At 40.8% G+C, this 144,179-nt stretch overlaps 2 protein-coding genes across 5 annotated transcripts; both read right to left on the reverse strand.

The window, feature by feature from the left end:
- Positions 1–457: 457 nt before the first annotated feature.
- Positions 458–8,156, reverse strand: LOC105877173 (leukocyte immunoglobulin-like receptor subfamily A member 6). 4 transcript variants are annotated; one of them, XM_012775496.3, is made up of 7 exons: positions 7,977–8,120; positions 7,779–7,814; positions 7,307–7,591; positions 6,861–7,163; positions 6,345–6,641; positions 5,795–6,097; positions 458–2,455 (listed from the first exon to the last, which is right to left on the reverse strand). In XM_012775496.3, the coding sequence occupies exons 1-7, from the start codon at positions 8,008–8,010 to the stop codon at positions 2,319–2,321; spliced, it is 1,395 nt and encodes a 464-aa protein (XP_012630950.2). In that variant the 5' UTR covers positions 8,011–8,120; the 3' UTR covers positions 458–2,318. The 4 variants fall into 4 exon arrangements, with proteins under 4 accessions (XP_012630950.2, XP_075855119.1, XP_075855117.1 ...); XM_075999002.1 differs by lacking the exon at positions 458–2,455 and adding an exon at positions 2,462–4,456 and having other exon boundaries at positions 7,977–8,156; XM_075999003.1 differs by lacking the exon at positions 458–2,455 and adding an exon at positions 4,463–4,712 and having other exon boundaries at positions 7,977–8,141.
- Positions 8,157–9,703: 1,547 nt separating this feature from the next.
- Positions 9,704–60,118, reverse strand: LOC142865744 (putative killer cell immunoglobulin-like receptor-like protein KIR3DX1). The gene is made up of 10 exons (XM_075998981.1): positions 60,085–60,118; positions 59,822–59,857; positions 58,744–59,028; positions 57,605–57,896; positions 56,304–56,623; positions 55,547–55,594; positions 44,153–44,304; positions 14,421–14,706; positions 12,266–12,387; positions 9,704–9,961 (listed from the first exon to the last, which is right to left on the reverse strand). Exons 1-10 carry the CDS (start codon positions 60,116–60,118, stop codon positions 9,704–9,706), a joined length of 1,833 nt encoding a protein of 610 aa, XP_075855096.1.
- Between the last annotated feature and the right edge of the window lie 84,061 nt (positions 60,119–144,179).

The following is a 144,179-nucleotide window of genomic DNA, read 5'->3' on the forward strand; positions in this document are numbered from 1 at the left end:
ACAGAGTTTCCTCAAAATACTAAAAATAGAACTATCCTGTTGATCCAGCAACCCGCTTTCATGTATATATCTGAAAAAGAAAGGAAATCAGACTATTGAGGAGATATCTGTACCTCAATGTTCATTGCAGCACTATTCACAATAGTGAAGATATGGGTTCAACATAAGCACCATCGGTGGAAGAATGGGTAAAGAAATGTGATATATATACACAAGGGGATACTACTGAGCCATAAAAAGAGTGGAAGTCATGTCATTTGTTGTAACATGGATGGAACTGGGGAAAGTAATGTTCAATGAAAAAAGCCCGACAAGCTCTGACTCTCACAGAGTCAGAGAGTAGCATGGTGGTGACCAGAGGCTGGGAAGGGGAGTGGGAGATGTTGGTTGATGTGTACAAACATAGAGTTACACAGAAGGAATCAGTTCTCATGCTTGATAGCACAGTAGAGCAATATGGTTAATGATAATTTATTGTATATTTCAAAATAGTTTGAAGAGAAGTTTTGGAATGTTCTCAGCCCAAAGAGATGATACATTTTTGGGGTGATGGACATCCAAATTACCATGATTGGTTCAGTACACATTAATAGCATGTATCAAAATACCACTTGCACTCTATCAATATATACAATTGTTATGTATCAATAAAAAAGAAGTTGTGTTATTTACCGATAATGACAAGTTCACTTGTCAACCAAACAAAAGTCACGAATTGCATGCAATCCAGCAACCCCTATGATTTCCATCTGAAAAAACCTTCCAAAATTGTCTCATTTATAATCACCGTTCCGGACTGCATGGGATTTATTCTTTTCTATATTTATGGAGTTTAATTTAGGTATGCCTTTCCCAAAAAAACAAACAAACAAACAAACAAACAACCCAAAACGCTATCTCCTTCTGACCTTTATGTAGTGGGCTAGCCTTGCACACCTTCTGTAATGTTTTTCTTCCATTTACTCACTGTAATGTCAGAAGATTGATATGGGCTTGTCTTTTACATTTAGCTGCACATTTGCACTGCCATATAATACATAACGGTGGACATAAACCACATATTTTTCTTTTTTTACAGATGTGTTTTTCAGTTTTACAGGTGTCATTTAATATAAGTGCCACTCCTATCACTGCTCTTGTGAACATAACCTCATGCACATGTGCACATTTTCCTCTAGGGTACATACTTTATGATTATAGCCAGGTATCTTTTCATTTTAACTGGATAGTTCCACTATACTCACCAAATTGATTGAAGTAATTTGTAATCCTACTACTAATGTACTGAATTTTTAAGTGAACACTGTTATTTCTTGCATTCAATATTGCCATTTTTGTCTGTTGGTTATCATGTGAGTATTTGAGGATTATGGTGTCATAATTTTATTGTAACAATGCCCTATAATTTTATTGTAACAATGCCCTATAATTTTATTGTAACTGTGCCCTAACACTGAAGCAGAAATACCATTACTTCTAAAATACAGAGAAATAATAGGGCATATGTATAAGCAAGATGTGCTTCAGATGGTCTGGGCTCATGTATGAATACAATTCCGTTCATTGCTTCCCAAATGTGCATTTGGTTATGTCTCATTGCTACCTTGAATTTGGCCATGAAAACAAATTTATGCTACAGAATTTGGCAAATGCCACAAATCTGAGGATTTAAAAAAATACCTTTTTCAGAATCAAGATACCACCGGGTCGTCAAAGTGACCGGGTCGTCACTTTAAAAGTCAGCGTGGTGACTTCAGGTGATGCTATTTCAGGACAATCTATATGGACAGCATCTGATAAAGAGTGAAGGGCTTGTAGAGTCTACACAGGTGTTAGGGCATCCTTTGGATTTATATTTTCCTGCTTGGAATCTGATATTCTCTGACTGTTTCAGTTGTTGAAGCAACTTTGGAAGTCTGAACTGAAGAGATGGAGACTGGATGAAGAGCATCAGGGAATGAGGCCAGTAGGAATAAAGGGCACTGTGTGACATGGCAGTGGACCAGAGCAGGAAGGTGCACAGAGGGCTGGACTCAAAGCTGCCATGTGGGTCGCAGCTGCATGTCTGGGTGGCAGGAGGAGGGACCCAGCGGGGAAAGCCACTGTTTGTGGAGAGGAAAAGCATCGCAGTTCAATGGTCCTATTCAGAAACACTCCATGCAGTGTCCCTGCACTCGGACACTGATTCCCCCTCTGGAAATGAGCAGCAGACAGAACAGACAGCACATGCCCTAGATTCTCTTCCAGAACCTCCTGGGGTCATCAGCTTTACTTCCAGGGATCGACCACTCTGGACGGTGTGTTATTGTCTCTGGAGTTTACCTCCCGGCTGCATCCTGGTGTCTTCTTCGGCTGTGCCAATCCTCAAACAGCAGAATCCCGAGGACCACCAGGATCAAGCCAGCCAGGCCCATGCGGACGAGATTCTCCACTGTGTAATCCTGGGGGTGCGGGGCTGGGGATTGTGGACAAAGAGATCAGAGAGGCCAGAGCAGAGCAAAGTCACACAGGATCCCTGGAGGTTCCCCGGGGACACCATCCTCCTGTGGACAGGCCTGACCTTGTGTCCAGCCCATGACTGAGAGGGCTCACTCACCACTCTTTGTGTTGGGCTCATGGTCTTAGCTGCTCTGAGAATGAAAACAGAGGAGAAGGGGCAGGGGATCAAGAGACACAAGCCCAGCCTCTCCCCTGGTCTCTGCCTTCTATGTTCCTTCATGTCTCATGATGTGACTTTTATGCTGTTTTTGTTATGAACATGATGATATTGCCATTATATTTTTAAATTTCAGAATATTATGGGGGTACAACTATTTAGGTTACATATATTGCTTTTGCCCCACCCGAGCCAGAGCTACAAGTGTCTCCATCCCCCATACAGTGCTCACTGCATGTGCAAATCTGGTAGTAACATTCATTGGGTGTCAGGCAGGTGGGAGGGTGGCAAAGGGGATGGGTATATTCACTCCTCATGACGTGACTTGTATGCAGTTTCTTAGTAAACTCATTCTCTGCTGTAGCAGGAAGAGCTCAGGACCAGCAAGGAAAATGGTTCACCTAGCATAGAAATAACTGAGCCCTTGTGTGCTCTCTGTTCATTCTGGAACACAAGACCACATATGCTAATTATCCCAGAAAAAAGCATTTTCACTTATCAACATCTCAAGACCCAGGGTCCATGGATGTGGGGTTGGTCCTCAGAGTGAATGTCTGGGCTGCCTCCCCTTCACTCCACCTCACCCAGGTCAACTGGGGTCTCATCACCCCTTTAATCTTATGTTAATTAATTCTTAATATAGTTGGAAAGGACTGGAATGTGATTTATACACACACACACAAGTACATACACAAATGCATATTTCTAAGTGGTGGTGTTATCACAGGCTCATCAAACAGTATTTCTGCTTGTATGAAGAATTAGTCTAGGTGAGAAGACCAATAACAATCATGTAAAAACAGAACACATCAAAATATTGAGGATGCAGACGAATATGAATGCATATACATGTAGATATACACACATACATAATGTATAGAATTATACATAAATATGTATGTAGCAAAACTTTCAATATTTACTTATGTAGTTACCTACTTATTAATATTTTAAGTATGAAAGACTGGCATGCAATTTAGAAATAAGTGAAATTTCTATTTTTTTTGTGGTTTATATAAATTTTATCAGTAAATTAGAGAAGATCAATTGAAAATCTAATGGAAGAGAGGAATTCTGCAGTAAGTTAATGTGAAATAAAATGGATATAGTCAAACCAGCAGCTTTTTCACATATACATAACTCTTACTGGGAAAATATAAAGAAATCCAAGACCTCTCTTATAAATCATTAAAGAATTTGAACAATTCTTTAAATTAGAATGAATGCACACAATTCTTATGAATGAAATTTCAAAGGCATTTCTTAATTTCATTAATACACCTCCATTTTTAATGTTAGGATAGGAAGACTTGATATTGTTGGAAATTATTTTCCAAACCAAATACACAAAGTAAGTCAAGTGTCAATCAAAATGGGAATGTACTGATTTCTAAATCATAAATCCGTATCATTTAAATTAAAATTATAAATTCACATATTCAATTATTTCTTCAAATTTCAGATAAACAGATAACAATATTGGACAAGAGTGTAAGAAAATGCAGAGTAGAAATGAGTTATACACAAGACGTGCTGTGCAAATGATTCCCTTACTTGCCCCAGTGAGCAGGTGCAGGTCCCACCTTAGTCTCAGGTGTGCACTGAGCACAGAGGCCACCAGGGGAGCACAGGAGGGGCTGTGCCCACAGCCTGGGGAGCCCTGTCTGAAGGGGCGTGTCTGGTGTGGGCTCCATCCTGACCACACCCAGGTCCCACCAGGGCCGGAGCAGCCTCCTGTCCTGTCCTGGCAGGGCCCAGGAACCCCACATGTGTGGGTAAGGGGCTCCGTCCTCAGGGTCTCTTGTAAATGAAAGATAAGAGCTGTAAAGGGCATGTCCTCCTGTCCCCTCTCCAACTCGCCAGCCTGTCCTCCCCTCCACCTGCTGCTGCATCTTCCCTGTCTCCAAGTCAGTCCTGGACACCAAATCCTGCTGACCCAGCCTGTTCTCCTCCTTCTGCTCACCAGACATCGTCCCCAACAGGTTAGGGTCCTGGGCATCACGCAGAGCTGCGTGGGTGTGGATTTAGTAAACATACGAGAGATGTCGTGTGGTACCTAAGAGAAGGGAGATTCTGAACCAGTGGGATTTTATAAATCTTTGCTGTTTCCATGATATTGGGGCTTCCTCTTACTAGGATGAAATTCCAACACTAATGTACAAAAAACACATGTACCTGCCCCTGTATTCCTCAGTTTTTAAACTGAGTGAGTTACTGGGAGGAGCAGGACAGGTCCAGAAAGGGCTGGAGACAGGAGAAGGTCTAGGAAGAGACACATCCCAGATGCCCAGGGGTCAGAAAGAAAGAGCGTTTGGAGGTCACTCCCAGCCAACTCCCCCTTCTTCAGAGGGGAACCCAGGGCAGGAGGGGGAAAGGCTTTCTCAGAAGTTCCTCCTCCCAAGGAGAGGTGGAGCCAATTCAGACCCCCCCTCCAGGCCCCCTCCCACCAGACTCCTAGACTAAGCCCCTGCCTTGTTCCCTCCACTGGTCCTGGCTCCCTGGTGAGTCGAGATGGCTCCTGGGTGTCCTGCTCAGGGAGAGGGCAGACCCAGCCCCTCCACCCATCAGCTCTGGTCCCTCCTTCCTGCCTGGACCTCGGACACCTCCCTTCCCTCTGCTCACCACAGAAGTCAAAGCTGCCTCATCCCCAGAGCCCCAGAAGCCATGTGGACCCACCTTAACCCTGCTCCCTGCTCCTCTGGGGAGCAGATCCCTCCCCTTAGTATTGGGAATAGGATTGAGATGAGTCTAGAATTTTCTCTGAGGTCAGGGTAACTGTTTCCATCACCCATTGGATCAGGACCTGGAGGTGAGGGGCTGGGACACCTGGAGGTTCTGATTCTGAGGAGGAGACATCAGGAGGTGGGTGGGTGGGACTCTGTCCTCCACCTTCAGTCACATCACATTTCCTCTGAGGTTCACCCATGTCTAGTTCCATCCACCCTGCCCTGCACCCTCACTGAGACTCTGGGGGTGTGTCCAGGGGTGGGAGGTCCTGTCTATTTCCACCTTTCAGGCCAGGACCCTCTCCTGGGGGTGACCTCCTTCATCCCTCATTCCTTGTTGTCCCAGAGCTCTCCTGGGGCAGGGCCTGAGCTGACCCTTTGAGCTCAGACAGGACAGGGTTGGGGTCCTCACCTGAAACCACGAGCTCCAGGGGGTCACTGGGCAGTGACAACAGGTAGGGGGAGGTGCTGAGTGAGCCATAGCACCTGTAGGTGGCCCCATGGGCTGAGGTCGCAGGACTCATGGAGAATTCAGCCTGGAACTTCCCAGCTCTGTACTTAGATCTGAGATGCAGGGGGGGATCGGCTGCCCCCTCCTTGGTCAGAAGGAAAGTGTCCATCCAGATCTGTGACTGACACAGCAGGATCACGTCCTGTCCTGAGGCTACCGTGGGGCTCAGCTGCACTAAGAGGGAGGGTGTGTCATTGAGCTGTCCTAGAGAAAAAAAGGAGGGGTGGGAGGAGGTCTGAGCTGAAACCTCCCCAGGGCCTCTCTCTGAGGACCCTCAGTGTCTCTGTCTGTCTCTGTGGTCTCTGAGTCTCCCCCTCCTTGGCCACCCCTGTCTCTCTCTGTCCGTCTTTCCCTGAGACCCACCCCTCATTCCAGCCATCACCCCTGGGGGCTCCCCTGGCAGGGCCTCTGCAGAGTCTGGGTCCCTGACTGACCCCGCTGGGCTCCTCACCTGCGATCAGGATAACCAGGGGGTCGCTGGGGGCCGACCACATGGAGGAGAGGTTGTGTCCACCGTAGCATCTGTACTGGCCCCCATGGGAGCGGCTCACAGGGCCCAGGGGGAAGTCGGCCTGAGACTGCCCAGCCTGGGGCTGCCAGCCAGGGTGCTGGGCGAGGACACGTCCCTCCTCCTGGGACAGAGCGAATCTGTCGTAGCTGACATCAGAGTGACACTGGAGGGTCAGGTTCTGTCCAGGGGCCAGGACAGGGCCTTGCGTGCTGAGCAGAGAGGGCTTCCTAGACACACCTGGAGGAAAGAACAGGCCGGGGGTTGCAGGGGCTGGTTCCTCCCAACACCTCCTATGTCCTGTTTTCCCCTGCAGGCCCGCTGTCTCTCACACCTGTGGCCCTGGGAGCCCTTGTTCCTTCACCCCAACCCTCCGCCTTTGGTGCCCCTGCAAGCAAGGCTCATACTGACATTTTTGGGATCTCAAGAAATCAATGGGTTAGGATGAAAACTCGTCACCTTGGATGAACAGCTCCAGGGGGTCACTGGGGCCCACCCACACCTGGGGGGTCTTCCTGTTACAGCCATAGCATCTCAACATCCACCTGTGGCTGGGGGTCACGGGGCCCAAAGGGAACAGGGCCTGGAACTGCCCATAGGAGGTTTGCTGTGGGTCCTCGGTCCGGTAGACCTTGTGTTCTCCTTCCTTAGTCAGAATGAACTTGTCAAATTTTGTCCATGTACCACACTGGAGAGTCAAGTTCCCTCCTGACATCACAACAGGGCTTGGCAGGGCCGAGAGGGTGGGTTTCCTGTAGGGTACTAGGAGAGAAGGAGGCAGTGTGTTAAATGGGCTCACACCTCCCACATCACCCCCAGGGCTGGGCTGTGACAGGGAGACACCCTGAGACCAGACCCCTTCCTGAGGGCAGAGCCTGGGGCTGGGACCCTGAGTGTCCTCTCACCTGTCACCACCAGCTCCAGGGGGTCACTTGACTCTGACCACCCAGCAGGGCTGTGATAGGAACAGTGATATCGCCCTGCATAATGCTCAGTCATGTGTGGGATGTTGAACTTGACGTTGTTCCCAGGCTCCAGTGGTGTCTGTGTGTCCCAGGGCTCTGATATTCCCTCTTTATCCAGACGGTACTCCTGGGCATCCAGGGTCCCCTGACACCAGATGGTCACAGGTCTCCCCAAGGTGATCACAGAGTCTGGCTCAGCCCAGAGGGTGGGTTTGGGGAGGGTCCCTGGAAGGAAATCACAGGCTGAGTCCCAAGATGTCCCCACCCCTCAGATCCCAGCTCTCAGCCCAGGATCCTCCAGATGTCCCCGTCAGTCAGCCCAGAACTTCCGTTCCCCATCCTCAGCTGCCCAGGGCTGTCCCCTTGTCCCCAGTGAGGACGAAGTAACTGGGACAGCTGGGGACAGACTCACCTGCTCGCACACGTGTCCTGGTGCCCAGACTCAGCCCTGGAAGAGAGTTCCCTGTGAGAGATTTGTTCCCTGAAGGCTGAGCATGTCCTGACCTCCCCGGGAGCCTCCTGAGCCCCTGAGGTCTCCTGCTAGAGCAGGGCCTGGCTGTGGGGTGGGGTCCCCCCCAGACCAGGTCTTCCTCCCCTCTTCCCATCTCACCGAGGCAGAGCAGGGCCGTGAGGGTGGGGGTCATGGCGTCTCCTCCCACTGGTCCCAGCTGTGCAGATGGGCGAGACCATGGCCTGCAGGACAGAGAGACACACAGGGTGTGGCCACTTGGAGGCTGGGTCCTTCCTGTCACCGGTTGTCACATTACCAGCCCCACAGGAAAGGGAAATTTCTAAATGCTTGGCTCTGGTTTCCCCTGGGGAGAGGGTGTGTACTAGGCTCCCTGGAGACATTTGAGAAAGAAATGGGGTCTCCCCTGATTGGTTTCCACTGTCTTCCTAGTCTTAACTCCTTCCAGCCCAAGTAGGAACAATATTGTTGGGTTTTGCAATGTGCCTGACCATGGAAATGTGTCAGTGACCAAATCTGATGAAACCCTGAGTTTAGAGAACTCAGATTAACATAAAGGAGATACCCAGTGTGGCAGCTCCATATTGCTGCTCTAAGAAATTTCTACAAGCTTAGATTCTTAAGACAACACAGATTTGTTATCTTACAGTTCTGGCTGTCAGAAGTCCACAGGGCATCTCCCTGGGCTGCCATCAGTTGTCATCAGGGCTGTGTTCCTTCTGGAGGCTCCAGGGAGAATCTGCTGTCTTACGTCCTCAGCTGTCTGCAGGCTGCCTGCACTCCCTCACTCTCATCCCCTTCCATCCTCAAAGCCAGCAGTGATGTTATTCCAGGCTCTGTTTCCATCTTCTCTTCTCTGATGTCACCCTCCTGCCTTCCTCTTTCATGTACAAGGCCCCCTTGGGATCACATTGTATCCACCTGGATTATCCAAGATGATCTCCTGCTCCAAGACCTTAACTTAATCACATCTGCAAAGTCCCTCTTTCCATGTAAGGTACTGTATTTACAGGTTCTGAGGATCAGGACATAGACACCTTTGGGAGGTCATTACTCCATCTGCCACATGCCTTCACAAACTCCTTTAGCCAAATCTTGTATAAACCACTTCTGTTTGATAACAGAGAGCAGCTGGGCATGGCCAGTTGCAAGTGTGGTTGGTCAGTCCACACCCAGTTCCTGACGGCAGCTCACATCACATGGTGACCTGCCCACTCAAGGCCAAGTGTTCAGTCTCTACTGCAGCCCAGGAGCAAGCTAGAAGCTGTGTCACAAATTGAGAACCATCTCTGCAGAAACGGCTCAGTGTGGCTTCAGAATCTTAAATGACTGTTGTAAATTCATCTAAAGCTTCCTACCAAATGCCCTGCACAGGATCCTCACCTGCCTCAGGTGCTTCAAACACCATTGCGTCTGCTGGGCCTCAGGCTCAAGCTGTCTACAGCCTGCACCTGTTGCAGAGATTCCTCTCATTCTGGGCCCCACTCAAAGTCAGCAGCCTTTCAAGGTACTTAATAAATGGGTTGAGGTAGCATATCCAAGGAGGTTCACCTTTTCTCCAAATGTAAGAAGAGGCCCATAGGTCTCTGACTTGTCTCTCATGAGTAAGGGGTCAGATGGAGCGACATGTCTTCACCTTGGGGACCTACCTCAGCATGCCTCAGGCAGCTGGACTCCTAGAGATTTTACTCAGGCAGCAAAACATGACTTTAAGGACGATTTATTTCCCATTCTCTGGAAGACGTGGTCTCACAAACTGTCTGGAGTATTTGCTCCTCCCTATTGAACAGGTGCAATCAGTGCATCATTGATGTAAAGGACCTGGGTGACGTTCTGTGCCTTGGAGATGCGATCATGGTCCCTGCCGACTAGCTGACAGAGGACTGCAGAGTTAGTGCAGTCCTGAAGTTGGGCAGTGGAGACCCACTGCTGACTCTGAGAGCTTTTGCAATACACACGTAGAAGATATGCTTTTCCCAGATCAGGAGCTGCATGCAAGTGCCAGGGGGCCTGTGGATTTTCTCTAGTAATGAAGCCTTAACAGGAAATTGAAGCTTCTGAGCTGAAATTGAAATTTCTGTCTGGTTTATTAATACAAGAGTCCATTGCCATTCTCCAAAATCTATCTGTTTTATGCACAGGTCAAATAGGGGAGTGGAACAAGCACATGGAAGTACTGATAGAGTCCCTGTCCTGGAACCTTCTCCAGATATGCGAAATTACTTTGTTTTCGGTATTTTGTTAGGGAGAAGCATTTCCAATGCCATCCACGTGGCCTGTCCTTCCATCGTATCTCTTATTCCATCCATCAGAAAACCAGCACCAGTTGCTGGGGATGTCTTTACACTTTGAGCACTCCAGACCTAACGACTGTAAGTAACTCCAGGTCTTCTTGTGTTGAGAGACCCAAGCCATTAATCACCCGATCTCCATAACCCTCCACACTGACTGGCAGACTCCAGGGTCCCCGCTGGTTCTGGGGTCTGTACAAGTGATAGGATATTTTACTAAATAGTGAGGTCAAAGTGAATGTTTTAGTAGGAAACAACCACAGGACACAACACGTTACTATGTTACCAATAAAGAAGATTATGGTATCCAGGAGTTTCAAAGAAGTGGCTAATCTTACATGTGAAACTGATTTTATGTTACCACCACATTCAATGTCTGTCTGTGTCTAAATAAATCATTGTTCCACTGGAGTTAAGTGATATCTCGTTGTAGTTTTGATTTGCATTTCCCTGATGATTAGAGATGTTGAGCATTTTTTCATATGTTTGTTGGCCATTCTTCTGTCTTCTTTAAAAAAGTTTCTGTTCAAGTCCTTTGCCCACTTTTTAATAGGGTTATTTGATTTTTTCTTGCTGATTTTCGTGAGTTCTAAGTATATTCTAGTTATCAGCCCTTTATCGGATACGTAGGATGCAAAAATTTTCTCCCATTCTGTAGGTTGTCTGTTTACTTTCATGACTGTTTCTTTGGTTGTGCAGAAGCTTTGTAGTTTCATCATGTCCCATTTATTAAAAAGTCTCCAAATAACAAATGCTGGCATGGATGTGGAGAGAGAGGAACACTCCTACACTGCTGGTGGGACTGCAAACTAGTTCAACCTCTGTGGAAAGCAATATGGAGATACCTTAAAGCGATACAAGTGAATCTACCATTTGATCCAGCAATCCCATTGCTGGGCATCTACCCAAATGATCCAATGACACTCTACAAAAAAGACACCTGCACTCGAATGTTCATAGCAGCACAATTTATAATCGCAAGGCTGTGGAAACAGCCCAAGTGCCCATCAATTCAAGAATGGATTAATAAAATGTGGTATATGTATACCATGGAGTACTATTCAGCTCTAAGAAACAATGGTGATATAGCACATCTTATATTTTCCTGGTTAGAGCTGGAACCCATATTACTAAGTGAAGTATCCCAAGAATGGAAAAACAAGCACCAGATATATTCTCCAGCAAACTGGTATTAACTGAGTAGCACCTAAGTGGACACATAGGTACTACAGTAATAGGGTATTGGGGGGGGCAGGTATATACATACATAACGAGTGATATGTGCACCATCTGAGGAATGGTCATGCTGGAGACTCAGACTTGTGGGGGCAGGGGGGAAGGGCATTTATTGAAACTTTAAAATCTGTACCCCCATAATATGCTGAAATAAAAAAAAAAGAAAGGCAAAAAAAAATTGGAATAGATTAAATTAAATAAAGTTTAAAATTCAATTCCTCAGCCATGTGAGCTGCAACTTGAGTGCTTCAAATCCATGTGTGGCCACTGCCTGCCATGCGGAACAGCATAAATATAGTCTCCACTGCTGGAGAACGTTCTAGCTCCTCTTGGTTAAAGGGACAAATTGAAGACAGAGCCCACTGTCTCTGGAGGCCAGTTTCATGGAAGAGACCTACAGGTAAAGGTAATATTTAAGATCTGTGATGAGGCATCTTTATTTAACGGAATATGGGTTCAAAGCAGAGTCCCCTCCTGGAATGTCTTATCACCTCTTATCTTCGTGCAAATTTCTGCCATAGAGATTTTCATCCAAACTCTGAGAATGTCACCTCCTATTAGCACATTATATTGGCCCCAGTGTCATAAGAAAGTAAATATCTGTTCTTAGCACAATTACACTCTGGAAGACAATTCCTGATGAGCTCTACCTCTGACCCTTTATTTTTTTTCTTTATATTTGAATCAACATCTGCACAAAGCAACTAACAAACCACTATGTACAGAAAGCTTTCACTCATCTTGTGCAATTAGCACATGCTGTTTCCTCACCCAGTAATTTCTGGAGCATTTCAGTGTTGACATCCACCTTCATACACACGTTTTTATCTCACGGTCTAAGTTAGGTGGGTCTACTGACCCCACAGTGCCTGTGACACAACTTCCACGTGTCCACGATGCTACCTTTTTACTGCCTGGTCTGCGCCGGTCTGTCCTGCCTGAACTGTCGGCTTCCTGCGGCAGCAGTGGAGTCTGTTCCGCTCCGGGACTCAAGTCAGTCTCCAGGGATCCTGCCTGCTGGACGTCTCAGGAAACACACGTCTGGTGAGTGATGAGGGTTCTCAACCCCTCCAGAGAGAGGCCTGTGAGGCAAACTTCAGAGCCCTTGACGTGACCCAAAGTCGCTTCTCTGCCTCTCTGGGCCAAGGGGAGGATTATGCTTCCTCCGCCGACTGAGAGGTGTGGGGCAAGTGGCAAGCGCTGGTCAGCGGGTGTGAGTGAGCAACAGACACGCGCCACGCCTGGCTATTGCAGAGCGGCCCTTACTGCTGCACATTCCGCAGCCAGGCCGACCTGCAGGAATCCCGTCTGCATAAGAAATGGAAGGGGTTCTGCTCCCCAAACCACTGCATGAAGGACGGCTACTCTGCAGAGTCAACTGAGACTAGAACGAAACTGCGTGATCAAGAAAGAAAGTTAGTTTTGTTTTCACGACATAAACAATCCTCTCAAAAATAACAGAGTGTGACTTATTATTTTTAAATTCACTTACAACAAATGACAAATGGCACCTGATACAACAGTTCAAGAGTTCTATTCTCCTGCAGTTTAACTGTACTCACATCTGGCTTCAACATTTATCTGGTAGAAGGGTAGATTAACCAAGTTTCCACTCATAGAAGTATCATGCCCCTTTATTTTCTTTCTTATGAGGAATTATTACTTGACCTGAGAAATCATAACTTTCATAACTGTTTGGAATGGGAACTATTTGCACTTTTTTCATTCTTCCAAGTTCGTTAATTTTCACTTCCTTCTTATACTTTCTCTTGATTTATTTGCACTGTATTTACTTTATTATTTTATGAATAATTCAAATTCTTGAGAGGCATATGAAAGGTTTACATTTGAGACAATCCAAAAAATCAGTAGTCCCCCATCTGAACTCCCCTATTCTACTAATTTTTGAGTTGGACATTTTTCTTAAGATGAGGACATCTGAACAAAAGCAATTCCAACCAGGCTGGTCTCAATTATGGGGCAACTGGGGTGTTGGTCCAGGTCAGCTGCAGCTTCTTCTTGCAGACTCCTGTGTGTCTGGGTGTTTTTATACCTGTCCGTCCCTTTAGGGAGGGTGTGGTCAGTGTTTGTCCTCCAGGCGGGGGCACCGGCTGCCTTGGGGCAGCAGCACCGATCAGCCTTTAGCCTGTCACATAAGGGCCGCCCCTGGGGCTCAGAGTCTGCAGGCCCCACATTTGTATCCCAGGAGAACGCCAGTGCTCCTCATGGAGCAGCCTGTGGACTTCGACTGGCAGATGAGTCTCTGAGTCTGTCCGGCCCTGGGATGGGCTCGTGCCACAGCTGAGTCACTTTTGAGGTGTAGCTCCTACACCTCCTACACCTCCTGTGGGTCAGATCGCGCTGCTCTGTGATCCTGGCATGTTCTGCCAGCCCCTTCTGGTGGGTCTCGGCTGGGTGTGAGGGATTCAGACCAGGGCTGAGCCGACCATGGCGTGGTGGCGCAGGCACTGCCCTGCCGTGAGGACACACAGCGCGTGTTCTACTCTAAGGAGCCGCTACCCCAACCCCCAGGTCACGTGTGAAGAACTATGATGCTACCCAGCTCCTGTCGGCTCCAGGACTCGTCCCAGTGAGCAGACGCCCTTCACGCGCTGCGGAGGAAGGCTCTGTGCATGGGGCAGCCAGTGACGGAACCTCTCTGTTCTGTGTCCTCTCATTGCTGAGTGGGGCCCTGCGACGACCCTTCCTTCTCTCAGTACCCAGGTCCAGCCCTCCCCAGACTCTCTGCCTCCTGGGGAGTTTCTGCTCTGGAGCTTTGGTGAACTCCTGTGGCACTTCTGCTCCGCTCCCCACAGGCACTTTCATACGGGCAGAGACCGGGCAGCCCTGGGGTGAGGGGACTGGTGAGCAGTGTGAAAACTCCCATTCCTGGAAAGTGTGTCATTTTTGACAGTGTACGTGGGGCAGTGTCCTCAATGTGACCTTGAATTCCCTTAAATTCAGTGGGTTCTGAGACTATAAACTGGATAAAGTCTAGGAATTATTTCAGGGTCTGAAGGCTTTCTGTTTCTTGAAGTCAGGTTAGCCTTTTGCTCACCTGACAGGGACATTTTCTGCTTATACAAATCAAGTAAAAATTTAGAGGGTTTCACATCTATTTCATTTCTTGGAGCACTATGACCATGTAGCCAACACCGTAGGTCTGCATGAGTCAGACCGTTCTCAGTGCTGCTTCGACTCTGCTGCCCAGGACAGTAGCCACAGCCACCTTGCCTTCGGTGCCTGAGTTCTGCCACTGGGTCCTCACACTCTGGGATTGAATTAGTCCTGTTGCATTTATGTTTCCCAGTTGAGTGGCTGCAGTTTCCACAGTAAGTTCTGTCCTACACAGAAGAGCAAACGCAGAGCTCTTCAAGAATGCCAGGGGTCCCCTGACAAGTTTATTCCTCACAGTATTGCTAAAAGGTAAATCCCCTAAACTCTTCCAGTGTGGCCAAGTAGGTCTTTACTGATAATCCTCTCTAACATTATAACTCCTCTAAGGCTTTAAATTCTTTACAGTAAACCAAGGAAGGTCTGGCATTTTCATTTCATTTGCTGTGTGCAGACTTTTACTCCGTGTTTCAATCAGCCAGACACACTGTGAGAACCAAGTCTAGCTCCTTGAAATGCAACATTCAATACAGAATCTCAGCTCAGTGGTTCCATATCAATAAATTCAGCCTCACTCAACTTTATGTTCCTTTGACCACTAACCCACACCAGTAATATTCATTGTCACATGTGATCCCAAGATTTCTGTGTGGATAACTTAGAAAAATTAAGCAGTCACTTTGGAGTGCAGCACATCTCCTCATAGGTTACCCTTGGTGTCTCACCTTAAAACCCTACTGGGACTTGAGTCTTGTTACAGGTCTAGAAGCAAAGAGGGGAAGGAGTGACGAGTCCGTAGGAGAATCATCTTTGTCTTTCACGGAAACTGCATCAGGGAGGCTGGTAATATTTCCTCAGACAATGCAGTGTTAATATCCTCAGCCAGGGTGAAGAGGCTGCTTCTCTTAACAAAGAAGCTAATCAGTATTTGGGTGCTCAATGTCAACCATCATCAGGTCTTCCCACACATCTTCACACTAACTTTTAAGATCCCACTCCTTCCCAATCAATGCCCTTGTTTCTGGAGTAAACAGTCTATAAGACTGGGATTAAGCTTGAATTGTAATTCACCCACTTGAAGAATGAGGTTCTGGGTTTGATTTTCAGCAATCTGGGCCCAATAGCTACCGATGATGAGAGTCTCTTTCAGGGCAGACAGAGCAGTGTCAGGTCATGTAAGTGGTGCTTAAACTGAGAATCTGAGTTTCTGAGCTCATTCTCCTCCCACCCATTTTGTCCAATGACAAACCAGCCAATCTCATCAAATTCATTAGTTTCACAAAAATTTTCAAAAGTATTAAAACCATGGTCCCCCAGATCCTTGCCTCTCATATGTGTTTGATTGCAGGTATCCAATACTAATATTTTGCATATCCCTATTGCCACATCATGCCAGGGACTATCAGTGCTCTATTCATGACTGGAAAGAGCATCACTAGTGTTTTTACATATAATCAAATTCCAGAAACTTCAAAACCAACTCAGCAAACTCATCATTAATATTTTGTTTCTCACTAAACAACCTTTTCCTGAATGATCACTTCATAAATGAGGAAATCAAGATGGAAATCAAAAGATTCTTTGAACTAAATGACAAAGGTGGCAAAAGTTACCGAAACCTGTGGGACACAGCTAAAGCAGTCCTGAGAGGAAAGTTTATTTCCATAAATGCCCATACACAAAAGTTGAAAAGATCACAAATAGACAATCTAATGAATCGTCTCAAAGAGCTGGAAAAAGAAGAAGTGACCAACACCAAACCCAGCAGAAGAAGTGAAATCATCTACTCGCCATCAAATTGGTACTGACAGCCTAAAACTATGGTGTTCAAATAATTGTAGTGTTCAACAGCGATGGGGGGGGTGAGACCTACATCTTATGGATGTGATGAGCATTGTAGGGGGGAAAGGATTACCTCTATCCCTTTTTAGGGAGAGGCAAAGAAACACAGTGTAACCAAAATGTCTAAAAAAAATTTTTGTTAATGGGAGGTGAACTGGTGGAAGGGGGGAGAAAGGGAAGGGTATGCACTTTCATGGTGGGTGCAGGGCAAACCACTTGAAGACTGGACACACTAGAAGCTGGGCAGAGCGGGGTGGGGAGTGGGGACAGGAGCAAGATATGTAACCCTAACAATATTTGTACCGAGAATTTGTGAAAAAAATTTAAAAAATTAAAAAAAAGAAAGGCTTCAAATCAACAATCTAAGTTCCTACTTGAAGATATCAGAATATAAGGAGCAAAATAAGGCCAAAGAAAGCAAAAGGTAGGAAATAATAAAAATATAAGAAGAAAGAATCAGAAAACTAATGTAGGAAATCAATGAAACAAAAGTTGATTCTTCAAACAAAGAGCAGTATTTCTGTGGCCTTAGCTATACCAGAATCCCAGAAGAAAATATACTCTTTCTGCTTTTTGAGAAATATTTCCATGTTTTAGAGTTTTCACATAATGCTAAGCCAATTACTACAGACAAAAAAGCAATTTAAAAATTATTCATAACTAAAACTATCATGTAGTGACATTTTTCAAATTTGATATGTCATTTTTGTAATCTGTTTAACATCAGAAAAGATTTTAGGCATTGCCATATGGAAATTATGCAACATTGAAATGGAAATAAAACATTGTGTTCCCAACACACACACACACACACACACACACACACACACACACACACACAAAAGATCAAATCAGAACTAAATGAAATTGACAACAGGGAAACTATATGGAAGATTAATAAAACAAAAAGTTGGTTCTTTGAAAAAATAAACAAAATTGACACACCTCTGGTTAGACTAACAAAAAGCAGAAAAGAAAAATCTCTAATAAACTCCATCAGGAACAATAAAGGAGAAATTACAACTGATGTCACAGAGATACAAGATATAATTTATGACTACTACAGAAAACCTCTATGCACAAAAATTGGAAAATGTGGAGGAAATGGACTATTTCTTAGAAACACACAGCCTTCCTAGGCTCAACCAGGAAGAAATAGAATTCCTGAACAGACCAATATCAAGTACTGAAATTGAAACAGCAATAAAACACCTTCCTAAAAGAAAAGTCCTGGACCAAATGGTTTCAGACCCAAATTTTACCACATCTACAAAGAAGAACTGGTGCCTATCCTGCAGAAATTATTCCACAACATAGAGAAGGATGGAATCCTCCCCAACACATTTTATGCAGAAAACATTACTCTGATCCCCCAACAAGGAAAGGATGCAACAAAAAAATAAAACTAGAGACCAATATCCTTTATGAATATGGATGAAGAAATTCTCAACAAAATCCTAGCCAATCGAATCCACGTGCTTGTCAAGAAAATAATTCATCACAACCAAGTGGGCTTAATTCCAGGGATGCAGGGATGGTTCAATATATGCAAATCTATAAATGTAATTCACCATATAAACAGTGGCAAAAACAAAGACATATGATCCTCTCAATAGACGCAGAAAAAGCATTTGACAAAATTCAACACCCTTTTATAATAAGAACGCTCAATAAAATAGGCATAGACGGGACTTACCTAAAAATGCTACAAGCCAAATATGACAACCCCACAGCGAATATCATGAATGGGGAAAAATTGACAGCATTCCCACTTAGAACTGGAACAAGACAAAGTTGCCCACTATCTCCACTTCTGTTCAACATAGTACTGGAATTCCTCACTACAGCAATCAGACAAGAGAGCGGAATTAAGGGCTTCCAAATAGGAGCAGAAGAGATCAAACTCTCACTCTTTGTTGATGACATGATATCATACCTAGAAAACCCCAAGAATTCAACCAAGAGACTCCTTGAATTGATAAACAAATTTGGGAAAGTATCAGGATACAAAATCAATACAAAGAAACCAGAGGCATTCATATACGCCAACAACAGTAAAAGTGAGAACCAAATCAAAGACTCAATTCCCTTCAAAATAGCAACAAAGAAAATAAAGTGCCTTGGAATATATTTAGCTAAGGAGGTAAAAGACCTCTACAAGGAGAATTATGAAACACTGAAGAAGGAAATAGCAGAAGATATAAACAGATGGAAGCATATACCATGCTCATGGGGTGGCAGAATCAACATTGTTAAAATGTCTATACTACCCAAAGTGACCGACAAAGTCAATGCAACCCCTATCAAAATACCATCATCATTTTTCACAAATATAGAAAAAATAATTTTATGCTTTGTATGGAACCAGTTAAGACCCCCTATAGCAAAATCAATCCTAGGAAATAAAAACAAAATAGGAGGTATCAATTTACCAGACTTCAAACTATACTACAAGGCTATAGTAATTAAAACAGCTATTAACTGGCACAGAGCAGGGACATTGACCAGTGGAACAGAACAGAGAACTCAGATATAAAACCATCCTCATATAGCCAACTAATCTTCAACAAAGCAGACAAACACACACACTGGGGAAAAGAATTCTTATTCAAAAAATGGTGCTGGGAAAACTGGATAGCCACATGTGGAAGACTGAAACAAGACCCACACCTTTCTCCTCTCACAAAAATCAATTCATTCTGGGTAACAGACTTGAACCTTAGGTGTGAAACTATTAGAATTCTAGAGGACAGTGTTGGAAATACTCTCTAGACATTGGCCTAGGCAAAGAATTTATGAAGAAGACCACAAAGGCAATCACAACAGCAACAAAAATAAACAAATGAGACCTGATCAAATTAAAATGCTTCTGCACAGCCAAAGAAACTGTCAAGAGAGCAAATAGACAACCCACAAAATGGGAGAAAATTTTTGCAAGCTACACATCTGATAAAGGGCTGCTAACTATAATCTATTTAGAACTCAGGAAAATCAGCAAGAAAAAATCAAACAACCCTATCAGAAAATGCGCAAAGGACATAAACAGAAACTTCTCAAAAGAAGACACAATAATGGCCAACAAACATGAAAGAGTGTTCAACATCTCTAATCATCAGGGAAATGCAAATCAAAACCACAATGAGATATCACTTATCCCCAGTGAGAATGGCCTTTATCACAAAGTCCCCCAACAATAAAAGTTGGCATGGATGTGGAGAGATAGGAACACTCCTACACTGCTGGTGGGATTGCAAACTAGTTCAACCTCTGTGGAAAGCAATATGGAGATAATTCAAAGCAATACAACTAGATCTACCATTTGATCCAGCAATTCCACTACTGGGCATCTACCCAAAAGATCAAAAGTCACTTTATGAAAAAGACACATGCACTCAAATGTTTATAGCAGCACAATTCACAATTGCAAAGCTGTGGAAACAACCCAAGTGCACATCAATTCATGAGTGGATTAATAAAATGTGGTATATGTATACCATGGAGTACTACTCAGCTTTACCAAACAATGTTGATATAGCACCTCTTGTATATTCCTGGATAGAGCTGGAACCCATTCTACTAAGTGAAGTATCTCAAGAATGGAAAAACCAGCACCACATGTACTCACCAGCAAATTGGTATTAACAGAACAACACCAAAGTGGACATATAGGAGTAACATTTATCAGGTGCCGGGAGGATGAGAGGGGAGAGGAAGGGATGGGTGTATACAACCACAATGAGTAAGATGTGCAACGTTTGGGGGATGGACACGCTTGAAGCTTTTACTGGAGGTTGGAGAGGGGCATGGGCAATATATGTAAACTTAACACTTGTACCCCCATAATACGCTAAAATTAAAAAAAAATTTAAAAATTTTAAAAAGAGAGATTTTGTTTCTATAGAATCTTCCCCAGGACCAAAATATGAATTTCTAATAGCTGTCCTGAGAAACAGAAACCACAAAATAAGTGCATGTATGTATCTGTCTATTTACCTATGTAGGAACTGGTCACATGGTAGTGGGGGATGGTGATCCAAAGTCTGCAGGGCAGGGCAGTAGCCTGAAGACTCAGGGAAGAGGTGCAGGCCCAGATCACAGGCAATCTGCTGACAGAATGGCTTTTTGCTGAGGAGAGATCATCAGATCTTTTTTTCCCTCACAATTCACTTATCTTACAATATATATTTATATTTTGCTGTCATCTAATATCCATGTATCTAGACTCTAATATTGTCTCAATACAAGTAGGTTCTTTGGAAAACATCCATTCTTTTTCTATGACACATTTCATACATGAAGAACCATATGGGGCACACTTTAGACACTTAACCTGTGCCCATGGAAACAGTGAGTAAAGGTTTATCCATTTCCTCCAAATTCATTTTGAACACTGGAGCAATTGATTCCTACTGGAAGCTTTTCCCTTCCAGGCTGCCTTTTGTGCAAAGCTCTTGGAATTCAAAGATGACAACATTTACGAGTCAAAGCTTTAAGGTTGGCAAGAAACACAACCAGCCTCATTCTCAACTTCCTTGTCTCACTTCCCAGACCTCAGCTTCCTTGTCTGATGGTGCATTTCCACCTGGTCTCCTCCAGGCAACTCAGATGCTCCTTTCTCTCTCTAACTTCCTGTCTTCCCCCTCCTGTCCATCTCTGTCTTTCTTTCTGTCTGTCTCTATCACTGTCTTTTTATATCTGTCTCTGTCTCTTGCTCTTTGTTCCTTCAGTTGATCACAACTAATAGCTACTAATAACTTTCAGTAACTTGAACACTTCACACGTGTTTTTCTGAGAGCATCCCAAATCCCCATGCAAGCATTGTCACTGCACTTGGAAATGAAATGGTAATTACTTCCCAGCAAGGAGATGATCTCACTGTGTCCCAAACCTTCATCTCAGGCATAAGATGCTGCCTTTCACACAGGTGCTCAGACTGTGACCATGGCAGCTGCTGCTCCAGCAAGAAATGCCATTTGGTAAGTGGACCATCTTTTTGATAGCTGTATATTTACAGAAATGGAATATTTGGCATATGACACATGGTATGTTTGTACTATTCTTTTTTTCCTCCTTGGATCAAACTAACCATTTAGAAAAAATCATGAAGCAGTGATGTTTTCTGAGAGATCCTGAGACACAGAATCATCTCAACATTTTGTCTTGGGGCTGCTTGACATGTGCTGTCTCTCTTCTCTGTGAAAGCCCCATCTGAAACACTCTCTCTGAACAAATATGCCAAGTGATACACTCTTCACTCTCCTGCTTGTAGGAGGGTTAACAGCATGCTTAGCTCTTGACTCCTGTTTACACACCTACTGCATACTGGCAACTCTTCTTTGGACATTGAAAAGTTTTTGAAGTGGTAGCTTGGTGTGCTTTCTTTGGCAATGGCAGTAGGTGTCTTAATGTTCTCTGTGAGTAGTGCAAAATGATACACCTACATCTCCTTTCTTAGATGTCTGGGGAACAAGATGCGCTGATTGCAACAATAATATGTTTACAGAAAATTTCTGGCATCTGTTTGAAGAAGGTAAAAAATACCTTCCATTTAGAGAAAATTAAATTTTTTTTCTCTCTCTCTCTTTTTTTTTTTTTTTTACAAAAAGTGACTAAGAGTTTTCAAGGCTTAGAGAGCAGGAATAATCAACAACTTTAAATGTGTTAAGGTCTAAGTATAACTCTGACACTTTACCAGATTTAGTAGGACTTTAATAGTTCCCAAACCTTTGCACCTGTTCCAGATCCATCGTGATCTAAAGCTCAAGCTTTCTAAAGCCGTCACTCAACTCAGTCCTTAGGCAGTGGAAACTGGTCTGTTCTGATGGCTAAGCTCACAGCACAAGAGCACTGGGGTGGGGATTTTCTGTCACTGTCTCAGTGAGTTGTGCATCACTTGCTTTCTAATTGTGTCTCCATAATCATTATTTACATAAATGACAGGACAAATTATTTTTTCAAATGATTCCAGTTCTTAAAGGGGACTATGGGACTTATAATCCCACCTTTTAAACTACATTTTGTTACTTTACGGCATCATATAAATGTGAGATTCTATTCTCAACTTATCTTAGATTATATCAAACATAGAAACTATAATTAATTCAGTTTTATTTTTGACTAGACATGCAAATGCAAAGTTCAATTGAAGGAATCGTTATGCAAAGCAAAGCTATGACCCTAAAGTAAACACTTGGCAAAGAAATGTATGTTTAAGTGAAAAATATGTCTTTTAAAATTTAACTTGTATTTGCCTGATAATATCTAAGAAAAACATATTGTATATTTGTGGGTTTTTTTCCCTAAGAGATGTTGGTTTACAAAATTTTCCCGCTTAAAAAATATTCTTTTTTCTTTGATTGTTTGGAATGAACACTCAAAATATTATAGTCTCATTTATTTTTACCTATTCTCCATAAGAATACATTCAATATATTCTTTTTTATTTTTAAACTTGTTTTTTTTTTATTTCAGCATGTTATGGGGGCACAAATGTTTAGGTTATGTGTATTGCCTTCCCCCCTACTTCCTCCCCGAGTCAGAGCTCGAAGCGTGTCCATCCCCCAGACCGTGCGCACCTCATAATTATGTATGTATATGCCCATCCCCTCCACCCCCTCCCATCTGCTCGATGCCTGATAAATGTTGTTTCTGTATGTTCACTTAGGTGTTGATCAGTTAATACCTATTTGCTGGTAAGTACATGCGGTGCTTATTTTTCCATTCTTGGGATACTTCACTTAGTAGAATGGGTTCCAGCTCTTTCCAGGAAAATACAAGAGGTGCTATATCACCTTTGTTTCCTAGAGCTGAATAGTACTCCATGGTATACATATACCACATTTTGTTATCCACTTTTTGATAAAGGCCAAGAATATATTCAATATTCTTATCCTGATTTTTATATTTTGTGTCCCTAATATTGTATAACTCCTCCTGTTTTAAATCATAATATTTTAAAATTACTATATGGCTTCTTGTTTATATTACTGACTAAATATTTGCCTCAGTGGAAGTATTTAAGAATGAGTTTTATTTTTAAACTATGATTTTTAAAATTTTTAAAACATGAATCCAATTGCTGAGTCTAATAGATATTAATTGATGTGCTTATATGCCATTGTATAAATATGTTTATTTGGCTAAATGATATCCAGAAAAATTGGCTTTACTTTTCCAACTTGGTGTCAAGATACTTTAATGTCATGTACTTAAAACCTTCATTTCAAGTCATTTTCAAACAAATTTTTATTCACACACTGAGTCCTGATCTTTTTCATACCTATAATTCTTTAAGCTCCCTATTTTAATATTAGTCAATCTGACAAATTTTATATCCCTGTATCTATTTATTTACCTATCTGGCCATTATATACTTCGCATTTTCTTCTATACAGTTCTATATCCTTGGTTTACTATTACTAAGTTGTATTTGTAATCTTAAAAATATTTGGTGAAGTTATTCCTCCTATTATAATCAGTTTCATCTCTCAGTCCACTCTTCTATTTTACCAAAACAGGATATTTAGTAATGTTGGCAATTTGGTTATAAAATACACTGTTTTTGTGTCCATATCTTGTTGGTCACATTATTTAAAATATTGAATGATGCTATGCAGAGGTTGGTTTTTAAAATTTTTTTCAAGTCTTCTTCTATACACATCATTTTCTTGCAATATTCCTTCCACATTTATTTGATGGCATAGTTTATTTGTACAGTTACACACATTTTCCTAAGCAATTTTTACCACAATTTCAAATATAGCATTGTCTCTAGGAATAAAAATGTGCAAATAATTGTTTGGCCTAGCAACCATCTGTCTTCAAAACTCATAATTATTAATAAAATTTATATAATTATATTTAGAGTTTTATTTATCAATTTGCAAATAGATCATGTCCAAAAGTTAAAGGTGATTTTGTGGTTACCAGGATAGACATCCATGCTCGTACTTCTTTGTGCCTTCTTGGTTGTTTTTACTAGAGACATTAAATTTTTAAATGTCAGCTTCCAGCACTGTGGTCTTCTTTCCAAAAATTGTCATGTGCTGCCAATTATGACCACTGTTATAGTGAAAAGGTTGATCTTTAACATGGAAAAATAATGAAAAAATAATATGAGAGATAGTGCATTCTTAATATACCTCAATTTTGTCCATTTGTGAATTCAGCAGTGGGAGTCGATTGGTCTCACCCATACAATAGACACATTTTATTTGTCTGCTTGGCGTATTCTTTAAAATGTATATATTTAAGGTGTACTGTTGGTTTATTATATATGTACTTAAATATATATGCATAGTAAAGTAATCATGATGATCTGAGTGTTTCTTTGTCTTATCCCCCATAACTATATGTCCTGCAGGAACAGCTATCAAGAGAGCTCCCTCACCACGCCAACAGCAGCCCAGTGATCCACTGTGGGACACACAGGATGCAGTCGGTCTCCCTTTGACTGACATTGCTTAAGTTTCAGTCACTGTGGTGTTGCAAGTAAACATTCTGCAAGAAATAGCTTTGGGCTTACACAAGACCTGTTGTTAATGTTTGTATTCACTTGGAATAATGGGTTTTATGAGATACTGCAATTTCTGGATGTGATGTGAATAGTCCAAGTCTCTTTTTCAGTCTCTAGTTTTCTCTCATTCCACTAAAAACAAACTGCAACATCTCCACCCAATGGATGGATTGGTCTTTGTTAACTTAAACTGGGGCGTTATCTTTGTCATTCAGACTGGTGCTGGAATCCTTGGAAATGCTTCACTTCTTTGCTTTTATAACTTTACTATTATCACTGCACAGATACTGAAACCCAGAGACTTGATTCTGAACCAGCTGGTCTTAGCTAACAACTTAGTTCTTTGTTCTAAAGGGATCCCTCAGACACTTGCAGCTTTCGGATTGGAATCTTTCCTGGATGAGGCTGGATGTAAACTTGTCTTCTATTTACACAGAGTGGCCAGAGGGGTTTCCCTCAGCACCACCTGCCTCCTCAGTGGCTTTCAGGCCATTAAGCTTTGTCCCAGCATCTCTAGGTGGATGGAAGTCCTAATTAGATCCCCAAAGTGGATTGTTTTCTCCTGTTTCCTCTGCTGGGTCTTGCATTTTATGGTAAATATCCCAATTGCAATGTATGTAGCTGGCCCAACAAATAGCAAAAACATGAGTATGGTTTTTGTGTACAGATACTGTTCCACACACCATTCAGGGATATTATTCTCAATAAATGCAGTCATTTATACCTTCATGGATGGCATGTGTTTGGCCCTCATGCTCTGCACTAGCATTTCCATGGTCCTCGTCCTGCACAGGCACAAGCAGAGAGTCCAACACATCCGCAGCAGCCGCCTCTCCCCCAGAACTTCCCATGAAACCAGAGCCACACACACTATCCTCATCCTGGTGAGCATGTTTGTCTCCTTTCATGCTCTAGCTGCTATTTTGTCATATTTGATAACCCGGCTGCAGAACCCAAGCCAGTGGCTGAGGAACATCGCTGTCCTGGTGGCGTCAGGCTTCCCAACATTGAGCCCCTTTGTGTTCATTGTCAGTGATGCCCGAATCTCACAGTCCTACTTTGCCTGCTGGACTAGGAAGACAATAGTATTTAAGTTTTAATTTCTCTCAGGAATGTTGTATCATTTATTTAACCACAGCCCTCCGATATTCACATGCTCATATATGCCAGTTATGGTACAAGATCATTGAGATTCAGTATTGAATAAATAGAAAATAAACATAGCCTCATATTGTTTTCTTGAAATATCAAATATAATTACAGTGTAAATAATTACCCATTTTATGGTGGTTTCTCCAAAAATTAAACATAGTATTACCATATGATCCAGTAATTTCACCTGTATTTATATTTCCTAGAGAAATCGAAGTAGGGACTTGAACACATATTCATAGAGCATTATTCATGCCAGTATTATTCACAATTACTAAAAAGGATAAACAACCATATTTCCAGGAATCGATAATGGATTTACATATGGTGTTGTAGACATATGATGGAATGCCACTGAGTCTTTATATGGAATGAAATTATGATTGACACATGCAACACATGGATGAAACTGAAGTCATCCTTATTAATGCAAACCAGTCATGAAATGACAAATACCATATGATTCTATTCATATGAAACATCTAGAATGGTCAAACTCATACAAACAACAAATATAATATTGGTCCCCACGGTTGAGGGAAGGGAAAATGGGGAATTGTTGTTTAATGGGCACAGAGTTTTAACTGGGGAAGATGAAAACGTTTAGCATGTGGACAGTAGTGACGACTGCACACCAATGTGAATATACTCCACACTACTGAGCTGGGCACTTCAAAACAGACCCATCTACAGTCACTGGCTGTTTCCAGAGACCCAGCTGCAGCCACTCAGCTGACGTCCTGAACAGCCCTGCAGTCTCCCAGCTGGTCCCAGATGTCTGCTGTGAATCCCCAAGAACCACGGAGACTCTGTTGTAATTATCTGCTCTGCTGACCCTAAAGGGCTTTCAGGAGTTTTGTTGCCGACCTTGGAAAGGACTATATTTACACAACTGAGAGTTGAGCCTTGTTCTCTGGGTGATGCTTCATGTTGTGCATCAGTAAATGGTTTGAAAGCTCAAACATCTGGCATCGCTGTGCGGCGTCTTGGGATGTAACTGTCACTTGGACCCCACTTATGACTTCATAGTTGTTCAAAGGTGAGTGAAGGAAATAAGAGCTACAAAAGAGCTGTTGGTATTTTCTTTTTTAATAAAAACATTTAATTGGCAATCATTGAACATATTGAAGGTGTACCAGATGGTGATTTGATGCACATTTACAGCACGTTGTGCAATGATCGCCACAGTGAAATGCGTTAGCACATGTGTCACCACCCACACTGCAAATTAGACCTAAGGGTCTCCATCTTAGTCGGTGCCAGTGTTTCCTGATGCAGCGAGTGTATCGGGGTGAACGAGGGAGGGGCTGAGAGGAGGTGTGGCTGGGAGGAGGCAGAGAGTTGGCCCCACCTATCCACAGCTACACGCATGGAAACACGCATGGAAGCATGCACTACATGCATAAACACCGGCCGCACACTTGCAGTCAGTGCACACACGCACACACACATGCATGCATTCATGTACACAGCAGGAGTCCCAAGTCCACTGTGGCCGGGAAGTGTCTGTTGTTTCTTCTCCATTTACATGGTCAGGGGTGCTCTCCCCACTCAGAAGAAAACTAAAACTCACCCTGGAAAACATTAGGGGGCGAGAGTATCCCATTTGGCTTAATTTTTGTCAATGTCTAAAAAAGAAAAAAAATAATAACAAGCCTGCCATGGACAAATCACTGCAGAGGCCATGCCTGGATAGAAGTGCTAATGTAAACATATAACAAACTATCTCATTGTAACACACAAATATATGCAATAATTATTTGTCAATTTTTAAAAAAATACAAAAATAAAATAACAAAACAGAAAAAAGCATGTATTTTAAATGTAATAGTATGTATTAGAAAAAAGAAATAAAAAACATTCAACAGAAACTCAGCCAGGCCATAGTCTGGGGTAGACAAAAAGCCTCAGGTGTTTGTGAGCCACTTGGCCATGAATCCCTGAGTTCAATATTTTCTTCTCCCCCTTGTCCAGTGATAAACCAGCCAACCTCATAATATTCATTAGATTGAAAGATGTTAAAAGTTATTATGTGCATGGTCACTAGGTCCTTGCCTGTTACAGGTGTCTAATTAGGAGTATCCAATGGTGATATTTTGTGCATCCCTATTGCCATTTCATGGCATGGACCATCAGTGCTCTCCTTTCTACCGGAAATTATCAATGATATGTTAACATCTAATCCGACTAGCCAATTCCAGAAACATCAGACACCAAAAAAAACTTATTCTTGAGATTCTATTTCTCTAAAATAATTCCCAGGACCAAAATATGGAAGCGTTCTTCAGAGAAGGAGAAACAACACAATGTGTACGTATGTGTACATTTCTACCTGTCATCTGTCCATCTATGTAAATAGAAGTTGGTCCGTGTGAGTTTAGGGCCGGAGAGCCCAGAATGTGCAGGACAGGCAGGAGCCTGAAGACTCGTGGCAGAGACGCAGGTCCAGTCGAAGGCATTTGCTGGCAGAAGTTTTTCTAGTTCAAAGGAGGTCACGAGCTCCTTTTCTCCTCACAATACATTTGCCATTTTATTGAATATTTTATTTGTTATTTGTTGTCTAATAGTCATCATTTTTATTATACTATTGACTCAATACAGGCAGATTCTGTGGGAGTTACTCTGGCTTTTTTTCTGATGCGATTCATACACTAAGGTTAAGTTGGACACACATTAGACACTTCACATGTGTCTTTTGAAACAGTGAATAAAAGTTTCTCTAATTCCCCAAAGTTCATTTTTAACACTGGGGCAATTTGGTTTCACTTGATTCTTTAATTTTCAATGCAGGCTGCATTTTCTGCAAAGTTTTCAAAATTGAAAAATAATAATATTTAAGAAGTAAAACCACATGGTTGTCAAGAAGTACAACCTGCCTTTTTTTTTTTTTTTTTTTTTTTGAGACAGAGTCTCGCTTTGTTGTCCAGGCTAGAGTGAGTGCCGTGGCGTCAGCCTAGCTCACAGCAACCTCAAACTCCTGGGCTCGAGTGATCCTTCTGCCTCAGCCTCCCGGGTAGCTGGGACTACAGGCATGCGCCACCATGCCCGGCTAATTTTTTATATATATATCAGTTGGCCAATTAATTTCTTTCTATTTATAGTAGAGACGGGGTCTCGCTCTTGCTCAGGCTGGTTTTGAACTCCTGACCTTGAGCAATCCGCCCGCCTCGGCCTCCCAAGAGCTAGGATTACAGGCGTGAGCCACAGCGCCCGGCCACAACCTGCCTTTTAATCTGCACGTTCCTTCTCTCACTTCTTCTACCTCAAGTCCCTTGTCTGACATTTCATTTCCATCTGGTTTCTCCATGCGTCTCAAATATGTTTTCCTCTGCTTGTTTCTTCTGGCTCTTTCTCTGTAAGTCTCTCTGTCCATATCTTGTTCTTTCCCTTTCTCTCTGTCTCTGTCTCTATCTCTCTGTCTCTTTCTGTCTCTGTCTCTCACTTATTTCTTTTTCTCTCTCATTAGTTGATCACAACTAATAACAGCTATCACCTTTTATCAATTTCAACATTGCACAAGTGTTTTTCTGAGATCATCTCAAATCCCCATGCAAACAATGATGACTTCCCCACAAGGAGACGACCTCACGGTGTCCCAAACCTTTATGTCAGGGATAAGATGCTCTCTTTTGAACAGGTGCTCAGACCGTTTCCATGACAGCTACTGCCCCAGCAGGAAATGGCATTTGGTAGGTGGACTTTTAAAAAAAATAGAGTGCCACATTCTTAGAGAAATAAAATGTTTGTCATAAAAAATATGATGTGGACATACTATTCTCTTTTTCCCACTAGGGTCAAAACAGAACGTTAAAACAAAAAAGAGCTTAAAGCAGGGAAAATTTCTGAGAGTTTCTCAGACATAGAATAATTCCAATCTTTCTGTCCCATGGCTGCCTGACATCCTTTGTTTGATTTCTCTCTCATATCAATGTCTGAATCACTCTCTCTAAATGAATATTCCAATCCTCATGGTCTTCACTCTCCTGTTTGTAAGAGAGTTAAGAGCTTGTTGAGCTGTTGGCTCTTACTGTTATACCTGTTGTCTAAAGGCAACTGCTACTTAGGTCATTTTTAAAAATCTGTGGTAGATCTGGGGGATGGTCATGATGGGGACTCAGACTTGTGGGGGGAGGGGGGAAATGGGCATTTATTGAAACCTTAAAATCTGTACCTCCATAATATGCTGAAATAAAAAAATATATATAAACAAAATATACACAGAAAAAAAAATCTGTGGTAGGTCAATGTTGTGCTTTGGTTGGTGATAGCAGTATTTCTCCGAAAACTCTCTGTGATGAGTGCAAATTATGGACCTTGGGGAGCAGAATGGCAACAATAATTTCTTGTCCTCAGAAAATTTCTCATAACAAGTCTGTATTTTACCAAGATTCTATATTTAAAAAATTTTAATACCAGTTAAATCATATTGTAATTTAATAACTTGTTAATTATTAGAGTAAACAAGTAAAATCTTAATATTAAAACAAGAGTAAATATAGTTCTTGTGATGAGTCCTCCAATAAACTCTTTAGAAAAAAACCTAAATTGTATTTATTTATTTAGTATTTAATTTTGTTTGTATATATGTACAGGGTAGAAGTGTAATTTTGTTACATGGATATGTTGCATAGTAGGGAAGTCAGGGCTCTTAGTGTATCAATCACCCAAATGATGTACATTGTATCTATGAAGTGAATACTCATTACCCACCCTCCTCTCACCTCCCACACCCTGAATCTTATTGTCTGTCATTCCAACTCTACATCAATGTGTGCACATTATTTAACTTCCACTTCTAAATGAGAACATGTGATATTTGTCATTCTGTGTCTGACTTATTTCTCTTAAAATAATACATTCCACTTCCATCCATGTTGCTGCAAACTATATCCTTTCTTTTTAGTGGATGAATAGCATTCCACTGTCTATATATTCCCATTTTCTTAATCCAGTCATCCATTTTATTTATTTTTTATTTTTTATTTTTTTTGTTTTGACGAGATCGGGCGCGTTCAGGCTGGTATGGCCGTAGACGTATTTTTTTTTTGTTTTGAGACAGAGTCTCGCTTTGTTGCCCAGGCGAGAGTGATTGCATGGCGTCAGCCTAGCTCACAGCAACCTCAAACTCCTGGGCTCAAGCAATCCTCCTGCCTCAGCCTCCCAAGTAGCTGGGACTACAGGCATGCGCCACCATGCCCGGCTAATTTTTTCTATATATATTAGTTGGCCAATTAATTTCTTTCTATTTATAGTAGAGACGAGGTCTCACTCTTGCTCAGGCTGGTTATGAACTCCTGACCTCAAGCAATCCGCCCTCCTCGGCCTCCCAGAGTGCTAGGATTACAGGCGTGAGCCACTGTGCCCGGCCTATTTCGTCAAAGAATCAACTTTTTGTTTTAGTGATCTCCTGAATAGCTTCCCTGCTTTCAATTTCGTTTAGTTCTGATTTGATCTTGTTGATTTCACTTCTTCTGCAGGATTTGGGTTTGATCTGTTCTTCTTTTTCCAGCTCTTTCAGTCATTTCATTAGATTGTCTATTTGTGATCTTTTTGACTTTGGGTTATAGACATTTATAGAAATAAACTTTCCTCTCAGTACTGCTTTAGCTGTGTCCCAGAGGATTTGATAACTTGTCTCTCCATTGTCATTTTGTTCATAGAATTTTCTTATTTCCATCTTGATTTCTTCATTTATGATGTAATCACTTAGTAGGAGGTTGTTTAATTTCCACATTTTTGTATAGAAGTGTGAGTTTCTGTTAGGGTTGATTTCTCCTTTTATTGCACTGTGATCTTAGAAGATACGTGGTATGATTTCTATTTTTTTAAATTTCTTGAGGTTTACTTTGTGTCCTAGGATATGGTCAATCTTAGAGAATGTCCCATGAGCTGATGAGAAGAACGTATATTCAGTGTATTTTGGGTAGAATGTCCTGTAAATGTCAGTCAGACCCAATTGTTCTAGAGTTTTGTTTAAGTCCATTATTTCTTTATTAATTTTCTGTTTGGAGGATCTGTCTCATGCTGTCAGTGGGGTGTTGAAATCTCTGGTGATTATAGAGTTGCTATTAATCCATTTGCTTAGCTCCAGTAAGGTTTCCTTTATGAATCTGGGTGCACCTAAGTTGGGTGCATACATATTTAAAATTGTTATCTCTTCTTGTTGAACTGTGCCCTTCACCATTATGTAATGACCCTCTTTGTCTTTCACTACTTTGGTGGTTTAAAAACTAAATCATCTGAAATTATAACTGCCACACCAGCATTCTTTTGGCTTCCACTGGCTTGGAATACTGATCTCCACCCTTCTACTTTTAGTCTATATGCATCCTTGCAGGTTAGATGTGTTTCCTGAAGACAGCATAGACTTGGCCTGTATTTTCTTATCCATTCAGCCAGCCTATGTGTCTTGAGTGGAGACTTTAAGGCATTCACATGTATTGGGAGAACTGATAGGTAAGGTAGATTACTGTTCATTCTGTTGGGTTGGATGTTGTTGCTTTGATTTCTCTCTTGAGCCATTATAATATCTGGCCTTTAATCTTTGGGTTTTGGTTGTTTTTATATTCGTGAGTTTTTATTATGGTGTTCCATGCGTAACAGTGTTTTGAGTACTTCTTGTAGGGCTGGTCTTGTCTTGGTGAATTCTCTGAGACTTTGCTTATCTGAGAATGGCTTAATTTCTCCTTCATATATGAAGCTTAGTTTTGCAGGGTATAAGATTCTAGGCTGGGAGTTATTTTTTAAAAGAGTGAGAGTGGGTCCCCATTCCCTCCTTGTACAATGTACATCATTTGGGTGATTGATACACTAAGGGACCTGACTTCCCTACTATGCAACATATCCATGTAACAAAATTACAGTTCTACCCTCTACATTCATACAAACAAAATTAAATACTAAATAAATAAATAAAATTTAGGATTTTTCTAATGAGTTTATTGGAGGTTTCATCACAAGAACTATATTTACTCTTGTTTAAATATTAATATTTTACTTGTTTACTCTAATAATGAACAAGTTATTAAATTACAATATGATTTAACTAGTATTAAAATTTTTTAAATATATTAGAAAATTGGTAAAATACAGATTTCTTATGAGATATTTTCTGAGGACAAGAAATTATTGTTGCCATTCTGCTCCCCAGAGTCCATAATAAATGAGATAGAGGTGCACAATTTTGCACTCATATAGAGAGTTTTCGGAGACATACTGCCATCGCCAACCAAAGCACAACATTGACCTACCACAGATTTTTAAAAATGTCCTAAGTAGCAGTTGCCTTTAAACAACAGGTATAAGAGTAAGAGCCAACAGCTCAACAAGCTCTTAACTCTCTTACAAGCAGGAGAGTGAAGACCATGAGGATTGGAATATTCATTTAGAGAGAGTGATTCAGACGTTGATATGAGAGAGAAATCAAACAAAGGATGTCAGGCAGACATGGGGCAGAAAGGTTGGAAATACTCTATGCTTCAGAAACTCTCAGAAATTTTCCCTGCTCTAAGCTCTTTTTGGTTTTAACGTTCTGTTTTGACCCTAGTGGGAAAAAGAGAATAGTATGTCCACATCATATTTTTTATGACAAACATTTTATTTCTCTAAGAATATGGCACTCAATTTTTTTAAAAGTCCATTTACCAAACACCATTTCCTGCTGGGACAGTAGTTGTCATGGAAATGGTCTGAGAACTTGTTCAAAAGAGAGCATCTTGTCCCTGACATAAAGGTTTGGGACACCGTGAGGTCATCCCCTTGCAGGGAAGTCATCATCATTCACCCGTAAGTGCAGTGATGGTGTTTGCATGGGGATTTGAGATGATCTCAGAAAAACACTTGTGCAATGTTGAAATTGATAAAAGGTGATAGTTGGTATTACTGGTGATCAACTAATGAGAGAGAAAAAAATAAGTGAGAGACAGAGACAGAAAGAGACAAAGAGACAGAGAGAAAGGGAAAGAACAAGATATGGACAGAGAGACTTACAGAGAAAGAGTCAGAAAAAACAAGCAGAGGAAAACATTTGAGACGCCTGGAGAAACCAGATGGAAATGAATTATCAGACAAGGGAATTGAGGTAGAAGAAGTGAGAGAAGGAATGTGAAGATCAAAAGGCTGGTTGTCCTTCTTGGCAAACTTGGGGTTTTACTTCTTAAATATTATTATTTTCAATTTTGAAAACTTTGCAGAAAATGCAGCCTGCAATGAAAAATAAAACAATCAAGTGGGGAGTAGGAGCAAGATGGCGGACGAGAAACACTGCCAGACAGAGTGTCTCTACAGAAAAGACAGATTCTAGCAGAAATTAGAAAAAAGAAGCCAGAAGATGAGCATACAGCAGACGAGGGCCGGAAGGAGGAGTACCTGAGACCCCGGGAGACTCCACGAGAGGAGGCTGTGGAGGAGAACTGGAGGCTGAGACCACCGGAGCAGCCCGGAGACCAGCGGCGAGGGTAGGTGGATTTGCTGTTTCCCCTCCCCTGCATTTGGGACTGCTGGAGGGCTCCCCAGCGGGTGGAGAGACCTGCGGACACCAGCCCAGAGACGGCTGCCACCAGCAAGCGGTGAGCCAGTAGCAGACATGGCACCAGGTTCCCAACTTCCTCCGGGCACCTCCGTGTACACAGACCCAAGCTGAGCATCAGGCGCCATATTGCCTCCTGCTCCCCTCCGCCGACCCTACCCGCGGCTGCCCAGAGAGACAATACAGCCACCAGCCAGAGGCACATCCAGGGAATGGGACCTTCCCTTTTGGGACCCTACAGCTGACTCAGGGGAACTCAGACTGTGAGCTCCATACGCGCCAACTCTCCAAGGTGCTGCTGGCACAGAGTTTCCCAGGAGAACGGTGCTGACTCAGAGGCTGAGAGACATAGACCCAGCTTGGGCTCCCTGTGGGTGAATTGGGACCGGAACTCCTCTCCCTGGTGGGGATACAGTTTGAACTCTGGGACCCAGAGGTCGGACCTGCAGACCAGATCCCATGCACGGAGGGCTAGCATTGCCCAGGGCACAGAAGGGTGATACGTGAACAGCCTATTGAGGTGTGTTTGCATCCAGGGGCAGATCAGCATCCTAGAGGGAAACCCTCCTCCCAGGAGGAGGCCGTGCGCCCAACCCAGGTGGCGTTCCTGTGCAGGGAACCTCCCCCGCGGCATCACAGTCTGGGGAGGCCTGGTGGCTTGTGGTCTGGCCTGCTGGCAGAGGCCCAGGAGTAGCTGCAGAGTTTGGGAGGGTGGAAAGAAGCGAGGCCCACTCCAGACTGCAGGTCTCGGACAGCCCCACACCCACACACAGACTTTCTGGCTGAGCAGGACAATTCCAGCCCCACCCTGACAGCTTTTCCTGGAAGCAGAGAGCAGAACTTTGACCCCTGCTAACTGCCTGAGGGCAGGCTTACCCAACCCAGCTCTGCCCAGAACAAGAGCTGATAACAGGACACAAAATCAACAGCATAGCCTGTTCCTCCAAGCAAAGGCCACCTACTGACAGGGACGGCATCTTGCACAGCCTTTCCACGGCACTCACCAACTCAATATACAGGGAGTGGTCCAATTTCACCCACAGACATCATCTAACGCCTCAGAAACTAAACAAGGTGTGTGAATACCCAAACAATAACCTAAAGGAGAGAAACAACAACTGATCGACATGGGAAGAAATCAGCGAAAGAACTCAGGAAATATGAAGAACCAAATGGAAAACACACCCCCAAAGAGGAGCACCAGGCCCCTAGAAATGGACACCAACCAAAATCAGGCAACCAATATGACAGAGGAGGGATTTCGTATGTGGATCATAAGAACACTCACCGAGCTGCAACAACAACTCCACAACCAAAATAAAGAAACCACAAAAAGCCTTCAGGATATGGAAAAAGAAATAGACACAATGAAGAAAAGTTTAACCAAACTCCTGGAAATGAAGAATCAATTCAAGGAACTACAAAATACAGTGGAAAGTCTCAAGAACAGGGTAGATGAAACAGAAGAAATAATCTCAGAGCTTGAAGATAACACCCTCCAATTAAATAAATCAGTCACAGAAATAGAGCAGAGAAACAAGAGAAAAGAGCAAAGCCTACAAGAGCTGTGGGATTATGTGAAGAAACCTAATGTGAGGGTCATAGGGTTACCAGAAGGGGAAGAAGACAACACTCAAGGGTTGGACAGTTGTTTGATGATATAATAGAGGGAAATTTTCCAGGCCTTGCTCAAAATCTTGATATACAAGCTCAAGAAGCTCAGAGGACCCCTGGGAGATTCAATGGAAACAGGAAGACGTCACGACACAGTCAACAGACTGACCAAAGTATCAACTAAAGAGGCCCTTCTAAGAGCTGTAAGACAAAAGAAGCAAGAAACATACAAGGGAAAGCCAATTCAAATAACATCAGACTTCTCTATTGAGATTTTACAAGCAAGGAGAGACTGGGGCCCCATTCTCACTCTTTTGAAACAAAACAATGCCCAGCCTAGAATATTATTCCCTGCAAAACTAAGCTTCGTATATGAAGGAGAAATAAAAACATTCTCAGACAAGCAAAGGCTCAGAGAATTCACCAAGACAAGACCAGCCCTACAAGAAGTACTTAAAACAGCATTACGCATGGAACATCATAATAATAACCCACGAATATAAAAACAACCAAAACCCAAGGATATTGAAGGCCAGATATTACAATGGCTCAAGATAGAAACCATAGCAACAAGATCCAATCCAACATAATGAACAGTAATCTACATTACCTACCACTTCTCTCAATAAATGTGAATGGCTTAAACTCTCCACTCAAGAGACATAGGCTGGCTGAATGGATAAGAAAATACAGGCCAAGTCTATGCTGTCTTCAGGAAACACGTCTAAGCTGCAAGGATGCATATAGACTAAAAATAAAAGGGTGGAGATCAATATGCCAAGCAAATAGAAGCCAAAAGAAGGCTGGTTTGGCAGTTCTAACTTCAGATGATTTAGTTTTTAAAGCAACAAAAGTAGTGAAAGACAAAGAAGGTCATTATATAATGGTGAAGGGCACACTTCAACAAGAAGAGATAACAATTGTAAATATATATGCACCCAACTTAGGTGCACCCAGATTCATAAAGCAAACCTTACTGGAGCTAAGCAAATGGATTAATAGCAACTCCATAATCACCGGAGATTTCAACACCACACTGATGGCACGAGCCAGATCCTCCAAACAGAAAATTAATAAAGAAATAATGGACTTAAACAAAACTCTAGAATAATTGGGTCTGACTGACATTTACAGAACATAATACCTCAAATCCACTAAATATACGTTCTCCTCATCAGCTCACGGGACATTCTCTAAGATTGACCATATCCTAAGACACAAAGTAAATCTCAAGAAATTTAAAAAAATAGAAATCATACCACGTATCTTCTCAGATCACAGTGGAATAAAAGTAGAAATCAACCCTAACAGAAACTCACATTTCTACACAAAAACGTGGAAATTAAACAACCTCCGACTAAATGATTACTTTATAAATGAAGAAATCAAGACAGAAATTAAAAAATTCTATGAAGAAAATGACAATGGAGAGACAAGTTATCAACTCCTCTGGGACACAGCTAAAGCAGTACTGAGAGGAAAGTTTATCTCCATAAATGCCTATAACCAAAAGTCAAAAAGATCACAAATAGACAATCTGATGAAACGACTCAAAGAGCTGGAAAAAGAAGAACAGACCAACACCAAACCCAGCAGAAGAAGTGAAATCCACAAGATCAAATCAGAACTAAACGAAATTGAAAACAGGGAAGCTATTCAGGAGATTCATAAAACAAAAAGTTGGTTCTTTGAAAAAATAAACACACTTAACCCACCATTGGCTAAGCTAATGAAAAGCAGAAAAGAGAAATCTCTAATAAGCTCCATCAGGAATAAAAAAGGAGATATCACAACTGATCCCAAAGAGATACAAGATACAATTTATGAATACTACAAAAATCTTTATGCACAGAAACTGGAAAATGTGGAGGAAATGGACAAATTTCTAGAAACACACAGCCTCCCTAGGCTCAACCAGGAAGAAATAGATTCCCTGAACAGACCAATCTCAACAGCTGAAATAGAAACAGCAATTAAAAATCTCCCTAAAAAGAAAAGTCCCAGTCCAGATGGCTTCACTTCCGAATTTTACCACACTTACAAAGAAGAACTAGTACCTATCTTCCAGAAACTATTCCACAAAATCAAGAAGAACGAAAACCTCCTCGACACCTTTTATGAAGCGAATATTACTCTGATACCAAAACCAGGAAAGGATGCAACAAAAAAAAGAAAACTACAGACCAATATCCCTAATGAATATAGATGCAAAAATTTTCAACAAAATCTTAGCTAACCGAATCCAGACACTTATCAAAAAAATAATCCACCATGACCAACTGGGCTTCATCTCAGGGATGCAGGGATGGTTCAACATACATAAATCTATAAATGCAATTCACCATATAAACAGAAGCAAAAACAAAGACCACATGATTCTTTCAATAGATGCAGAAAAAGCTTTTGACAAAATTGAACACCCTTTCATGATACAAACACTTAAGAAAATAAGCATAGAAGGGACATACCTAAAAATGATACAAGCCATATATGACAGACCCATAGCCAACAGCATACTGAATGGGGAAAAATTGAAATCATTCCCACTTAAAACTGGAACCAGACAAGGCTTCCCACTATCTCCACTTCTGTTTAACATAGTGCTGGAAGTCTTGGCTACAGCAATCAGACAGGAAAATGGAATCAAAGGTATCCAAATAGGGGCAGAAGAGATCAAACTTTCACCGTTTGCGGATGATATGATATTGTATCTAGAAAACCCCAAAGATTCAACCAAGAAACTCCTGGAACTGATCAATGAATTTAGTAAAATCTCAGGATACAAAATCAATACACAGAAATCAGGGGCATGAATATACACCAACAACAATCTAATTGAGAACCAAATCAAAGACTCAATTCCCTTCACAATAGCAACAAAGAAATTAAAGTACCTAGGAATATACTTAACCAAGGACGTAAAAGACCTCTACAGGGAGAACTATGAAACACTGAGGAAGGAAATAGCAGAGGATGTAAACAGATGGAATTCCATACCATGCTCGTGGATCGGTAGACTCAATATCATCAAAATGTCTATACTACCCAAATTGATCTACAGATTCAATGCGATACCTATTAAAAATCCCATCAGCGGCCGGGCGCTGTGGCTCACGCCTGTAATCCTAGCTCTTGGGAGGCCGAGGCGGGCGGATTGCTCAAGGTCAGGAGTTCGAAACCAGCCTGAGCAAGAGCGAGACCCCGTCTCTACTATAAATAGAAATAAATTAATTGGCCAACTGATATATATATATAAAATTAGCCGGGCATGGTGGCGCATGCCTGTAGTCCCAGCTACCCGGGAGGCTGAGGCAGAAGGATCACTGGAGCCCAGGAGTTTGAGGTTGCTGTGAGCTAGGCTGACGCCACGGCACTCACTCTAGCCTGGACAACAAAGCGAGACTCTGTCTCAAATAAAAAAAAAAAAAAAAAAAAATCCCATCAGCATTCTTCACAGATATAGAAAAAATAATTTTACACTTTGTATGGAACCAAAGAAGACCCCGAATATCAAGAGCAATTCTAGGCAACAAAAACAAAATGGGAGGCATTAATATGCCAGATATCAAACTATACCACAAAGCTGTAGTAATTAAATCAATATGGTATTGGCACAAAAATAGGAATATTGCCCTGTGGAACAGGTGTGAGAATCCTGATATAAAACCACCATCCTCATATAGCCATCTAATCTTTGACAAAGCAGACAAAAACACACGCTGGGGAAAAGAATCTCTTTTCAATAAATGGTGCTGGGAAAACTGGATAGCCACCTGTAGAAGGCTAAAACAGGACCCACACCTTTCACCTCTCACAAAAACCAACTCACAGTAGATAACAGACTTAAACCTAAGATATGAAACTATTAGAACTCTAGAGGAAAAAGTTGGAAACACTCTCCTAGACATCAGCCTATGCAAAGAGTTTATGAAGAAGTCCCCAAAGGCAATCACAGCAGCAACTAAAATAAATAAATGGGACATGATCAAACTACAAAGCTTCTGCACAGCCAAAGAAATAGTCATGAAAGTAAACAGACAACCTACAGAATGGGAGAAAATTTTTGCATCCTATCCATCCGATAAAGGACTGATAAATAGAATATACTTAGAACTCACGAAAATCAGGAAGAAATAATCAAATAACCCCATTAAAAAGTGGGCAAAGGACTTGAACAGAAACTTTTCTAATGAAGACAGAAGAATGGCCAACAAACATATGAAAAAATGCTCAACATCTCTAATCATCAGGGAAATGCAAATCTAAACCACAATGAGATATCACTTAACCCCAGTGAGAATGGCCTTTATCAAAAAATCTCCAAACAATAAATGCTGGCATGGTTGCGGAGAGAGAGGAACACTACTACACTGCTGGTGGGACTGCAAACTAGTTCAACCTCTGTGGAAAGCAATATGGAGATATCATAAAGCGATACAAGTGATTCTACCATTTGATCCAGCAATCCCATTGCTGAGCATCTACCCAAAGATCCAATGACACTCTACAAAAAAGACACCTGCACTCGAATGTTTATAGCAGCACAATATAATTGCAAGGCTGTGGAAACAGCCCAAGTGTCCATGAATCCAAGAATGGATTAATAAAATGTGGTATATGTATACCATGGAGTACTATTCAGCTCTAAGAAATAATGGTGACATAGCACATCTTATATTTTCCTGGTTAGAGCTGGAACCCATACTATTAAGTGAAGTTTCCCAAGAATGGAAAAACAAGCACCACATATACTCACCAGCAAATTTGTATTACCTGAACAGCACCTAAGTAGTCACATAGGTACTACAGTAATAGGGTATTGGGCAGGTGGGAGGGGGAGGGGGGTGGGCATATACATACATAATGAGTGAGATGTGCACCATCTGCAGGTTGGTCATGCTGGAGACTCAGACTTGTGGGTGGAGGTGGGGAGGGGGGAAATGAGCATTTATTTAAAACTTAAAATCTGTACCCCCATAATATGCTGAAAAAAAAAAGATTCAAGTGAAACCAAATTGCCCCAATGTTAAAAATGAACTTTGGGGAATTAGAGAAACTTTTATTCACTGTTTCAAAAGACACATGTGAAGTGTCTAATGTGTGTCCAACTTAACCTTAGTGTATGAATCGCATCAGAAAAAAAGCCAGAGTAACTCCCACAGAATCTGCCTGTATTGAGTCAATAGTATAATAAAAATGATGACTATTAGACAACAAATAACAAATAAAATATTCAATAAAATGGCAAATGTATTGTGAGGAGAAAAGGAGCTCGTGACCTCCTTTGAACTAGAAAAACTTCTGCCAGCAAATGCCTTCGACTGGACCTGCGTCTCTGCCACGAGTCTTCAGGCTCCTGCCTGTCCTGCACATTCTGGGCTCTCCGGCCCTAAACTAACACAGACCAACTTCTATTTACATAGATGGACAGATGACAGGTAGAAATGTACACATACGTACACATTGTGTTGTTTCTCCTTCTCTGAAGAACGCTTCCATATTTTGGTCCTGGGAATTATTTTAGAGAAATAGAATCTCAAGAATAAGTTTTTTTTGGTGTCTGATGTTTCTGGAATTGGCTAGTCGGATTAGATGTTAACATATCATTGATAATTTCCGGTAGAAAGGAGAGCACTGATGGTCCATGCCATGAAATGGCAATAGGGATGCACAAAATATCACCATTGGATACTCCTAATTAGACACCTGTAACAGGCAAGGACCTAGTGACCATGCACATAATAACTTTTAACATCTTTCAATCTAATGAATATTATGAGGTTGGCTGGTTTATCACTGGACAAAGGGGAGAAGAAAATATTGAACTCAGGGATTCAGGGCCCCGGTCAAGTAGCTCAAAACACCTGAGGCTTTTTGTCTACCCCAGACTATGACTGGCTGAGTTTCTGTTGAATGTTTTTTATTTCTTTTTTCTAATACACACTATTACATTTTAAATACATGCTTTTTTCTGTTTTGTTATTTTATTTTTGTATTTTTTTAAAAATTGACAAATAATTATTGCATATATTTGTGTGTTACAATGAGATAGTTTGTTATATGTTTACATTAGCACTTCTATCCAGGCATGGTCTCTGCAGTGATTTGTCCATGGCAGGCTTGTTATTATTTTTTAGAGATTGAAAAAACTTAAGCCAAATGGGATACTCTCACCCCCTAATGTTTTTCAGGGTGAGTTTTAGTTTTCTTCTGAGTGGGGAGAGCACCCCTGACCATGTAAATGGAGAAGAAACAGCAGACACTTCCCCGCCCACAGTGGACTTGGGACTCCTGCTGTGTGCATGAATGCATGCACGTGTGTGTGCGTGTGTGCACTGACTGCAAGTGTGCGGCCGGTGTTTATGCATGTGAGTGCATGCTTCCATGCGTGTAGCTGTGGATAGGTGGGGTCAACTCTCTGCCTCCTCCCAGCCACACCTCCCCTCAGCCCCTCCCTCGTTCACCCCGATACACTCGCTGCATCAGGAAACACTGGCACCGATTAAGATGGAGACCCTTAGGTCTAATTTGCAGTGTGGGTGGTGACACATGTGCTAACGCATTTCACTGTGGCGATCATTGCACAATGTGCTGTAATTGTGCATCAAATCACCATCTGGTACACCTTCAATATGTTCAATGATTGTCAGTTAAATACTTTTTTTTAAAAAAGAAAACACCAACAGCTCTTTTGTAGCTCTTATTCCCTTCACTCATCTTTGAACAACTATGAACTCATAAAGGGGGTCCAAGTGGCAGTCACACCCCAAGACCCCGCACAGCGCTGCCAGATGTTTGGGCTTTGAAACCATTAACTGATGCATAAAGTGGAGCATCACCCAGTGAACAAAGCTCAACTCTCAGTTGTGTACATATAGTCCGTTCTCAAGGTCATCAACAGAACTCCTGAAAGCCCTTTAGGGTCAGCTGAACAGATAATTGCAATAGAGTCTCTGCAGTTCTTGGGGATCACAGCAGACATCTGGGACCAGCTGGGAGACTGCAAGGCTGTTCAGCATGTCAACTGGGTGGCTGCAGCTGGGTCTCTGGAAACAGCCAGTGACTGTAGATGGGTCTGTTTTGAAGTGCCCAGCTCAGTAGTGTGGAGTATATTCACATTGGTGTGCAATTATCACTACTGTCCACATGCTAAACGTTTTCATCTTCCCCAGTTAAAACTCTGTGCCCATTAAACAATTCGCCATTCTCCCTCCCCTCAACCTCTGGAGACAAATATTATACTTGTTGTTTGCATGAGTTTGACCATTCTAGATGTTTCATATGAATAGAATCATATGGTATTTGTCATTTCATGACTGGTTTGCATTAATAAGGATGACTTCAAGTTTCATCCATGTGTTGCATGTGTCAATCATAATTTCATTCCATATAAAGACTCAGTGGCATTCCATCATATGTCTATACCACCATTTGTAAATCCATTATTCATCCCTGGAAATAGGGGTTGTTTATACTTTTTGGTAGTTGTGAATAATACTGGCATGAATAATGCGCTAGGAATATGTGTTCAAGTCCCTACTTCGATTTCTCTGGGACATATACCCACAGGTGAAATTACTGGATCATATGGTAATACTAACTTTAATTTTTTGAGGAACCACCATATACATGGGTAATTATTTACACCATAATTATTTGTGATACTTCATAAAAGCAATATGAGGCCATGGTTATTTTCTGTTTTATTCAATACTGAATATCAAAGATCTTGCACCATAACTGGCATATATGAGCATGTGAATATGGGAAGGCTTTGGTTAAATAAATGATACAACATTCCTGTAAGAAATTACAGCCCAGAGACCATTGTCTTCCTTGTGCAGCAGGCAAAGCAAGACTGTGAGACTCGGGCATCACTGACAATGAACACAAAGGGGCTCCATGTTGGGAAGCCTGACGCCACCAGGACAGAGATGTTCCTCAGCCACTGTCTTGGGTTCTGCAGCTGGGTTATCAAATATGACAAAATAGCAGCTAGAGCATGAAAGGAGACAAACATGCTCACCAGGATGAGGATAGTGTGTGTGGCTCTGGTTTCATGGGAAGTTCTGGGGGAGAGGCGGCTGCTGCGGATGTGTTGGACTCTCTGCTTGTGCCTGTGCAGGATGAGGACCATGGAAATGCTACTGCAGAACATCAGGGCCAAACACATACCATCTGTGAACAAGTAAATGACTGCAGTTATTGAGAATAGTATCCCTGAAAGGTATGAGGAACAGTACCTATACATGTTTTCCATACTCATATTTTTGCTATTCGTTGGGCCAGTTACATATCTTGCAATTGGGATATTTACCATAAAATGCAGGACCCAGCAGAGGAAACAGGAGAAAACAATGCACTTTGGGGATCTAATATGAAGGTCCATCCACCTAGAGATGCTGGGACAAAGCTTAATGGCCTGAAAGCCACTGAGGAGGCAGGTGGTGCTGAGGGAAACCCCTCTGGCCACTCTGTGTAAATAGAAGACAAGTTTACATCCAGCCTCATCCAGGAAAGCTTCCAATCCGAAAACTGCAAGTGTCTGAGGGATCCCTTTAGAACAAAGAACTAAGTTGTTAGCTAAGACCAGCTGGTTGAGGATCAAGTCTCTGGGTTTCAGTATCTGTGCAGTGATAATAGTAAAGTTATAAAAGCAAAGAAGTGAAGCATTTCCAAGGATTCCAACACCAGTCTGAATGACAAAGATAACGCCCCAGTTTAAGTTAACAGAGACCAATCCATCCATTGGGTGGAGATGTTGGAGTTTGTTTTTAGTTGAATGAGAGAAAACTAGAGATTGCAACTTGGACTATTCTCATCACATCCAGAAATTGCGTTATCTCATAAAACCCATTATTCCAAGTGAATACAAACATTAACAACAGGTCCTGTGTAAGCACAAAGCTATTTCTTGCAGAATGTTTACTTGCAAAACCGCAGTGACTGAATCTTAAGCCATGTCAGTCAAAGGGAGACTGACTGCTTCCTGTGTGTCCCACAGTGGAGCCCTGAGTGGCTGTCGGCATGGTGTGGATGTTCTTTTGATAGCTGTTCCTGCAGGACATATAGTTATGGGGGAATTAGAAAAAGAAACACTAAGATCATCATGATTAGTTTACTACGTATATATATAAAAGTACATATATAATTAACCAAATAGTACACCTTAAATATATACATTTTTTTTTTTTTTTTGAGACAGAGTCTCACTTTGTTGCCCAGGCTAGAGTGAGTGCTGTGGCGTCAGCCTGGCTCACAGCAACCTCAATCTCTGAGGCTCAGCAATCCTACTGCCTCAGCCTCCCGAGTAGCTGGGACTACAGGCTTGCGCCACCATGCCCAGCTAATTTTTTGTATATATATTTTAGTTGGTCAATTAATTTATTTCTATTTTTGGTAGAGACGGGGTCTCGCTCAGGCAGGTTTCGAACTCCTGACCTTGAGCAGTCCGCCCGCCTCGGCCTCCCAGAGTGCTAGGATTACAGGCGTGAGCCACCACGCCCGGCCAAATATATACATTTTAAAAATACACCAAGCAGACAAATAAAATGTGTCTATTGTTTGGGTGAGACCAATCAAACCCCACTGCTGAACTCACAGATGGACAAAACTGAAGTATATAAAGGATGCACTATCTCTCGTATTTTTTTTTCATTATTTTTCCATGTTAAATATCACCCTTTTCACCATAACAGTGGTCATAATTGGCAGCACATGACAATTTTTGGAAAGAAGACCACAGTGCTGGAAGCTGACATTTAAAAATTTAATGTCTCTAGTAAAAACAACCAAGAAGGCACAGAGAAGTACGAGCATGGATGTCTATCCTGGTAACCACAAAATCACCTTTAACTTTTGGAAATGATCTATTTGCAAATTGATAAATAAAACTCTAAATATAATTATATAAATTTTATTAATAATTATGAGTTTTGAAGACAGATGGTTGCTAGGCCAAACAATTATTTGCACATTTTTTTTTTTTTTTTTTTGAGACAGAGTCTCGCTTTGTTGCCCAGGCTAGAGTGAGTGCCGTGGCGTCAGCCTAGCTCACAGCAACCTCAAACTCCTGGGCTCCAGTGATCCTTCTGCCTCAGCCTCCCGGGCAGCTGGGACTACAGGCATGCGCCACCATGCCCGGCTAATTTTTTATATATATATCAGTTGGCCAATTAATTTCTTTCTATTTGTAGTAGAGACGGGGTCTCGCTCTTGCTCAGGCTGGTTTTGAACTCCTGACCTTGAGCAATCCGCCCGCCTCGGCCTCCCAAGAGCTAGGATTACAGGCGTGAGCCACAGCGCCCGGCCTATTTGCACATTTTTATTCCTAGAGACAATGCTATATTTGAAATTGTGGTAAAAATTGCTTAGGAAAATGTGTGTAACTGTACAAATAAACTATGCCATCAAATAAATGTGGAAGGAATATTGCAAGAAAATGATGTGTATAGAAGAAGACTTGAAAAAAATTTAAAAAACCAACTATTGCATAGCATCATTCAATATTTTAAATAATTTGACCAAGAAAATATGGACACAAAAACAGTGTATTTTATAACCAAATTGCCAACATTACTAAATATCCTGTTTCGGTAAAATAGAAGAGTGGACTGAGAGATGAAACTGATTATAATAGGAGGAATAACTTCACCAAATATTTCTAAGATTACAAATACAACTTAGTAATAGTAAACCAAGGATATAGAACTGTATAGAAGAAAATGCGAAGTATATAATGGCCAGATGGGTAAATAAATAGATACAGAGATATAAAATTTGTCAGATTGACTAATATTAAAATAGGGACCTTAAAGAATTATAGGTATGAAAAAGATCAGGACTTAGTGTGTGAATAAAAATTTGTTTGAAAATGACTTGAAATGAAGGTTTTAAGTACATGACATTAAAGTATCTTGACACCAAGTTGGAAAAATAAAGCCAATTTTTCTGGATATCATTTAGCCAAATAAACATATTTATACAATGGCATATAAGCATATCAATTAATATCTATTAGACTCAGCAATTGGATTCATGTTTTTAAATTTTTAAAAGTCATTGTTTAAAAATGAAACTCATTCTTAAATGCTTCCACTGAGGCAAAAATTTAGTAAGTAATAAAAACAAGAAGCCATACAGTAATTTTAAAATATTATGATTTAAAACAGGAAAAGTTATACACTATTAGAGACACTAAATATAAAAATCAGGATAAGAATATTGACTATATTCTTGGCCTTTATCAAAAAGTCCCAAAACAATAAATGTTGACATGGATGTAGGGAGATAGGAACACTCCTACACTGCTGGTGGGACTGCAAACCAGTTCAACCTCTGTGGAAAGCACTATGGAGATACCTTAAAGTGATACAAGTAGATCTACCATTTGATCCAGCAATCCTATTACTGGCCATCTACCCAAAAGAACAAAAGACATTCTATCAAAAAGACATCTGCATGTGAATGTTTATAGTAGCACAATTCACAATTGCAAAGCTGTAGAAAAACCCAAGTGCCCATCTATACAGGAGTGGATAACAAAATGTGGTATATGTATACCATGGAGTACTATTCAGCTCTAGGAAACAAAAGTGATATAGCACCTCTTGTATTTTCCTGGAAAGAGCTGGAACCCATTCTACTAAGTGAAGTATCCCAAGAATGGAAAAATAAGCACTGCATGTACTCACCAGCAAATAGGTATTAACTGATCAACACCTAGGTGAACATATAGAAACAACATTTATCAGGCATTGAGCAGATGGGAGTAGGGAGGGGGGGATGGGCATATACATACATAATGAGTGAGATGCGCACCGTCTGGGGGATGGACACGCTTCAAACTCTGACACTGGAGGAAGTGGGGGGAAAGGCCATACACATAACCTAAACATTTGTGCCCCCATAACATGCTGATTTTACACAAAAAACAAGTTTAAAAATAAAAAAGAATATAGTGAATATATTCTTATAGAGAATAAGGTAAAAAAATGAGACTATAAGATTTTAAGTGTTCAATCTAAACAGTCAAAGAAAAAAGAATATTTTTTAAGCGGGAAAATTGTGTAAACAAACATCTCTTAGGGAAAAAAACCCCACAAATATACAATATGTTCTTCTCAGATATTATCAGGCAATTACAAGTTAAATTTTAAAAGACGTATTTTTCACTTAAACATTTTTTGCCAAGTGTTTACTTTAGGGTCATAGCTTTGCTTTGCATAACAATTTCTTCAATTGAACTTTGCATTTTCATGTCAGGTCAAAACCAAAATTGAATTAATTATAGTTTCTATGTTTGATATAATCAAAGGTAAGTTGAGAATAGAATCTCACATTTATATGATGCCGTAAAGTAAAAAAATATAATTTAAAAGGTGGGATTACAAGTCCCACATGCCCTTTGAGAACTGGAATCATTTGAAAAAATAATGTCTTGTTTTTTATGTAAAAAATGATTATGGAGACACAATTAGAAAGTAAGTGATGCACAACTCACTGAGACAGTGACAGAAAATCCCCACCCCAGTGCTCTTGTGGCTGTGAGCTTAGCCATCAGAACAGACCAGTTTCCACTGCATAAAGACTGAGTTGAGTGACGGCTTTAGAAAGCTTGAGCTTTGGATCACGATGGATCTGGAACAGGTGCAAAGGTTTGGGAACTATTAAGGCACTATTAAATCTAGTTAAGTGTCAGAGTTATACTTAGACTTTAACACATTTAAAGTTGTTGATTATTCCTGCTCTCTAAGCCTTGAAAACTCTTAGTCACTTTTTGTAAAAAAAAAAAAAAAAAAAGAAAAGAAAAAAATTTAGTTTTCTCTAAATGGAAGATATGTTTTACCTTCTTCAAACAGATGCCAGAAATTTCCTATAAACATAAAATTATTGTTGCAATCAGCGTATCCTGTTCCCCAGACACCTAAGAAAGGAGTTGGAGGTGTATGATTTTGCACTCCTCACAGAGAACATTAAGACACCTACTGCCATTGCCAAAGAAAGCACACCATGCTACCACTTCAAAAACTTTTCAATGTTCCAAGTAGAAGTTGCCATTACGCAGTAGGTGTGTAAACAGGAGTCCAGAGCTAAGCATTCTGTTAACTCACTTACAAGCAGGAAAGTGAGGTGTGTGTCACTTGGCATATTTGTTCATAGAGAGTGTTTCAGGTGGGGCTTTCACAGAGAAGGGAGACAGCACATGTCAAGCTGCCCTGAGACAAAAGTTTGAGATGACTCTTTGTCTCTGGGTCTCTCAGAAAACATCACTGCTTCATGTTTTTTTCTAAGTGGTTAGTTTTGACCACAGAAGCAGAAAAAAAGAATCGTACATACATACCATATTGTCATATTCCAAATATTCCATTTCAGTAAATATACAGCTATTAAAAAGATGGTCCACTTACCAAATGCCATTTCTTGCTGGAGCAGCAGCTGCCATGGTCACAGTCTGAGCACTTGTGTGGAAGGCAGCATCTTATGCCTGAGATGAAGGTTTGGGACACAGTGAGATCATCTCTTGCTGGGAAGTAATTACCATTTCATTTCTAAGTGCAGTGACAATGCTTGCATGGGGATTTGGGATGCTCTCAGAAAAACACGTGTGAAGTGTTCAAGTTACTGAAAGTTATTAGTAGCTATTAGTTGTGATCAACTGAAGGAACAAAGAGCAAGAGACAGAGACAGATAGAAAAAGACAGTGATAGAGACAGACAGAAAGAAAGACAGAGATAGACAGGAGGGGGAAGACAGGAAGTTAGAGAGAGAAAGGAGCATCTGAGATGCCTGGAGGAGACCAAGTGGAAATGCAACTTCAGACAAGGAAGCTGAGGTCTGGGAAGTGAGACAAGGAAGTTGAGAATAAGGCTTGCCAACCTTAAAGATTTGCCTCGTTCATATTGTCATCCTGGAATTCTGAGAGCTTTGCACAAAAGGCAGCCTGGAAGGGAAAAGCTTCCAGTAGGAATCAATTGCTCCAGTGTTCAAAATGAACTTGGTGCAAATGGAGAAACCTTTACCCACTGTTTCCATGGGCAAAGGTTAGGTGTCTAAGGTGTGCCCCATATGGTTCTTCAGGTATGAAATGTGTCATAGAAAATGAATGGAAGTTTTCCAAAGAACCTACTTGTATTGAGACAATATTAGAGTCTAGATACATGGATATTAGATGACAGCAAAATATAAATATATATTGTAAGATAAGTGAATTGTGAGGGAAAAAAAGATCTGATGATCTCTCCTCAGCAAAAGCAATTCTGTCAGCATATTGCTTGTGACCTGGGCCTGTACCTCTTCCCTGAGTCTTCAGGCTACTGCCCTGCCCTGCAGCTTTTGGATCACCATGCCCCACTACCATGTGATCAATTCCTACATAGGTAAATAGACAGATACATACATGCACTTATCTTGTTTTTTCTGTTTCTCAGGACAACTATGAAAAATTCATATTTTGGTCCTGGGGAAGATTTTAGAGAAACAAAATCTCTGTTTTTTAAATTAAAAAAAAAATTTTTTTTAGCGTATTATGGGGGTACAATTGTTAAGGTTACCTATATTGCCCATGCCCCTCTCCTCCCCCAAGTAAGAGCTTCAAGCCTGTCCATCCCCCAAATGTTGTACATCTTACTCGTTGTGGTTGTATATACCCATCCTCTTCTCTTCCCTCTCACCTCCCGGCACCTGATAAACATTACTCCTCTATGTCCACTTAGGTGTTGATCTGGTAATACCAATTTGCTGGTGAGTACATGTGGTGCTGGTTTTTCCATTCTTGAGATACTTCCCTTAGTAAAATGGGTTCCAGCTCTATCCAGGAATATACAAGAGGTGCTATATCACCATTGTTTCTTAAAGCTGAGTAGTACTCCGTGGTATACATATACCACATTTTATTAATCCACTCATGAATTGATGGGCACTTGGGTTGTTTCCACAGCTTTGAAATTGTGAATTGTGCTGCTATAAACATTTGAGTGCAGTTTTCTTTTTCATAAAGTGACTTTTGATCTTTTGGGTAGATGCCCAGTAGTGGAATTGCTGGATCAAATGATAGATCTATTTGTATCGCTTTGAGGTATCTCCATATTGCTTTCCACAGAGGTTGAACTAGTTTGCAGTCCCACCAGCAGTGTAGGAGTGTTCCTCTCACTCCACATCCACACCAACTTTTATTGCTAGGGGACTTTTTGATAAAGGCCATTCTCACTGGGGATAAGTGATAGATATCTCATTGTGATTTTGATTTGCATTTCCTTGATATTAGATATGTTGAACATTTTTCATGTTTCTTGGCCATTATTGTGTCTTAATTTGACAATTTTCTGTTCTTGTCCTTTGCTCATTTTTTGATAGGGTTGTTTGATTTTTTCTTGCTGATTTTCCTGAGTTCTAAATAGATTCTAATTAGCAGCCCTTTATCAGATGTGTAGCTTGCAAAAATTTTCTCCCATTCTGTGGGTTGTCTGTTAGCTCTCTTGACAGTTTTTTTTTGGCTGTGCAGAAGCTTTTTAATTTGATCAGGTCCCATTTGTTTATTTTTGTTGCTGTTGTGATTGCCTTTGGGGTCTTCTTCATAAATTCTTTGCCTAGGCCAATGTCTAGAAGAGTATTTCCAACATTTTCCTCTAGAATTCTAATAGTTTCAAACCTAAGGTTCAAGTCTGTTACCCAGAATGAGTTGATTTTTGTGAGAGGTGAAAGTTGTGGGTCTTGTTTCAGTCTTCCACATGTGGCTATCCAGTTTTCCCAGCACCATTTGTTTTTTATTTTTTATTTCGGCATATTATTGGGGTACAAATTTTAAGGTTTCAAAATGTGCCCTTTCCCCCCTCCCTTCACAAGTCTGAGTTTCCAGCGTGACCATCCCCCAGATGGTGCACATCTCACTCATTATGTATGTATATACCTGCCCCCCTCCCCCTCCCATCAGCCCAATACCCAATTACTGCAGTACCTATGTTTCCATTTAGGTGCTGCTCAGTTAATACCAGTTTGCTAGTGAGTATATGTGGTGTTTGTTTTTCCATTCTTGGGAAACTTCACTTAGTAGTATGGGTTCCAGCTCTAACCAGGAAAATATAAGATGTGCTATATCACTGTTATTACTTCGAGCTGAATAGTACTCCATGGTATACATATACCACATTATATTAATCCATTCTTGGATTGATGGGCACTTGGGCTGTTTCCACAGCCTTGCAATTATGAATTGTGCTGCTATAAACATTCAGGGGCAGGTGTCTTTTTTGTAGAGTGTCATTAGATCTTTTGGGTAGAGGCCCAGTAATTGGATTGGTGGATCAAATGGTAGATCCACTTGTATCGCTTTAAGGTATCTCCACATTGTTTTCCACAGACGTTGAACTAGTTTGCAGTCCCACCAGCAGTGTAGGAGTGTTCCTCTCTCTCCGTATCCACGCCAGCATTTACTGTTTGGGGACATTTTGATAAAGGCCATTCTCACTGGGGTTAAGTGATATCTCATTGTGGTTTTGATTTGCATTTCCCTGATGATTAGAGATGTTGAGCATTTTTTCATTTGTTTGTTGGCCATTCTTCTGTCTTCTTTAGAAAAGTTTCTGTTAAAGACCTTTGCTCACTTTTTAAAAGGGTTATTTGATTTTTTCTTCCTGATTTTCATGAGTTCTAAGTATATCTAGTTATCAGCCCCTTATCAGATGCGTAGGATGCAAAAATTTTATCCCATTCTGTAAGTTGTCTATTTACTTTCATGACTATTTCTTTGGCTGTTCAGAAGCTTTTTAGTTTGATCATCTCTCATTTATTTATTGTTATTGCTGCTGTGATTGCCTTTGGGGACTTTTTCATAAACTCTTTGCCTAGGCCAATGTCTAGGAGAGTGTTTTCAACTTTTTCCTCTAGAATTTTAATAGTTTCATACCTTAGGTTTAAGTCTGTTATCCAGTGTGAGTTGATTTTTGTGAGAGGTAAAAGGCCTGGGTCTTGCTTCAGCCTTGTACAAGTGGCTATCCAGTTTTCCCAACACAATTTATTAAAGAGGGATTCTTTTCCCCAGCGTATGTTTTTGTCTGCTTTGTCAAAGATTAGATGGCTATAGGAGGATGGTTTTATATCAGGATTCTCAGATCTGTTCCACTGGTCAATATTCCTATTTTTGTGCCAATACCAGATTGTTTTAATTACTGCAGCTTTGTAGTATTATTTGATATCTGGCATATTGATACCTCCTATTTTGTTTTTGTTACCTAGGATTACTTTTGATATTTGGGGTCTTCTCTGATTTCATACAAAGCATAAAATTATTTTTTTCTATATCTGTGAATAATCCTGATGGGATTTTCATAGATATTGCATTGAATCTGTAGATCAGTTTGGGTAGTATAGACATTTTAATGATGTTGAGTCTGCCGACCAACGGGCATGGTATGGATTCCATCTGTTCATATCCTCTGCTATTTCCTTCCTCAGTGTTTCATAGTTCTCCCTGTAGAGGTCTTTTACCTCCTTGGTTAAGTCTATTCCTAGGTACTTTAATTTCTTTGTTGCTATTGTGAAGGGAATTGAGTCTTTGATTTGGTTCTCAATTAGATTGTTGTTAGTGTATATGTATGCCTCTGATTTCTGTGTATTCTGTGTATTGATTTTGTATCCTGAGACTTACTAAATTAATTTATCAGTTTCAGGAGTTTCTTGGTTGAATCTTTGGGGTTTTCTAAATATAATATCATATGATCAGCAAACAGTGAAAGTTTGATCACTTCTTCCCCTATTTGGATACCTTTAATTCCACTTTCCTGTCTGATTTCTATAGCCAGGCCTTTTAGCAGTATGTTGAATAGAAGTGGAAATAGTGGGCAGCTATGTCTGGTTCCAGTTCTAAGTGGGAATGATTTCAATTTTTCCCCATTCAGTATGATGTTGGCTATGGGTCTGTCATATATGGCTTGTATCATTATTAGGTATGTCCCTTCTATGCCTATTTTCTTAAGTGTTCGTATCATGAAAGGGTGTTGAATTTTGTCAAAAGCTTTTTCCGCATCTATTGAAAGAATCATGTGGTCTTTGTTTTTGCTTCTGTTTATGTGGTGTATTGCATTTATAGATTTACATATGTTGAACCATCCTTGCATCCCTGGGATGAAGCCCACTTGGTCGTGATGGATTATTTTTTTGATAAGCATCTGGATTCGGTTAGCTAGGCTTTTGTTGAAAATTTTTGCATCTGTATTCATTAGGGATATTGGTCTGTAGTTTTTTTTTTTGTTGTTGCATCCTTTCCTGGTTTTGGTATCAGAGTAATATTCGCTTCATAAAAGGTGTCAGGGAGGTGTCCATTCTTCTCGATATTGTGGAATAGTTTCTGCAAGATAGGTATTAGTTCTTGTTTGTAAGAGTGGTAAAATTCAGGTGTGAAACCATCTGGACCGGGACTTTTCTTTTTAGGGAGATTTTTAATTGCTGTTTCGATTTCAACTGTTGAGATTGGTCTATTCAGGAAATTTACTTCTTCCTGGTTGATCTAGGGAGGCTGTGTGTTTCTGGAAATTTGTCCATTTCCTCCACATTTTCCAGTTTATGTGCATAAAGGTTTTTGTAGTATTCATAAATTATATCTTGTATTTCCTTGGGATCAGTTGTGATATCACCTTTTTTGTTCCTGATAGAGCTTATTAGAGATTTCTCTTTTCTGCTTTTTGTTAGCCTAGCCAATGGCGTGTCAATTTTGTTTATTTTTTCAAAGAACCAACTTTTTGTTTTAGTGATCTCCTGAATAGCTTCCCTGTTTTCAATTTTGTTTAGTTTTGATTTGATCTTGTTGATTTCACTACTTCTTCTTGGTTTGGGGTTGGGCTTTTCTTCTTTTTCCAGCTCTTTGAGTCGTTTCATTAGATTGTCTATTTGTGACCTTTTTGACTTTTGGTGATAGACATTTATTTAGATAAACTTTCCTCTCAGTACTGCTTTAGCTGTTATTCGTTATGGTTTTTCTCCTCCCTCACATGACACTGGAATGGAATTCTCATGAACACAGGACACTTTTGCTTCTAAACTGTTGAGTGTTTAGTCATCGAACATTAAAATATGGACCACAAATATTTACAATGTTCCCTTAAATTCTTCCAACCCCCCAACACTCTCATTTTCACAGACCCTGATGGAGGGATGACAAGTATCGCTTCTCAGGAGTGGTCAGGTTCCCTCTGGCCCCTTCCTCCCTTTTGGATGAGACCTTGATCCCAGGGCATGAGGCTAAATGCCACCACTGATCCCCATGCTGACCACAGTGTCTCAGATAACCATGGAGAATCTGTGAAGCAGACACTGGAATTGAATAGACCTAGGTCCTAGGACTGGGAGGTGGCAAAGCCATCATGCACACAGGAGCCTCTGTCTCGCCAGGGATTCACACGTGAAGCTAAGAGCCTCCTTTACTTACTGGATTTGGAGGTTGATTCCATGGGTAATGGGCAAGTACTCTTAGGAAAAGGACAGAGAAGGGGTGAGCAAGGGTCACCCCTTCAGGGGTGCTTCCTGGAAAAGGACAGAGAAGGGGTGAGCAAGGGTCATTCCTTGTACCAGTGAGCTAGGATCACAGTCTAGGACATGGTCCCCTGTCCTCCCCGCACTCTGTCTCCACCTACTGACTGGTTTGTCATCCTGCAGACCGTCTCACAGGATCCCAGGGGCAGGGACACTCCCTCCCTCTGGGACGTGAATGTGCAGCAAACACTAGGAGATGCCTGATGAAGAAGGAGCCCATAATCAAGAGATGTTTTCTCCTCTTGGGGTGATAAATACCCACATTTCTCAGCAGGGAGATCTGTCTGTGGGGGAAAGGTCAGGAGGGGCTTCTGGGAGACGGATAAGGCTGAAGGGTGGATGCAATCTCTGGTCTCCCCAAACTACATCTGGCCTCACCTCCTCCTGTGACTGTCCTGAGCTCTTTCCTCACTCACCTGGGTACATAGGACTCGAAAGTGGCCTCTGTACAGGAGGAAGATGGGGGTTTGGAGATGCCTTCTCTACCACCCTACACTGACAGCCCCTGTCATACGCAGCTTCTTTTTCCTCTCTGCATTTCTCATTGGGTCATTTTGTCCAGGATCTAAGATCCCTGTGTCTCGTCAGAACACCCCTCAGACACAGCTCTATGATGCAGTAGGTCCCCGGGTATGCAGCAGGTATGGAATCCTCACCTGTGACAGAAAGGTGCAGGGGGTCACTTGGGCATGACCACTTATGGGAGGCGTAATGGAAGTAGTCGTAGCATCTATAGGTCGGTCCGTGGGAAGGGGTTGTAGGGCGCAGAGGAACATAGACCTGGAGTGTTCCACTGTGCCTTTGGCATCCACTGAGCCAGAGGTCACGGGCTTCCCTCTCCCTGGACAGATGGTACTTGCCAAACCGGCTCTTGGAGCTGCAGGACAAGTTCACAATATCTCCTAAGCTCACCATGGGGACCACCTGAGTGGAGACAGAAGGTTTTTCATATTGTCCTAGGAGAAAAAGAGAGCTTTACTTTACAACACAAGCCATGCCACGTTATCCTTAGTGCTTGAACAAAAAGTTCTCTCTGCTCATTCTTGTTTTGAGACCAAACTCAGGGTCTGCAAGTGCCTATCTCAACCATATTTTAGTCTCCACAATCCTGATTCATGTGTGTGTGTGTGTCTTTGTAATTCTTCTGGTTTTTATTTATTTTTCCACTATCTTTTTACTGTATCTTCATGTCTTACTGTTCCTTAAACCCATGGGAAGTGTGAGGCCCTCCTGGAACACGGAAATAACTACCCTCTTTGGAGATCCTCAGAAAACATGGCACTGGCCTTAGATCCCCTGACCTGGAACTATGAGGCTACGGGTCTCACTGTTTCCAACTTTACATGCTGAAAAGTGCAATAATATCCACAGGACCTATAAGAACATCACAGGTTGAGTCCACTGGAACCAGCTGGTATATCCACACCTCCCAAGGTGATAGGTGTGCCTGTCCTTGGGGAGGTTGCAAGTGACCCCTTCTCCCTCTTTGGGCAGAAGGACATGTCATGCCATACTGCTCAGCAACTCCTCAGGATCCCCATCTCCATTCAGATCCCCCAGGGCCCTGGCTGGTGGGACTTCTGGTGTGTCACTGTGTCTCCTGGTGGAGGAAGGGGACTGTGGTTTCAGGGTGAGAACCTGACCCCAAAAGGCCCCTCAGCGCCTGAGCTGTGGGAAACCAGCCCCAATTCTAGGTTCAGGTGTCTTTCTCGGTATGTCTTTCACAGTGTTTATCACTGCCTAATTTGTTTTCTCTGTAATTATAATACATTCTATGTTGGTTGGTCTTTTCCTTGTTCCACTCCCACTCCTCTATACAGAGGTTCATGGTATGTCTTGTGCCTAGTTTGCTGACTGTACTAACATTGTGATCAACAACCACGTCACCCCCTGATATCTGCAGGGCATGAAAAGACCAGAGGCTGGTCTTGCCACACTCATCTGTGATTACAACATCCAGGGGGTCACTGGGGCTGACCACTGACAGGGAGAGTGACTGAGAGAACCGTAGCATATGTAGGTCCCTGCATGGGTGGGCATCATGGTATCTATGGAGAATTCAGCCTGGGGGCAGGGGAGCTCAGCATGGACCCTCTTGGCAGGCAGCTGGGAATGATGTGTGGTCCCCTTCCTGTGCAGGGTAAAGTTATCGCAGTCTAGTTCTGAGAGGCAGTGCAGGGTCACACTATCTCCTGGGTGCGCTAGGGGGCTTGGGTGTGCTGAGATGGAGGGTTTCCTGAACACACCTGGGAGCAAAGATACTATGAGATTACAGGTGTCACCCTGCCTCAGCCCGTGCCCTGAGAACACAAGAGTGAAGTTTCCCCATCATCACCAAAGCCTGCCTTTCTCTCCTGACTGTGAGCTTGCATTTTCTCTGGGCATCATCTGTCATTATGTGGACTGTGTCTTTTGTAGCCTGGATCTCCTGCCTCACCTCAACCTGCTTCACTCTCACCTGGACAATGGCCCCAGCATCTTCTCTGTGCTTTCTGTGTTCTCAGACTGTGAGGCCCACTCCACACCCCATCCCCTCCCAGCTCTCTAGGGTGGGCCAGGGTGACCCTGCAGGATGTGGTTCCTAACTTTCCTGGAGACATTCTGCACATCCACTAGAGCAAAGGAGATGACTTTCAGGAGACTTGGCAGGAGGAGGGGAGGAAGGTAACATTGCCCCATCCATTCCCCATCCAAGCCTCTAGAGGCATCTCCCAGGAGGCCACGTCTTCCCCAAGGCTCTGGCTCCTCTATGACAAAATAAGAACTTCCCGTGTAGGAAGACTGGTGCTGGGGTCAGGTGGCTCAGGGGACACTGCTCCTCCCTGGGTCCTCTCTTCTTGTACCTGGTACTCACACCCTGCTTTCTCCAATCCTTGGGTAGATTCTTCTCCTTCTTCACTGCGTCATTTCCCCTTCACCTGGGTACTCAACTCCTCACATTAAATATTCTCTCTCTAAATTGTCAGATGGCTTCTTGTCCACAGTTAGGCTTGACCAGGAATCCTACAATGACTCTCTGGCTGTGCTGCGTGTGGACTCTGGCAAGGGCCATCTGGACACAGGTGGACATGGGCTGGGATTGGCTTCTCCCACCTGTTACCACCATCTCCAGGGGGCCACTGAGTGCTGACCACACAGAGTTATTCTGGGTGTAAGATCCAGAACATCTATAGGTCCCTGCATGTGCTGTGTTCACTGGGCTGAAGGTGAAGGTATTGTGAGAAGGGACAGTGTGGATTTCAGAGATTTGGCTCCTAACTCTTTTAGAGAGTTTGAATATGACAAATGGAAGGTGGGAATGACAATGAAGAGTCAGACGTCCTCCTAGGGGGACCACAGGGCTTGGCCAGGCTGACAGGAAGGGATGGCTGTGACCACCTGGGACAGGACGAGGCAAGTCTTAGAGAAGAAAATGTGGAGCCGCCCCTTTCCCCACTACCTCAGGGGCTTTGAATCCTTTACATCCTTCCAAGGATTTTCCCCCAACCTGGAGCCCTCTGATGCCCAGGTGTACCTGGTGGTGGGCCAGGGACACAGTGTACCCCAGCATGTATGTGGCTGTGTTTCCAGTTCAGGAATTTACTTAGAGTGTTGTTAAAGTGTTCAACAATTTTTTCTCTTAAATATTTCTATTATAGTAACAATATATACATGGGAGAAAGTAACTGGATTCAAGCCATATAGGACAACTTGTGAAACTCATTGCCATAGTTCTTCTACCCAGGAATGTCCTCCTAGGGACATGAGGTCACTGTCTGCTGACTGGTCCCTCCTCAGACCCGGCAGCAGGAAGCCCTTTAGCTCAGCCTCACAGACAGGCTGGAGAAGCTGTGTTACTCTTGGTGTTCAGGGGTTTCTATGTAGCCTAGCATGGAGTCCTTCCCGCCTTACAGAGATTATTCCAGCAGATCTCCAGATACCCCCAGTTCTGAACATCACAGGCTCCTTCAGAAAGACAGGCTGAGCCCAGAGGGGTTGTCTATGGAGGTTCTCCAGAACAAAATGAGGGCCCATGGTTTTCAGGGAACCTCATTACTGGGTTCCCAGGAGAATAACTGTACAGCCCTTGCAAAGTCACCTACATCAGTTCGACCCCGTGCTCCACCCTTCCTACCTGGGAGATCCCTTTGTGGTTAGCCAACATGGCACCCTGGGACTTCAGGGGACTCACCCACGTGTGTGATGGTCCTATAGCCAAGGGAGAATCCTGGAGGGAAAACCACATCAGATTACTTGTTCCCAGGTGAATCCTGCCCTCCCCATAACTGGACCTTGTCATGGATATCAGACTTGGTAGCTCAACCTGGGCTTGTAGGGTGGATGAACTTGGCTTCCTGTGGGTTTCCACCTCCAGCCCTGGGATGTGGCGAGGCTAGGTCTTCAGGACAGCATTTTCCATCCTACTACCCTCTTCCCTTCCATTCCAGAACTCACCTAGACACAGAAGAGGGATGAGTTTGGAGGGCATGATGCCAGTTCTGTTGGGGAGTACACAGGGGTCAAGCAAAATTGGAAAATGAAGAGGATGTGGCTGCTATGGTACAAGTTTCACAGTTTATGTAGTTTGCAGATACTGCATCACACAGGAAGATGACCAACCCTCACCCTAGATGTAGGGGGAGCGATGGAAAAATTTCAGATATTTTTTGTTTAACACAGCCCCTAATAAAGGCCTGACTTCAACCTAATCACTGACCAACCTCAAAGGCCCAAATTTCAATTTTAATTTTTTATGTCCAAAATCATAGAATATTTTAATGTTTCACTGCCTTTTTTGAGAGCAGTAATTGTGTGTAATTTCATTTGTATCATGCAACGTTCCCTTGCCAAATTAATATGTATGCATTTTTATGTTGAAAATGTAAAATAAATTCAAATATTCATTTCACTAATTTTCAAACTTGAATTACATGAAAATTAAGAACATTCTTGAAGTTCTTAATTTTTTGTTCTAAACTTCAGGGAGTTAACAACCACAAAAATGATTGATTGTGCATTATTAGCAAAGGACACCATGCACATTATGGCCCTTGAAGTTTTATTTGAAATTTCTTTCTTATCTTAGGGGTCAAGACTGAGATCTCTGTCTTTCTCCTTCAAGTCAACTCAACATGTATAAAACATGAATAAATATAGATATGTTTATGTAATGCTGAATGTTCTTTCCAAAAGCCAGCTCATATAATCAGAAAAATTAATGTGAGAGGAGAGTATTAGGAGGGAACATGCTGTCCTGAAGATCTGGCCTCTCTACTTCCCAGGTATGAAGTTGGGAACCCGCAGGAAGCCAAGTTCATCCACTCTCCAAGCCGAGGCTGAGCTACTGAGTCTCATATCCTGTGAAATCACCACTGAAAATGCAGCCTGTATATTCACAACAATAGTATCTCAACTCATGTATGGTATCTCATCCATCCCTGAACTTCCCACTGTAGGAAATGACCACAATTCTGTACCTTGTGCTTATGCATACCTTCATATTTTTATAAATATGATTTTTCACATTATTAGCTATATTGTATAATATTTTATGTGTTTTTATGTTTTTTATTTTTATTTTGAATATAGAGCAAAACGATTGGCTATTCTTGTCTTCGAAGTTATATTGATGGAGGATGGTGGAGGGTGGGGCAAGGTGGTGGACTAGAAGCAGCCGGAGCACAGCTCTCAAGTGGAGGATGGAATGTTGCAGGTGGGTGCCCACCTTTGAGTGGCCTTCTGGGAAAGAGCACTGTGAACCACTGGAGAAGCAATGAGAATATTCAGAGTCAAAGAGGAAGCAACAGGGAGACTTATTTTGCAAGACTGGAAGGTACCTGGAGGAGGAATCCACAGTGGGAAAGGACAGGAGGAGAGAACTCAGGGGCTTCATACTCCCCCCACACACTGTGGCCCTAGCTGTGAGGCGACCTCCAGCAGAGCAGAAATCTGGTTTGATCAGGGGGCTGCTTAGAGTCTGTACAGTGACATTGCACTGAAGAACTGGTGCAGCAAGGCCTGGTGGCTTCTGTTGTCAGGTTACCACAATTGACATTAATCTGAATTCTCACTTTTAGGGGGCAGATCTACACAGGGCTTGGCTTTGCCACAGCCAGTTACACATTTCCCACTCAGGGCCAAGGAGGAATCGGGAAGAGCCAATGCTCTTGTGTACCTTATGATGGGGAGGTGTGCACCTTTGCCCCCAACAGCAGATTTGTACACAGCAGGCACAACAGACACAACCCTAAAAGCCCTGTGGTGACTGCTTCCATAGGACATGAACAGGGGGAGAGCCCTGGCAACCAGCCCCACTAAACTATGCCTGCGACCCCCATGATGCCAGCTTGCCCTGCATGGCTCCTCCTCTATGGTTCCAATGCTGCTGTCTGACCCCCTGGTTCTGCCCACAGAGATCCTTCCCTAACTCCAGGCTGCATCCCAGTTCTGAGACTCCTGCTGCTTCTTCCCCTAAGCTCGACCATAAATGCTCCATTGTTGGCCTCTCCCAGAGGTCCCACCACTGCTGCTAGGCCCTGCAGTGCAACACACAAGGCCCTAGCACTTTCCCCTAAGCCTGAAGCTCCATGCCCAAAGCTCCAGCATTGTCTCTACCTTTAAGACTCCACCCACAAGACTCCACAACTGCTGTAGTTCATGTAGCTCTGCCCCCAAAGCTCCCACTGGCCACCTGGTAGGAACCACCCCATAGTACAATGCTCCACCAGGAACCCACCAGATTAAAGCCATCATGACACCTAGACCCACTTGTAACAAATCCTCACAGCCTGGACACCCACTATGACTGTCCAGGTAGTCTCACCAAGCTGCCACTATATTCTCCATGAGGAGACCAGGCAGAGCAATGCCCCACAATGCCGGCCTCCATGGAGAGGCTCTCATCCAGTCCCCAATCCAAGCAGCCAACAGCATCTGGGGGAACAACCCACCACTCCATACAAAGATCATCCAGCACTGGATTAAACTGTGAAAATCACAGGGAAAAGGACAAAACAGAACACATGCACTACAGGCTCCTGGTACACTTACCCATTCCTTACCACGCCAGCATTCTAGAGAGGGACACAAAAGCACCACCCAGGGACCTCACCTTCTTCTCACTAAGTAGGAGAGTTCCCAGCAAGGGAGAACAGGTCTCTGCAAACCTATCATCCGTCAGCTGAGAGAAGATGTTTCAGATGAGAAGAAACCAGCAAAATTATTCCAGCAACATGAAATAAAAAAAAAAACAACAATAATCTGACACACCTAGGGGATCACAGTGGATCTATGGCAATGGGCCACAACAAAAAGAAAATTGTTAAAATGTCAGAAGTGGAATTCAGCATATGGATAGCAAATAAGGTGAATGGAATTGAAGAGAAAAATGAAAATCAACACAAGGAAGCAACAAACATATTTCAGGACATCAACTAACAAAATGAAAAGCCCATTAAAGAGATAGACAATATAGGAATGGATACCACAGACTTAAAGAAATGAAAAGGTCATTTAGGAAATTTCAAAGACAGCAGAAAGATTCTATAACAGGTTAAAACAAGGAGAAGAAATAATCTCAGAGCCTGAATACAAGGCTGTTGAGCTAATGCAGTCATTCAAAGATACAGAAAAGAGAAAAAAGAAGAATGAACAATCACTGAGGGAAATACTGGACTGTGTGAAGTGAGCCATAATATGAATTATAGGCATACCTGAGGGGAAGAAGAAAAAAGAAGGAAAGGAAGAAGGAAAAAGCATGGAAGGCCTATTCAAGGGAATTATTGGGAAAAACTTTCCTGTTATCTCCAGAGAATCTGATGTTCAGATATAAGAAGGTCATCAAACCACAGGAAAATTCATACAAAATAGGAAATCTCTAAGACACATAGTCATCAATCTGGCCAACGTCAACATGAAGAATAAAATTCTACAAGCAGCAATATGAAAGCAACAACTAAAATACAGAGGAAAATCTATTAGGCTAACAGCAGACTTCTCACTGGAAGCAACTGGGGCCCCATCTTCAGTCTTCTGAAACAGCCAAGAATTTTGTATCCTGCAAAACTGAATTTTATAAATGATGAGGAAACAATGACTTTTCCATACAATCAAACAATATGAGAATTTCTGACTACTAGACCTCCACCAACAGGAAATGCTCATAACTGCATTATATATGGAACAACACCATAGATATCCCAAAGTGTAAAACACACATAAAAGTTCAAACTCATAGCTCTTATAAAACAACAGCACAAGAGAGAAAACAAAACAAGAAGGTACCATCCAATATCAGGAACAGAACTGTATCCTACATATCAATATTAACACTGAACATGAATGTTTAATGCCCCATATAAAAGACATAGACTAGCTGAATGGATGATAAAACACACCTCAAGTATATACTGTCTCCAGGAAACACATGTAACCTTCAAGGACTCACAAAGACTCAAGATAAAGGGATGGAAAACATATTACATGCAAATGGAAACCAATGTGAGCAGGCATAGTCATTTCCATATTGTATAAAATAGACTTTGAATCAATAATGATAAAAAAAGACAATGATAGTCATTATATAATGGTAAATGCAGCAATTCAACAAGAAGACATACCAATCCTAAATAAATATGCACCTAACATTGGAACTCTCGATTCAAAAGCAAATTCTACTAGATCTAAGCTAAGAAATAAATAGTAGCATTGTAATGCCGAGGACTTCAACACCCCACTGACACAGCTGGACAGGCCATCAAATGGCCAGAAAATGAATAAAGAAACACTGGCTTTAATTTGGACTCTAGAACAAATGGACCTAAAAAACATTTACAGAACACTCTACCAAAAACTACTAAATATACATTCTTCTCCTTAGTACATACAGCTTTCTCCAAGATTGGTCACATTGTAGGATCAAAACATGACTCACTAAATTAAAAAAAAAAATTGAAATCATATTATGTATCTTCTCAGTACACAGTTAAGTAAAACTAAAAATAAATTCAAAAAGAAACACTGAAATCTACACAAAGTCATGGGAAGCAAAAATATGTTGCTGAATGATTTTTATGTCTATGATGAAATTAAGATGGAAATCAAAAGATTCCTAGAAATGAACAACAAAGGGGACACAAACTATCAAAAACTACGGAATAGACAAAAAGCAGTTGTAAGAGGTAAATTCATAGCCTTAAATGCCTACATCAAAAAGACAAAAAGATCACAAATTAGCAACGTGACATCACATCTCAAGGAACTAGAAAAGGAAGTGCAAACCAAATCAAAGACATTAGAACAAAGAAACAACAAAGCTCAGAGTAAAACTACAGGAAAGGGAAACCAGAAAAACAATAGAAATGATCCAAAAAAGTTGGTCTTTTGCAAAGATAAACAAAATTGATAGACCGATACCCAGCTTAACCAGAAATAGAAGGGAAAGGAGGTCAATAAGCTCAATAAGACATGAAAACAGAAGGCGTTACAACTGATATCACAGAAATACAAAATAGCATCCATGAATACTACAAAACCTCCACACACAGAACCTGGAAAACAGAAGAAAGTCTCTAGTTACAAAATCAATGTGCAAAAATCAGTGGCATTTCTATATACTAAAACAGTAAAGCTGAGAGTCAAATTAAAGACTGAAAGCCATTGAAAATTGCTGCAAAGAAAACAAGAAACCTAGAAATGTATTTAATGAAGGAGGTGAAAGATCTCTTAAAGGAGAACTATAAAACACTGAAGGAAGCAATCACAGATGACAGAAGCAGATGGAAAAATATCTCAGGCTGATAGATTGGTACAATACACATTGTTAAGATGTCTACACTGCCGAATGTGACTTACAGATTCAATGCAATCCCCATCCAAATACCAGCATCATATTTCAAAGATCTAGAAAACATAATCTATACTTCATTTGTAACCAAAATAGAGCATGCATAGACAAAACAATCTTAAGCAAAGAGAACAAATCTGGGAGCATCACATTAGAAGACTTTAGATTATATTACAAAGGTATAATAACCAAAGCAGCATGGTACTGATACAAAAGTAGACTCATAGAGTGATGAAAGAGATTAGAGAACCCAAATATAAAATCATGTACCCATAACCAACTGATCTTTGACAAAGCAGACAACATAAACTGGGGGAAAACCCCTATTCAGTAAATGGTATTGGGAATATTGGATGGCCATGTGCAGAATAATGAAACAGGATCTCTATCAGTCAGAAAAATTAATTCAATATGTACAGAAAATCTTAGTTTTAAGGCATGAAACCATAAGAATCTAGAGGAAAATGTAGGAAAAACTCTTCTAGATATCAGCATAGGCGAAGAATTTATAACTAAGACCCCAATGGCAATCACTGCAACAAGAAAAATTCATATCTGGGATTTGTTTAGACTAAAAAGCTCCACACAGCTAAGAAAATAATCATCAGAGCAAATAGACAACTACACAATGGGAGAAAATATTTGCAAGCTAAACAGCTGGTAAGAAGCTAATATCCACAATCTACAAATAATTCAAGAAAATCATCAAGAAAAACACCCAGGCCGGGCGCGGTGGCTCACGCCTGTAATCCTAGCACTCTGGGAGGCCGAGGCGGGCGGATTGCTCGAGGTTAGGAGTTCGAAACCAGCCTGAGCAAGAGTGAGACCCCGTCTCTACTGTAAATAGAAAGAAATTAATTGGCCAACTAATATATATAGAAAAAATTAGCCGGGCATGGTGGCGCATGCCTGTAGTCCCAGCTACTTGGGAGGCTAAGGCAGGAGGATCGCTTGAGCCCAGGAGTTTGAGGTTGCTGTGAGCGAGGCTGACGCCATGGCACTCACTCTAGCCTGGACAACAAAGTGAGACTCTGTCTCAAAAAAAAAAAAAAAAAAAAAAAAAGAAAAGAAAAGAAAAAAACCCAAAGAAACCCTATTAAAAAGTGGGCAAAAGACATGAACAGAAGCTTCTCAAAAAGAGGAAGACAAATGGCCTAGAAACATATGAAAGGATGCGAAATGTCACTAATCATCAGAGAAATACAAATGAAAACTACAATGAGATATTGTTGTACCCCAGATAGAATGGCCTTTATTAAAATGTCCCAAAACAATAGATGCTGGTGTGGATGCAGAGAGAAAGGAAAATTCATACACTGTTGGTGAGACTGAAAATTAGTACAACACCTAAGAAAAACAGTATGGAGATTCTAAAAAGGACATTTGATGCAGCAATACCACTATCGGGCATTTTCCCAAAGGAAAAAAACACTTTTCATCAAAAAGATGCCTGCCTCAAATGTTTATTGCAGCACAATTCACTATTGGAAAGATGTGGCATCAACCCAAGTGCCCATCAATTCATGACTGAATTAATAAAACATGGCATATGTATACTATGGAGTGCTACTCAGCCATAAAAAGATGAATTAATAGCTTTTGCTGCTATCTGATTGGAATTGGACACCACTATCTTGAGGGAAGCATCTCAAGAATGGAAAAACAAATACTACATGTACTCAAGCATCACAAAAGTGATGCATGCAACCTAAAACATGGGTGTTCAGTGACGGAAAATTACTTGGAGAAAACCTCGAGGACAAGGGGAATTCTGGCTAAGCAGACCTAGCAGGGTTCATGTTGAAGGCAGGTTAAGGTGATCAGACATCACCTTGAAGAACATGATCAGACATAGAGAGTGATAAGATATGGGGACTTACACTGACTTAAATGAATTTTCCCAAAATTGTATAGTACAGGGATGTTGTTTGCAGCAACAGTTACTGTGTCCTTCATATATTTTAAATGTGCTCTTCCTTGCAAATGTACCCGAGATAATCACAAAAGCAGAAGGGCAAAGTCACTGTCCTCAGAGAATCTGGACTGAGAGTCAACAGAAAGGACAGAAATCCTGTCTCTGGAAATTGTGGTGACTGCGTATAACCACAGGGAAACCGAGGTGAGGGGTTCCATTTCCTGGCCTCAGCCATGATGAGACCTGACCTTGATTTCTGCTCTGGAGAAAATCAGGATAAGAGTTGGCAGGTGGGTCTTCTGTGGGTCGTGGGAGTGAATGGCTGCCTCTTTTGTCTGGGAAATTTTAGGACAATTTGGCATTCATTCAGGACTGTCCACACTGATATCCCTATCCCAAGGGGCAAAGTTCAATATTCTCCCCACCAGGATACCAATTTTAGCATAGGTATGTTTATCTTTTGTTTTATGCACTCACTTAGTCCTCTCGATGAATATGAGATATTTTAAAAAACATCACCATAAATCAAACATGTACTTTTACTGAACAACATTATAGTGGAAGGATCATTTGCAACTCAATGACAAGTTCAATTATTTGAAACTCTTGTCTTTAGCTTTGGTTTTCCTCCTAATACCTGGTGTCTTCCCTCATAGAGTATCTTCTTGCACCTTCGAAAGGACTTAAGGGCCTATAATTTTTTTTGAAATAAGGTCCAAATGCTATTCTTAATTCTACAAGCAGCTAGACTGACTAGGGAAAACCCATTAATGCAGCCTCGTCTCAGGAGACAGTAACGGCCACCCCTGAGGCACTTGCCATGCAAGACAAAGCTCATTTTCCTCAGGAACCACCCACACATCTCTTTGCTTTTACACCTATAACTAGATTAAAATTACACAGGTCCCTAAACGTGTGGTACAAAGTGTGAGACTCATGAGGAGATGTGCTACGCTATAAAGTTACTGCTAAATTTTTCTAATTTATGCACACAGAACTATGGGAAACATGAGTGGGAATGGATATTAAGAGTGTAGGATAATGATGAACAAAACCATAACATCGTGTCAGGTTCCATTTATTGATATTGGCTCACTAAGTAAAGATCCCATATTTAATGAAATGAACTAGAAATGACTGTAACAGTTTTTCTGGTCAACTGGCTGAATAGTGGAGCAAAAGGTGGCCCACAGTGAATGAACTCAAAATGGCAGACCAGCCTTGGGTTTTAATCTAGAAGAAGGGATTCAATGGCTTTGGGAAATTAGAATGTTAAAGTGCATTTATTATTTTAGAGCTACTCACCCACACTGGAAGAGTCTAGAAGACACAGCTTTCAACAGTACTATGAGAAACAAATTTGGGAGGGGAGCCCTGATATTCTTAGAGAGTCTGTGGTTGCTCTACTCTGTAGACCAGAACTTAAATTGAGAACTGCTGCCACTTAATTGAGAAACCGTAAAGTGATGGAAGTAATTGCATCCCAGAGTGTCAGGGCCATGTGGCCACCCAGCCACCAAAGCAAGGTTTGTGTGGTTACTGTCATAGGCAGCAGAGTCAATGCAGCACCCAGAATGGTCTGACTCTCACAGAGCTATGGTGTTGGCTAGTTGGTCATGGTGTTCCAAGAAGTGAAATAGATAAGAAAGCTACTATATTCTTCTTTGATCTGTATAAGCATAAAATTTCTAGGTCAGATTAACAAAAGTCTAACCTGAGTCATAAAAATGGAGAGTCACAGTCCTGCAACCAATTCATAGACTTGAGGGAGTTTATAGACCCAGAACTCCTGAATTAGAGGGAATTCCAGGTCCCTCTTGAGGACACTGTCCCTGGTACACTGCCAAAAATTTATACAATTAATCTTTCTCCCAGCCTTCCTTAAAGGGACCTAGGGACTTTTACCAGGTAACTATGCAGTAGGGGAAAGGAAGTAATGAAATATTTTGGGTAATGCTGGACACAAGCTCTGAACTGTCACTAGTCCCAGGATACACAAAATATCACTGTGACCCCCAGTCAGAGAAGAAGCTTATGGAGGTCAGGAGATCAATGGAGCTAGAGCTCAGCTCCGTCCCATGGTAGATCCAGTGTGTCCCCAGTCCCACGCTGTGGCTGTGTTCTGAGCATGGAATGCATAATTGTATTACAATAAACATCCTCAACCACTATCACAATCCCCACAGAGGTTCCCTGACATGTGGAGTGGGGCTGTGATGCTAGAGAAGACCAAGCGGAAACCCTTAGAACTGCCTCTGTCTACATAACTGCCTCTGTCTACATAACTGCCTCTGTCTACATAACGAAAGCAATATGGAATTCTTGAGGGAATTTCAGAGATGAGGGCCACCATCAAGGACTTAAAGGATGCACAGTTGGTAATTCCCACCACATTCCTATTCACCTCTCCTATGTTGCCTTACAGAAGACAGGTGGATCTTGCATAATGACAGTGGATTCCTTTAATCTTGACCAGGTGTTGGCTGCACTCCCAGCTCCTGCATCTGATGTGGTTTTGCTGTTGAAGCAAATTAACACATCCATAGTACCTGGTATTCAATGTGGAAAATGATATTTTCTCAATCACTGTTAGTAAGAAACACCAGAGAGAGTTCACTATCAGTTGCCAAGTATATCAGTGCACCTTTAGGGTCTTTTCTCAGGGGCATATTAGCTGTCCAGCCCTTTGTCATAGTTAATTCACAGAGAATTTGATTACCTTTCCCTTCCACAAGATATGCCATGAGCCTATTACACTGATGACATAATGCTATTGGACAGAGTGTGTAAGAAGAATTAATAGCAACTACTGTAGATTTATTGGGAAGACTATTGCATGTCAGAGGATGCAGAATAAATCCAAAAACCCTCAGGGATCTGCCACCCCACTGAAATTTTAGGTATCCACTAGCATGGGACATCCCAAGATATTCTGTCTAAGGTGAAAAATAGATTCTTGCATCTGGCCTTTCCTACAACCAAAAGGGACATGAGGCTTCATGAACCTCTTGGAATTTTGAAGGGAACATATTCCTGATTTGGGGGTGCTACTTCAGCCCATTTACCAGATGACCTAAAAAGCTTTGTGTGAAGAAGTGGAGAAGGCTCTGCAACAAGTCCAGGCAGGGATGCAAACTGTGAGGCCACTGGACCATGTGATCCAGCAGACTGATGGTGCTTAATGTGTCAGCTGGAGATACAGATGCTCCTCCAGGGCTGTCTGCACTGGGTGGGCTATGATGTCCCAGTCCCCACGCCCCTCCACACCCTGTGATGCTGGGCTGTGGCTCTGACCCCTCACCCAGGCTTTCTCACCTAGCCCTAGGTGAGGCCCCATCACTAGGCAGGTGCTAAGGGGGGGCAGGACTGACAGAGGAGGTGGGACGTGACCAGGTTGATGCTCTCAAATATCCCCACTCTAAACTCAAATCTCCCAAGTCCACAGATGTGAATGCACTAAAGAAGCAATGGTTTGTGCAAATGTTGCTGGGCCAGGCTTCTTGGACTGTGATACCTGCAAACACCCAGATGTGTCTGGGCTGGTGGTGGATTCTACCTGGGACCTTAATGGGCCTCCCTGGGCCCACATATGGCACAGAACTGGGGGGCCCTGAGACTACAAAGGGTGGCTTTATAGCCCAAATCCCTGATGACCTGGAGTCTGCTCAGCATTTTCTCTTCCTGTCTATTCACTGAAGTCTGCACCTCCCTCGGCCTCCTGGGACCAGGTGGATTTCTGCATTTCCTTGGTTTTTAAAAGGTTCTCCTATAGCTCTAACGGCCTTTATGGTCATGGCATCTTTATTCTTCTCACATTTTCTGTCTTTTAGCCCAGAGCTTCCAGGTAGTTAAAAATGTCTGTTAGATAGGGTATCTCCAGTGGCCTCGTCTGACATCCTAAGTCACAGGAGGGAGGAAGCTGAAGACCCCATTCTGTCCTGGGGCTCCTGTGGCTGGCAGTGACCTCCCAGGGGAGGGGCTGGGAGATGAGGAGACTGACAGGGAAATCTGGACATGGAGGGAAGGACCCGAGACTTCTCAGGGTCACAGATAAGGCAATGGCTGGTGGAGACCACAGGCACCAGGTAGGATCCCAGAGGGAGCTGGGGTCCTAGGGACGGCACTGCCCGCATGCCCAGGGCAGAGAGCTGAGGTCCGATAGAGATGGAGGAGGGGCCTTCGGCATCCCTGTGGTGTCCTCCTGGGACTGGGTGGGCTCAGCTCCTCAAGGGCACAGACCTGTGGTTTTCCTAGGACCTCACTCTCGAGCCCAGAACAGCCCCAGCCCTGCTGGTTGCTTTTTTGGGGGGCGGGAAGAGACTGGAGTTCTGGGATGTGTAGTCCCTCCATAGTATGTGTTACTGGTTCAGAACACAACAGACAGATGATGATAATAAAAAAAAAACCCTGTGTACAAAAATAGATGTGTTATTTTTATGATTGAGAAAATTCAAACGCATTTATTTTAACAGCAATGCTATGGAGGTAATAGAGATGTCTACCCCTGTAGTCTTGGTGATGATATCATGAGGTTGTTCCTGTATCCAAGTTCATCAAGATGTATACACTAGATATGTACATTTTCAGTATAGAAGTTATACTCCAATAAAGTTAAAAAGATAACTGTGGAAGACAGCATTGAATGGGAAAAAGAGCAGAGAGGTAGAGAGACACGTACAGGTGCTAATTTTCTCATCTAACAAAAATGAAAAGTTATAAGGCCAAGTGTTAAAGAGAGAGAGAGGCAGAAATGTTCAGTTTTGATATTAAATCATCCCCTTCTTTAAGTTGGCGCTGACATGTGCATGTGTTATTCTTACAGCAGCATTTTTAAAAAGAATATAAGTTTTGCATGACAAAGTATCTGCAAGAAATTCATGTCCAGACAATCACAGGGAGGAAGTAGTGTGGATCACTGTGGGAGTCCCCAGAGGGGCTTTGACCCAGCCAGGGAGTCAGGGAACACACATAGGAGGAAGAAGCCACTGGGCAGAGCTTTGCTAGATGAGCAGGATTCGCTCAACGCTTAAGCAGAGGCAGAGCTTGAGGCACAAGAAGCAGCAGGTGCCAAGACACAGGTGGCTGACAGAGAATGCTGGGTTTATTCTGGAATTAACAGACATGTGGCGTAGCAGTGCAGAGAGTGCTTGGCGAGGTTTTGCTGCTGGAGATGAGTCTGGACAGAGGCTCCATTATCAACAGGCAGAGGATGAGAGTATTAAACTTCCAGACTGAGGAGTTTGGTCTTAACCTGGGAATGATGAGGAGCCCTGGATGTTTTTTGTATAGAGTAAGGGTACAACCATGTGGTTTATCCCTTTGGAGCCAGTGTATGTTTTGGGATCCTAGCAGGAAACAGAAGGACCATTCATTAGTAAAATTTTAAACAAAGGACATTTATAAGAGTGTGGGCAGACCTGAGGGAATGAAGAGAACCAGGCCGCCATTGTCACCTCTAGGACAGAAGGGTCAAGGCAGGAGAGGGCTCTAGCTGGGAGGTGGCAGGTGCTAACGGGAGCTGAGGCCACAGGTAGAGGAGCACAGTCGCTGGCGAACCGCAGCCTGGAAGGGTGACATGTGGGAATAAAGCCACTGACCTCTCTCTCCTCTCACCCTCTCATCCTGACAGAGCCTCCTCTGGCTGAACTCAACCAGGTCTGGAGGCAAGAAGATGGAGACTCGATCCAGAGCGTCAGTCTCCAGGGCACCGACAAGGTGGGAGAGGACAGAGGGCACGATGCAAGTGGCCTGTGGGGACGAGCCAGCACTGTCAGTGCGGACGACAGAGCACCAGAGGAGAGACTGCGCCTGGACATGTGGGACGGGGGAGGATGGTTCAAATCACATGGCAAGGAGAGAGGAAGCCAAGCGAGCCAGGAGCCACCGAGGCAGAGAGGAGGGGCAAGGGTGAGCATCGCTGAGAAGGCAGATGCATAGTGGGAGCCGATTCGCCTTGATTGTGGAGGGGGGGAGGGGAGAGAGAGAGATGGAGAGAAAGGAAAAAAGAGAAGGAAGGAAAGAAGGGAGGGAGGGAGAGAAATAGAGAGATAGAGAGAAAGAGATAAAAAATAGGAAGGAAGGGATAGAGAAAGAGAAAGAAAGAAAGAAAGAAAGAAAGAAAGAAAGAAAGAAAGAAAGAAAGAAAGAAAGAAAGAAAGAAAGAAAGAGACAAAGAAAGGAAGGAAGGGAGGAAGGAAGGAAGGAAGGAAGAAGGGAAAGAAGAAAGAGGGAGGGAGAGAGGGAGGGAGGGAGAGAGGGAGGGAGGGAGGGAGGGAACAGAAGTGATTATGTTGCTCAAGGCTTTGGTTTGCCTAACAGTGAATTTTAATTTAAATGTTACATCCTCTTTTTTTTTTTTGTTTTCAGCACATGCTTTCTCTCTTTCATGTAACGGAAAATAAAAAAACATGGCAAATTTTGCCAAGTTAACAGTTTGTCAGTGTACATACAGGTCAATAGCGTGAAGTACATTAACGTTGTGCAACCATCATCATCATCCATCTCTACAACTGTTTTCATCTTCCCCAAATGAAACTCTGTACCCACTACACACCAACTCCCCATTTTCCCACCCCCTGGTCCCTGGTAACCAATATTGTACTTTCTGTCTCTATGAATTTAACTATTTTGTGTGCTTCACATAAGTAGAATTATATGTTTCTCCCTTTGTGACTGCCTTATTTCACTTGGCATAAAATCCTCAAGTTTCATCTATGTTGCAGTACGTGTCAGTTATGCTTTCCTTCCTTTTAGGACAATAATATTCTATTGTATATCTGTACCATCTTTTGTTTATCTGTTCCTCAATTTATGAACATTTAGTCTGTTTCTACTTTTTGGTAATTGTGAATAATGCTGTTGTGAACATGGGTGTATGAATATCTGGTCAAGCCCCTGATTTTATTTCTCTTGGATATATACCTCGATGAGAAATTGCTGGATAATATGGTATTCCCATGTTTAATTTTTTGAAGAACTGCCATAGAGTTGGGTAATTATTTATACTGTATTCAATTCTGACAGTCTAGTAAGTAATATTAGGCCATTATTATTATCATTTTTATTCACTATTGAATCTCAAATGTTTTACACCTTAAGTGTCATAATATATGAGCCTAAAAATATTGGGCGGGGGGGAGGTGATGATATAGACAAGGCAATGTTCTGGAGGAAACTTATAGCCCAGAGAACATACTTGGAGCATTTTTCTTCCTTGTGCAGCAGGCAAAGCAGGACTGTGAGACTCGGGCATCACTGACAATGAACACAAAGGGGCTGAGTGTCGGGAAGCCTGACGCCACCAGGACAGAGATGCTCCTCAGCCACTGGCTTGGGTTCTGCAGCTGGGTTATCCAATATGACAAAATAGCAGCTAGAGCATGAAAGGAGACAAACAAGCTCACCAGGATGAGGATAGTGTGTGTGGCTCTGGTTTCGTGGGAAGTTCTGGGGGAGAGGCGGCTGCTGCGGATGTGTTGGACTCTCTGCTTGTGCCTGTGCAGGATGAGGACCATGGAGCCGCTGGTCCAGACCATGAGGGCCAAACACAAACCATCCGTGAAGGTATAAAGGAATGCCATTACTGAGAATAACAATCTCCCTAGAGTGGATAGGGTACAGTATCTATATACTTTTTCCATACTCATATTTTTGCTATTCATGGGGCCAGTTACATACCTTGTAATATGGATATTTAACACAAGTTGCAAGACCCAACAGAGGAAACAGAAGAAAAAGATGCACTTTGGGGATCTAATATGAAGGTCCATCCACCTAGAGATGCTGGGACAAAGCTTAATGGCCTGAAAGCCACTGAGGAGGCAGGTGGTGCTGAGGGAAACCCCTCTGGCCACTCTGTGTAAATAGAAGACAAGTTTACATCCAGCCTCATCCAGGAAAGATTCCAATCCGAAAGCTGCAAGTGTCTGAGGGACCCCTTTACAGCAAAGAACCAAGTTGTTAGCTAAGACCAGCTGGTTGAGGATCAAGTCTCTGGGTTTCAGTATCTGTGCAGTGATCATAGTAAAGTTATAAAAGCAAAGGAGTAAACAATTTCCAAGGATTCCAGCACCAGACTGAATAAGAAAGATAATGCCCCAGTTTAAGTTAACAGACACCAATCCGTCCATTGGGAGGAGATGTTGGAGTTTGCTTTTACTTGAATCAGATGAATCCAGAGACTGAAAAAGACAATTGGGTTATTCTCATCGCATCCAGAAAATAAAACCCATCGTTCTAACAGAATATAAACATTACAAACAGATCTTTTATAAGGACAAAACTATGTCTTGTAGAATTATTATTTGTAACACCATAAAGACTGGAACCTCAATCAAATAGAGACTGACAGCATGCTGTGCGTCCCACAGTGGAGCATTGGGCAGCTGTGGATGTGATGAGGGAGATCTCTAGACAGCTGATCCCTCAGGGTGTATAGTTATGGGGGATGAGAAAAAAAACGACTAAGGACATCATGTACAATTAGCTTTATTTATCTAAGAATGACAAATAAATAGTATATTGGTATGCTTTTATGTGTGTGTGCACCTAGATTTTTGTATTTTAAAATGAAAAAAATAAAACCTCTTAAAATGGGTACTTGTGAGGGATAGAAAAAGCAGTACAGAGGAGACAGGATGAATTGTGTCTTATTTCTTGTTTTGCTTTGGAAATATATACATATTTTCTGAAATATACATAATACCAAAAACATTCAAATACATTAGCAAACCTAAAGACAAACCCTGGAAAAAAATAAAAGTAACTTCATCTCAAATTAGGGCTTTACTAAGCAAAGAGGAATAGTTTCCTCTGAATTTTAAGCAAATCTCTTTGACTACATGTTTTAAAAATAATATATTTTATGTTTTATATATTATATCATACATTTATAACTTTTTAAAATAATCAAATTGTATAATATATAATATAATGATATACAATTATCATAATTCAATAATTTTGACTATATATAGGAAAATATATGAGTTTATGATAGAAAATATTTGATATTAGTATATCATAAAAAATTTTTATTTTCTTCCTGAAGAAATAGCCAAATCCACATTAGGACAGGAAGTATAGGGGATGAACTCAAAAGCCCCTATTGTGCAAGGAAGTGCAGGAGAGGCCAAAAATCATTGGCTTCATGTGACCAGAACAGAAGGGCTATCATGACGTGTTCCCAACGGCAGAGCCTGAGGCATTTATAAGCATGAAGTAATATTTGTCATAGATTAAAACAAAGCAATATATGCAAGTCCTATATGTATAACACAGATGAAAATAAAATTTAAAAAAGCAAAACAAACAAAAAAACAACCTCCAATTTGGGAAAGAGTAAAGAACAAAATTGCCACCTTGAAAAGTGTACAGGCAATGAACATCAATGGCTGCCAAGACTCTCGGGTTGCAGACCCTCAGTGGTGAGTATATTGACAGGTGGACCCTGCTGATGATACAGCCATGGGGGCAGGATTGCAATGTGGAGAATGCAAGACACAAGCAAATGAGTCATCTTATCTCAGTTCTGAATTTTAAATAAACATTTGTGTTAACATGCCTTCAAATCTACAATGTTTTTCAAAACGTTTTAATTTTTCTAAAACAATTTACAGTTAAAATCAAGACATAGAATGACCACAGAAAATGGCGGATGAGAAAAACCACTGGCCAGACTGTCTCTGCAAAAAAGACAGATTTTAGAAGAAAGTGAAAAAAATAAACAAGCAAACAAACATAGATTGGATGACAGTTGGAAGGAAGGATACCTGAGACTACAGGAGACTCCACAGGAAAATGTTGTGGAGCAGAACTGGAAGGAGATAGGCCCATGAGAGGCTTGGAGACCAGTGACAAGGGTAGGTGGAGCAGTCAACTTTCCCTTCCCTTGCATCTTGGACTGCTGGTGGGCTCCTGGGCCTGCTACCACCAGCTCAGAGATGGCTGTCACCAATGAGCAGTGAGCCTCTTGGAGACAGGGCACCGTGATCCCAGCTCCCTCAGGTCACCTGCCTGCGCACATACCTGAGCTGATCAGCAGGCACCATATTGCTTCATTCTCCCCTCCCCCTTCCCTATCGTGGCTGCTGAGAGAGACAGTTTAGCCACAACCCAGAGACATCTCCAGGGAACAGGACCTTTCCTTTTGTGGCCCTACAGCTGACTGAGGGGTACTCAGACTGTGAGTTCCCTACCCACCAGTCGTCCCAAGTGCTGCTGGCCTGGTGACTGTAGGAGAACTGGGCAGATCCTGAGGTGGAGAGACATCGATCTAGTTTGGGCACCTTGTGGGTGCCCAGGCACTGGCACCCCTTTCCCTGGCGGGGTCAGGGACTGATCTCCGGGGCCCAGGAGTCAGTTCTGCAGACCGGATCCCATACACCCAGGTCTTGATTGCATTGCCTGGGGCACAGAATTGATATTTGTGATGGAGCCTACTAAGGTGTGTGTGCCTTCAGGGGAAGATTAGCATGCTTGAGGGGCAACCCTCCTCTCATGGGACAGCCATTTGTGATCCTGGCCAGGGAACCTCCAGTCCCCACATCATAGCCAGGGAGACCCTGGTGTGAGGTCCTCCCTGCTGGCAGAGGCCCAGGAGAAGGCGTGGAGTTTGGGAGGGTGGAAAGGAGTGAGGCCTGCTCCAGATTGCAGGACTCAGACAGCCCCACCCCACAAGCAGACTTTTCAGCTGGATGGGGCCATTCGAGTCCCTCCCTGATGGCTCTGCCCAGAAGCAGAGAACAGCCCTTTGACCCCTGGTAACAAAATTTGTGATGCATGAGGGCAGGCTTACCCAACCCAGTTCTACCCAGACTCACTTCCAGACCTTCCCCCACTGAGATGGAGAATAAGGACACACCAGGAAGTCCCAGGGCCCCACCCACCACCTGAGGCACAAGAGCTGGTTACAGGACCCCAAAACAACACTGTAGCCTGCTTCACCCAGCACGTGGAACCTACTCAACAAGGAAGTAATTCTGCTGACCCTTTTACTGCATCTACTAACTCATCATACAGGGTGTGGTCGACTCTTACCCACAAACACCCCCTACTGGCTCAGAGACTAAACAGAGCATGTCATTATCCAAATTGAAAACTAAAGGTAAGAAGCAATAATGGATCCAGATGGGAATCAGTGAAAGAACTCTGGAACTATGAAGAATCAAATGGAAAGCATACCCCCACAGAAGAACACCAGCTGTCTAGAAATGGATATTAACCAAAGTCAGAACACTAAAATGACAGAAGAAGAATTTTGAACATGGATTGTCAGAAAATTCAATGACATGCAAGAAAAAATGGATAACCAACACAAAGAAACCACACACACACACAAATCCAGGACCTGGAAAAAATTCATTAAAGAAATTGAAATATTAAAGAAATATCAAACTGACCTCCTGGAAATGAGGAATTTATTCAGGGAACTACAAAACACAGTGGAAAGCCTCAAGAACAGGGTAGATCAAACAGAAGAAAGAATCTCAGAGATTGAAGATAACACCTTCCAATTAAATAAGGCAGTCACAGAGACAGCAGAGAAATAAGAGAAAAGACAGAAGCCTATAAGAAAAGTGGGCTTTTGTGAAAAAACCTAATGTGAGCATTATGGGCATGCCTGAATGGAAAGAAAAAAATACTCAGGGGTGGGATAAGCTATTTGAAGATATAATAGAGAAAAATTTCCCAGGCCTTGCTAAAAATCTAGACATGTAGGTATAAGAGCTCAAAGGATCCCTGCAGATTCAATGCAAACAGGAAGACATCACAACATGCAGTCATAGGACTGACCAAAATATTCACTAAAGAGGCCTTTCTACAAGCTGTAAGGGGAAAGAAACAAGTAACATACAAAAGAAAGCCCATCCAAATAATGCCAGACTTCTCAACTGAAAGCTTACAAGCAAGAAGAAACTTGGGCCCCCTTCTCAGTCTTCAGAAACAGAATAATGCCCAGCCTAAATGTTGTACCTTGAAAAACTAAGTTTTGCATATGAAGGATAAATAAAGACCTTCTCATAAAAGCAAAGACTGAAGGAATTCACCAAGACCAGACCTACCCTCCAGGAAGTACCTAAAGCAGAGTTACATGTGGATCAGCACAATAAACACTCATGAATGTAAATCTACTCAAAAGCTAAAGATCAAAGGCCAGATATCACAGTGGCTCAAGAGAGAAAACAAAGCAACAAAGTCCAACCCAACATAATGAACAGAAGTCTGCCACACCTATCAGTTATCTCAATAAATGTGAATGGCTTGAACTCCCCACTCAAGAGACATAGGCTGGTTGAATGGATAAAAAAATACAAGCCAAGTATCTGATGTCTTCAAGAAACACATCTAACCTGCAAGGATGCATTTAGACTCAAGGTGAAGGGATGGAAAATAATATTTCAAGTGAACGGAAGCCAAAGAAGGCTGGCGTGGAATTTTGATTCAGGTAACTTAGTCTTTAAACCAACAAAACTAATGAAAGACAAAGAGGGTCACTATATAATGATGAAGGGTACAGTTCAACAACAAGACATAACAATTCTAAATATGTATGCACCGAAATTAGGTGCACCCAGATTCATAAAGCAAACACTGCTTGATCTGAACAAGTTGATAAACAGCAACACCATAATAGCCGGAGACGTCATCACCCCACTGACAGCACAGGAAAGATCCTCCAAACAGAAAATTAATAAAGAAATAATGGACTAGGGGGGAGGATCAAAATGGTGGACGAGAAATACCGCCAGACAGAGTGTCTCTGCAGAAAAGACAGATTCTAGCAGAAATTAGAAAAAAGAAGCAAGAAGATGAGCATACAGTGGATGAGGGCTGGAAGGAGGGGTACCTGAGACCACAGGCTACTCCATGGGAGGAGGTTGCAGAGGTGAACTGGAAGCTGAGACCGCCAGAGCAGCCCAGAGACCAGAGGGAAGGGTAGGTGGATCAGTCACCTTTACCCTCCCCTGCATCTGGGACTGCTGGTGGGCTCCCCAGCGGGTGGAGAGACCTGTGGACACCAGCCCAGAGACAGCCACCACCAGCGAGTGGGAAGCCTGTAGCAGACGCAGCACCAGGGTCCCAAATCCCTCGGGGCACCTTCATGTGCACAGACCTGAGCCATGAGTCAGGCGCTATATTGCCTCCTTCTCCCCTCTGCCGACCCTACCCGTGGCTGCCCAAAGAGACAATATAGCCACCAGCCGGAGGCACCTCCAGGGAATGGGACCTTCCCTTTTGGGACCCTACAGCTGACTAAGGGGAACTCAGACTGTGAGCTCCCTACCTGCCAGCCTTCCCAGGTGCTGCTGGCACAGTGATCCCAGGAGAACGGTGCAGACCCTGAGGCTGAGAGACATAGACCCAGTGTGGGCTCCCTGTGGGCAAATTGGAACTGGCACTCCTCTCCCTGGTGGGGTTATAATTTGAACTCTGGGACCCAGAGGTCAGACCTGCAGAACAGATCCCGTGCACTGAAGTCTCGCATTGCCTGGGACACAGAAGGGATATACATGAACAGCCTAATGAGGTGTGTGTGCCTTCAGGGGCAGATCAGCATCCTAGAGGTCAAGCCTCCTCCCAAAAGGAGGCCATACACCTAGCCCAGGTGGCGTTCCTGTGCAGGGAACCTCCCCGCTGGCATCACAGTCTGGGGAGGCCTGGTGGCATGTGGTCTGGCCTGCTGGCAGAGGCCCAGGAGTAGCTGCGGGATTGGGGAGGGTGGAAAGAAACGAGGCCTGCTCCAGACTGCGGGTCTCAGACAGCCCAAACCCCACACACAGATTTTCTGATTGAGCAGGGCCATTACAGCCCCTCCCCGACAGCTTTTCCTGGAAGCAGAGAAGAGAACTTTGTCCCCTGGTAGTGGCATAGGCGGTGCCTGAGGGCAGGCGTACCCAACCAGCTCCGCCCAGACTCTCTCCTAGACCAGCCCTCACTGAGGGGGAGAAAAGGACACACCTGGAAGTCCCAGGGCCCCACCAAACACCTGAGGCACTAGAGTGCCTCTCTACAGGAACAAGAGCTGATAACAGGACAAAAAACAACAGCATAGCCTGTTCCTACAAGCAAGCACCATTTACTAACAGGGAGGACATCCTACATAGCCTTTTCACGGCACCTATTGACTCATTATACAGGGAGTGGTCGAATCTCACCCACAGACACCTCCTACTGGCTCAGAAACTACAAGGCATGTGAATATCCAAACAAAAACCTAAAGAAAAGAAACAACAACTAATCGACATGGGAAGAAATCAGTGAAGAAACTCAGGAAATATGAAGAACCAAATGGGAAACACCCCCTCAAAGAGGAGCATCAGCCCCCTAGAAAAGGAGACCAACCAAAATCAGGCAACCAAAATGTCAGAAGAGGAATTTAGTATGTGGATCATAAGAACACTCACCGACATGCAAGAACAACTCAATAACCAACACAAAGAAACCACAAAAAGCCTCAAGGACCTAGAACAAAGAATCACTAAAGAAACAGACACCATGAAGAAAAGTTTAACCGAACTCCTGGAAATGAAGAATCAATTCAGGGAACTACAAAATACAGTGGGAAGTCTCTAGAATAGGGTAGATCAAACAGAAGAAAAATTCTCAGAGATTGAAGATAACACCCGCCAACTAAATAAAACAGTCACAGAGATAGAGCAGAGAAACAAGAAAAGAGCAAAGCTTACAGGAGATGTGGGATTATGTGAAGAAACCCAATGTGAGGGTCATAAGGTTACCAGAAGGGGAAGAAGAAAACACTCAAGGGTTGGATAAGCTATTTGAAAATATAATAGAGAAGAAATTCCCAGGCCTTGCTCAAAATCTTGATATACAAGTTCAAGAAGCTCAGAGGACCCCTGGGAGATTCAATGCAAACAGGAAGACATCATGACATGCAGTCATCAGACTGACCAAAATATCAACTAAACAAAGAGGCTCTTCTAAGAACTGTAAGAGGAAAGAAGCAAGTAACATACAAGGGAAAGCCAATTGGAATAACACCAGACTTCTCTAATGAGACTTCACAAGCAAGGAGAGACTGGGGCCCCATTCTCACTCTTCTGAAACAAAACAATGCCCAGCCTAGACTCTTATTCCCTGCAAAACTAAGCTTCATATATGAAAGAGAAATAAAGACATTCTCAGACAAGCAAAGTCTCAGAGAATTTACGAAGACAAGACCAGGTCTACAAGAATTAGTCAAAACAGCGTTATGCACGGAACACAATAATAAAAACTCACGAATATAAAAACAACCAAAACCCAAAGATTAAAGGCCAGATATCTCTATGGATCAAGAGAGAAATCAAAGCAACAATATCTGACCCAACAGAATGAACAATAACCTACCTTATCTATCAGTTCTTTCAATAAATGTGAATGGCTTAAACTCTCCACTCAAGAGACATAGGCTGGCTGAATGGATAAGAAAATACAGGCCAAGTATATGCTTTCTTCAGGAAACACATCTAACCTGCAAGGATGCATATAGACTAATGTAAAAGGCTGGAGATCAGTATTCCAAGCAAGTGGAAGCCAAAAGAAGGCTGGCGTGGCAGTTCTAATTTCAGACGATTTAGTTTTAAAACCAACAAAAGTAGTGAAAGACAAAGAGGGTCATTATATAATGGTGAAGGGCACAGTTCAACAAGAAGAGATAAAATTTTAAATATATATGCACCCAACTTAGGTGCACCCAGATTTATAAAGCAAACCTTACTGGAGCTAAGCAAATGGATTGATATCTACTCCATAGTCACCAGAGATTTCAACACCCCACTGATGGCACAAGACAGACCCTCCAAACAGAAAATTAATAAAGAAATAATGGACTTAAACAAAACTCTAGAACAATTGGGTCTGACTGACATGTGCAGGACATTCTACCCAAAATCCACTGAATATACGTTCTTCTCATCAGCTCATGGGACATTCTCTAAGATTGACCATATCCTAGGACACAAAATAAATCTCAAGAAATTTAAAACAATAGAAATCATACCATGTACATTCTCAGATCAAAGGGGAATAAAAGTAGAAATCAACCCTAAGAGAAAGTCACATTTCTACACAAAAACATGGAAATTACACAGCCTCCTACTAAATGATTACTTCATAAATGAAGAAATCAAGATGGAAATAAAAAAATTCTATGAGGAAAATGACAATGGAGAGACAAGTTATCAAATCCTCTGGGACACAGCTAAAGCAGCACTGAGAAGAAAGTTTATCTCCATAAATGCCTATAACCAAAAGTCAAAAACATCACAAATAGACAATCTAACGAAATGACTCAAAGAGCTGGAAAAAGAAGAACAGACCAACCCCAAAGCAAGCAGAAGAAGTGAAATCAACAGGAGCAAATCAGAACTAAACGAAATTGAAAACAGGGAAGCTATTCAGGACATTAATAAAACAAAAAGTTGGTGTTTTGAAAAAATAAGCAAAATTGACATGCCATTGGCTAAGCTAACGAAAATCAGAAAAGAGAAATCTCTAATAAGCTCAGTCAGGAACAAAAAAGGAGATATCACAACTGATCCCAAAGAGATACAAGATATAATTTATGAATTCTACAAAAATCTTTATGCACACAAACTGGAAAATGTGGTAGAAATGGACAAATTTCTAGAAACACACAGCCTCCCTAGATCAACCAGGAAGAAATAGATTTTCGGAATAGACCAATCTCAATGCTGAAATAGAAATGGCAATTAAAAATCTCCCTAAAAAGAAAAGTCCCAGTCCAGATGGTTTCACACTCGAATTTTACAACACTTTCAAAGAAGAACTAGTACCTATCTTGCAGAAACTATTCCACTACATGGAGAGGAATGGAAACCTCCCTGACACCTTTTATGAAGCGAATATTACTCTGATAACAAAACCAGGAAAGGATGCAACAAAAAAATAAAACTTCAAACCAATATCCCTAATGAATATAGATGCAAAAATGTTTAACAAAATCTTAGCGAACGAAATCCAGATGCTTATCAAAAAAATAATCCATCATGACCAATTGGGCTTCATCCCAGGGATGCAGGGATGGTTCAACATACGTAAATCTATAAATGCAATTCACCACATAACCAGAAGCAAATACAAAGACCACATGATTCTTTCAATGGATGCAGAAAAAGCTTTTGACAAAATTCAACACCCTTTCATGATACGAACACTTAAGAAAATAGGCATAGAAGGGACATACCTAAAAATGATACAAGCCATATATGACAGACCCATAGCCAACATCACACTGAATGGGGAAAAATTAAAATCATTCCCACTTAGAACTGGAACCAGACAAGGCTGCCCCCTATCTCCACTTCTGTTCAACATAGTGCTGGAAGTCCTGGCTACAGCTATCAGCCAGGAAAGTGGAATTAAAGGTATCCAAATAGGGGCAGAAGAGATCAAATGTTCACTGCTTGCTAATGATATATTACATTTAGAAAACCCCAGAGATTCAACCAAGAGACTCTTGGAACTGATCAATGAATTTAGTAAAGTCTCAGGATACAAAATCAAAACACAGAAATCAGAGGCATTCATATACGCCAATAACAATCTAATTGAGAACCAAATCAAGGAATCAATTCCCTTCTCAATAGCAACAAAGAAATTGAAGTACCTAGGAATATACTTAACCAAGGACGTAAAAGACCTCTACAGGGAGAACTATGAAACACTGAGGAAGGAAATAGCAGAGGATAAGAGCAGATGGAAATCCATACCATGCCCATGGGTCAGCAGACTCAACATCATTAAAATGTCCATACTACCCAAACTGATCTACAGATTCAAAGCAATACCTATTAAAATCCCATCAGCATTCTTCACAGATATAGAAAAAATAATTTTACACTTCGTATGGAACCAAAGAGACCCCGAATATCTAAAGCAATTCTAGGCAAGAAAAACAAAATGGGAGGCATTAATATTCCAGATATCAAACTATACTACAAAGCTGTAGTAATTAAATCAATATGGTATTGGCACAAAAATAGGAATATTGACCAGTGGAACAGCTCTGAGAATCCTGATATAAAACCATCCTCATATAGCCATCTAATCTTTGACAAAGCAAACAAACACATATGGTGGGGAAAAGAATCCCTTTTCAATAAATGGTGCTGGGAAAACTGGATAGCCACTGTAGAAGGGTAAAAATGGACCCACACCTTTCACTTCTCACAAAAATCAACTCACGCTGGATAACAGACTTAAACCTAAGGTATGAAACTATTAGAATTCTAGAGGAAAATGTTGGAAACACTCTCCTAGACATCGGCCTAGGCAAAGAGTTTATGAAGAAGTCCCCAAAGGCAATCAAAGCAGCAACAAAAATAAATAAATGGGACATGATGAAACTACAAAGCTTCTGCACAGCCAAAGAAATAGTCATGAAATCAAACAGACAACCTACAGAATGGGATAAAATTTTTGCATTCTATGCATCCGATAAGGGGCTGATAACTAGAATATACTTAGAACTCACGAAAATCAGGAAGAAAAAAAATTAAATAACCCTATTAAAAAGTGGGCAAAGTACTTGAACAGAAACTTTTCTAAAAAAGACAGAAGAATGGCCAACAAACATATGAAAAAATGCTCAACATCTCTAATCATCAGGGAAATGCAAATCAAAACCACAATGAGATATCACTTAACTCCAGTGAGAATGGCTTTTATCAAAAAGTCTCCAAACAATAAATGCCAGCATGGATGCTGAGAGAGAGGAACACTCCTACACTGCTGGTGGGACTGCAAACTAGTTCAACCTCTGTGGAAAGCAATATGGAGATACTTTAAAGTGATACAAGTGGATCTATCATTTGATCCAGCAATCCCATTGCTGGGCATCTACCCAAAAGATCCAATGACACTCTACAAAAAAGACACCTGCACTCGAATGTTTATAGCAGCACAATTCATAATTGCAAGGCTGTGGAACAGCCCAAGTGCCCATCAATCCAAGAATGGATTAATAAAATGTGGTATATGTATACCATGGAGTACTATTCAGCTCCAAGAAACAATGGTGACATAGCACATCTTGTATTTTCCTGGTTAGAGCTGGAACCCATACTATTAAGTGAAGTTTCCCAATATGGAAAAACAAGCACCACATATACTCACTAGCAAATTGGTATTAAGTGAGCATCACCTAATTGGACACATAGGTACTACAGTAATAGGGTATTGGGCAGGTGGTAGGGGGGAGGGGGTCGAGTATATACATATATAATGAGTGAGATGTGCACCATCTGGGGGATCATCATGCTGGAGACTCAGACTTGTGGGCAGGGGGAATGGGCATTTATTTAAACCTTAAAATATGTACCCCCATATTATGCTGAAATAAAAAAAGAAGAAAAAAAGAAATAATGGACTTCAACATAGCTCTGGAACAAATGGGACTGACTCACGTTTACAGGACAGCTCATGGGACATTCTCTAAGATTTACCATATCCTAGGACACAAAGTACGTCTCAAACAATTTTAAAAAATAGAAATTATATAATGTAAATTCTCAGATCATAGTGGAATAAAGGTAGAAATCAACCCTAACAGAAAGTTTCATTTCTACACAAAGTTGTGGAAACTAAACAACCTTCTAGTGAACAATTACTTCATAAATGAGGAAATTAAGATGGGAATCAAAAGATTCTCTGAACTAAATAACAAGGGTTACACAAGTTATCAAAACCTGTAGGACATAGTTAAAGCAGTCCTGAGAGGATAGTTTATTTCCATAAATGCCTATATCCAAAAGTCAGAAAGATCACAAATAGACAATCTAATGAATTAAATCAAAGAGTTGGAAAAGAAGAACAGACCGACCCCAATCCCAGCAGAAGAAGTGAAATCAATAAGATCAAATCAGAACTGAATGAAATTGACAAAAGTAAAACTATACAGAAGATTAATAAAAAACAAGTTGGTTTTGTGAAAAAATAAACAAAATTGACAAACCTTCGGCTAGACTAACAAAAAGCAGAAAAGAAAAATCTCTAATAAGCTCCACCAGGAACAATAAAGGAGAAATTACAAGTCATGTCACAGAGATACAAAATATAATTTGTGAATATTACAGAAACCTTTATGCACACAAACTGGAAAACGTGGAGGAAATGGACAAATTTCCAGAAACACACAGCCTTCCTAGGCTCAACCAGGAAGAAATAGAATTCCTGAACAGACCAATATCAAGTACTGAAATTGAAACAGCAATAAAAAACCTTCCTAAAAACAAAAGTCCTGAACCAGATGGTTTCACACCCGAATTTTATCACACCTACAAAGAAGATCTGCTGCCCATCCAGCAGAAATTATTCTATAACATTGAGAAGGATGATACATCCCCAACACATTTTATGAAGCCAACATAACCTTGATACCAAAACCAAGCAAGGACACACACAAAAAACAAAACTACAGGCCAATATCACTTATAAATATAGATGAAAAAATTCTCAACAAAATCCTACCTAACTGAATTCAGGTACTTATGAAGAAAATAATCAATCACAGCCAAATGGGCTTCATCCTAGAGATGCAGGGATGGTTCAACATATGCAAATCTATAAATGTAATTCACCACATAAACAGAAGCAAAAGCAAAGACCATATCCTCACCATAGACACAGAAAAAGCATTTGACAAAATGCCGCAATCTTTTAATATAAGAACACTTAACAAAATAGACATAGATTGGACTTCCCTAAAAATGATACAAGCCAAATTATGACAGATCCACAGCCAACATCATACTGAATGGGCAAAAATGGAAAACATTCCCATTTAGAACTGGAACAAGGTAAGGTTGCCCACTATCTCCACCATTATTCAACACAGTGCTGGAAGTCTTTGCTATAGCAATCAGACAAGACAGTGGAATTAAGTGCATCCAAATGGGGGAAGAAGAGATTAATCTCTCACTCTCTGCTGATGATATGATATTATATCTAGAAAATCACAAGGATTCAACCAAGAGATTCCTTCAATTGGTAAATAAATTCAGTAAAGTCTGATATAAAATCAATACACAGAAATCAGAGGCATTCATATATGCCAATAACAGTCAAACTGAGAAACAACTCAAAGACTCAGTTCCCTTCACAACAGCATGAAAAAAAATAAAGTACCTAGGAATATATTTAACTAAGGCGGTAAAAGATCTCTACAGGGAGAACTATGAAACACTGAGGAAAGAAATAGCAGAGGACATAAACAGGTGGAAAACCACATCATGTTAGTAAGTCAGCAGAATCAACATTGTTAAAATTTCCATACTACTCAAAGTGATCTACAGAGTCAATGCAATCCCTATTAAAATACCAACATCATTTTGCACAGATATAGAAAAAATTATTTTACACTTTGTATGGAACCAGAGAAGACGACTTATACCAAAAGTAATCCTAGGAAATAAAAACAAATGGGGAAGTATCAATGTACCAGATTTCAAACTATACTAAAAGTCTATAGTAATTAAAATAGCTTGGTACTGGCAAAAGAAGAGGGCCATTGACCAGTGGAACAGAACAGAGAACCCAGATATAAAACCATCATCATATAGCCATCTAATTTTTGAGAAAGCAGACAAAAACATACACTGAGGAAAAGAATCCTTATTCAATAAATGGTGCTGTGAAAACTAGGTGGCCACTTGTAGAATATTGAAACAGGATCCACACCTTCACCTCTCACAAAAATCAACTCACGCTGGGTAACAGACTTAAATCTAAGGTGTGAAACTATTAAAATTCTAGAGGAAAATGTTGGAAATACTCTTCTAGACATTTTCCTAGGCAAAGAATTTATGAATAAGACCACAAAGTCAATCACAGCAACAACAAAAATAAACTAATGGGACCTGATCAAATTAAAGAGCTTCTACACAGCCAAAGAAACTGTCACAAGAGCAGACAACCTACAGAATGGAAGAAAAATTTCAGAAGCTACACATTCAGTACAGAGCTGATAACTAGAATCGATTTATAACTCAGGAATATCAGGAAAAAAAAATCAAACAACCCTATCAAAAAATGGGCAAAGGACATGAACAGAAAGTTTTCAAAAGGAGACAAAATAATGGCCAACAAACATTTGAAAAAATGCTCAACATCTCTAATCATCAGGGAAATGCAAATCAAAACTACAATGAGATATCACTTATCTCCAGTGAGAATGGCATTTATCAAAAAGTCCCAAAACAATAAATGTTGGTGTGGATGAGAAGAGATAGGAACACTCATACACTGCTGATTTGAACTGCAAATTAGTGCAACCTCTGTGAAAATCAATATGGAGATACCTTAAAGAAATACAAGTAGATCTACCATTTGATCCAGCAATCCCATTACTGGGCATCTACCCAAAGAACAAAAGACACTCTATAAAAAAGACACCTGCACTCGAATGCTTATAGCAGCACAATTGACAGTTGTGAATCTGTGGAAACAATCCAAGTGCCCATCAATACATGAGTGGATTAACAAAATGTGGTATGTGTATACCATGGAGTACTATTCAGCTCTAAGAAACAATGGTTATATAGCACATCTTGTATTTTCCTGGATAGAGCTGGAACCCATACTACTAAGTGAAGTATCCTAAGAATGGAAAAATAAGCATTACATGTACTTACCAGCAAATTGGTTTTGCTGATCAACACCTAAGTGGACATATAGGAGTAACATTTATTGGGCATTTGGCAGATGGGAAAGGAGAGGGGATGGGTATATACATACATAATGTGTGTGTTCCACACCATCTGAGGGATGCTTGAAACTCTGACTCTGGGAGAGAAGGGGGATCAAAGAAGTACACAGAACCTAAACATTTGTACCCCCATAATATGCTGAAATAAAAAAGAAAAAAATCCCAAAGCAACAAATGCTGGTGAGGGTGTGGAGAGACAGGAACATTCTTGTGCTGTTGTTATTGCAAATTAGTGTAACCTCTGTGCAAAAGAATTTGGAAATACCTCAAAGAGCTAAAAATAGAACTACCATTTGATCCAGCAATACCACTAATAGGCATTACCCAAAGGACCAAAAGTCATTCTATAATAAAGACATCTGCACTCGAATGTTTATGGCAGCACGATTCACTATCGCAAGGATGTGGAAACAATCCAAGTGCCCGTCCATCCATGAGTGGATTAATAAAGTATGGTATATGTATACAATGGAATACTACTCAATGATAAAAAAACGATGGTTTTCTGGCACCTGTTATATTTTTCTGGATAGATCTTGAGCCCATTCTCTGAAGTGAGGTATCACAAGAATGGAAGAATAAGCACCGCATGTACTTGCCATCAAACTGGCACTGAGTGACCACACTAAGGTTCTCACACGGTGGTAATATACTTTGGGGGTATGAGGTGGGGATTGGTAAACTCACAACTAATGAATGAGGTGAGTATTGTAGGGGGGGGAAGGGCATATCTCAAATCATGTTTGGGATGTGGCAAGTCATAACATGTGAACAAAATGTTTGTAGCCCCATAATTTCATGAAATGAAAAAATTAAAAAAATAAAATGAAAAAAGAAAAACAGGCCTATATATAAACTACCCCTAAAATATGTAATTTTTTAACTGTATTAAACCTAGCAAAAACACTCTTTTTCCCACTTTCTCTTTTTCTGTTATGGAGTCCACAGACTAGAAAAATAAAGCTACCATATTGTGAAATAAAAAATAAATAAATCTTTAGGATAGAAAGCCTTTATTAATAAAAAATTTCCAAATTAAATGTATAAATTAAATCAAGTCCCAATGAAAATGGGCATATAATTTCTTATTTTTCAATCATACATCCATATCATTTACATTAAAATTATACATGTATATATTTGATTGTTATTTCAAAAGTTTCAGAAAAAGACAGGGAGAGTGATGAGATGGCTGATTAGAGACATTGGTTGCCAGATTGTCCCAAATAGAGGAAGAAGTTTCAAGTGAGAGAGAAGAGCCCAGGTGAAATACTAAGGGAAAAAAAAACAAAACAGAACCTGCCCTTACCAGAGGTCCCATGGGAAGAAGTGGTGGAGCTGAAGAAAGAGGAGCAACATATTGACAGAGATCAACTCTGGGGGGATATGGAGCCCAGCAGAAAAGGTAGCTGGGAGTGATGACTTTTTCTGCCTTTGCACCTGTGCAGATTGCCAGCTCCCTGTCTGTGGGGCAGCCCTTATGTCCTGACAAATGCAGATGTTGCTGACACTGGTGAATTGAGAATTTCTGGGGACAGAGCACTGAGCAGCAGGCCCGTGTATGGTCACTTCCCCTCACCATGGACCTGTGCTGAAATGGCAGGTGCCATATTGCTTTGCAAATGTTTACATTTGGAGTTCTGTCCAGGCTGGCTCCTTCCAGAGACTTGCCCTGGGCAGTCTTGTTATTGATTGTTGGAAAGACACCAATACTAGCTAAGCGAAATGGATGCTCTCACCCCCTAGTGGTGTGCAGAGTGATTTTAGTTTTAATCTGAGTGATGAGAGTGCCTCTGACCCTATGAATGGGCTGGAGATGACAGACACATCCCAGCTCACAGTGGGCTCGGGGCTCTCTTATCCTGTGTGAGTGCATGCATGTGTGTGTGCGAGTGTGCATGTGTGTAAATCTGCACCTGCATATGTAAGCATGTGTGTATAGGTATGGCTAGGTGGGGGCAGCTCTCTGTCTTCTTCCAGACACACCTTCCCTGAGCCCCTCCTGATTGATAACTGATACACACGCTTCATCAGGAAACACTGACAACAGTTCTACATCCTAAGGTGAACAAGTTCGGGAACTCTAAAGCAGCATGGGTGGTGATAGGTGTGCTAATGAATTTGATTGGGGCAATCATTGCACAATTGTACAGATATATCAAACCATCATGTTGTATAACTTGAATATATTCAATAATTGTTAATTAAATATTTTTAAATGCTTTTTTTTTAAAAAAAAGAAAAAGGAATATTGATACCTCCTTTGTAGCTCTGTTTTCCTCCACTCAGCTTTGAACAACTGTGAAGGCAGAGGCTGGGTACAAGTGACCTGTGCACCCAGGACCCAGCATGGGTTGCCAGACGTTTGGGCTTTAAAACTATTTATTGATGCACAAGGTGAAGCATGACCCAGAGAACAGGGTCAACTCTCAGTTGTATACACAGAGCCCAGCGCCACAGTCAGCAAACTGAACTCTAGGGAGGTCTGCAGGGTCAGCTGAGCATATAACTACAACAGAGTCTTTGCGGCACTTGGGGATTCGCAGGAAACATTAGGGACGAGCTGGGAGACTGCAGGGCAGTTCAGGACGTCAGCTGGGTGGCTGCAGCTGGGTCTCTGGAAACAGCCAGTGACTGCAGGTGGGTCTGTTTGAAGTGTGTAGTTCAGTAGTGGGAAGTTTGTTCATGTTGTGTGCAGTCGTCACCAGCATCCCTGTCCAAAACTTATTCATCTTCCAATGGAAACTCTGTACCCATTAAAGACCACCTCCTCAGGTTTCCTCCTGCCAGCCCCTGGTAACATATGTTCTCTCCTTTATCTCCATGGGACTGACTATTTTTGGTACCTCGAATAACTAGAATCACATAATGTGTGTCCTTTTGTGACTGCTGTATTTCATCTAGAATAACGTCTTCAAGTTTTATCCATGTGTGGCATGTGTTTTTCACAACTTCACCCCATTTTAAGATTCCGTACTACTTCATCGTGTGTCTGTGCCACCATTGGTACATCCACTCATCCATCAGTGGACAGGTGCGCTGTTGATACTTTTTGGCTATTGTGAATAATGCTGCTATGTACATAGGTGTATGAATATCTATTGAAGTCTCTGCTTTGATTTCTCTTGGATATATAAGCAGAAGTGAAATTGCTGGATCATACGGTAATTATTTGTTTACTTTCTTGAGGAACCATCATACATGTGGGTAATCATTTCAACATGTTCCTTTTATGGTAGTCTAATAGGCAATATGAAGCCATGGTTATTATCATTTTTGTTCAATACAGAATCTCCAAATCCTTACACATTAGCTGGCATAATGTATATGCTTACAAATTTAGAGGGAGACGTGATTAAATAAATGATACAGTGTTCGGGAGGGAAGTTATATTCCACAGACTATTCCTAGAGTATTTGTCTTTCTTGTCCAGCAGGCAAAGCAGGACTGTGAGACTTGGGCATCACTGACAATGAACAGAAAGGGGCTCAATGTCGGGAAGCCTGACGCCACCAGCACAGAGATGCTCCTCAGCCAATGGCTTGGGTTCTGCAGCTGGGTTAGCCAAAATGACAAAATAGAAGCTAGAGCATGAAAGAAGACAAACATGCTTACCAGGATGAGGATAGTGTGGGTGGCTCTAGTTTCATGGGAAGTTCTGGGGGAAAGGCGGCTGCTGCGGATGTGTTGGACTCTCTGCTTGTGCCTGTGCAGGATGAGGACCATGGAGCTGCTGGTCCAGACCATGAGGGCCAAACACAAAGCATCCGTGATCAAGAAAATGATTGAAGTTACTGAGATGACCAGTCTCCCTGGAATGAGTGAGGAACAGTACTGATATATTTTGTCCATAGTCTTATTTTTGTTGTTTACTGGGCTAGATGCATATCTTGCAATATGTATGTTTACCACAAGGTGCAAGACCCAGCAGAGGAAACAGCAGAGAACAATGCACTTTGGGGATCTAATATGAAGGTCCATCCACCTAGAGATGCTGGTACAAAGCTTACTGGCCTGAAAGCCACTAAGGAGGCAGGTGGTGCTGAGGGATACCCCTCTGGCCACTCTGAGTAAATAAAAGATAAGTTTACATCCAGCCTCATCCAGGAAAGATTCCAATTTGAAAGTTGCAAGTGTCTGAGGGATCCTTTTAGAGCAAAGAACCAAGTTGTTAGCTAAGACCAGCTGGTTGAAGATCAAGTCTCTGGGTTTCAGTACCTGTGCAGTGATAAAAGAAAAGTTGTAGAAGCAAAGGAGTGACGCATTTCCAAGGATTCCAGCACTAGTCTGAATTAGAAAAGTGATGCCCCAATTTAAGTTAACAGAAACCAATCCATCCATTGCGAGGAGATGTTGGAGTGTGATTTTATTTCAATAAGAGGAATCTAGAGACTGAAAAAGAGACTTAGGTTAATCTCGTTGCACCCAGAAAATGTGTTTTCTCACACAACTTATTATTTCAAATGAATACAAACATTAAGAACATGTGTTTAGTAAGAACAGTGGTATTTGTTGCAAAATTATCATATGTCACACCACAATGTCTGGACCACATTGAGCCTCAATCAAAGAGAGACTGAAGGGATCCTTGTGCGTCCCACAGTGGAGCACTGGGCAGCTGTGGATGTAGTGAGGAAGTTCTCTAGATTGCAAAGCCTCCAGAATATATAATTATGGGTAGGTGACAAAATGAAATACCCAGAATATCATATGTAATTAGCTTTACTATTCTAATAATCAGAGATAACAGTATATTGGTAAGCTTTGTGCTTTTTTTTATATTTTAAAAATGAAAGAATAAATTAGAACCTTTTTAGTGGGCACTTGTTATGGAGAGAGAACTGAAAAGTGGCCTTACTGTCAACCTAGCTAACAGGGAAAAAATAAACTATCACACAGGAAGTAAGAGAAATAACTCACAGCACATAATTGCCCCTTTGAAGAGAGAATTCACAGTACAACACAGCTTTTTTGTTGGTTTTTCTTTTTTTAAGACAGTTTATTAAGAGGCATTGATATATGCCAAGAACTATCAAGCCAAAACTCAAATCAAAAATGCAATACCTTTTTCTATAGCCCCAAAGAAAATTAAATACCTAGGAATATATTTAACAAAATATATGAAAGACTTATACAAGGAGAACTATGAAATGCTAAAAAAAAGGAATTGTAGAAGATGTAAACAGATGGGAAAATCTACCCTGTTCATGCATTGGCAGAATAAATATTATTAAAATGTCAATATTACCTGAAGTGATCTACAGAATTAATGCAATCCTCATCAAAATTCCACCATCATTCTTTACAGATCTAGAAAAAATAATTCTTCTCTTTGTATGGAACTAGAAAAAATTGTGTAAAGCCAAAGCAATCTTAAATAAAAAGAACAAACTGGGAGTCATCAGTCTTCCTGACTTCAAGCTGCACTATAAAGCAATAATAATTAAATCAGCCTGGTACTGGCACAAGAACAGAAGCATTGCTATTTGGAATAGGACTGATATTTCAGAGATGAAACCATCTGTATACCATAACCTAATCTTTGATAAAGCAGACAAAAATATACAATGGGGAAAAGAATCTCTCTTCAATAAATGGTGCTGGGAAAACTGGATAGCTACATGCAGAAGAATGAATCAGGATCCCTACCTCTCACCTCTCACAAAAATCCACTCAAAATGCCTAACAGATTTAAACCTAAGGCATGAAACCTTAAAAATCCTAGAAGAAGTTGGGAAAACCCTCTCAGACATTGGCCTAGGCAAAGAATTCTTGAAGAAGACCCCCAAAGCAATCACCACAGCATCAAAAATAAATGAATGGGACCTGATCAAATTAAAAAGCTTCTTTACAGCCACGGAAACTATCATTAGAGCAAATAAACAACCTACAGAATGGGAGAAAATATTTGCTCTCTACACTTCTGATAAAGGTCTGATAACAATAATCTATTTAGAGCTCAAAATAATTACAAGAAAAAAAATCAAACACACCCATCAAGAAATGGGCAATGGAAGTGAACAGAAACTTTTCTAAAGAAGACAAAATAATGGCCAGCATACATATTTAAAAATGCTCAACATTGCTAATAATTAGAGAAATGCAAATCAAATGAGATATCATCTAACCCCAGTGAGATTGGCCTGTATCAAGGAATCCCCAAACAACAAATGCTGGTGAGGATGTGGAGAGACAGAAACACTTTTACATTGCTGGTGAAACTGCAAATTAGCGCAACCTCTGTGGAAAAGAATTTGGAGATATCTCAAACAGCTAAAAATTGAAATACCATGTGACCCAGTAATAGCATTGTTAGGCATCTACCTAAAAGAGCATAAGACATTCTCTTATAAAGAAAGACATCTGCACCCGAATGTTTGTGGCAGCACTATTCACTATTGCAAAGATGTGGAAACAACCCAAGTGCCAGTCAATTCATGAGTGGATAATTAAAATTTGGTATATGTTTACAATGGAATATTACTCAATTCTAAGAAATGACAGTGAGCTAGCACTGCTTATATTATCCTAGATTAAGCTTAATCCCATTATCCAAAGTGAGGTGACACAAGATCAGGAAAATGGGCTTCACATGTACTCACCACCGAATTGGTACTGACTGATTAACACTATGGTGCTCAAATAGTGGTGGTGTTCACCAGGAATTCAGGGGTTGAGGGGGTAGACCCACATCTGAGGGATGTGGTGAGCATTGTGGAGGGGAAGGGCATACCTCTAACCTTTGCTAGGGAGAGGCAAGATACAAAATGTAACCAAAATGTTAAAAAAAAATCATTTATTGGGCAGGTGGGAGGGGGGAGGAGGGGATGGTATTTACATACATAGTGAGTGCAATGCACACCGTCTGGGGGATGGACATGTTTGAATCCCTGACTTGAGGCGGGAGGGGAGACAAGGGCAATGTATGTAACCTTAACGTTTGTACCCCCATAATATGCTGAAATAAAAAGAAAAAAAGACAGTTTTTTGCTCTGTCACCCTGGCTAGAATGCAGTGTCATCATCACAGTTCGCAGTAGCCTCAAAACCTGGGCTCAAGTGATCCTCTTGTCTCAGCCTCCCAAGTAGCTAGGACGATAGGTCCATGCCACTATGACTAGCTAATTTTTCTATTTTTTGAGAGATGGGGTCTTACGCTTGCTCAAGCTTGTCTCAAACTCCTGAGCTCTAGCTATCCTTCCTTTTCAGCCTCCCAGAGTGCTAGGATTGCAAGCGTGAGTCACCGCGCCTAGACTGTTCTTTCTTTTAATGAAAACACCCATGGCCTAACTGGTCATCTCTAAGATTTTCATTTTCTCAGCCTTGGAGAGCCCTACATGGACAGTAGGAATGTAAGCTCCATGCACCAACTCCCTGCCTCAGTTCCTGCCAAAAAACAGATTCCAAGGACTCAGGTAAGGTCAGCTTCACAGTTAAAAAAAAAATAAAGAAAGGACACCTGCTTCGCTGCTGCTTCTGTTATCAGTCTGCTAAGGCAGAGGGGAAAAAGCCAAAGTTTCCCTTTAAACCTTCAAGCAACTTTCCCTCAGCTTCCTGGCACTACCCTCTACCTTTTCTTCAGTGCCATTCTCTTTCTCTCTCTCCCTCTCTGTCTTTCTTTCTGAAAGAAATAGACTTTTACTTCTGTATATTCTAATTTCTATGAGACAAAGCTTTCTCATTCTTCATACAAATTCCACACCATTTGAAGAACACAGTACAGAGGAGACTAGATCAAGCTGAAATGATCTGATTGCAAAAAAATTTTATATACATATTTTGTCAAAAACTTATAATCCCAAAATATTTTAAAATATAATTCATAGGCCTACAGGCAAACCTCAAAAATAAGAGGAAATGAACTTAATTCTATCCCAAATTATAGCTTAACCAAGCAAAAAAAATTATTTTCACTGAATTTTAAGCATAAATATAAATATATAAAAATATACTTCTATATATTTCATAAATAAATATTACAAATTTGTAAATTATTATAAGTAAAACATATACTATGTTATCTGTATTATCTAATGATATATATAATTCATGTTATAATTAATTATGACTATATAGTAAAATACATGAGTATATCATTTAAAATATTTAATATTAATAAATATATATAGTCAAAATTACTTGAATTCACATTAAAGCAGGAAGTATGGAAGATGGGCTCAGAATTCCTTATGGTACAAGAAAGGAAAGGAGTCACCAAATACCAACAGATTCACATGACCAGAAGAGACAGGCTATTATGATGTGCCGCCAATGGCAAAGGTAGGGACATTTATATTATATATTAATTATATATATTATATATTTATAATATATAGTACCGTGTTTCTCCAAAAATAAGACCTACCCATAAAATCAGCCCTAGCAGGATTTCTAAGCATTTGCACAATATAAACCCTACCCCGAAAATAAGACCTAGTGATGGGCATGGCTATGCAGCCTATCTCCACAACCCATGCATTTTGTTGTGGAGTGATAAAGAAGATGAGCAGCCCTTCTCATTTGTCCCATAAGAGCTCTATTGCTTGCCATGAGAGATTGGGGCCAATGGTTCTAAAGGAAATAGAGTCATAAGAAATTCAGGATGGAATTCAGGGTTTGGAGAGTTATGATGATGTTCCATAAGAAGATGACTTAACTATATTTTAATAAATGTAGATTGTTGTCTGTACTTAAAAAAAAATAACACATCTCCTGAAAATAAACCCTAGGGTGTCTTCTTGAGGAAAAATAAATATAAGATCCTGTCTTATTTTCGGGGAAACATGGTAATATTTGCAACGGATTAAAAATGGATATCCAGAAACCCAATGTGCTTACTGCTGCTAAAAGCAAAACAAACAGCACAAGCAAGCAAACAGAAAACACTTCACATTTCATAAAGAACCAAATCACCAAATGGAAAGTATGGAATTTGAAACAAGAACCCAGATCTCTCCTTTCCCCCTGAGTATTCCACACAAAATGTTTTTTCTGGCTGGACACGTTGGCTCATGCCTGTAATCCTAGCACTCTGGGAGGCTGAGGCTGGCAGATAGCTCAAGGTCAGGAGTTCAGACCAGCCTGAGCAAGAGTGAGACCCCATCTCTACTAAAAATACAAATAAATTAATTGGCCAACTAAAAAAATATATATAGAGAAAAAATTAGCCAGGCATGGTGGTGCATGCCTGTATTCCCAGCAACACGAGAGGCTGAGGCAGAAGGATCATTTGAGCCCAGGACTCTGAGGTTGCTGTGAGCTAGGCTGATGCCACGGCACTCTATCCGGGGCAACAGAGTGAGAATCTGTCTCAAAACAAACAAACAAACAAACAAACAAACAAACAAACAAACGTTTTTTTCCTCTGTAGAAGTTTTCCACTTAATAATGGCAAATGGTAGATAGACTTGGATAATGTGTACATTGAGTGCAGAAGCAATAAACATCACTGGCTGCCAAGACCTTATGAGGCATGTTGATAGTGAAAATAATAATGGGTGGATCCAGCAGCCCATGCAGCCATGGATGTAGAACTGCCAAGTGGAGAATGCAAGATACAAGAAAATGAGTGATTTTGTTTCAGTTCTGATTTTTTAGAATAACTTGTGCGTTACCATGCCTTCAAGTGTAGATTGTTTTTCAAAATTTCTTTAAGTTTTATAAGAAATTTATAATTAACTTCCAAGGCAGGAAGAGTGACATCATCAAATGGTGGAATAGGCAATTGCAGGCATAATATCCCCACAGAAACTTCAGTTTGACCACTATCCGTGGACAGAAACACTTTTGTGCAAGTGCAGGAGTACAGTGGAAAGATTCAATCACCTCATATAAGCAATAAATTGGAAAATAGATACTTGAAGGGAATCAGAAGAACAGTTTCAATTTACCCTCATCAGACCTCTCTCAAGGGGACACAGCTCAGGGCCAAGAGAGGCCCCACAGCCTGCAATTTGTTCACAGGAGTAACCGAGAGTGCAGTGAGCACCCAGGTTGTCTAGTGTCAGAGAACATTGCCCTAGAGGCCCATTCAGCCTTGCGCACCCAGATCACCGAGGGGATTGGCATGGCTGAATAGTCAGGGGAGAGGTGGAAGCAGGAAAATACGCAAGAGCTTATAGAAACCGTAACCCAGCTCTCAGCAACAGGCTGTAGATTCTACTAAATGACTCTTGGAATTCACCAAGAGACCCACTCATGACCATGTGCCTCACCTGCAGCCTTTCCAACTAGCTGAAAAGCACTCTGCCAGCACCCCTCAGATGTTCCCCTTGAGCCTTCACAGACAGCAAGCATCAGCCTCCATCACAGTCATTTGAAAACCATCACAGAGAGCACATAGATATTAGTAGCCAGTTCAGTGCTGCAAGATTGGGTGAGGGAACACAATTTGAACATTTCAGGACACTGTCCTGGACAAAACAAACAGGGACTCTCAGCACCTGCCTTTACTTTGCAAGTGGAGAGAAGGCACACAAATCCTAGGATTCTCCCCACTGGAGGAAACAAGTGGAGTGGGGCAGAGTATCTTTAGAAAAAGCCTGAGATACTTCAGGAATCTCCAGCTGAGCATACTAGTGAAGACCCTTCTCTACAGAAGGCAGTCAGTAAAGAATGGCTTAGGGAACTGCTACTTCAAATGAAGAAGCAACAGCAGCACACAACACTTTAAGGAACATGAAGAAATGAGGAAATGTAACAGAACCTAGGAAAAATAAAGCTCCAGTGGCTGACCCCAAAGAAATGGGTAATTTGCAAATTACCTGACAAAAGATGGCAAAATAATTATATTTAAGAAGGTCAATGAGCTACAAGAGAGCACAGATGGACAACTCAGTGAAATCAGGAGAAAAATTTATGAAAAAAATAAAAGTTAAATAACAAAGAAGAAACTGTAAACAAGAACCAAACAGAACTTTGGGAGCTAAATAAGCCAATGAGTTATCTGTAAAATGCAATAGAGACCTTTAACAGAAGACTTGATCAATCAGAAGTGAGCATCAGCAAACTTGAAGGCAGATTTTTTAAAATTACCCAATCAGTAGGTGATCAGAAAAAATAAAAATAAAATAAAATTACCCAATTAGAAGAGAAAAAGGAAAAAAAGAGGGAAAGAAATGAAACATGGTGAATCATACAAAATGGGGAAAAAGTGTCTTTAGAAAATGGTGTTAAGGAAACTGGGAATCTACATGCAGTATAATAACATTGGATTCTTATCTTACATTGTACAAGAAAATCAGCTCACAATAGTTTACCTCTCTAAGGACTTAGACATAAGAACTAAAACCATAAAACTCCCAGAAGAAAACACAATGAAAATCTCCTTGATAGTGGTCTCCACAATATTTTTTTTTTTGTTTCCGACAGTGTCTCACTCTGTTGCCCAGGCTAGAGTGAGTGCCGTGGCATCAGCCTAGCTCACAGCAACCCCAAACTCCTGGGCTCAAGCAATCCTCCTGCCTCAGCCTCCCGAGTAGCTGGGACTACAGGCATGTGCCACCATGCCCACTTAATACTTTTTTTGGATATGACACCAGATGCAGATCCAACAAAAGTAAATGTAAACCGGTGGCAGTTCATCAACCTAAAAAACTCCATGGCAATGGAACAAGGAACAAATTGAAAAGACAAAGTATGAAATGGGAGAAAATATTTTCAAACTATATGTCTGATGAGGCATTAATATTCAAAATACATGAAGGGGGAAGGAGGGGGAAAGGCAACACACATAATCTAAACATTTGTACCCCCATAATATGCTGAAATAAAAAAATTCAAACTACATAAAGAACTCATACAACTGAGGAGCCAACCCAAGTTAAAGGAGGTCAAATATTTAATTTAAAAATGGGCAAATAGACTTTTTCTGAATAGATATTTTGCTAAAGAAAACATACAAATGGCCAATAGTTATATGTAAAGGTGCTCAATATCACTAATCATTAGGGAAATGCATATTACAATCACAGTGAGATGTTATCTCCCTCTTCTTAGGATAGCTATCATTCAAAATGCAAAAATGGCAAGTGTATGGATGGTTGGGGAGAAAAGGGACCTCTAACACTGCGGATTAAAATGTAGATTGGTGCAGCCATTATGGAAAACAGTATATATGTTTTTCAAATAATTAAAAACAGAACTGCTATATGACACAGCAATCTCAATTCAGGATAATTATCAAAAAGAATCGAAATCAAGATCTAGAAGACATATCTGCATATATATATATATATATATATATCCCATTATTCACGGCTGCCAAGGTACAGAAACAACATAAAATTCACTGATGGATGAATGATAAAGAAAATGTTGTATATATACACCATGGAATATTACTCAGTCTTTAAAAAGAAGGCTATCTTATCATTTCCAGTAATGTAATGGACCCAGAAAACATCTTGCTAAGTGAAATGAGATAGATATAGAAAGACAAAGATCTACTTTATGATCACTCATAAATATGAAATCTAAAATAGTCAAGCTGATAGAAGCTGAGAGTAGAATGGTGTTCACCAGGACCTGGTGTGAGGGAAGTAAAAAAATGTTGACTAAGGGGTACAAAGTTTCAGTTTTTCAAGATAAACTCTGGAGAGCTAATGCATAGCATGGAAACTGTAGAAAGAATACTGTACTGCGCTAAGAGAGCCAGTCCTAGGTGTTCCCCCCACACACACACACACAAATGACAACTGAAAACTGTGAGGTCATGGCTATGTTAATTATCTTCATTGTAGTGAGAATATATATATATACATATATATATATATAATCAAATTTGACACCTTTAAATATTAATACATACAGTTAAAATACCCAGATCAGATAAACAAAACGTACCTGCTATTTAAGTGAGACTTACAGACTGTTACCCTTGAACTCAGTAATGGATACAACAATCATATATTAAGAGGGCTCCATCTCTTGTGCTATTTTTATTATTTTCCAGTATTAAAGACGACCCTTTTTACTATTACAGTAGTTATAATTAGAAGGATTTGGAGATTGGCCAAAAATAAGACACAATGCTGGAATCCACCATTATTTTAAGTTCAATATATCTCTAGGGAATACAATCAATAGGAAAAAAGTATAAGCATGAATGTATATCCTGGAAATCACGAGATCACCTTTTTAACCTTTGGACATGATCTAGTTGCATAATTGCTAAATAAATTAATAACATAAATGAAATGATTTTGTATTATTTGTAAGTTTTCAAAATCCACAAATCCTAGTTAAAATAATACTTTACAGATTTTTCTTTCCAGAGACAGCACTACATTTGAAATTTTGATGAAAAATTGCTCAAGAAAGTGTGTGTAATTGTACAAATCAACCACTCAATTAAACACATTTGGAAGAAACACTGCAAGAAAATGAAGGACATAAAAGAAGACCATAACAAATGCAGAGAAACTCCTATCCTACCTGGGATGACTCAATATTTTAAATAATTTGACCAAAAATATGTATGTATAAACAATGCATTCCATAACCAGATGCCAATGTTCCAAATGTCCTGCTGTGGTAAAAAGAAGACAGAGAAATAAACTAATCTTAATAGAAGAATTGCTTTGCCAAATATTTAAAAATTACACATACAAAATTGTTATAGTGAACCAGGGATATAGACCCACAGTCTCTAAAATAATGTGAAGCATTTCATAGGTGCATAGATAAATAAATGGAGGGATAGAATATTGTCTTGATTTATGAATTTAAAAAATAGAGAGCTAGAGATTTATAGGTTAAAAATATTAGAAACTTATCATATGTGTACAAATTATTTCAAAAATGAGCTGAAAGAATGTTTATTAAATAATGGTATTAAAATATTTGGACACAGATTAAAAACTATAATCAATTTCCATTGGATGCTATCCAGACAATAAAAATATTTATATACAAACTTAAAACATACAAATTAACACCTAGTAGATAAAGCAAATAGAAATATATATATATATATTTTTTTTTAAAACATGAGCTGAAGAAAATACTTGGTTAGCAATTTAAAAAGAAGCCATACAATAATTTAAAAATATTAGAGTATTTAAAATAATAAATCTTACATAAGATAAAGGCACAAAAAATGAAAGTAAGAATATAAGGACATATTTTATACACCAAAATAGAAACCCAGAGGCTGTTACTAAGATTGTAAATGTTCATTCTAACCAGTTACATAAAAGAGGATATGACTTCTCAGCAGGACAATTACTAATATGTAAAAAAGCATTTCTGAGGACCATATCATAAAAACTCATAAAGAGATATTTTTTCTTAAAGACTATCATGTAAATCCAAAATAAATTTTAAAACATATTCATATTTAAAACATATGTCTTGGTTAAATGTTAATTTAGGGTCACAGCTTCACTTTGCCTAATGATTCTTCTTATTGAAGCTTTGCATTTTCATGTGCAGGCAAGAGATAAAATGAATTAATTATGGTTTCCCAGTTTGGAATTAATTAAAGTGAGATGGGAGTAGAATCCTCTTACATTGATATGATGCTATGAAGTAATGATATAGTTTTTAGTCACATTTAATTGTACATAAAAATGTATAATTATCTAAAATTTAGATGTTTTCCAAAGATTTTAAGTTAGAATTCATCAAAAGAACACTGTCTTTATTTTTATAATTATGTTGATCTTGTTGAATAATTCACAAGTTGTTAAACTATGTAACTTAACTGGCATTAAAATTTGGGAAATATTAGAATCTTGGCAAAGCACAGATTATGAGAAGTAGAAGTTTTAGAAGATCAAAACCATTTCTGGAAGGCTATATAAAAATTAATAACGGTTTGGCCCCAGTGTTAAAGGTGAAGGGGGAAAGTGGGAGAGTGAGAAAAAAATATGCATTCATAAAGTATATGCACACAAACCTATCCAAAATTTTCTTGGGAAATGTGTTATGACAACAAAGAGAAAAAATTTAGTTGATCAAAACATGCAAATAAAAGAGGATGAGAGCAACCCATGAAATCATGAAAGATTCATATGAATGAGTTTAAATAATAAACTAAGTCAATTGAGCAAGAGTGAGAAAAAGTATGACAAATAATGGAGAGAAGAAAATATCTTTGACTACTGGACCAGCTGTGATAATGTCCCATGTGTTCTTTAAGAACTGCAATATTTAAGAAAAAATAAATTTCTTTTCTTTTATCAAAGTGATTTTTATGGAGGCACAATTAAGGACTAAATGAGACACATCTTACTTCCTAGGAGAGTGATATAAACTCCCCACTGCACAGCTCCTGTGGCTGGGATTTTAGCAGTCAGAGCAGACTAAGTTTCCACTACTTAAGAACTGAGGGGAACAACAAAGGCTTTAGGAAACTTTCTTGTTAGTTCGCGGTGGCTCCAGAGCAGGTGCAAAGATTTGTGGGTTATCAAAGCACTTTTAAATCCAGTTCATTGTCAGAATTGCATTTAGACCATAATACGTTTATAGCCTATAATTATTTCTGTTCCCTAAGCCTTAAAAACTCAAGTCACTTTTTTTAAAAAGGAGATTTATTTTTTGCTAAATGGAGACATAGTTTACCTTCTTCACACTGATCCCAGAAATTTTCCATGTACATGAAAAGATTGGTGCAGCAAAATGCATCCTACGTCCCAGAACCCATAAGAAAGGACATGGAGGTGTACAATTTTGCACTCATCACACAGCTTTCATAGAAATACTGCCATCACCAACCAAAGCATGACAAGCTACCATCACAGAGCTGTAAATGTCCTAAGCAGAAGTTGTCACTAGACAACAGGTGTGTAAGCCAAGCACTAAACACGTTCCAAACTCTCTTACAAGCAGGCGAGTGAAAACTGAGGTTTGGCATATTCATTCAGAAAGAGTGTTTCAGACGCAGCTGTGACAGAGAAGGTAGACAAGAGATGTCAGGCAGCCCTGTGACAGGGAATTTGGGCTGATTCAATATCTGAGGAACCCTCAGAAAATATTTTTGCTCTATGTATTATTATTAATTTTTTTTTTGAGACAGAGTCTCACTCTGTTGTCCAGGCTAGAGTGCCATGGCATCAGCCTAGCTCACAGCAACCTCCAACTCCTGGGCTCAAGCGTTTCTTCTGCCTCAGCCTCCCAAGTAGCTTGGACTATAGGCATTTGCACCATGCCTGGCTTTTTTCTATATATTTTTAGCTGTCCAAGTAATTCCTTCCTATTTTTAGTAGAAATGGGATCTCACTCTTGCTCAGGGTGGTCTCAAACTCCTGAGCTAAAATGACCTACCTGCCTCGCAGAGTGCTAGGATTACAGGCGTGAGCCACTGCCCCTGTCCAGCTCTATGTACTTTTTAATGGTCAGTTTTGACTTTAGGGGAAAAAGATAATTATATGCACACACATTATTTTTTATGGCAAACATTTGATTTCTTAAAGAATATGTGTCTCTACCTAAAAAGGAAGTCCACTTACCAAATGCCATTTCTTGCAGTAGCTGTAGCTGACATGGTCAGTGTCAGGGCACCTGGGCAAAAGGAGGTAGATTGTCCCTCAGATAAAGGCTTGGGATACCATGAGGTCGTCTCCCTGCTGGGAAGGAATTATCATTTCATCTGCAAGTGCAGTGACACTGTTTGCATGGGGATTTGGGATGATCTCAGAAAAACACTTGTGAAGTGTTCAAATTACTTACAGCTGTTAGTTTGATCACCTGAATACAAGAAAGAAAACAAGAGTTAGAATCACAGACAGAAAGAGACAGAGATAGAGATAAAGAGAAAGGCGGAGAGTGAGAGAGAGAAGGAGAGAGAGAGAGAGAGAGAGAGAGAGAGAGAGAGAGAGAAAGAGAGAGAGAGAGAGAGAGAACATACTCTAGAGAGGTATCAGGAGAAAACATATCTGAGATACCTGAAGAAACCAGGTGGAAATAGGATGTCAAATGAATACCCTGGGTTCTGGGATGTGAGAGAAAGAAGGGGAGAACAAAAGGCTGGCTGTGTTTCTTGATAAGCTTAGGAGTTTGCCTCCCAAATAGTATTATTTTTCAATTCTGAGAACTTTTCAAAAAAGGCAGCCCAGAAGGCAGGAGAAAGAATTAAGTAGGAAAGAATTGCCTCAGTGTTAGAAACCAACTTGGAGGAAATGGAGAAATTTTTATTCACTCTTTTTATAGGAACATTAAGCATCTAATGTGTGTCCAACATGATTCTTGGTGTATGAATTGTATCAGAAATAAATGGGCTTCCAAAGAACCTGCTCATATTGCATCAATATTGTAGTCAAGAAAGACGGTTATTACACAACAACAAATCATAAGAAAACACCTAATGTGTGTGGTGTGCCCTGTCTGGGGGTGTAACTGAGAGAATGGCCCAAAAAAGGGTAAAAATGTTTTCTGTCTCTTCAAAACCCCCTCACCCTTTTTGAGAACTAAAACCTACCTCCCTGCCTCAGGCTGGTGGTCAGGAGGGACGGGGAGTGTCCTTTGCTCTGTGCACCACAGGAAGTGGCTCAAGGAATTGTCTGTGCGGAGGTCACAGGATTGTCTTAACCAAAGATAGGATTAATCAGAGGTCATGAGATTGACTCAGCTGAAGATGGGGTTAATCAGAACCATCTCCTTTAGCAGCTCTGTATTTCTGCTCAGAGGCAGGACGTTGGCGCTTTAAGATGGGACTCGGCCAACCTCCTCATTTGCTGGCAAATTAATAAATTTCTCTTTCCTTCTCCTCAAACCGCTTGTCCTCATTCTTCTGATGCAGACTCAAGGACAAGTGCCAAACTTTCGCTAACACAGGCACCACTGAATAACCAATCTGTGATCATCAAAGACTAGCACTGAGTCCCTGGTGTTGTACCATTTCCTTAAATAATCAGCCAGCTACACGGTTGCAGGCTGATGACACTGGACCACTTCCATCATGGAAAAGGTAACATTTTACTCGTACTGGACTTGATGCTTACTCTGGATGTGGACTTGCCTTCCATGCATGCAATCCATGGACTTAGAGAATGACTTATCCACCATCATAGTAATCCACACAGCATGACTTCTGATTAAGGAACTCACTTCAGGGCACATGAAGCGCAGCAATGGGCCTAAGCACATGTATTTGCTGTTTTTATCACATTCCCCACCACCCTGAAGCAGCATGCTTGCTAGAATAGTGAACAGCCTTTTGAAGGCTTTCCTTGCAGGGCTGCTGCATGATTTTCCAGAGCACTGTGTATGTTCTGAATCAGCACCCAACCTATGGTGCTGTTTCTCCCATAGGCAGGATTCCTGGAACCAGGAATGAAGAGCTGGAAATGGGGTGATCCCACTCACAAGTCCCCCTAGTGATCCACTAGCAAACTTTTTGCTTCCTGTTCCCACCACCTTATGTTGTGTTGGCCCAGAGATCTTATTTCCAAAATGAGAAAGGTTTCTACCAAGAGACACACAATGATTCCACTGAATGGTGCGTTAGACCTGCCACCCACTGTGGACTTCTCATGCTTATAAATCAACAGGCAAAGAAGGGAGTTTTGGTGTTGGCTACAGGATGGATCCTGACTCCCACAGAGACACTGGACTCATATCCCACGATAGAGGTAAGGAATAGTATGTCTGGCAAGCAGAAGATCCCTTAGGGCATCTTCTAGTACTGCTATACCCTGTGATTAAAGACAATAGAAAACGACAACATCCTATCCAAGTAGGTCCCAGACCCTGCAGAAATTAAGGTTTAAGTCACCCCAGCAGGGAAAGAAACATGACCAGCTGAGGTGCTCATATAAGGTGGAGGAAATATGGGATGTGCAGTCAAAAAAGATAGTTATAAATACCAGATATGACCACATGACCAATGATAGATAGGAAGACTGTAATCATGAGTTTTTATTATTTATTCTGTTATGAATACTTTTGTATGTACAAGTCTTTTTCTGTGTTTTATAAATGTATATATATATATATATATATGGGCTTATGTGGTTTTATACCTTTGTGTGTGTATAATAACTTTGTTTTCTTCCTTCTCTTATCTCCTTGTCATGTGCCCCAAGATATTTTGACTTTATCATAGAGTATTTATGCACTGTTAACTTTATTTCATGGTATTTAAGTTAAAGGCCATCAAGGGGAAGAGTAAACAACACACAAAGACTTTGCATTGCCTTCTGAAGAAAGGGTTAGTGCTATTTTGGTTGAACACAGGAGAGTCATGTCACACAGAAGTACGATCTTGTTATTGTCTGTATTGGGAGATGAAGGATGTATAGGGAATGTGTATGGGGAACAAGTTGGCAAGGGGTGGATTTGTGATGGTTAATTTTATGTGTCAACTTTGCAGGGCCACAGTGTCCAGCTATTGTGATCAAACATTTTTATGGATGTTTCTGTGTGGATGTGTTTGGATGAGATTAATATTTACAATGGTGGACTTTGAGTGAAGCATGTTGTTCTCCCCAGTGTAAGTGAGTTGATTGAATCATCTGAAGGCCTGAATAGAGCAGAAGACTGACCCTCCTCCCCCTCTACCCACAAGGGGAATTATTCTAGAATAGAGCCTTCAGACTTGAACTGAAACATTGATTCTTGTATATGTGTCTAGCTTGCAGGTGTCCCTGCGCGTTTTGGACCTGCCAGTCTCCATAATCTGAGTCAATTACTTATGATGAATCTCCCTCTTTCTCTCTCTCTTTCTATTCAAAGACAGACAGGCAGACACACAACACACACAGACAAACACATACAAACTAAGGGCAGAGGCTATTAAGGGATAGAGGAGGAAATGGGGTAGAGAAATATTTCAGATGTAGAAGGAGAATAACTTGACTGTTCATGGGGAAGAAGGAGAGAAAAGAGACAAAAGCAATACTTAGAAGTCAGTTCTAGAAGCTGGGGGTGTGGCAAACCTATTTCCAGGGTGGGACACCAAGGAGCACTGCAGATTTGGGGAATTGGAAGACTAGATATTGACTTCTATTATGGATTTAGTGAGCAGGAGGGTTTTAAAGGATATTCTTCTAGGGAAGAGTCAAAATGTAGTTGAACAGAACTGGAAATGCAGTAAAAAGCATAATCAATGGCAAAGACAGGAAGGACAGATTCCAACGGATGAGGAAAGGCAGGAAAAAGTGAGTCTCAAAACGTTGGGACTATTCTTACCCATGCATCTGTGGTGTACACCTACTGCTTCTTACTAATACTGTTGACCACCCAATACTTTTGAATATGTCTGGGGAAGTCTATACCTTTTGAGTCTATGCCTTCCAAGGTGAAAGCAGAAATTCACTTTCCCTGCCTCAGTCAAGACAAAGTGAAGACCTGTGATCTAGACTCTGCTAATCAGAATGCTGCCACCTGAGACCTCAAATGCAAAGCGAATGGCAGGGAGGATTCAGTACCATGCAGAATTCATTAAGATGAAGGTATCCATCCACGTATACAGTTTTCAAGTGCAGCAGGGGCAGAGTCTAGATTAAACCTACAGAGCTGAACCCTAGTGAGGTAGATTTTGGTGTCTGAGATGCCACCCAGTATTTGGAGAGAATGTTAGTGTCTCATCCCAGGGGTGGCAGTGTGGATATCCCTGGAAGGCAGTTCTGTGTGGTCATCTGATTGTTGCTCCTCCTTGTGGAACCTCGTCCACATCTGAGTCTCTAGTCTTCCAGAGATTCTGAGAGTTCCCTAAATGCTTCTAAAAGCGTATTTGTGAAATAAAAAACACATTGTGTCGTCACCACACACATATCAAGATGTCACTGTCAAAAAACTAAACAATAGTGTGGGGAGGATGTAGAAAACATGAAACAATCGTGCATTGTTGGCATATGTGTAAAATGGTGCAGCCATTGTAGAAAAGAGTATGTAATTTATGTGTAATTTTAGAACAAGAATTTCCACATGATACAGCTATCCCACTTATGGGTACATATCCAAAAGAATTAAAAGCAGGATCTCAAAAAGATATTTGCGCATTTCAGCCTTAGTCACAGCAGTCCAAATGTGAAAGCAACCCCATGTCCATCAGCAGATGCACAAAGAAAATGTGGCATGTGCTGTACCTATAATAAAATACACAGCCTCATCCCACAAGAGAACCTTGATTTCATGTGTTGGGACTGGTAGGCTCCTGCCTTCTTCAGCAGGTGGAAAGTGCTCGACATGTCCAATGAGCCACATGAGAGGGACACGTTCCCACCTGACACCACTGCAGGGTGTCAGCAGGTGGAGAGGGAGGGTGTGCTGGACAGTCTGGAGGAAGGAGGGACCCTGTTGAAGGGGGACCATCACATCATGTACCCCCAGGTAGGGATGGTGGGGTGTGAGGTCCTCTTGTGTACACATTTGGTTCCTTCTGCCTGTGTGGAGGAGCCCACCCAGCTTCTCCACCTCACCTGTCACCACCAGGGGCAGGGATCACTGCACGTGGACAGCAATTCCAGCTTTGATACACACACGGCTACAACCCTGTGGTGTGTGTGTTGTGTGTTCAGTGTAGAAGGTGGCCTCATTGTTGGAGTCCTGAAGATCCTGTGTGAAAGGATGGAGAGACCCTCACTTTAGACAGATGGTGTACAGACTGTGGAGACCCCCAACACCACATGGTCACAGCATGACTGTGAGCCTGCGTGAGCCATGATAGAGGGTTTGGGGAGGGTACTGAGTATGAAATCAGAGCTGGAGTTCCCAGGGGTACCCTTCTTCCTCAGTTTCCCCAGCTGTCACTCCAAGGCCCCTCCCATACTGGTCACCATCAACCAAGACTACTGTGGCTCCAACACCTAAACTCCCCAGGTGGGTTCATTTGGTGAAATCAGGAAGCCTTGGGAGGACTCACCTGCCTGTGCTGGTCCCACAGGCTCCAAGACAGTCCTGGCACAGAGCTTCCTGGAGAGATCATTCTCCATGTACATGTTGAAGCCTGTGGATGGGCCCCTGAGCGCCGGCATCACAGCTGGATCTGAACACATTCTCTTTCCTCGGGGGCTCAGCCTCCTGGTTCCCTGGTGTCCCCCACAGGACCATCACCTTGGAATGGGCGGGGGAGCGAATCTCTCCCATTTTACCAAAGCTCTTCGAGGCAGAGAAGGGAAGGGATTGTGATGCTGCCTCTCAGAGTCCCCAAAGATGCAGACACATTAGGAAAATCACAGAGCCCAGCAGGACAGACAGACAGACGGGGTGCTGCAAGCTCAGGCTGTGTTACAGGCTTCTCATCTGTGGCCTCAGAGGAATGGAACAGCCTCTCTTCTGGGACTTCACTCAGCTCAATGTGAAAGATGGGTCTGAGGACACAGCAGGCTCTCAGGACATCTCAGAAAAAATCTGAGTCTTGCCTACTCCCCCAACACTAGGCTGTGCCTGACCTGCATCCCCCACTTCCTGCAAACCCAAATACAAGTAGTCACCTTTGTCCCAGAACATGAGGCTGGACAAGGCAGGAGAGCAGCCAGCTCAATTTCATTTCCCATTTTGACTCTGCATTTCATACAGGCAGTGTGACCTGGAGAAAGCTCCTTCCCTTTTCTGATTTCTGCAAATGAGAGATTCCTTCAGCCAGCAGCCCAATGTTCTGAGCAACCACGCTGTGGCAGACATGGAGCCAGGCTCTGAAGGTCCATTGGTGTGAACTTGATAGATTCATGGTGTGTCCAGATGTTGGGTTATACATTAGTCTGGGTGCATCTGTGAGGGCGTCTCTGGATGAAATTTGAGTCCATGCACTAAAGGAAGCAGATTGCCCTCCCCAGAGTGTGGGATCCTCATCCAGACCCCTGGCTCTGCCCACAGAGAACCAGGAAGGGACCTGCAGATTCAGGTAGTGTGGTGGCTGCAGAGGGCATCTCTCACCTGCTCAGGATATCTGAGCTCTGCAGTAACAACCACTCGCCCGGGGAAAGTTCTTCTCTTTCTCTGTGAAGACAACCATCCTCAATTCACAAAGAAACCAGAAGAAAAGCCTGGCAATAAAATATCTGTTATGCAAAGAAACTCAAACACAGCAGATACACAGTATCATTCACTGCCTGTGAAATAGCCAATCCCTTCTAAACGCTGTTTCCCCATGTGTGTAAGAAAGGCAGGTGGGAAAAAGGAGGGAGGGCATATTATCAAGGAAACAAGATATTTTTGAGGAGGGTGTGTGCTGAGGAGGATGTACTTCAAACCTATGAATGATTGTTGTGGAAGTGCAGTGGGTGGAGGAAAGTTTTGGTGGAATTTTAAGTGAGAAGATAGTGTTACAAACAGTCAGTAAATTATAATATGTTTCATGTTAGTAAAGAAAGATAGGGTTCATGTGCATGAAAAAATGGCGAGACACAATAACAACAGCCAGCATTTATCTAGCATTTTCTCACGAACAAGCTTGGCTTTATTTCATTGAAACATCATTAAAAACCCAATAAGGTCTATTCATTTCCTTAGGACATTATTAGTAAAACCTAAGAAGTTAAATGGTACCCAGCCCTGCCCTGCACGAAATACTCAGAACAGCACTGTACTACAAATCAGCACAACAGATACCCAACAGTGCAAAATCACCTAACTCCCCCCCCTAAAAAAAAACCTCACACTCACACTTCTTCTAAAACAATAGAAGAGGAATTAAAACAATGTAATAAGAGACTATCCAACAGGATGAACACAGAAACATCCCACATATCAATGCTATCAGTTAATGTTGAGGGACTGAATGCATCTCTCAAAAGACATAGTGTCGTGGCCCATTTACAGGATGGAGGATGAACACAGATCATAAAACAAAAACACAGAACACAAAGAAAAACGTGGACACACATACAGAAGGTTGACTGTGTCCAATGCACTGGTCCGTTTTATTTTATACTTTTGAAAATTAAAGTTAGTTCCTTGTATGTAACCACCCAGGCATTTCAGCAATGGCCATAAATTCCAGAACACATAGCCTTAGGGACACAGATATCCCAACTCAAGGTTTCCAGGTGGTTGCTCTAGGCGCCAGGCATAGATCACGGACTGAGATTAGCAAGGATGGGCAAGGCAGCCACAGAGGGAATTTTATGTCCCCAGTTCCTCTAGACTGCCCCCTGGCAGCTGTGCATGTCTTAGGTTGCCCCTCCCTTGAGGGATCTTACCCATCATTGGCTAACCAGCCATCTTATGGGGCTGAGCAGCAATCACAGGAGCAATGTATTTATCATGTGTCTTCCAGACCCCCACTGCCATGGGGCTGTGCAGCTCTTGCTTACTTGAAGCTCAGGACTTTTGTTATGCCTATAGGCAACACCTTGTTTGTCACAGGGACCTTGTCTGGAACACAATACTTTTAAATGCTCTGAGCAGAGCATGTACATTACTAAATTTAATTCTTAAACCAAGAAAATGTAATGTCAGTCCCCAACACATAGGTTGACTAACTGGATGGAAAACCACAACCTAAGTATCTTCTGTCTCCAGAAAACACATCTAAACCACAAGGATGCACTCAGACTCAACATTAAAGGATAGAAAAAAATACTGGACACAAATGGAAATGAAAAGAGAACAGGGGTAGGCATTCTCATATCAGAGAAAATTGACTTTAAGCCATGAAAGATAAAGAAAAATAGGGTCATTATATAATGGTAAAGGGAGCAAATAAATAACATGTAACAATTCTAAATATATATGTGCCCAGAACAGGAGCTTCCAAAGACATAAAGCAATTTTTTAAAATTTAAGAATATTCCAGGTGTACAAATGTTTAGGTTACATATATTGCCTTTGCCTCACCCGAGTCAGAGCTACAAAAGTGTCCATCCCCCAGATGCTGTGCACTGCACCCACTATGTGTGAATATACTTATCCTCTCCTCCCCCGTCCCACCTGGTCTCCTACATGCGAATGGATCTCTCCCCCATAAGAACAGCATTGTGAATCGGCAGAGGTTCAGTGTGGGACTCTCAGAAATGGAAAAAACAAGGTGATCATGAGATAAGACCATGTTCTCTGGAGAGTGCAACACTAACAATAGGGCATAGAGTGTGGGAGGGTGCCAGTCTGCCGGGCCAGGGGATGAAGTGGGATCAGACCCACAGGAGAACATCTTGCTTCCCCATAGACCCCCACACCTACCCAGCCAGGGACATGCCTGAAGTTGGTGCGAAATCACGGCAGGAGTAGTGGGTGCTGTAGAGAGTGGTCATTGGTGGAAAGCACCATAAATCCCCCAGAGCTCCTTGCTAGGACAGCACTGAGTGGGAAGGAAACTGGACTGAGCTGATGGGGAGGCAGTTAGATGTCTTGCCTCTGGTAACCAGTGGGGCCAGCCCTACAGAACTGTTCACTAAGTTGGGGACTGTAAGCTGGAACTGCCTTGGGCAAATAGGCCGGCCCAGGGTGGGCTGATAAGAGACAGAGCCATGGCTGACCAGGCGTGAGTTGGTGGGAAGGCGGCATAGAGGAGGTAATGGGGTGTCCTGATGACCCAGATCCCCAACCTGGCACCTGCCATCTCCTAAACAGTCACTCCCAGTGCTGCTACCCTGCAAGTGGGCAATCGGTCACCATTGATGGAGTCCACAGCCCAGCTGCCATGGTGTGATATGGTGTGGCAGTCAGATACCCTCCTCTAGCCTAGAGACTTTCCTGACAAATTCCACCATTATACAATATGCGATTGGCTGGCCAGGCCTGGCTCAATCAATGAACTCTGAACTCTAGCACTAAGGAGGCTAACACCAAGGGGACTTACAGCTGCTGGGGTGCCGGGGTGCAAGGCAGACTGGGGTGCTACCTCCTCCCCCTAGCCTGCATCTCTCATGTGAAAAGTGCTAGGCTCCACCCCTGGAGGTGGGGTGAGACAAGAAAAGCCATTCTCCCCCTGATCCAGGGTGAATCACTTTGCCTGTGCACAGATCGATAGCTGGCAGCCAAATGACTTTGCTACCCAGACCAGTTTAGGTCACCCAGTTGAAGAAAACACTGGGGCTGGATCTCCTCCCCTGATCAGCGGCCAACAGTCAGGGCCGTGGTCAAGAAACAAATCCCCCACAAGTGGCCACAATAGACTTCATAAGTAACCCATCCCATCAGGGGTAGCCTCCCAAGCGTTCTTGAAGAGCTCCCCCCAGTGGCAGATCAAGAAACTATAGGAGAGAGGATGCCCGGGTTGCTTCCTTCATATACAACTCAGAGAAATAGTGCATACACAGCGTCTGTTATGTACCATATGAAAAAACAACAGCTGATCCAGACAGGGAGAGCTCAGTGAAAGAATTCTGAAACTATGAAGAATCAAACTGAAAACACTCCCCCAAAGAGATACACCAACCCAAAACACTAAAATGACAGAAGAAGAATTCCAAAATTGGATTGTAAGAAAGCTCAATGTTATGCAAGAAAAATTGGACAACCAACACAAATAAACCACAAAAATATTTCAGTACTTGAAACAAAAATTCGCTAAGGAAATCAAGATCTTAAAGAAAAATCAATTCAATCTTCTGGAAATGAAGAATTTATTCAGGGAAATACAAAACACAGTGGAAAGCCTCAAAAATAGGTTGGACCAGATGTCTTTATAATAGAGTGACTTGTGTTCTTTTGGATAGATGCCCAACAATGCTATTGCTGGGTCAAATGGTATTGCTATTTTTAGTTGTTTGAGGAATCTCCAAATTCTTCTACTCACCATCAAATTGGTACTGACAGCTTAAAACTATGGTGTTCAAATAATTGTAGTGTTCAACAGGGATCTGAGTGGGGGGGAGACCCACATCTTAAGGATGTAATGAGCATTGTAGGGTGGAAAGGATTACCTCTATCCCTTTTTAGGGAGAGGCAAAGAAACACACTGTAACCAAAATGTCTAAAAAAAGAAATGTTGTTAATGGGAGGTGAATAGGTGGAAAAGGGGAGAAGGGGAAGTGTACGCACTTTCATGGTGGGTGCAGGGTGCACCACTTGAAGACTGGACACGCTTGAAGCTCTGGAAGAGCATGGTGAGGGGGGCAGGGGCAAGATATGTAACCCTAACAATATTTGTACCCACAGAATTTGGGGAAAAAATAAATATATATACTAAGAAAAAAATAGGTTGGACCAAACAGAAGAAATGAACTCAAAGATTGAAGATAGTACCTTCAAATCAAATAAGTTAATCACAGAAAAATAAGACATGAGCAAAGCTTACAGGAATTCTGGGATTATATGAAGAAATATAACCTACAGCTCTTTTGGATACCAGAGGGGGAGGAAGAAAAAACACAGGGTTGGAAAAGCTATTTGAAGATATAATTTAGGAAAATTTCCCAGGTTTGGCCAATAAGCTAGACATCCAAGTCCAAGAAGCCCAAAGGACCCCTGGGAGATACAATGCAAACAGGAAAACACCATGACACATTGTCATCAGACTGACTGAAATATCAACAAAAGAGACCCTCCTACAAGCTGTAAGGTGAAAGAAGCAAGTGACATACAAAGGAAAGCTGATTTGAATAACACCAGACTTCTCAACTGAAACATTACAAGCAAGGAGATACTAGTGCCCTATTCTCACTCTTCTGAAACAGAATAATGCCGAGCCTAGAATCTTGTACCCTGAAAAATTAAGTTTTATATATGAAGGAGAAATAAAGACATTCTCAGATAAGCAAAGACTGAGGGAATTCACCAAGTCAAGACCAGCCCTACAAGAAGTACTCAAAACAGTGTTACACATGGATCAGCATAATAAATACTCATGAATGTAAAAACACCCAAAAGCTAAAAATTAAAGACCAGATATCACAATGGCTCAAGAGAGAAACCAAAGCAACAATGGCGAACCCAACAGAATGAACAATAATCTGCCCCACGTATCAGTTCTCTCAATAAATGTGAATGGCTTAAACTCCCCAATCAAGAGACACAGGCTGGATGAATGGATAAAATAATACAAGGCAAGTATCCGCTGTCTTCAGGAAACACATCTAACCTGCAAGGATGCATATAGACTAAAAGTAAAGGGGTGGAGATCAGTGTTTCAAGCAAACGGAAGCCAAAAGAAGGCTGGCGTGGCAGTTCTGATTTCAGATAATTTAGCTTTTAAACCAACAAAAGTAGTGAAAGACAAAGAGGGTCATTATATAATGGTGAAGGGTACAGTTCAACAAGAACACATAACAATTAAAATTCGGTACCACTTTGGTACCATGCTCACTGGGCACAAAACCTTGCCTACAGCTGGCACTCATAGTCAGCATGATAGTTTGGGCTGTGCATTGACAAGAAATCTGTTTTGCTCTTGTGTGATGAGGAAAACTTTAAAGCACTGAAAGCTTGTTTTACTTTACAGGCAGCTTTATTGTAATGTAAATCAGAATAGGTAACATATACATATATGTTTTAATTACATTATTTTTAAATGTTCACAATTTTATTTTGATAAATGAAAAATTAGAAAAGTCATATCACGGCTGTCAGCTAAAGCTGATGCTCTGCTGTGCACCTTCATTCATATCCTGGCTGTCGGCTAAAGTCACTGTGTGTGTTCATCTGTGGCTATTGACTGTAGTGGATGCTGGTACCGAAGTGGTTAAATACATATGCACCCAACATTGGTGCACCCAGATTCATAATGCAAACCTTACTGGATCTAAGCAAATTGATTAATAGCAACCCCATAATAACAGGAGACTTCAACACCCCACTGACTGCACAGGACAGATCTTCCAAACAGAAAACTAATGAAGAAATAATGGACTGATTCTCTTTTTAAGTGACCAAAGTCTGAAAGGAAAAGATATTTTAGCTCTGATGTGCTGCTTAATGGAGATGACTACTTGAATGTCACCCCTGAGTTGCTTCTACCCTTTTACCAGTCTTGGTGAATCCCAGGATTCCTGGGAGCTTAAGGCACGAGATCATCATTTCCTATGTGCCCACTGGGTTAAGCACAGTATCCTCTATGTTCTGCACTTCTGGAACACCTTAGTTGCCTATGGTGCCTTCCAGCGAGGAGGAACTTATCTCAGGACATACCTGTTCCTCACGGAAAGCTTTTCTTTGATTTTGGTTATCGAAAAAGAAATTTTAGGGGGATTGAATCAAGATGGCAGGTGAGAAACACCACCAGACAGAGTGTCTCTGCAGAAAAGACAGATTCTAGCAGAAATTAGAAGAAAGAAGCAAGAAGACGAGCCTATATCGGACGAGGGTTGGAAGGAGGAGTACCTGAGACCATGGGAGACTCCACAGGAGAAGGTTGCAGAGAAGAATTGGAAGCTGAGACTGCTGGAGCAGCCTGGAGACCAGTGGGAAGGGTAGGTGAATTGGCCATTTCCCCTCCCCTGCATCTCAGACTGCTCCTGGGATCCCCAGCGGGAGGAGAGACCTGCATACACCAGCCGAGAGACGGCTACGGCCAGTGTGTGGTAAGACAGTGAGCGGTAAGCCAGTGAGCAGTAAGCCAGTAGCGGACGCGGTACCAGGCTACCAACTCCCTTGGGGCACCTCAGTGTGCACAGACCCGAGTCGCACGCAGGCACCATATTGCCTCATTCTCCCCTCCGACGAACCTACCCGCGGCTGCCCAGAGAGACAATAGAGCCACCAGCCAGAGGCACCTCCAGGGAAGGGCACCTTCCCTTTTGGGACCCTACAGCTGACTAAAGGGAACTCAGACTATGAGCTCCCTACCTGCCAGCCCTCCCAGGTGCTGTTGGCACGGTCATCCCAGGAGAACGGGGCAGATCCTGGGCTGAGAGTCATAGACCCAGCTTGGGCTCCCTGTGGGTGAATTGGGACTGGCACTCCTCTCCCTAGTGGGGATATAGTTTGAATTCTGGGACCCAGAGGTCAGACCTCCAGACCAGATCCTGTGCACAGAGGTCTCGCATTGCCCGGGGCACAGAAGGGATATACGTGAACAGCCTACTGAGGTGTGTGTGCCTTCAGGGGCAGATCAGCAACCTAGAGGGCAACCTTCCCCCCAAAGGAAGGCCGTGCACCCAGCCCAGGTGGCGTTCCTGCGCAGGGAACCACCCGGCTGGCATCACAGGCAGGGGAGGCCTAGTGGTGTGTGGTCTGGCCTGTTGGCAGAGGCCAAGGAGTAGCCGCGGAGTTGGGGATGGTGGAAAGAAGCCAGGCCCGCTCCAGACTGCGGGTCTCAGACAGCTCCACCCCCACATGCAGACTCTCTGACAGAGTGGGACATTCCAGCCCCTCCCTGATAGCTTTGCCTGGAAGCACAGAGCAGAAAAGACTGGGGGCCCATTCTCACTCTTCTGAAACAAAACAATGCCCAGCATAGAATCTTATTCCCTGCAAAACAAAGCTTTGTATATGAAGTAGAAATTAAGACACTCTCAGATAAGCAAAGTCTCAGAGAATTTACCAAGACAAGACCAGCCCTACAAGAATTAGTCAAAACAGTGTTACGCATGGAACACCATAATAAAAAATCATGAATATAAAAACGATCAAAATCCAAAGATTAAAGGCCAGATATTACAATGGCTCAAGAGAGAAATCAAAGCAAGAACAACCAATACAACAGAATGAACAGTAATCTGACCTATCAGTTCTCGCAATAAATGTGAATGGCTTAAACTCTCCACTCAAGAGACATAGACTGGCTGAATGGATAAGAAAATACAGGCCAAGTATATGCTGTCTTCAGGAAACACATTTAAACTGCAAGGATGCATATAGACTAATGGTAAAATGGTGGAGATCAGTATTCCAAGCCAGTGGAAGCCAAAAGAATGCTGGCATGGCAGTTCTAATTTCAGACGATTTAGTTTTTAAGCCAACAAAAGTAGTGAAAGACAAAGAGAGTCATTATATAATGGTGAAGGGCATAGTTCAACAAGAAGAGATAACAATTGTAAATATATATGCACCCAACTTAGGTGCACCCAGATTCATAAAGCAAACCTTACTGGAGCAAAGCAAATGGATTAATAGCAACTCCATAATCGCCAGAGATTTCAACACCCCACTGACGGCACGAGACAGATCCTCCAAACAGAAAATTAATAAAGAAATAATGGACTTAAACAAAACTCTAGAACAATTGGGTCTGACTAACATTTACAGAACAATCTACCCAAAATCCACTGTATATACGTTCTTCTCATCAGCACACGGGACATTCTCTAAGATTGACCATAACCTAGGACACAAAGTAAACCTCAAGAAATTTAAAAAAATAGAAATCATACCATGTATCTTCTCAGATCACAGTGGAATAAAAGTAGAAATCAACCCTAACAGAAACTCACATTTCTACGCAAAAACGTGGAAATTAAACAACCTCCTACTAAATGATTACTTCATAAATTAAGAAATCAAGACGGAAATAAAAAAATTCCATGAAGAAAACGACAATGGAGAGACAAGTTATCAAGTCCTCTGGGACACAGCTAAAGCAGTTCTGAGAGGAAAGTTTATCTCCATAAATTCCTATAACCAAAAGTCAAAAAGATCACAAATAGACAATCTAATGAAACGACTAAAAGAGCTCGAAAAAGAAGAACAGACCAGCCCCAAACCCAGCAGAAGAAGTGAAATCCACAAGATCAAATCAGAACTAAACGAAATTGAAACTAGGGAAGCGATTCTGGAGATTAACAAAACAAAAAGTTGGTTCTTTGAAAAAATAAACAAAATTGACACACCACTGGCTAAGCTAAGAAAATCCAGAAAAGAGAAATCTCTAATAAGCTCCATCAGAAACAAAAAAGGAGATATCACAACTGATCCCAAAGAGATACAAGATATAATTTATGAGTAGTACAAAAATCTTTATTCACACAAATTGGAAAATGTGGAGGAAATGGACAAATTTCTAGAAACACGTAGCCTCCCTAGGCTCAATCAGGAAGAAATAGATTCCCTGAACAGACCAATTCAACTGCTGAAATAGAAACAGCAATTAAAAATCTCCCTAAAAAGAAAAGTCCCGGTCCAGATGGGTTCACATCCGAATTTACCACACTTACACAGAAGAATTAGTACCTATCTTCCAGAAACTATTCCACAACATCGAGAAGAACGGAAACCTCCCCGACACCTTTTATGAAGCGAATATTACTCTGATACCAAAAGCAGGAAACGATGCAAAAAAAAAAGAAAGCTACAGACCAATATCCCTAATGAATATAGATGCAAAAATTTTCAACAAAATCTTAGCTAACCGAATCCAGATGCTTATTAAAAAAATAATCCATCACGACCAAGTGGGCTTCTTCCCAGGGATGCAGGGATGGTTCCACATACGTAAATCTATAAATGCAATTCACCACATAACCAGAAGCAAAAACAAAGACCACATGATTCTTTCAATGGATGCAGAAAAAGCTTTTGACAAAATTCAACACCCTTTCATGATACGAACACTTAAGAAAATAGGCATAGAGGGGATATACCTAAAAATGATACAAGCCATATGTGACAGACCCATAGCCAACATTATACTGAATGGGGAAAAACTGAAAGCATTCCCACTTAGAACTGGAACCAGACAAGGCTGCCCACTATCTCCACTTCTATTCAACATAGTGCTGGAAGTCCTGGCTACAGCAATAAGACAGGAAAGTAGAATTAAAAGTATCCAAATAGGAGCAGAAGAGATCAAACTTTCACTGTTTGCTGATGATATGATATTATATTTAGAAAACCCCAAAGATTCAACCAAGAATCCCCTGGAACTGATCAATGAATTTAGTAAAGTCTCAGGATACAAAATCAATACACAGAAATCAGAGGCATTCGTATACGCCAACAACAATCAAATTGAGAACCAAATTAAAGACTCAATACCCTTCACAATAGCAACAAAGAAATTAAAGTACCTAGGAATATACTTAACCAAGGAGATAAAATACCACTACAGGGAGAACTATGAAACACTGAGAAAGGAAGTAGCAGAGGATGGAAACAGATGGAAATCCATTCCATGCTCATGAATCGGCAGACTCAACATCATTAAAATGTCTAAACTACCCAAACTGACCTGCAGATTCAATGCAATACCTATTAAAATCTCATCAGCATTCTTCACAGATAGAGAAAAAATAATTTTACGCTTTGTATGGAACCAAAGAAGACCCCGAATATCAAGAGCAATTCAAGGCAACAAAAACAAAATGGGAGGCATTAATATGCCAGATATCAAACTATACTACAAAGCTGTAGTAATTAAATCAATATGGTATTGGCACAAAAATAGGAATATTGACCAGTGGAACAGCTCTGAGAATCCTGATATAAAACCATCCTCATATAGCCATCTAATCTTTGACAAAGCAGACAAAAACATACGCTGGGGAAAAGAATCCCTTTTCAATAAATGGTGCTGGGAAAACTGGATACCCACTTGTAGAAGGCTAAAGCAGGACCCACACCTTTCACCGCTCACAAAAACCAACTCACGCTGGATAACAGACTTAAACCTAAGGTATGAAACTATTAGAATTCTAGAGGAAAATATTGGAAACACTCTCCTCGACATCGGCCTGGGCAAAGAGTTTATGAAGAAGTCCCGAAAGGCAATCACAGCAGCAACAAAAATAAATAAATGGGGCATGATGAAACTACAAAGCTTCTACACAGTTAAAGAAATAGTCATGAAAGTAAACAGACAACCTACAGAATGGGAGAAAATTTTTGCATCCTACATATCCGATAAAGGGCTGATTACTAGAATATACTTAGAACTCATGAAAATCAGCAAGAAAAAATAAAATAACCCTATTAAAAAGTGGGCAAAGGACTTGAACAGAAACTCTTCTAAAGAAGACAGAAGAATGGCCAACCAACATATGAAAAAATTCTCATCATCTCTAATCATCAGGGAATGCATATCAAAACTACAATGAGATATCACATAACTCTAGTGAGAATGGCCTTTATCAAAACGTCCCCAAACAATAAATGCTGGCATGGATGTGGAGAGAGAGGAACACTCCTACACTGCTGGTGGGATTGCAAACTAGTTCAACCTCTGTGGAAAGCAATATGGAGATACCTCAAAGCGATACAAATAGATCTACCATTTGATCCAGCAATTCTACTACTGGGCATCTACCTAAAAGATAAAAAGTCACTTTATGAAAAAGAAAACTGCACTCCAATGCTTATAGCAGCACAATTCACAATTTCAAAGCTGTGGAACAACCCAAGTGCCCATCAATTCATAAGTGGATTAATAAAATGTGGTATATGTATACCATGGAGTACTACTCAGCTTTATGAAACAATGTTGTTATAGCACCTCTTGTATATTCCTGGATACAGCTGAAACCCATTCTACTTACTGAAGTATCTAAGAATGGATAAAAAAGCACACATGTACTCACCAGCAAATTGGTATTACCATATCAACACGTAAGTGGACATATAGGAGTAATATTTATCGGGTGCCGGGAGGATGAGAGGGAAGAGAAAAGGATGGGTGTATACAACCACAACGAGTAAGATGTGCAACATTTGGGGGATGGACACGCTTGAAGCTCTTACTTTATGGGGAAGGAGGGCAGTGGCAATATAGGTAACCCTAAGAAATGTACCCCCATAATACGCTAAAATTTAAAAAAATTAAAAATTTAAAAAAGAGTGATTTTGTTTCTCTAGAATCTTCCTCAGGACCAAAATATGAATTTTTCATAGTTGTACTGAGAAACAGAAAAAACAAGATAAGTGCATGTATGTATCTGTCTATTTACCTATGTAGGAATTGATCACATGGTAGTGGGGCATGGTGATCCAAAATCTGCAAGGCAGAGCAGTAGCCTGAAGACTCAGGGAAGAGGTGCAGGGTCACAGGCAATCTGCTGACAGAATTGCTTTTTCTGAGGAGAGATCATCAGATCTTTTTTTCCCTCACAATTTACTTATCTTACAATATATATTTGTATTTTGCTGTCATCTAATATCCATGTATCTAGACTCTAATTTTGTCTCAATACAAGTAGGTTCTTTGGAAAACTTCCATTCTTTTTCTATGACACATTTCATACATGAAGAACCGTATGGGGCACAACTAGGACACTTAACCTGTGCCCATGGAAACAGTGGGTAAAGGTTTCTCCATTTGCACCAAGTTCATTTTGAACACTGGAGCAATTGATTCCTACTGGAAGCTTTTCCCTTCCAGGCTGCCTTTTGTGCAAAACTCTCAGAATTCCAGGATGACAATATGTTCGAGGCAAATCTTTAAGGTTGGCAAGCCTCATTCTCAACTTCCTTGTCTCACTTCCCAGACCTCAGCTTCCTTGTCTGAAGTTGCATTTCCACCTGGTCTCCTCCAGGCATCTCAGATGTTCCTTTCTCTCTCTAACTTCCTGTCTTCCCCCTCCTGTCCATCTCTGTCTTTCTTTCTGTTTGTCTCTATCACTGTCTTTCTCTATCTGTCTCTGTCTCTTGCTCTTTGTTCCTTCAGTTGATCACAACTAATAGCTACTAATAACTTTCAGTAACTTGAACACTTCACACGTGTTTTTCTGAGAGCATCCCAAATCCCCATGCAAGCATTGTCACTGCACTTAGAAATGAAATGGTAATTACATCCCAGCAAGGAGATGATCTCACTGTGTCCCAAACCTTCATCTCAGGCATAAGATGCTGCCTTCCACACAGGTGCTCAGACTGTGACCATGGCAGCTGTTGCTCCAGCAAGAAATGGCATTTGGTAAGTGGACCATCTTTTTGATAGCCATTTTTTTACCGAAATGGAATATTTGGAATATGACAATATGGTATTTATGTACGATTCTTTTTTCTGTTTGGGTCAAAACTAACCACTTAGAAAAAAACATGAAGCAGTGATGTTTTCTGAGAGATCCAGAGACACAGAGTCATCTCAAACTTTAGTGTCAGGGCGGCTTGACATGTGCTGTCTCCCTTCTCTGTGAAAGCCCCACCTGAAACACTCTCTCTGAACAAATATGCCAAGCGACACACACCTCACTTTCCTGCTTGTAAGTGAGTTAACAGAATAGTTAGCTCTTGACCCCTGTTTACACACCTACTGCGTAATGGCAACTTCTACTTGGAACATTGAAAATTTTTTGAAGTGGTAGCATGGTGTGCTTTCTTTGGCAGTGGCAGTAGGTGTCTTAATGTTCTCTGTGAAGAGTGCCAAATGATACACCTCCATCTCCTTTCTTAGGTGTCTGGTGAACAGGATGCGCTGATTGCAACAATAAATTTATGTTTATAGGAAATTTCTGGCATTTGTTTGAAGAAGGTAAAAAATGCCTTCCATTTAGAGAAAACTAAATTTTTTTTCTTTTCTTTTTTTTTTTTTTTTTTACAAAAAGTGACTAAGAGTTTTCAAGGCTTAGAGAGCAGCAATCATCAGCAACTGTAAATGTGTTAAGGTCTAAGTATAACTCTGACACTTTACCAGATTTAATAGTGCCTTAATAGTTCCCAAACCTTTGCACCTGTTCCAGATCCATCGTGATCCCAAGCGCAAGCTTTCTAAAGCCGTCACTCAACTCAGTCCTTACGCAGTGGAAACTGGTCTGTTCTGATGGCTAAGCTCACAGCACAAGAGCACTGGGGTGGAGATTTACTGTCACTGTCTCAGTGAGTTGTGCATCACTTGCTTTCTAATTGTGTCTCCATAATCATTATTTACATAAAAGACAGGACAAATGATTTTTTCAAATGATTTCAGTTCTTAAAGGGCATGTGGGACTTATAATCCCACCTCTTAAACTACATTTTGTTACTTTACGGCATCATATAAATGTGAGATTCTATTCTCAACTTACCTTAGATTATATCAAGCATAGAAGTTATAATTAATTAAGTTTTATTTTTGACTAGACATGAAAGTGCAAAGTTCAATTGAAGGAATCATTATGCAAGGCAAAGCTATGATCCTAAATTAAACAGTTGACAAAGAAATGTATGTTTAAGTGACAAATATGTCCTTTAAAATTTAACTTGTATTTGCCTGATAATATCTGAGAAGAACATATTGTATATTTGTGGGGTTTTTTTCCCTAAGAGATGTTTGTTTACACAATTTTCCCGCTTAAAAAATATTCTTTTTTCTTTGACTGTTTAGATTGACCACTTAAAATCTTATAGTCTTATTTTTTTTACCTTATTGTCTATAACAATATATTCAATATATTCTTTGTATTTTTAAACTTTTTTGTGTGTGATATCAGCATGTTATGGGGCACAAATGTTTAGGTTATGTGTATGGCCTTCCCCCCCCCCCCGCTTCCTCCAGTGTCAGAGTTTGAAGCATGTCCATCCCCCAGACGGTGCGCATCTCATTCATTATGTATGTATATGCCCATCCCCTCCTCCCCACTCCCATCTGCTCAATGCCTGATAAATGTTGTTTCTATATGTTCACCTAGGTGTTGATCAGTTAATAACTATTTGCTGTTGAGTACATGCAGTGCTTATTTTTCCATTCTTGGGATACTTCACTTAGTAGTATGGGTTCCAGCTCTTTCCAGGAAAACACAAGAGATGCTATATCACCGTTGTTTCCTAGAGCTGAATAGTACACTATGGTATACATACACCACATTTTCTTAGTCCACTCCTGTATCGATGGGCACTTGGGTTTTTTCCACAGCTTTGCAATTGTGAATTGTGCTACTATAAACATTCACATGCAGATGTCTTTTTGATAGAATGTCTTTTGTTCTTTTGGGTAGATGCCCAGTAAGGGGATTTCTGGATCAAATGGTAGATCTACTTGTATCACTTTAAAGTATCTCCATAGTGCTTTCCACAGAGATAGAACTGGTTTGCAGTCCCACCAGCATGTAGGAGTGTTCCTATCTCCCTACATCCACGTCAACATTTATTGTTTTGGGACTTTTTGAAAAAGGCCTAGAATATATTCAATATTCTTATCCTGATTTTTATATTTTGTGTCCTTAATATTGTATAACTTTTCCTGTTTTAAATCATAATATTTTAAAATTACTGTATGGCTTCTTGTTTATATTACTGACTAAATATTTGCCTCAGTGGAAGTATTTAAGAATGAGTTTTATTTTTAAACTATGACTTTTAAAATTTTAAAAACATGAATCCAATTGCTGAGTCTAATAGATATTAATTGATGTGCTTATATGCCATTGTATAAATATGTTTATTTGGCTAAATGATATCCAGAAAAATTGGCTTTACTTTTCCAACTTGGTGTCAAGATACTTTAATGTCATGTACTTAAAACCTTCATTTCAAGTCATTTTCAAACAAATTTTTATTCACACACTGAGTCCTGATCTTTTTCATACCTATAATTCTTTAAGCTCCCTATTTTAATATTAGTTAATCTGACAAATTTTATATCCCTGTATCTATTTATTTACCTATGTGGCCATTATATACTTCACATTTTCTTCTATACAGTTCTATATTCTTGGTTTACTATTACTAAGTTGTATTTGTAATCTTAAAAATATTTGGTAAAGTTACTCCTCCTATTATAATCAGTTTCATCTCTCAGTCCACTCTTCTATTTTACCAAAACAGGATATTTAGTAATGTTGGCAATTTGGTTATAAAATACACTGTTTTTGTGTCCATATTTTGTTGGTCACATTATTTAAAATATTGAATGATGCTATGCAGAGGTTGGTTTTTTAAATTTTTTTCAAGTTCTTTGATACACTTCATTTTCTTGCAATATTCTTTCCACATTTATTTGATGGCATAGTTTATTTGTACAGTTACACAGATTTTCCTAAGCAATTTTTACCACAATTTCAAATATAACATTGTCTCTAGGAATAAAAATGTGCAAGTAATTGTTTGACCTAGCATCCGTGTGTCTTCAACACTCACAAATATTAATATAATTTATTTAATTCTATTTAGAATTTTATTTATCAATTTCAAATGGATTATTCCAAAGGTTAAAGGTGATTTTGTAGTTACCAGGATAGATTTTCATGCTCGTACTTCTGTGTGGCTTCTTGGTTGTATTTACTAGAGACATTGAATTTTTAAATGTCAGATTCCAGCACTGTGGTCTTCTTTCCAAAAGTTCTCATGTGCTGCCAATTATGACCACTGTTATGGTGAATAGGGTGCTCTTTGTCATGGAAAAACAATGAAAAAATAATACGAGAGATAGTGCATCCTTAATATACCTCAGTTTTGTCCATTTGTGAGTACAGCCATGGGAGTCGATTGGTCTCACCCAAACAATAGTAACATTGTATTTCTCTGCTTAGTGTATTTTTTAAAATGTATATATTTAAGGTATACTGTTGGTTAATTATATATGTGCTTAAATATATATACATAGTAAACTAATCGTGATGATCTGAGTGTCCCCCTGTCTAATTCCCCCATAACTATATGTCCTGCAGGAACAGCCATAAGGACAGCTCCCTCACCACGCCAACAGCCACCCAGTGCTCCACTGTGGGACACACAGGATGCAGTCGGTCTCCCTTTGACTGACATGGCTTAAGTTTCCGTCACTATGGTGTTGCAAGTAAACACTCTGCAAGAAATAGCTTTGGGCTTACACAAGACCTGTTGTTAATGTTTGATTCACTTGGAATAATGGGTTTTATGAGATAACACAATTTCTGGATGTGATGAGAATAGGCCAACTGCCTTTTTCAGTCTCTAGTTTTCTCTCATTCAACTAAAATAAACTGCAACATCTCCACCCAATGGATGGATTGGTCTCTGTTAACTTAAACTGGGGCATTATCTTTGTCATTCAGACTGGTGCTGGAATCCTTGGAAATGCTTCACTTCATTGCTTTTATAACTTTACTATTATCACTGCACAGATACTGAAACCCAGAGACTTGATCCTCAACCAGCTGGTCTTAGCTAACAACTTAGTTCTTTGTTCTAAAGGGATCCCTCAGACACTTGCAGTTTTCGGATTGGAATCTTTCCTGGATGAGGCTGGATGTAAACTTGTCTTCTATTTACACAGAGTGGCCAGAGGGGTATCCCTCAGCACTACCTGCCTCCTCAGTGGCTTTCAGGCCATTAAGCTTTGTCCCAGCATCTCTAGGTGGACGGACCTTCATATTAGATCCCCAAAGTGCATTGTTTTCTCCTGTTTCCTCTGCTGGGTCTTGCATTTTATGGTAAATATCCCAATTGCAAGATATGTAACTGGTCCAATGAATAGCAAAAATATGAGTATGGAAAAAGTGTATAGGTACTGTTCCTCATACCTTTCAGGGATACTATTCTCAATAACTGCAGTCATATTCTCATTCACGGATGGTATGTGTTTGGCCCTCATGCTCTGCAGTAGCATTTCCATGGTCCTCGTCCTGCACAGGCACAAGCAGAGAGTCCAACACATCCGCAGCAGCCGCCTCTCCCCCAGAACTTCCCATGAAACCAGAGCCACACACACTATCCTCATCCTGGTGAGCATGTTCGTCTCCTTTCATGCTCTAGCTGCTATTTTGTCATATTTGATAACCCGGCTGCAGAACCCAAGCCATTGGCTGAGGAGCATCTCTGTCCTGGTGGCGTCAGGCTTCCCGACATTGAGCCCCTTTGTGTTCATTGTCAGTGATGCCCGAGTCTCACAGTCCTGCTTTGCCTGCTGTACAAGGAAGACAATGGTCTCTGGGCTGTAATTTCTCTCAGGAATGTTGTATCATTTATTTAACAATAGCCCTCCCATATTCACATGCTCATATATGCCATTTATGGTCAAGATCTTTGATACTCAGTATTGAATAAAACAGAAAATAATCATGGCCTCATATTGCTTTTTGAACTATCAAATATAATTACAGTGTAAATAATTACCCATTTGTATGGTGGTTCCTCCGAAAATTAAACATAGTATTACCATGTGATCCAGTAATATCACCTGTGGGTATATTTCCCAGAGAAATCAAAGCAGGGACTTGAACACATATTCATAGAGCATTATTCATGTCAGTATTGACCAAAAAGGATAAATAACCCATATTTCTAGGGATGGGTAATGGATTTACAAATGGTGGTATAGACATATAATGGAATACCACTGAGTCTTTATATGGAATGAAATTATGATTGACACATGCAACACATGGATGAAACTGAAGTCATCCTTATTAATGCAAACCAGTCATGAAATGACAAATACCATATGATTCTATTCATATGAAACATCTAGAATGGTCAAACTTGTATAAACAACAAGTAGAATATTGGTCCCCAGAGGTTGAGGGGAGGGAGAATGGCGAATTGTTTAATGGGCACAGAGTTTTAACTGGGGAAGATGAAAACGTTTTGCACGTGGACAGTAGTGATAATTGCACACCAATGTGAATATACTCCACACTACTGAGCTGGGCACTTCAAAACAGACCCATCTACAGTCACTGGCTGTTTCCAGAGACCCAGCTGCAGCCACCCAGCTGATGTCCTGAACAGCCCTGCAGTCTCCCAGCTGGTCCCAGATGTCTGCTGTGATCCCCAAGAACTGCAGAGACTCTGTTCTAATTATCTGTTCAGCTGACCCTAAAGGGCTTTCAGGAGTTCTGTTGCTGACGTTGAGAAAGGACTATATGTACACAACTGAGATTTGAGCCTTGTTCTCTGGGTGATGCTTCACTTTATGCATCAGTAAATGGTTTCAAAGCCCAAACGTGGCAGCGCTGTGCGGGGTCTTGGGGTGTAACTGCCACCTGGACCCCATTTATGAGTTCATAGTTGTTCAAAGATGAGTGAAGGAAATAAGAGCTACAAAAGAGCTGTTGGTATTTTCTTTTTTAAAAATTATTTGACAATCATTGAACATATTGAAGGTTTACCACATGGTGATATGATGCACATTTACAGCACATTGTGCAATGATCGCCACAGTGAAATGCGTTAGCACATGTGTCACCACCCACACTGCAAATTAGACCTAAAGGTCTCCATCTTAGTTGGTGTCAGGGTTTCCTGATGCAGCGAGTGTATCGGGGTGAACGAGGGAGGGGCTGAGGGGAGGTGTGGCTGGGAGGAGGCAGAGAGTTGACCCCACCTATCCACAGCTACACGCATGGAAGCATGCAGTCACATGCATAAACACCGGCCGCACACTTGCAGTCAGTGCACACACGCACACACACGTGCATGCATTCGTGTACACAGCAGGAGTCCCAAGTCCACTGTGGGCGGGGAAGTGTCTGCTGTTTCTGCTCCGTTTACATGGTCAGGGGTGCTCTCCCCACTCAGAAGAAAACTAAAACTCACCCTGGAAAACATTAGGGGGTGAGAGTATCCCATTTGGCTTAAGTTTTTTCAATCTCTAAAAAATAAAAAAAAATATTAACAAGCCTGCCATGGACAAATCACTGCAGAGGCCATGCCTGGATAGAAGTGCTAATGTAAACATATAACAAACTATCTCATTGTAACACACAAATATATGCAATAATTATTTGTCAATTTTTAAAAAAATACAAAAATAAAATAACAAAACAGAAAAAAGCATGTATTTTAAATGTAATATTATGTATTAGTAAAAAGAAAATTAAAAAATTCAACAGAAACTCAGCCAGGTCATAGTCTGGGGTAGACAAAAAGCCTCAGGTGTTTTGAGCTACTTGACTGGGGCCCTGAATCCCTGAGTTCAATATTTTCTTCTCCCCTTTGTCCAGTGATAAACCAGCCAACCTCATAATATTCAGTCAACTGAAAAATGTTAAAAGTTATTGCGTGAATGGTCACCAGGTCCTTGCCTGTTACAGGTGTCTAATTAGGAGTATCCAATGGTGATATTTTGTGCATCCCAATTGCCACTTTATGACATGGACCATCAGTGCTCTCTTTACTACTGGAAATTATCAATGATATGTTAACATCTAATCCGACTAGCCAATTCCAGAAACCTCAGACACCAAAAAAATCTTATTCTTGAGATTCTATTTCTCTAAAATAATTCCCAGGACCCAAATATGGAAATGTTCTTCAGAGAAGGAGAACCAACACAATGTGTACGTATGTGTACATTTCTACCTGTCATCTGTCCATCTATGTAACTAGAAGTTGGTCCGTGTGAGTTTAGGGCCGGAGAGCCCAGTATGTGCGGGACAGGCAGGAGCCTGAAGACTCCTGGCAGAGACGCAGGTCCAGTCGAAGGCATTTGCTGGCAGAAGTTTTTCTAGTTGAAGGGAGGTCACCAGCTCCTTTTCTTCTCACAATGCATTTGTCATTTTATTGAATATTTTATTTGTTATTTGTTGTCTAATAGTCATCATTTTTATTATACTATTGACTCAATACAGGCAGATTCTGTGGGAGTTACTCTGGCTTTTTTCTGATGGAATTCATACATAAGGTTAAGTTGGACACACATTAGACACTTCACATGTGTCTTTTTTTTTTATTTCGGCATATTATGGGGGTACAGATATTAAGGTTTCAATAAATGCCCTTCCCCCCTCCCCCCACAAGTCTGAGTCTCCAGCATGATCATCCCTCAGATGGTGCGCTCATGTGTCTTTTGAAACAGTGATAGAAGTTTCTCTAATTCCCCAAAGTTCATTTTTAACACTGGGGCAATTTGGTTTTACTTGATTCTTTTATTTTTCATTGCAGGCTGCATTTTCTGCAAACTTTTCAAAATAGAAAATAATAATATTTAAGAAGTAAAACCCCAAGTTTGCCAAGAAGAACAACCAGCCTTTTGATCTGCACGTTCCTTCTCTCACTTCTTCTACCTCAAGTCCCTTGTCTGACATTTCATGTCTATCTCGTTTTTCCAGGCATCTCAAATGTTGTCCTCTGCTTGTTTCTTCTGACTCTTTCTCTGTAAGTCTCTCTGTCCATGTCTTGTTCTTTCCCTTTCTCTCTGTCTCTCTCTATCTCTCTGTCTCTTTCTGTCTCTGTCTCTCTGTCTCTTTCTGTCTCTGTCTCTCACTTATTTTCTCTCTCATTAGTTGATCACAAGTAATGCCAACTATCACCTTTTATCAATTTCAACATTGCACAAGTGTTTTTCTGAGATAATCTCAAATCCCCATGCAAACAATGATGACTTCCCCACAAGGAGATGACCTCACGGTGTCCCAAACCTTTATGTCAGGGACAAGATGCTCTCTTTTGAACAAGTGCTCAGACAATTTCCATGACAGCTACTGCCCCAGCAGGAAATGGCGTTTGGTAAGTGGACTTTAAAAAAAACAGAGTGCCATATTCTTAGAAAAATAAAATGTTTGTCATAAAAAATATGATGTGGACATACTATTCTCTTTTTCCCACTAGGGTCAAAATAGAACCTTAAAACAAAAAAGAGCTTAGAGCAAGGAAAATTTCTGAGAGTTTCTGAGACATAGAATAATTCCAACCTTTCCGCCTCATGGCTGCCTGAAATCCCTTGTTTGATTTCTCTCTCATATCAATGTCTGAATCACTCTCTCTAAATGAATATTCCAATCCTCATGGTCTTCACTCTCCTGCTTGTAAGAGAGTTAAGAGCTTGTTGAGCTGTTGGCTCTTACTTTCATACCTGTTGTTTAAAGGCAACTGCTACTTAGGACATTTTTAAAAATCTGTGGTGGGTCAATGTTGTGCTTTGGTTGACGATAGCAGTATGTCTCCGAAAACTCTCTGTATGAGTGCAAAATTGTGCACCTCTATCTCATTTATTATGGACTCTGGGGAGCAGAATGGCAATAATAATTTCTTGTCCTTAGAAAATTTCTCATAAGAAATCTGTATTTTAGGGAGCGGCGCGGGGAAGAAAAAAAAGAAATCTGTATTTTACCAAGATTCTAATATATTTTAAAATTTTAATACCAGTTAAATCATATTGTAATTTAATAACGTGTTAATTATTATAGTAAACAAGTAAAATATTAATATTAAAACAAGAGTAAATATAGTTCTTGTGATGAGTCCTCCAATAAACTCTTGGAAAAAAACCTAAATTGTATTTATTTATTTAGTATTGTATAAATGTAGAGGGTAGAAGTGTAATTTTGTTACATGGATATGTTGCATAGTAGGGAAGTCAGGGCCCTTAGTGTATCAATCACCCAAATGATGTACATTGTATCTATGAAGTAAATACTCATTATCAACCCTCCTCTCACCTCCCACACCCTGAGTCTTTGTTGTCTGTCATTCCAACTCTACATCACTGTGTGCACATTATTTAACTTCCACTTCTAAGTGAGAACATGTGATATTTGTCTTTTGTGTTTGACTTATTTCTCTTAAGATAATACCCTCCACTTCCATCCATGTTGCTGCAAAATATATCATTTCTTTCTTGTTAGTGGACGAATAGCACTCCATTGTCTATGTATTCCCATTTTTTAATCCATCATCCATTGATGGACCCTTAGGTTAATGTCATATCTTTGCTATTGTGAATTGAACTTTGAAAAACATGTAAGTGCAAGTACCTGTCTGATGTCACGATTTATTTTCCTTTGAGTAGGTGTCCAGTAGTGGGATTGCTGGATAAATGGTAGTTCCGTGTTTATTTATTTGAGAACTCTCTATACTGTTTTCCACAGAGGTTTCACTAATTTAAAGTACCACCAACAAAATATAAGAGTTTTCTTTTCTCTGCATCCTTGCCAACATCTATTATTTTTAGTAGTAGCCACTCTGCCTGCTGTCATTTCCCCAGAGTGTGTTCTTGTTGACTTTCTTAAAGGTCAGTTGGACATAAATATGTGGCCTTATTTCGGGGTTCTCTATGCTGTTCAATTGATCTCTATTTTCATGCAAGCACCATGCCATTTTGGTTACTATAGCCCTGTAGAATTATTGAAGTCAGGTAATATGATGCTTCCAGCTTTATTCTTTCTGTGTAAGATTGCTTTGGCTATTCAGGCTCATTTTGGTTTCCATATATTAAAAATTTAAGGTATGTTTTTACTAATTTTGTAAAAATGACATTTGTATTTCAATAGGGATTCAATTGAATCTGTACATTGCTTTGTGCAGTATAGTCATTTACAGAACATCTATATTTTACGTTTAAAAAGTTTTCTGTAAAATTAAATGTGAGTAGGAAAAAATTTCCTTTTATGTCATATCATAATACAAATGTAGAAGGATTCCACTCTCATTCTACTTTAAATAATACCAAGCTGAGAAACCATAATTAGTTTTTAATTTTTCTATAAACATAAAAATGCAAAACTACAATAAGAATTGTCATGCAAAGTGAAGCTATGACTCTAAATAAATATGTGACAAAGAAATATATTTTAAGTAAAAATATCTTCTTAAAATTAGTTTATATTTTCATGATAATTGCTAAGAAAAAACATATGTTTTTGGAATTTTATTGTACTCATATACTTGCCTATATGATTTTCCTGTTTAGAAAACACACTTTTTCAGTTAACTCTTTAGAATTGAGTGACTAAAATTTAAAGACAGCTTCCCTTTTATTACTTTGGAAAATAAGAAATAAAATATTTTCTAATATGCTGAGTTTCATTTTTTTTTAATTTTTTTTTATTTTGGCATATTATGGGAGTACAGATTTTAAGGTTTCAATAAATGCCCATTTCCCCCCCCCAAAAGTCTGAGTCTCCATCATGACCATCCCCCAGATGGTGCACATCTCACTCATTATGTATGTATATACCCGCCCCCCTCCCCCCTCCCACCTGCCCAATACCCTATTACTGTAGTACCTATGTGTCCACTTAGGTGCTACTCAGTTAATACCAGTTTGCTGGAGAATATATCTGGTGCTTGTTTTTCCATTCTTGGGATACTTCACTTAGTAGTATGGGTTCCAGCTCTAACCAGGAAAATATAAGATGTGCTATATCACCATTGTTTCTTAGAGCTGAATAGTACTCCATGGTATACATATACCACATTTTATTAACCCATTCTTGGATTGATGGGCACTTGGGCTGTTTCCACAGCCTTGCAATTATGAATTGTGCTGCTATAAACATTCGAGTGCAGGTGTCTTTTTTGTAGAGTGTCACTGGATCATTTGGGTAGATGTCCAGCAATGAGATTGCTGGATCAAATGGTAGATTCACTTGTATCGCTTTAAGGTATCTCCATATTGCTTTCCACAGAGGTTGAACTAGTTTGCAGTCCCACCAGCAGTGTAGGAGTGTTCCTCTCTCTCCGCAACCACGCCAGCATTTATTGTTTGGAGATTTTTTGATAAAGGCCATTCTCACTGGGGTTAAGTGATATCTCATTGTGGTTTTGATTTGGAAATGAGTTTCATTTTTTTTCAAATTTTTTTTTTATTTCAGCATATTACGGGAGTAAAAATGTTTAGGTTACATATATTGCCTTGGCTCAAGCCAAGTCAGAATTTCAAGTGTGTCCAGAATGTAATTTATTTTATTGTTTAAACTCAAATAAGTTTAAGTATTTTAAATACTTTAATATAGAAAAATTATTGTATGGATTCTTTCTACATTTTTTACTATTTTCTTCAACTCATATTTTAAATAAACATTTATTTTTCTGTGTACATTAATTAATTAATTAAACTATTAGATATTTTCTGTATGTTTATATGCCAGCATGTAACTAAGTTTATTATTCAATATGGCATCTATCAGAAATTGGATTTAGAGTTCCAATTACATATCAAAATATTTTAATACCATGAATTTAATACACTTTCAACTTTTTTATAAACTAATTTTTACTCATACACTGTTTCTGGTATTTTCAAATCTATAAGACTCTAGCTCCCTAAATTCACAATTGCAAAGCTGTGGAAACAACTCAAGTGCCCATCAATTCATGAGTGGATTAATAAAATGTAGTATATGTATATCATGGAGTACTACTCAGCTTTAAGAAACAATGGTGATATAGCACCTCTTGTATATTCCTGGATAGAGCTGGAACCCATTTTACTAAGGGAAGTATCTCAAGAATGGAAAAACCAGCACCACATGTACTCACCAGCAAATTGGTATAAACGGATCAACACCTAAGTGGACATATAGGAGTAACATTTATCAGGTGCTGGGAGGATGAGAGAGGAGATGAGGGGATGGGTATATACAACCACAATGAGTAAGATGTGCAATGTTTGGGGCATGGACATGTTGAAGCCCTTACTCGAGGGGGGAGAGGGGCATGGGCAAAATATGTAACCTTAACACTTGTACCCCCATAATATGCTAAAATTAAAAAATACATAAATAAATGAAAAAGAGAGCTTTTGTTTCTCTAGAATCTTCCCCAGGACCAAAATATGAATTTTTCATAGTTGTCCTGAGAAAGAGAAACAACAGGATATGTGTATGTATGTATATGTCTATTTACCTGTGTAGGAATTGGTCAGAACGTAGTGGGGGCATGGTGATCCAAAATCCACAGGGCAGGGCAGTAGCCTGAAGACTCAGGGAAGAGGTGCAGGCCCAGGTCACAGGCAATCTGCTGACAGAATTGCTTTTGCTGAGGAGAGATCATCACATATTTTTTTCCCTCACAATTCACTTATCTTACAATATATATTTATATTTTGCTGTCATCTAATATCCATGTATCTAGACTCTAATACTGCCTCAATAAAGTAGGTTCTTTAGAAAACTTCCATTCTTTTTCTATGACACATTTCATACCTGAAGAACCATATGGGGCACACCTTAGACACCTAACCTTTGCCCATGGAAACAGTGGGTAAAGGTTTCTCCATTTGCACCAAGTTCATTTTGAACACTGGAGCAATTGATTCCTACTTGAAGCTTTTCCCTTCCAGGCTGCCTTTTGTGCAAAGCTCTCAGAATTCCAGTATGACAATATTTATGAGGCAAAGCTTTATGGTTAGCAAGAAACACAACCAGCCTCATTCTCAACTTCCTTGTCTCACTTCCCAGACCTCAGCTTCCTTGTCTGATGGTGCATTTCCAACTGGTCTCCTCCAGGCATCTCAGATGCTCCTTTCTCTCTCTAACTTCCTGTCTTCCCCCTCCTGTCCATCTCTGTCTTTCTTTCTGTCTGTCTCTATCACTGTCTTTTTCTATCTGTCTCTGTCTCTTGCTCTTTGTTCTCTCAGTTGATCACAACTAATAGCTACTAATAACTTTCAGTAACTTGAACACTTCACACGTGTTTTTCTGAGAGCATCCCAAATCCCCATGCAAGCATTGTCACTGCACTTAGAAATGAAATGGTAATTACTTCCCAGCAAGAGATGATCTCATGGTGTCTCAAACCTTATCTCAGGCATAATATGCTGACTCTCACACAAGTGCTCAGACTGTGACCATGGCAGCTGCTGCTCCAGCAAGAAATGCCATTTGGTAAGTGGACCATCTTTTTAATAGCTGTATATTTACTGAAATGGAATATTTGGAATATGACAATATGGTATGTATGTACGATTCTTTTTTTCCTGCTTGGGTCAAAACTAACGATTTAGAAAAAAACGTGAAGCAGTGATGTGTTCTGAGAGATCCAGAGACACAGAGTCATCTCAACCTTTTGTCTTAGGGCTGCTTGACAATTGCTGTCTCCCTTCTCTGTGAAAGCCCCACCTGAAACACTCTCTCTGAACAAATATGCCAAGCGACACACTCTTCACTTTTCTGCTTGTAAGTGAGTTAACAGAATGCTTAGCTCTTGACTCCTGTTTACACACCTACTGCGTAATGGCAACTTCTACTTGGAACATTGAAAAGTTTTTGAAGTGGTAGCATGGTGTGCTTTCTTTGGCAATGGCAGTAGGTATCTTAATGTTCTCTGTGAGGAGTTCAAAATCATACACCTCCATCTCCTTTCTTAGGTGTCTGGGGAACAGGATGCGCTGATTGCAACAATAATTTTATGTTTATAGGAAATTTCTGGCATCCGTTTGAAGAAGGTAAAAAATATCTTCCATTTAGAGACAACTAAAATTTTTTATTTTTATTTTTTTTAACAAAAAGCGACTAAGAGTTTTCAATGCTTAGAGAGCAGGAAAAATCAGCAACTGTAAAGGTGTTAAAGTCTAACTCTGACACTTAACCAGATTTAATAGTGCCTTAATAGTTCCCAAACCTTTGCACCTGTTGCAGATCCATCGTGATCCAAATCTCAAGCTTTCTAAAGCCGTCACTCAACTCAGTCCTTACGCAGTGGAAACTGGTCTGTTCTGATGGCTAAGCTCACAGCACAAGAGCACTGGGGTGGGGTTTTCCTGTCACTGTCTCAGTGAGTTGTGCATCACTTACTTTCTAATTGTGTCTCCATAATTATTTTTACATAAAGACAGGACAAATTATTTTTTCAAATGATTCCAGTTCTTAAAGGGCATGTGGGACTTATAGTCCCACCTTTTAAATTATATTTTGTTACTTTATGGCATCATATAAATGTGAGATTCTATTCTCAACTTACCTTTGATTATATCAAACATAGAAACTATAATTAATTCAATTTTGGTTTTGACCTGACATGAAAATGCAAAGTTCAATTGAAGAAATTGTTATGCAAAGTAAAGCTATGACCCTAAAGTAAACACTTGGCAAAGAAATGTATAAGTGAAAAATACATCTTTTAAAATTTAACTTGTAATTGCCTGATAATATCTGAGAGGAACATATTGTATATTTGTGGGGTTTTTTTTCCCTAAGTGATGTTTGTTTACACAATTTTCCCGCTTAAAAAATATTCTTTTTTCTTTGACTGTTTAGATTGAGCACTTAAAATCTAATAGTCTCATTTTTTACCTTTATCTCTATAAGAATATATTCAATATATTCTTTTTTATTTTTAAACTTGTTTTTTTGTGTAATTTCAGCATGTTATGGGGGCACAAGTGTTTGGTTATGTGTATTGCCTTCCCCCCTACTTCCTCCACGTGTCAGAGTTTGAAGCGTGTCCATCCCTCAGACGGTGCGCATCTCACTCATTATGTATGTATATGCCCATCACCCCCCCCACTCCCATCTGCTCAATGCCTTATAAATGTTGTTTCTGTATGTTCACTTAGGTGTTGATCAGTTAATACCTATTTGTTGGTGAGTACATGCAGTGCTTATTTTTCCATTCTTGGGATACTTGACTTAGTAGTATGGGTTCCAGCTCTTTCCAGGAAAATACAAGAGGTGCTATATCACTTTTGTTTCCTAGAGCTGAATAGTATTCCATGGTATACATATACCACATTTTGTTATCCACTCATGTATTGTTGGGCACTTGGGTTGTTTCCACAGCTTTGCGATTGTGAATTGTGCTACTATAAATATTCACATGCAGATGTCTTTTTGATAGAATGTCTTTTGTTCTTTTGGGTAGATGCCCAGTAAGGGGATTTCTGGATCAAATGGTAGATCTACTTGTATCACTTTAAGGTATCTCCATAGTGCTTTCCACAGAGGTTGAACTGGTTTGCAGTCCCACCAGCAGTGTAGGAGTGTTCCTATCTCCCTACATCCACGTGAACATTTATTGTTTTGGGACTTTTTGATAAAGGCCAAGAATATAGTCAATATTCTTATCCTGATTTTTATATTTTGTGTGTCTAATATTGTATAACTTTTCCTGTTTTAAATCATAATATTTCAAAATTACTGTATGGCTTCTTGTTTTTATTACTTACTAAATTTTTGCCTCAATGGAAGTATTTAAGAATGAGTTTTATTTTTAAACTATGACTTTTAAAATTTTAAAAACATGAATCCAATTGCTGAGTCTAATAGATATTAATTGGTATGCTTATATGCCATTGTATAAATATGTTTATTTGGCTAAATGATATCCAGAAAAATTGGCTTTACTTTTCCAACTTGGTGTCAAAATACCTTAATGTCATGTACTTAAAACTTTCATTTCAAGTCATTTTCAAACAAATTTTTATTCACACACTAAGTCCTGATCTTTTTCATACCTATAATTCTTTAAGGTCCCTATTTTAATATTAGTCGATCTGACAAAGTTTATATCTCTGTATCTATTTATTTACCTATGTGGCCATTATATACTTCACATTTTCTTCTATACAGTTCTATATCCTTGGTTTACTATTACTAAGTTGTATTTGTAATCTTAGAAATATTTGGTGAAGTTATTCCTCCTATTATAATCAGTTTCATCTCTCAATCCACTCTTCTATTTTACCAAAACAGGATATTTAGTAATGTTGGCAATTTGGTTATAAAATACACTGTTTTTGTGTCCATATTTTCTTGGTCAAATTATTTAAAATATTGAATGATGCTATGCAATAGTTGGTTTTTTAAATTTTTTTCAAGTCTTCTTCTATACACATCATTTTCTTGCAATATTCCTTCCACATTTATTTGATGGCATAGTTTATTTGTACAGTTACACAGATTTTCCTAAGCAATTTTTACCACAATTTCAAATATAGCATTGTCTCTAGGAATAAAAATGTGCAAATAATTGTTTGACCTAGCATCTGTGTGTCTTCAAAACTCACAAATATTAATAAAATTTATAAAATTATATTTAGATTTTATTTATCAATTTGCAAATAGATCATTTCCAAAAGTTAAAGGTGATTTTGTGGTTACCAGGATAGACATCCATGCTCGTACTTCTCTGTGCCTTCTTGGCTGTATTTTCTAGAGACATTGAATTTTTAAATGCCAGCTTCCAGCACTGTGGTCTTCTTTCCAAAAATTCTCATGTGCTGCCAATTATGACCACTGTTATGATGAAAAGGGTGCTCTTTAACATGGAAAGATAATGAAAAAATAATACGAGAGACAGTGCATCCTTAATATACTTCAGTTTTGTCCATCTGTGAGTTCAGCAGTGGGGTTTGAGTGGTCTCACCCAAACAATAGACATATTTTATTTGTCTGCTTGGTGTATTTTTAAAATGTATATATTTAAGGTGTACTATTTGGTTAATTATATATGTACTTAAATATATATATGTAGTAAACTAATCAAGATGATCTGAGTGTTTCTTTGTCTTATCCCCCATAACTATATGTCCTGCAGGAACAGCTATCAAGAGAGCTCCCTCACCACGCCAACAGACGCCCAGGGCTCCACTGTGGGACACACAGGATGCAGTTGGTCTCCCTTTGACTGACATTGCATAAGGTTCAGACACTGTGGTGTTGCAAGTAAACATTCTGCAAGAAATAGCTTTGGGCTTACACAAGACCTGTTGTTAATGTTTGTATTCACTTGGAATAATGGGTTTTATGAGATAACGCAATTTCTGGATGTGATGTGAATAGCCCAAGTTGCAATCTCTAGTTTTCTCTCATTCAACTAAAAACAAACTCCAACATCTCCACCCAATGGATGGATTGGTCTCTGTTAACTTAAACTGGGGTGTTATCTTTGTCATTCAGACTGGTGTTGGAATCCTTGGAAATGCTTCACTTCTTTGCTTTTATAACTTTACTATTATCACTGCACAGAGACTGAATCCCAGAGACTTGATCCTCAACCAGCTGGTCTTAGCTAACAACTTAGTTCTTTGTTCTAAAGGGATCCCTCAGACACTTGCAGCTTTCGGATTGGAAGCTTTCCTGGATGAGGCTGGATGTAAACTTGTCTTCTATTTACACAGAGTGGCCAGAGGGGTTTCCCTCAGCACCACCTGCCTCCTCAGTGGCTTTCAGGCCATTAAGCTTTGTCCCAGCATCTCTAGGTGGATGGACCTTCATATTAGATCCCCAAAGTGCATTGTTTTCTCCTGTTTCCTCTGCTGGGTCTTGCATTTTATGGTAAATATCCCAATTGCAAGATATGTAACTGGCCCAACGAATAGCAAAAATATGAGTATGGAAAACATGTATAGGTACTGTTCCTCATACCTTTCAGGGATACTATTCTCAATAACTGCAGTCATATTCTTGTTCACAGATGGTATGTGTTTGGCCCTGATGTTCTGCAGTAGCATTTCCATGGTCCTCATCCTGCACAGGCACAAGCAGAGAGTCCAACACATCCGCAGCAGCCGCCTCTCCCCCAGAACTTCCCATGAAACCAGAGCCACACACACTATCCTCATCCTGGTCAGCATGTTTGTCTCTTTTCATGCTCTAGCTTCTATTTTGTCGTATTGGATAATCCGGCTGCAGAACCCAAGCCAGTTTCTGAGGGGCATCTCTGTCCTGGTGGCGTCAGGCTTCCCGACATTGAGCCCCTTTGTGTTCATTGTCAGTGACGCCCGAGTCTCACAGTCTTGCTTTGCCTGCTGCACAAGGAAGACAATGGTCTCTGGGCTGTAATTTCTTACAGGAATGTTGTATTATTTATTTAACCAAA

The sequence above is a fragment of the Microcebus murinus genome, chromosome 32, assembly GCF_040939455.1.
Source record: "Microcebus murinus isolate Inina chromosome 32, M.murinus_Inina_mat1.0, whole genome shotgun sequence".
Taxonomy (NCBI): Eukaryota; Metazoa; Chordata; class Mammalia; order Primates; family Cheirogaleidae; genus Microcebus; species Microcebus murinus.

Bases quoted from the DNA above. Each gene is read 5' to 3' on its own strand.
- LOC105877173 (XM_075999002.1), bottom strand. From the start codon at position 8,010: ATGACCCCCACCCTCACGGCCCTGCTCTGCCTCG. The intron at 6,642-6,860 runs GTGACGAGTTTT...TCTTTCCTCCAG, and splicing joins CCTGGAGCTGTTCATCCAAG to GTGTGTCTAGGAAGCCCTCT. The intron at 6,098-6,344 runs GTGAGGAGCCCA...TTTTTTCTCTAG, and splicing joins CCTGGTTATCCTGATCGCAG to GACAGCTCAATGACACACCC.
- LOC142865744 (XM_075998981.1), bottom strand. From the start codon at position 60,118: ATGCCCTCCAAACTCATCCCTCTTCTGTGTCTAG. The intron at 59,029-59,821 runs GTGAGTCCCCTG...GTCCTGTCCCAG, and splicing joins TAGGACCATCACACACGTGG to GTGGTCACAGCCATCCCTTC. The intron at 14,707-44,152 runs GTGAGCATGTTT...TCTTCTGTGTAG, and splicing joins CACACACTATCCTCATCCTG to GACAGAACTTACTGTGGAAA.